This window comes from Agelaius phoeniceus, chromosome 7 (assembly GCF_051311805.1).
Source record: "Agelaius phoeniceus isolate bAgePho1 chromosome 7, bAgePho1.hap1, whole genome shotgun sequence".
In the NCBI taxonomy this organism is placed as follows: domain Eukaryota; kingdom Metazoa; phylum Chordata; class Aves; order Passeriformes; family Icteridae; genus Agelaius; species Agelaius phoeniceus.
This window is the reverse complement of record NC_135271.1, coordinates 35,907,702-36,051,880: the sequence shown is the minus strand read 5'-3', so window position 1 is coordinate 36,051,880 and position 144,179 is coordinate 35,907,702. Positions and strand designations below refer to the sequence as shown.

The window sequence follows — 144,179 nt, the reverse complement described above, 5'->3', positions numbered from 1 at the left end:
TGCGGACACGGGAGAACTCCCCGTGGAGGGCAGGACTCCAGAGAGAAGTGAAAAAACCGAGATGCATCAGTACAAGCATCTTTGGTGACATGAATCAGGACGGAGCAGGCTCAGGGTTGGGCGGCACAACCTTCATGTTAAAATGGTGCTTTTTGGGGAGCTTGGGGGGCACTCAGAAAAATAGTCAATTTTCATTGAAGGTCTACTTCCTGCATGACTTGGACACATCAGCACACTGCCCTCTACTCTGAGGTCCTGTATCCCCATCACAGGAACAGCATCATTCTGTGCCAGCACTTATGGAAGAGCCTCCTTCAGGCTTGGCAAGGTACCAAGTGCTTCCACCTGCCCCCAGAGAGAGTTTGAAGCCTAAATACCCCCAGCATCAGCCTCATAGGCACCATCATGTCTTTTCTCCCAACTCCAGTCTGGATAGGGAAACATGTTTCAACCAACACAAGTCTCAGTTGACCGCCTTGCTCTTGGAGCTTGTGGTATCTAAACCTGAAGCCAAGCCTCTTTCCTGCCATTTCTTTTTCCCCCCTCTCCTTCCCACTTTGTTTCCTGTTCTGACATTTGCAGCAAATGTGTGTCTCTTGCTTTGTCCTGTAAACTCCATGTGACCATGGGAACAGTTCCTGACCCAGCTGGCAGCCTGCGTGCTCTTCTCAATAAACTTTGGCTGTCGCCTCAACTGAATCTTTAGGAAACATCCAGGTGAGCACAGCTGGGAAAGCACTTCCATTCACCTTGAGGATGCATACAGCATTTCTTCCCAGTCTGCCTTTCACTGGGGGAAGCTTTATCCCACGTATCTGCTAAAACACCAACCTGCTCCCCACCACACTGCCTCTCCTCAGATCAATCCCATTCACAACGGCCTCCCCAAATCCTTTTTTTCAGGGCACACGACCAGGGGAGTTCTACAAGATGACTGGTACAAGGAAAGCCTGTACCAAATTGGAGAAGGCCAGAATTTATGGGCAATGGTTATTTTGTGAAGCCTGAAACTTCTTATTGAAACTGTCATAGCATCTGGAATACTTTTGCCAGTCAAAACCAGTGGTGCACAGCGCCCTGGTTCCCAAATTTCTGCAGAAAGCTTCAAAGCACTGTCATGTGGCTTGAAGGCCCACATGGATCCCACCTGTTTGTTTAGGCCAGCCAGGTGATTTAGTGTTCCTCAGACACCTTCCTCAACTCACAAACCGGGCAGGCAAACAGCACTGACTGCAGTCAGCACCCACCTCTTGTGCTTGCACCTTCCTGGTGCACCAGGAGAGGACTGGGGAGGGAGGCAGCAGGGCTTGCAAGCAAGAGCTGTGTTATGGCTGTGGGCAGTGTTTGACAGAGGAGCAGAGCAGCCTTCAGCCCTTCCTGAGAGCTGGAAGCAAAGCCAGGGAGCCCACCTGAGGGGATCAGCATCAGGTCACCTTGCAACCCAGCTCCACACTGCTGAGGAACCAGGGTCATCCATGAATTTTCCCAAATCCCTCTGTCATCCAGACCCCTGGAGTGCCTGGTGGGGGTGGCCCGTTAATTCAAGAGGGCAGACCACTAGGGAATCACCACCTTCTGACCAAAGTATGCAAATCTTCCCTTCAATATCTGGGAGAGGAGATGAGTTATGTTACTGGCCCTCCCAGCTGACTAGGCATGTCCAGCTGGGAACTGCAATGAGCAAACTGGGTGGAAGAAGACATAGGGAAGGATTTTGACCAAGGAAATGAGTATCTCTTGCTGCTTTTGGAGGGTTCTGGCATTAGACCAGAAGGAGGATCTGATGCCTGAGAGGGTCTGTGAGAGCCACCAGCATGAGAGTTACTGTGAAATAAACTCTCAGGGCTCCCCCCGGGAGGGCTGAGCAGCAAAGCGCTCTGTGCGTGTGCACGCACGGGCATGAACAGAGCGCGCTGCACAGTGTCAGCGGCGTTCTGAAGAACATGGTTTTAGGCCATTCTGGGGATTTCCCAGCCCTGACAAAGAATTTAATTTCCCTCCACAGGATGGGAAAATTCAGCAGGGGATTGGTTGCTCAGGCCACTGAAGCAGAGCAGTTACGATGTGGAGGCAGGGTCTCCTGCCATCAGCAGCTGCACTGGGTCCGGTCACAGCAAGGAATGTAGGTTCATGGAGAGCACTTAGGTTCCTGGCTTCTATGGGTTTCCCCACCATGAATCTATCTTAACAGACCTGCAGCTAGGCCTGTCTGCTTTATGTGCAGTAATAGCCCCCAAATCTCTCACTAAAGGAAGGAGAGGGTGGCAGAAGGTCATCTCTGTGGCTTAAGCTGGAGCGCAAAGAGTTTCCACTGACAGGGCAGATGGCAAGGCCAAGCCTGCCAGACCACTACCCATTCCTAACAGAAGAGAAAATATGCTTTTCAAATGAGAAATCTTCCAGATATACACTGAAAAAAAGCAGAAACTGAAAATATGTGGGGGAGGGGAGAGAGAAGGAAAGCATGTGTGAAAGATACTTTCCCAGAAAAGAAAAAAGAAAAAAAAAAGAATATCTCAAAAGTGAAAAATCCTTGGCACCAATTATGATAGTCCAGTTTCTTTGGGTAAATTCTGAAAAGAATTTTGCTTGCTTTGCAGAGTGAAAAGATCTTTGGAGAAAGCTTTGAAATGAAGGTAAGTCCCAGTTCATGCTCTTTTTTGCAGTACCTCAGGACTGGGGGAACTCTGTGCAACTCTGTGTCACCAGTGCCCTGTGTGACCTTCAGCAAGGAATTTAAATCACCTATGCCACAAGCTTAGTTGATATAATAGGTGATAACAGGATGAAAAAATGTTTTGATTTAAAAGCCAAGATACAGTAAAAATATGTAGACTGGGGTTCATCTGAAACATTTCCAGTAAAGCATCAACAACAAAAAGCTGTTTGTTTTATTGGGATGTCAAATATAAATGCTCCAACCAGTCCAAAAAAAGCCTTTTTGTTTAATATTCATGGCTCAAAAAGGTGGGGAGAAAAGTATTATCTCTATTTTAAAAAAGTTAAATATAGATACATATATGTAATGTTTCAAAACAAAAACATGAATAATTTTTTGAGAAGTCAGACCAATTTAGTTTTTAACCTAAGAAATTCAATATGAGTGATGTTAGTTGAAATTAGTAAGTATTTTTGAAGGGAATTAATAAATACATATATGTGTATATATATATATAGGGAAGAATTCATCAGTTCAAAAAGCCAGCAGTACCTCCCAGCCTTGCAGGAGTTTGGGGATAGTTAAATCAGACAGATGAAATCCACAGAAACTATGTGACAAGATGCCAGATAAGTGTCTCAGAAAGACAGGATTTGATTGTCATGGGCCTGTTCTCATGAAAAAGAAAAGGCTCCAGTTTCTGTACAATTATGTACAGACAAGACATGTGTTTTCACTGCATGGCATCAAGCCTGGAGTATATTTTTTGCTCCTGAATTACAAGGAAAACTTGGCATGAGGATGACCCACACAGCAAGAAGTGGGCAGATTTAATACAGATGCATGGGATATTCTTTCAAATTCAAAAACTTTTAGTATCATAGCTGGTTTTCCTTTGACCTATCTACAGAATACCCTCAATAGGGACCTTCTGAGATTGGGCTGGGATTTTTAGGTGTTACCACCACAGATTTATAAAGGGAAAAAAAAATTATCTTAGTGCCCCTCCACCTGTGCCTGGGATTCTGCAGCAGCAGGGCTTTTGAACTACCACAGTCTGCAAGAGAAGGCAAGATTGAGCTGGACAAGGAGAGGATTTTCTGCCTCTGCCTGTAGCAGCTTTTGAGGTTTCCTCTTTGGGTGCTCCCTTCACATGTGTTGTCTCCGTTTCATTTCTTTCAAGCCTGCAAAAACAGGAAGGTGAAGGTGCTTTTGCATCATGATCCTATTCAGGATAGTGGGAATTCAGAGAGATGGGGATGTAATTCTAATTCTAAGCTTCTCAGCAGCACCCACGTGTTTGTGCAGCCCCTGCAAGCATTCGGAGTAGCCATCAGGTTTGGAGAGCCTCAGAAATAGAGGTTTTGAACTCTGCTAGTTCTTCCTTTCCTGCCTTCCACAGTGATTCCCTCAGGACCATTTTCCAGCTCAGGTATCCAGATCATAGTCAGCCCATGGCCAGCACCACCACCGAGCCCTGATGGCTCTTTGCCTCACTTCTCCAAGACATGCTGCTGAGTGTTTGCACCAGCAGCCTTCCCTGCCTGTGGACCTTTGCTGGCAAGCAGCCCATTCACCATCTTTCATGAGTGGCAACATAACCAACACGGAGAATTAATTTTGCTCATTTAGAGAGGAGGTTGGCAGTTAGTACCAGGAACAGCCGTGCTTCTTTCAAGATTTAATCAAGGTCTACAAACAAGCCAGAGGAAGAGGCAACAGGCATCACATAACAAGCTGACTAGTCTGACTCTGACATTTTCCTTCTGTATTCCCAAGGAACAGCCCCTCCCAGGGAAAGCAGACAGCACAGTTATGCAGTGTTAGAAGTATAATATGAAACTGTAAAATAGAAGAGCCTCCCTTTTGGTGCAGGTCTCTGGATGATCTTTCCTTTTGAATGTCACACAAAGCCATCACAGAAACATGTGTCCTTTGAGAGTTAAAAACACCAAACCTGTCTCACTGAGGACAAAAGTTATAATTTAATTTGTGTTCCAAAACATCACTAATAGTAGTATGATCCTGTCCTCTCATATGAAGTTTCCAAGGACAGCATGAAAAGTTTGATTGAATGCATTCAGAGTGGCCATGGGTGTGAAATGTCACACACATAAGCACGTATCTATGTATGTGTATATATATGTACACACATACATATATAAATAAATATATATATATATATACACATATACACACCACACTGCAACTGTGATGGACTGAAAAATCAGGCCCTCAATATTTATAACTTTGGCTCATATCCCAAGAAAAGCAGCCCTAGTGCAGAAGCTCTATTTGTGGCAATGGGATCTACACACTCCTTTTTAGTTCTAATCCTAGGCAAGCTGGCAGACATAAGGTTTTATGGGAAGCAGAACAACTAATCCATGCTGAAGTGCACCACAGAAAGTTTCCTAAGTATAGCATCCCCTCAGAAATATGAGGGCTCAAATTAACCCCCTAAATCCTCTTTATCAAAGTCAGCCAAGCCCAGGGATGGTAAATTGATTATGTGGCCAACTCCAGCAGATGAAGTACTTATGGGAGAGGGCTGTGAGGAAAGTGTAGAAAAAGGACTGAATTAGCAAAACTACTGACATGGAAATCTCCTGGAGCTTGAAGTATGAGCACAGTTCTGCTGAATCCACAGCTTCACACCAGAATTTGGGGAGACTTGTGTCTTGCTTGGACACCCTGATTGATTTGTGAGGAACAGCAAGAGAAGTCTCTGGTTGAAGCAGAACCTTGGGAATGTGGATAATTATGACTCTGCAGTGTTATTTGTTGCCCCTTGGCATTATTGCCCAGTGTGGGGTGTACTCTTTGTCCCCTAATATTCCCATCCAAATCCATGGCTGTGATCAGCTTTGCTCTAGTTTCTGGGCTGTACTAAATAATCAAAGAGAGGTTTCATTCCACTTTGTGAGTACTGGCTTCAGGCCAACAGTAAAGTGGAGGTCTGGTTACAAACTTTTTTAAACACAGAAATGTGGCCAGGTCCAGGCTTTCTGTTTGGACACATTGCTCCAAGTCAAGGAGAAATTTCCAGTTGTCTGGATGCTGAGTCAGCAGAAACATTGGGAATTAGCACAGGTTTGTTTTTTGGTTTTTTTTTTTGTTTTGCTTCCCCTTCAAACCTTGAAACGGGCTCAAATTTTTTTGCAGCTTCGGCCAGTGGTTCTCATGTCTTCCCAGATGAGATGTCCAACAGGAGATTGCCAAGTGCTCTTGGAGTTTTCTGTGACCCTAACCATTGGCCCAGAAAGGAGGGAGCTGAGGAGGGAGATGACACCTATCATGCTCATTTCATGTGAGATCCTGGAGGGACTGACAGCCAAAGGTCTTTCTTACCAAAGTGCAACTCACAAAGGAGCAAAGAAGGGAGAGGAATGCAATGAAAACATCTGATATAGAAGAGCTTTTGGTTAATATTTCTTTGCTGAACAATAGTTGTTGGTGGGAAATATTTTTATATTTTTAATGAGTAATTAATGTTATCCAGAGGCAAATTTTCTGATAATGAAAAAACACAAATTTTGCCACACAAATTCAACCTCATGAATTCCTAAAGCAGGAATAAGTTCACCAGCTTCTCCCTTTCTAGTGCCCATGGAGTAAATGAAAAAGATTATAGAGCTGGGAGTTCAAAATTAATTTTTTCAGTATTGATGGCTGCCACAGAGACTTCTACTTCTACAGCACTGATCCAAATCTCAAGGTCTGACCCAGAGAACAGCCATGGACTGAAAAATACGCCCACTTATCTTCAGATTTGAGATCTCAGTGAAGACTCTGAGTAGTCCCAAATTCACGCAAGAAAGATTGGTGGCATTTGAAAATTAGAGAAAAGATACTTCAAACAAATTAAGGGTGTGATTTGAAGCTACAAATAATAATAATAAAAAAAAACCAAAACAAAGTACACCATGTAGAAAGGTCTCCTTGAAACTATTTATCAAGGATCTCAAACAAAATCTCTCATCTCCTTGACCCTAAGAGCTAAGGACCTAAATAACTAGGAAGGCTGGTTGTAATTTCCTCTAAGCTCAGATCACCAGATAAAAAAAAAAGGGACAAAAACATGTGTCCCTTTTAGATTATTTTTGCCCTCCTTTTTCCTTTCTCTTTTTGTGTGTAGAACTTTTCAAGCATCATGTGAACAGAGGAGTAGTTGGGACAAAAAACAGTGAAGAATTTCCCAAGTCTCTGTTGGGGTAGAAGTTCTGTGAACTACAGCCTGAACAGTTTTCATGCACCCTCAGAAACCTATAAATGTTTTCAAAGAATATTTACTAGCAACCTTTTCACTAACATTTGCCAAACTCATTTGAAAAGGGAAGCAAAGTTTGTGTCAGAGGAGCAATTCCTAGCAAGGGAGCCACAACCTCCTTTGAGCTGCCTTGGGGGGGGAGGCAGGGAGGGTGGAGTGGGTAGGGAAATAAAAAAGCAAGCAAAAAAAGGAAAAAGGAAGAGGAGGCAGAGAGGGAAAGAGGGGAAAAGCATCTGTAAACCATAGTCTGCAACTTTGGCTTTGGAGCTCAAGATAATAAGACCACGGACTGACAAATTCCAAGAGTTTTTTTCTATTTATATTAGCTTATATTTATTTATTCAATATGTGAGGATGTGATTCCTTGCATTAATCATTACCTTGGTAGAGCTTTTCCTGATTCCTTTCCAAGAATTAAAAAAAAAAAAGAAAAAGAAAAAAATAGACACAGAAAAATATAGTGTAAATTGTAGTCTTTCATGGAATAAGCCCCCCTTGTAAGAAAGTGCAGGAAAAGTTGTTGGGACAGCCCTGTAGTCTAGAGTTTTATTTATATCATTGTTGCTGGAGATTTGCAAAAAGGCGTGCAGATGCTCTCCTCATGGAAACAAACAGGCCAAGTTTGTGTCGGATTTCAGAGAAGGCCTGGATAAACCTCTCTGAGCCATGTCACCCTTGAACTCAGTCCTGCATGTGGAATACCCCAGATTTCCACTTTGGTTTCTGTTCAATGATAGGGTGTTTGAGAGCCCAGCCTTCCAGCCTGCCCTACAACAGCCCTGCCCTGACTCCCCTGCCTTTCCTACCCATGGCAGATTCTCTGGAGATGCCCACTGGCCTAACAAGGTGTTTAGCACCATACCAGGGTCCTAAGCTCTGGTGTAAAGCAGAGCACGTTCCAATGTAAGTGGACACTGATCTCGTTCAGACCCCAAAGGGGTAACTGAGATGTGTGATTGGAATCAGGCCCATTTTCCTAAAGAATGTGCAATTTCTGTGTTTAGAGCTGGAATTAATAAGAGCGTCCACTCAGTGCAAGCATGAGCAATTGTTTCCATTGGTTACCAGCAGCAGAGGAGGAAGGCAGCAGCTGGAGAGATGCCATCCAAAAAGCTATTAGTGAAAAGCAAAGGTGAAAGTGAAGGTCCTGTACTGGGATCCATTTTCATACTGGCTGAGTTATAGCAGAGCCTTCAAAGAAAAGGAGGCTCTGCTTTGCACCAGGAAAATGTCTCAGGGGAGGAGTAGAATCAGCCTTGGATGACATAGACAAGAGCAGTTCTTTGAGCTACCAGCTTAAGGGTAGATAGGATTCACCTGAGCTGGAGAAAATTCCTTTCTAGACCAACACAAATGGCAACTACAAGGAGAGAGAAAGGGAGATCTGCAGGTGTGACTCAGTTTCCTGAATGGAGAAGCTTTTTGAAATGCTTATAGTGCTGTATAGGACTATTAAAAGTTGCACCCCCAGTCTTCCCAGCCACTGAACTATCTTCCTCTCCTTCATTCCTATAAATTTTATGTCTTCAAACAAACAGTCTCTTCTATACCATAAACATTCATCAGGATTGTAGGAAGGGAAGATAATGTATTCTGTGCTTCTTTTGTGCTGACAATGAAGATGAAGATGGCTTAACTGATGATTTCTGGTATGCTTTTGGAGCAGGTGAAACTTTAGCACTATCTAAGCAATGAAGTCTTCCCCTCCTAGCAGAGACATGTATCCTGGCCAGCATTGCTCAGTTTAACCCATCAGCTTAAAATTCATCCTGTACTTTGAAGTGAGTCATCCAAGTGGGGAACAGAAATCTCCAAGGTACGCAGGCTTCTCCCTGCCCATGTAGAACAGCTCATCACAGCAGTCCTTCAGACTCAGGGCCAGCCCAGGGCTGCGTGACTCAAACAATCAGGTTTCCATCTCCTGCCTTGGGAGGCTAATCCACTTTTAGGAAAGTTTTCCTCAAGCTAATTTTTCCTTTGCTTAGCCTTAACCCACTGCTCTTAAATCTCTATGTCTTGCGTTAGCCCCCCTCCACCCTGGACCTCCCTGAATGACTGATCTTTCTTCTTGGATGATCTTCAGATATTTGCACATCATTATTTTTCTCTCCTGCTAAGAGGTCTTGTAGCCCATAGTAATGCTTTTGTGTCATAGTGTCTTGGGTCCTGTGTTTATCTGAAGCAATTTTCTTGTTTTCTTTTTAAGAAAAAAAAGTCAGAAAATGGAAATCAAAATCAACTGGAGTCACTCACGAGTCAGGATGCCATCTGCCAAAAAGTCTTCCAGGGTGCTTTTGTTTATGGCTGACTTTCAAAACTGCAAATGAAGCAGCATAATGGAAATATTGGCACCACCTTATCTTTTTCTACACTAATGTAGAGACAAGTGAACACACCAGGGATTAATGGGTGTGATACTTTGACCCTGTGGGAGCTCAGCTGGGAATAAGCAAATACCCTTTTGTCATAACTTTCTTTCCTAGAACTTCCTCTGGTTCATTAGTAATCATCCTCACCATTATTTTATATGTCTAGAATGCCAGGCATCCCAAAGGATACTCATGTCCTTAACACAGTATCCATTTGTTTTTATACTAGGAGCAGCAAGTGCTATAGCAGAGGAGTCCCACATCTCATTTAGGAAATATCAGCTCCTTGAACAGGAGGATACATTACCAAGAAGATGTAAAAATAGTGACAGGGCCAATGGGGGAATGCCCAGGGAAAAGGTTAAACACCTATGGTTAGACAAGGGAATCACCTTCTAATATTGATTTCTCTCCAGTCCTTGCAAACAAATTTGGATACCTAATATCTTGGATACCTCTGATATCTTGGACTTCATATGTCCCTTCTAAAGGGAAGATATCTAAAATTAGGGTAGAAGAAGCACCAAAATATGAGAGCTGTACTGTCCTCTGTAAAATGGACAATTAACAGCATTGAGTACTAAGAGGAGAAATATCCTACAAACATTCTGAAATGCTCATATACTTGTGATATCAAGGCCACAGAAGTAGTTGCATTAGATGGATTGAATTGTAGTTAATTTCCTCTTTTTTTTTTCTTTTGTTGGTCTTGTATCTTAAATCCTTTATACCCAAAAGATGAAATTCCTGTATGAAATACTCCAGTCCTTCCTATGGAGTGGCTCATGGTGGCTATTTTGCCAGCAACACTGAGGGTCCACAGAAGCTCTGAAGCCTGGTGCCTCAACAGCAGCTACAGGTTCATGATTTCCAGACATGGTTCTGAGGATTTCTCCTAGGAGGAGCATGAGTCGTGACAGCAATAAAATAGTTCACCTCTGACAAGGCCTCTTGGACATTTCTAACAATCAGTGCCTTGGCTGGAACACCCATAAAATAACCCACAAACTGAAAGGGACGTCACTAGTGTAGGAGGGGTGGGGAGGTGGCCGTGAGATGGAAATTGGTCAGGATCTGAGAGTTAATGATGCTGACAACTTGGAATTTTCAGGAAGAAATTTTATCTCCATTTATCCCCATCGGCTGCAATGGCCATACCCATAGCATGACACTCCAGGCCCCAACTGTTTAGACATTATTGCTTGCTGACTTTTTTTCCCCTGCAACATATTGCATTCTTTCTAAACATCTGTTTGCACAGAGAGATGTGTTGAAAAGACTGTGGTTATTCATTTAATCACATTTTGACATGGCATCACTGAGTGATTATATTAGCAAAGCTGATGAGTTTTCTTTACAAAGGGAAGCCCCATGGAACAACATGAAACAGGCATTGTTGTAATTTTGCTGGAACGAAAGAGGGGAAAAACTCAAACCCAAAAAAAGCCCTTGCTCACGGCATGTCTCCACCCAGCAACGAAAGGCAAGCCAGAGATCTCTGAACAAGTCCTAATTAAGGCAGTAAGTTCACAGAGAAACAGGCAATACCAGGGGGACAGACTGCCTGGTCTCAAAGTAGCTGGATTGGCTGGATTCATGTGCCTGACAGTGTAAAACCCCATTGTTCCTTCGGAACAGAAGTGGCTGGGGCACAGCACTGCATGATTGCAGCTGGACTTCTGCACTCACGTCAGATGGGGGGAGAAGCTGAGAGTTATGTCGTGATCTGGACTTCAAGAAACCTGTGCTGTGCTCCAGATCTGGAGCAACCGATTTACTATTTGTAAAAAAACTCCACAAAGCAGCTGTGTACAGTTCCAGCATGAATTCAGTACTTCAGTCTCCTCTCCCATACAGAGGCAAGGAGGGTGATTTGAGGCAAACCCCTGAAGGTCCTGTACTGTGAGGAACTTCCAACTAAAAGAAACGTGAATGACTGCCATTAACAGCTCGTTTGATTGTATAATCTGCTATTCTTTGGGGTCTGCAGCCTTTCTGTGGACTCCAAGCTCTGCATCTCTAGGAAGCATAATTTCAGAGCATTTTCCTACACTTACAAAGAGGGTCCAGAAGAAATCCTTAAGCGAACCCTCCTCTTTCTTTTTCTCTCTTTTTTTTTTTAGGTTGAAAAGTAGAACAGATTTAGGAGAGCTTTGTTTCTGCTGCTTTCACTGTGAATTTATTGCTCATGAAAGGAACTAGGCTGATAGCTCCAACAGCTTCGTTTCATTCTCAGAAGAACAACTACAGAGGAAGACACTGGCGGATCCCCCAGGGCCAGGCTCCAGCACTCGTGCAGAGAGTCAGCAGATGCCCATCTTCACCACAAACCCAGTTCTCCTTCTGAGCTGGCAAGCTGGGCCGGGACAGCCACGTCAATGCTACGTGCCATGGCACGGACAGATCCTCTCTCCTGCGGCTGTCACCAGCAGGGTTGAGGCAGGGGGCAGGGGGCAGTGTTTTATATGTGCTGAAATCTACTTTAAATCACAGTTCCGGGAGGGCAGATGGCCCTCCAGGGCCAAAATCTGAGACTCCATGAAGTTAAGACTATCTTGAAAACTTGCCCTAAATTCAGCTATAAGTCCCCAAATTCTTTTGTGTTCTCTTCTTCTGAAGGAGAGGTAAATATGGTCTCTGAGAGAATTTCAGGCTAAAAATTATGCCTTGTATAGTACTACACTAGAAGCCACACTAGACAATCTGCTGGTTTTCAGAGTGCACTGTTCCCACAGCATCCAACTGACAATCCCAACAGAGACTAATGGTACAGACAGGTGTCCTCTCTGCCAGCAACTGTGCTGATGGGAGAAATCTCTTCCCCTTGTACTTGTCACACCTCTCCTGCTAACAGCTTCTCCCATTGCATGTTCCCTTACTCATTTCAGCCACAAGGAGCTGGATTAGAAAACTAATTAAATAATGAGGTCTTCACAATTATGTTTTAATCAAAGAAGTTGGAGAACTTTTACTCAAGCAGCTCTGCTGCTGGGTGGTTCAAAATTGAGAATATGTGTCCACAGCCTGGACACCTTTTCTTCTCCAAGGGGCTCATGCTTAAATAGTGCAATGGATGCAGGTCCCTGGGAAATGCACTGGGGCCAGGTGCTCTGCTGCTAATTGCTTTGTTCCTTCCTCTTCACTTCACCGGACTGCTAATCCCAGTCCTTCTCCCTTTTCGAGGTTGAATGGAAAGGTTTCCCATGAAGATGGAAATGCTGACTTGATGTCCTTTAGAAGGTGGTTTCATAATAATCCTGGATTTCTATTTATTTATTAGATTTCCAGCAATGGAGGAGCTTTCAGGAGCAAGGATCATTTGAGATCAGAAACTTGCAGCAGAATATCTTTGCAGTTGTTTTCTTTCTGGTGGAGTATCCTGTGTGTGGAAGACACACTGAGCAGGAGGGATCCTGTGTGCACACAAGGGTGTCCCAGGCAGCCTCATGCTTCATGCAGCTGTGACAGCAGGGGAGCGTCTGTGAGCCAGTGGACAATGCTCATGGCAAGAAAATCCACCTGTCTGTATCTGACACAATGGTATTTCCTGTTCCTTTAGTCTGTGGGCCAAGCAGAGGTGTGACTATGCAGAGTCCCCCACAGGGAGAGAAGCCATGCAAGTGAGCCAACATGTGCTGGCTCATGGGATCTATTCAAATCCATTTCTTTCTACTTTTCTTAGCAGCCCAGTCCTTCCTCTGTCACATGCCTTGACAAAATGCTGTTTCATGTGTCAAAGTGGAGCAATTATTCTACACATATATTCATCTTCAAGGACAGTTTGAGTCACTTGAGGTTTTCTCAAGGCTTTGAGGTAGCAACTGATATCTCACAGAAGAGCTCCAGCTTGCAAATACAGCACTGGGCAAGTCAATATGCTTGAAACTCTTGGATGCATGTCAGGAGCTCACGTCTTTGTGAGGCTTGCTACAGTTCCCAAGCTTTCTCCCAGGGAATTCATCAGGATCTCTCTCCTATGCGTCTGCAAGTTTATATTTTGCTTTGGCCTGAGCATCCATACTGATATCATACTTGTAAATCAACCCTCCTCTCTGTAGGTGAATGGAGGAATCAGCAGGATGCTAATTGCATCATTTAACTCCTCATCCTCCTCAGCTGTCAATCAGCTTTCTGCTTTTGTGACCCAGAGTTCAGTTGTCTCCAGGTTTATTTTCATTTTAATTTTTGTGCTAATTAAATTTGGATTCCAGGTTTTAAAAAAGCAAAAATGGTACTGCTGAGGCTAGGAATCAGGAGTTGAATTGTTGTTATCTGAGTCCAGCCAGAGGGTAAATGATACCAACTTTGCTGTAGGCTCAAAAGGCCAAAAAACAAAAAGGGAGAGAAAACACAAGATACCTCCCAACTTGCAGTTTTCCTAGCTTGCCAGTTTGTTTTTTGGAGGGGGTTCTCCCTGTGCTCTGGCACTTTGCAAGGTTTATGTAAATCAGCATATGTTTCCCCACATCTGTGTATCTTACCATACACGTGCCAGCACAGCATATGTTCACATCACTGCTCTGCTGTTTCTTTACATGTGTGTGAATTCAGTGCTGGATGTGTAAGACACAGAAAAGAAATGGGGGAGTGTGACCAAGCTGCTCTTCTCTGGTATACCATGAAAGATGCTAAAGGTGCTGAATAAGGTTTGGTCCAGCTGTGACATGTTCTACATGCACAAGATAAAGGTTAACTCCAAATGACCTCCCTGCAAAAGTGCTGGCTCACCTTTCTTTAATTGGACAGTTTTAATCAGGAATAGATATACAGGTGGTCTTCCATTGTGTTAGGATCTGCACAAGTCAAAAAACAGGGCACAAGAATTACCAGCCAGACTAAAAAAGGAGAGGGGAGAAATAATGTTAGAGGAGCTTGGAAACAAAATCTCCTGGCCACCTGTTCTAGCTTTTTATCATACAACCTTCTTTCTGAGCACACAAAAAATGGACATGCCTTTCCAAAGGCACATGGGGGGCAGATCAAGGCAAGAAACCCTCCTCCAGACCTTGTTGTGGGACCTGGACCATGTCAGGCCCCCTGGTTGCTACCAGCCAAAAGGATGATGTGAGCAGTCCCTAATCTGCCCTGGGGCAGAGTCAGCCAGCTCTGCTCAAGCAGCTGATCCAGGTGCTATGAGCTAATCCAGACAACTTTTGCTTGCAGCAGAGCTGACTGCCAGCAGAGCTCCAGGAGAGGTAATCTTTGGCTGGAGGGCTGTGCCAAGCATCTGCAAGCTGTAATGGCTTCAACCAGCACAGCCACTTGCTGGCTGAACATCTGCTGGTAGCTATTTATAAAGGGTAATACATACATGCATACATACATACATACGTACATTGACATGGTCATGTGCCTGGCTGAGCATGACACCAGGTTCCACCTGTTCCCTGGAACTGGGCTTGTCTTTCCCCTTTTTCTCTTTATTTTCCCCAGCCTTCTCAGTCAGCTTTACTGTGGGGAAACCACTGGTTCATCTCAAGGTGGGATGGTGGAGAATAGAGAGGGTAGCCAGGAGAGGCTTCCACTGGGGCATTTCTCACCGTTCTCTCCTCATGTGGTTCACGTGTACTCACATGGTCTATTGTGAGGCCACAGGCCAGGGGCAGGGAGAGTCTCAGATGGATCTGATCACTGGAGCAGGATTCTGTGGGAAGCTTTGTGTTCTGTTGCAGGTTGCTCCTCTTAGGTAATTGCTCAAGCTCCAGCCAAGTCCCTATCTGCAGGGAGCTGCACTTCCATTCCATAACACCTTGGCATTATCCTGCTCTCATGAGTCAAACCATTGAGCAAGTCAGGACTGAAGAAACATGGAACGAATTATCTTTATAGATCAGCTTGTTCAATAGCTCCAGCTTCCCTGACTTTTCCTTGTGGGATGTTTTCCTTTCAAAGTGATGAAGATTATTAGGCCTGTGGGCAAGTCATGATGGCTCTCTTTAGAAAGGGCTGGGAGTGATGGATGACTTTTCTCTGTCTTCCTCCGCCTCCAAATTAATAACGGTACACCATAATTTGTCTCCCTGGATCCTTTTTCCAGTCTTAGCTAGATCTCAAGAAATGAATTTGCACTGGAAAAAAGGCAAGTTCTTTCTGAGAAGAGGGAATCTAAAGAAAAATGATAATAAAATATTATCTGTTACTATTCCAGGCAGAATAACTGACCACAGTTGGGGTCCAAACTCTTCAGGAAGGAGTTAATCAGAACAGTGTCTTGGAACCTTGGGATATTTTAGAAGAAAAAGACTGTTCGTTCAAGAAGGAGACTGGTCAGGAGCTGGTTGTTGGATGGTAGCAACACATGGATCACATAGCGTTAAACTTGCATCACTCTTTCCATTATAAATCCTGAGCCAGTCTGGGCTCCAAACTATCAGCTCAAAGATGAGCAATATTTATTTTCAAATATTGTGCAAAATACTTTGAGTCTTTTTGGAATCCCAGGGTGATGGGGAGAGGGAAGGCAAAGCATGCTGGATGCTTTCCTCTTTTGCAGAGTGTCCAAACTGTTTTGTTGCTGAAGTTCCAGACCAAAATGGGCTTAATTTTAAGCAAATATTTATTCTTTCTTCAGTCGGGAGGGGTGAGGCAGAAATAAAAGCATCAGTGTTTGACCTCTAGCAAGCAAGTTCAGGCTGTGCAAAAACTGCATGTGGTAGATGAACCAGACTCCAGAATGAAGCAGAGAGAGAAAACTAAGGGAGTACTCTGCAGTGGCCTGGAGTTCAAACTAACAGCAGTATTGTTTTGTAAGAGCTTTTGAAGGACACCTTCAGATGGTGCCTGGTCTTTGTAAGGGTCCAGGAAATGACAGCTTCTCTTCCAAACCCACCGTCTAGTTCTGATGTTATTGAACTGATGAGTCTCAGTTTGTCCAGCAGGACAAGGAGTCAGTAGAAGTCCAAAGCTGACAGGCTGATGAAGAGCAAGAAGAAAAGGAATTCCTCACTCCTTCTATTTTCTTTCAAAAGAACAGTCATTAAGAGCAAATAATTACCCAGCAGCACCCAAGGAAGGTGGTTCCTTGCAAAGCATTTGTAATGTAAGTATTAAAGCTATGATTACTTCTGAAGATTCAGGCTTCTTTAGACTCTTCAGTGAGGACACCCACCTTCTAAGGAAGTGGTTGCTGATGCTAACTCAGACTTGGAACTGTGTTACTCATGTTACTATCCTGCTTTTCAAAATTCCCCACTGCCTTCTGATTTGAATATGCCATTTTATATCCCTGCTTGCTGTGGAAGACCAAGAGAAAAGTTGGTCCTACACACCACAGAATAGAATTTCTCTTGAAGCTGTTATTAGTTCCGGAAGGTTTCCCATAGTTGGTGGTGTTTGCATGTAAAAAGATCAAACCACAGGCTTATTTGAAATCTGTGGGGCGATCCTCATGTTCCTCTGAGTAATTGTTTCTTCTGATGACCAATTTGAATAGGAGCAGCAGGCAATATTTATCCCTTCTCCTATTCAATCCCTCTGCTACCTGGTATTGTACAGCTGTTGATTACTACTACAGCTGGGTCCCCAGCCTCTGGAACTCATTTTGGGCCCATGTACCTCAAGTTTTGTACTAACACCTGGCTGCAGTGAGTAGCCAGCTGATTTTTACTCAGATAGCAGCTGAGCAGCTACAGTTTACACAAATGAAACAGAAATGCACAATTTATTTTCAATTCAGAAGGCTTCTCTTCGGAGTCAAGGTGGGATTATGGCCATTTTCCAAGAAGCCACAAAGAATTGAAGACACTGCCCAAGTCTGTATCCATTTCCCAGGAAAAATGGGACAATCTGAAGGCATTAGAGTCTGGGTCAAGGTCATTAGGCCCAATCTGGGAGCACTAGCTCTTCTTATTAGCTGAGGCAACATTAAGGTTTTACACTTAAGCAAAATTCTTCACTGCCCACTACACCCTGGACCTACACAAACAATTCTGCTGTCTGACTCCATTCAGCTTTGGAAACTTTCTACAGACTAGAACAGATTTGGATCACACCTACAAAGCCTTCCACTGGAGCTTGATTCAAGTCCATAGGTTCAGATTTCAGTCTCAGCTGAGATATTACACCTCAGGCAGTGTCTTACACATGGACAACAGCAGGTCTCACAGGCAGCAGCTGGCCTGTGCTAATCATCAGAATCTACAGACACAAACCTCAGTGTAACTCCCTTTGCTGATGTGATCTATCTGCTCATAATGCAGTGGTGATAAAAACAAAGGCATTGTCTTTTGGGGAACTTCTTGATGGTAGTTCCAGCTCTTGATTGCATGATTCATGTGATCTCAGAAAGAAATGTAAATTAAATATATCAAACGATAAATTTGTAAATAGCAATATATTTTAGAGACTGTATTTATAGAGAAAGCATCCATTCCATTAAGGGGAAAAAGCCCTCATTCATTTCAGTCCTCTTTTCCACAAAAGTAAACTGTTTACTGTTTGCTTTCATTTACTGAATTGCTTTTATTTACAACAAGGATCTTTGACATCCCAAGCCCCTTATCTGTCTCTTCCTTTTTTCCCTTAGAAACACAAATACTCTTTTCTGCACTAAAAGCCATTGTACAACACTAAAGGAACATAGTAGAGCTAGCAATTTTTTTATCCAAACTTTCTGTGGCACCGCATGTCCTTGTTGCAGTCTGTACTACAGGACCACTGAATAGGAGACCACATATTTCTTTGGTGGGAAGTGTGAGCTGGAGTGTTACAGTAGGCAGCTGACACGGGACAGATCCGCAGAAACGATAAAGCCACTGCAGTTCTACTCAATGCTGCAGCCTGGGTTTAACCTCTGCACTCCCTGTAGGCTTTTGTTCTGTTGCTATCACTTAGTGTGATTCATTTGGGTTTTCAGCTTGGATTCAGCAGACCAAGTTTAATCAAACAGCTTTTTCCTCCTTGATTAGAGAAGCAAAGTGTATTTGACACTTTGCAGGAGATACTGTACTACCAGAGAGTTAAAAAAAGCCTCTGAATCTGGGGTATTTATCATGTCAAAGGGAAGATGAATTACTCTAATTTATGTCTTAGGAATTACTGCCTTTCTTTATGAGGCAGAGAGGTGGTGGCAGCACACAAGTGTGCCCTGATACCACTTTATCCTCACATACAGTGTTCGACAGTATTTTTTGAGAGGGTGGTGTTTTAATTTTTAGGAGTAAGAATACTTTAGGAGGAAGAATGTAGACTTTACTTTTGAAAGAATCTAGATCTTTCTCTTTAAGATACCAGTATCAGAATTCCAGTCTCTTACTGAACAATTTCTCATAATCCCACTGGGAAAGAACAATGTCCTTAGTGGGAAGTTTTCCCCTTACAATTCCTTCTCCTTCCCTAGACTATCTTCTCTTCCCAGCTGAGAAGTCAGCAGCAAAATCTTGGGGCCATATAGTGCAACACTCATGATTCCAGCTTCTTATTTCTTGCCACTGCAGGAGCTGGGACAACAGGCTGCAACATCCAGCAATTAAAGAAAAATAAATGTGGGATCAGTCTTAAAATGGTCACATACTCTGTGTTACACAGACTACTGCCAGGATCTGCAAATATTTGTGTGATCAGGCTCCACAGGGTTTAGAGCAGTAAGGACTGAGTTGCTTTCCCACAACCCCCCCCTCTCCCTCCCTCTCTATTCCTCCTCCACCCCTGCTGTTTCCCAGTCCTCCCAGGTTTCAGGACAAGATACAAAAAAATTTATTATTCAGTCAAAACTCTTGAGTGACCTTGGAGGTATAAATGTCTGGCCAAATGACATCCTAGCATTTGCTCAAGCACACCCTTCCCTATTCCACATCTCCTGCAGATCCTGTGGGTTGCAGTTATGTTTTTAATATTATTATCTTTTCTCTCCCCCTCCACCCTAGGGCAATTAGGTTAATTTTTTCCCCTTTCAAGGCTCGTGTCAATGAACAGTCAAAGAGTGAGACATGAACCTGCGTAGAGGAACCTCTGGCAAAACCTTTGAATGCTGTGTGAGAAGAGAAATGTCAGGAGCAGTTAGCAAAAAATGAACAGCCCTGATCCAGCTCTGTGACTCTTCTCCTGCCAAGTTCTCCAGTGCTCACTGGATGATCCAGCACAGCTTTGACAAGGCTCTCTGTTAAAGATTTCTTCCTCCTGTTTACCTGCTCTCCAGCTTAATTGGGAAACTTTGAGTTCAATAGGAAATGGTCAGTAAGTCTCCAGGCACGCTAGCAACAGCAGGCTAGAGTCAAAACAAATCCAGGCCCACCACCACAACAAGGTAGTGGCCTTGATCCAGGAGAGACTGGGGAGTCAGGAGGAAAGTCACTGCTCTGAGCTTTCTCTGAGCTGCAGTGTCTGCTGGATGTGGAGCTGTGCCTCCCTACAGCAAGGATAGCACCTGGCACTGGGAATGGTGAAAGCAGGCTGCCTTCCAGGGTGCAGTGACCACTTCCTTGTCTCCCTGCCTGAAGCTGTCATATCCATGGGCAGTCTTAGCACTGTTCAGCCCCATTGCAGAAAACCAAGCAGCTTTGCCAAGGCATGTCTTGCCTCATCTGTAATATCCCTTCTTTGTTCATCTTCTCCCGTGACCTGAGTTCTGCCAGTTGTTCCCAGCTAACTGGACCCAATGCCATCAGTGTACATTCAGCTGCCATTTCCTTCCATGTCTGACAGCCCAGCTGCTGTTTTACTAATGCCAGCTAAAACATAAGGTTTTTGGGAAGAAAGGACATGTATGTAGATACACATTTTAGGTGAACTGATTGTCCTGGGTCTTTTTCAGACACTTAACAGTACATGTCTTTTATTTCCTCCAAGAGACTCATGCTGGCCTTCCACTCCAAAAAGGAGCACATTGCTGACCTTAGTTGGGATGGAGCAATGGCAGACAAGCCAAAGTGTAACAAGGATTTCACATGTGGAAATAAAGGTGCTGTTCAGTCTGTGACGATCTTCTGGTGCAGGAGAAGCAGACAAGGTCATAAAATTTCCCTCTGTCTTCCACTTCCACTTGAATACTCCTCCTTCCCTTTGTCACATCAGGCCACAGCTGCAGAGGGAGGCAGCAATGGCCAAGAGGCAGTATTTTACCAGCACTTTATTCAAAGTTCTGCTCCTATTTTACAAAGCATTTAGGCACTCCAGGATTACCTTGAGACTTGATTCAGTCTTCCAAGTTACCTCAGCTCCAGGGAATAAATTCAGTTTCTAAATTGGGTAGACAGATTGACTTTAATAGGTAGCAGAGACACAGAACTGAATTTAACCCCTCACTTACTGGAGATGAGGCAAAGTGCTCATGAGGTTTGGGCTCAGAATTTGATTCTGGATATTCTCTCCTTCATCCTATGTCCTGCCTGGAAAGGCAGAGCACAGCTAGGAGAAGATCTGCAATAAAGTGAAAGGCATCACTTTTTTTTTTTTTTTTTTTTTTTTTTTTTTTTTTTTTTTTGTACATTTCCATTTTTATTCATTTTCCTTCTCTTCTCCTCTGGGTTGCAAGAACCAGCCTTGTCTGCTATCTTTGGAACATGCCTAATGCACTCCTACAGCCACCTTAAAACACACTGGGAGAATGTGTTTGTGGGGGAGACTTTTCTAAGCTGGTCAGCAAAGGCAGGAGATCCAGTGGCTGCAAGGTGAAGTCAGAAGATAAACATGAAAATGAGCTGCAAATCTGACTTTTAGCATGAAGATAATTAACCACTGCAAGAGATTCACTAAACACTTGGTGAAATCAAGGCAGGGAGTTGTCTTAAAATTTGCATGCTGGTTCAACCACAAAATTGCAAGTATAAAAGTGGGAATTACTGAGTGAGTTTTTCTAGTCTATGAGAGGGAACATAACAATTAGAGGATTTTTTTCCCTTGCTATAGAATACCTAAATTTTCTCAAGAAATAGAAATAAAATATATTTAAAATATAATATAGAAAAGGATTAAATTTAAAGCAACAAATCTAGAATATCTCCGGCTTTCTAAAAGAATAGGGGACAGGGTATGAAAGGACATCTTAGAAAAGTCCTAGGTCAAAAAATATGAAGGTGGAAAGAGAGGCTGAGGTGGGGAGAATGAATTGGAGACTTTTCTTCAACATCATATTAATTGTTCACCTAGACTCATCTTTTCACTAATACCCATTTAAAAAAATAAGGTGAGAAAGGAAAGGAAAGGAAAGGAAAGGAAAGGAAAGGAAAGGAAAGGAAAGGAAAGGAAAGGAAAGGAAAGGAAAGGAAAGGAAAGGAAAGGAAAGGAAAGGAAAGGAAAGGAAAGGAAAGGAAAGGAAAGGAAAGGAAAGGAAAATCAAGAGTCTTTCAATTTCCTTTTTACTGTTAAACTTTTCTTTTGTTTCACACAGACAGACAGCAAATTGACTGGAAATTGAATAATCATCCAGTTATTCCCTTCAGGACTCAGATGATATTCCTTATGCCCTTTCCCAGGAGCCATACTTTCTGGAGTTCCTTCTGAAGAGACCAAACTTAAGATCCCATTAATCTGTTCCAGCTCCTGCATGCCTGCTCTAATTTTGTGGCTTTGTACTTGTGGATGCAATTGCAGCTTTGCAGGGCTCATGGCCTGTCAGGGTGCATGGAAGTCAGCATGGTCTGACCCAGGGAGAGGAATGACTTTGTGCTGCTCGGTTCTGGGGCAGGAATTAGATCAGCTGCACAGCAAGAATGCAATTCCCCCCAGGTCCTGCAGCAGCAAGGACTGGCTGTCTTTAGGAGTGACTGTTATTACTGCCTAGTTTCTTGCCAGATAATTTGGCTGCACCTCCAGATTTCTGTAGGGGATAAGCTGAAGGTGTTCACCCTGCTGTACTGGGAGTATCAGCTAGATTGCACCAAGATTAGCTCCAAGGTCTTCCCGCAGACAAGTAATGTGGACAAACTGCATATTTGACCTCAGGATCTCTTCTACACCTGAGTATAAACACAATCACTATGCCCTTGAAAATGTCCTTCAAGAGGCCTGTTACACAGGCTCCTCAGATCTGAGGGATATGGTTCACCTGAAGTTCTACTCCACACTGCATTCACACCATTGGAGGCACACCATCCTCTACAGTACACTGTGTTTTGTAGCAAAACCCTGCAGAAGCACTTTAATGCCTGAGTTAAAGTCTTGAACCAGTCACATCCACACTGCAGAGGTTTCAGGCCTCCTTGTAGAGCATCCACTGAACCCTGATAGGAGACAGGAGTGTGAATCATCAACACACCACTCCCTACCTGAATTTAACAAGAGGCCACTGGGGAGTAATTTCAGGGCAGAGATAGGAGGATGAAGAAAGTCCGTAGGGAGCCAGGGGAAATACCTGGCAACAGCTGTGCTACCACTGTCCTTGGGACTGCCAGGAAAAAAGACAACCTATAGAGCTGAGAACAATGTCAGCACAACCATCAGGTTTAAAACAGTAATGAGTTGCAGAGGGATATTCAAGTTTAGTTTCAAGATCAGGACAGTTTTAGGGAGCATTGAACTGCTCAGAAGTACAGAATTTATTTTTTTTTTTACAGAAGTTACAAAATCAAGGTGGGAGACTGAAAATCAATGTGAACTAAAATTAATTCTCCTTGAGTGAGCAGTGGGAGAGATCAGTTTCCGCAGCAAACAGCCTTGCAAACAAAGTAATAATAATAATTGAAAAATGAAAAAAAAAGACAGAAATAAAATGGAGACAGTATGAGAGGAAAACAAACCCAGAGGATTTGATTTATAAAAGGCAGGCTGTGTGTGTCTGCAAGTGTGTCTGAAGAGCAGGATCAGCCAAGAATGTGTTTCCTGGAGCAGAAGAATAGCTAGGAAAAGTGGAAGTCTTTGCTATTGCTATAGAGGGTCTTGAGCTGAACAACAGCAAAGGCATGGAGTGATAGATCCAAAAAGGAGGCAAACATGCACAAGCCCTGGAGGTGTTGTGACTGCACCAGAACAAGAGTTGCAGACCCAGTTTGGCAGTGACTGAAAGGGGGAACATGACCCTACAAATGCTGTAGGTGCTGAAGTTTCTCTTTACGGCCTCATTTCAGAGTTACACTTTTGAGGTTCATTTGCAAAGGAAATGGTTACATTTGAATCCACCAAAGCACAGAGGAGGTGGTGAGAAATAGGGAGTGGATGGAGCTGTTCTACAAAGGAGTTCATGTGTCACCACCCTCCTAGGAGTGCTTGGCTTCCTACATTTTACTGGAAGTTATCCTCATAATGCCCCGATGAAGTAGGGAAGCATTTGTTGTGTTTTTACAGACAAACAAAGCATTGAGTAGATTCATTAATTACCCTGGGGAATTTCCTTTGTCACTACCCACACGTGTTTTCAACATGATGTTGGTTTCTGGCTGGCCCTGGTTTTACTTTGATCCATCAGACCATCTCCTTCAGCTTGCACTAACCAAGAACTGGGATCTTACTTCAATGGGTTGCTGCAAGTTACTGATGGAGTGAAGGGTTTATTACTGGATGTTAGCGGTTCATTCTGTGAAATTCTGAGTAAGGGGAAGGAAATTCCAAACCAATTATGTAGCAGAGAAAAGGAGTAAAATTCATCAAAGAAACAAAGCCATGTAAATTAATCACTCAACTGATGATTTTTTTTTTCTCCACTCACATGGACAGGACCCTATGAGGCTAGAGGAAAAAAATAAAACCAGTAAAAAGCTTTGGGTTTGGCCTCACAGCATAGACTGATTAAAGACCTTCTGCTGGGTTCTTAACCTTTTATTAGCACGAATCTAATAATAATAATATCACCACAAGTATATTTACTTTGCTGATGCCAGAGGGCCTTCAGGCAACTCAATAAAATGCAGTTCAAATAGTGCTTGATCATTAATAGGACAATGTGCTGAAATAAAACAGAGAGCAGAGATGAACTAAAAGCCTAGGATCTTTCTCCAGTGCATGTAGGCTGATAATAAGCCAGATAAAATGTCTGTTCTCTTTTAGCAGCAGCTTCAGACCACTGTGTACATTGAACACAATGAATATATTAGCTATTGGCATCTGCAAAATAAGCATATCCATATATCCCATTCTTAGGCTTCTGAAAAGAAGATTGTAATCTATCTCTACTCAGAGCTCTCTGGCTCTGGGATTTATCATGAGACTAAGCCCACAACAGGACAAAAAGAAGACCAGATCCAAAGCTGTGGAAGGCATCAGAAAGACTCCCAAGTTTTCAGGTGGGTGTTGGTCAAACCTGTTTTCTCTTGCCTTTCCCTCTTACTCCAGCACAAAAGGAAATCTTTGCCATAGGATGTTTTTGAAGGCAATCCAGGTTCCTTAACAGCCCCAGAGACTGAAGGTGACTGTTGTTGCTACATACCCCACACAGTTTCCATGTTCCCTCTCTTTCAGCCCTCAGTCACTACATAGCCCCTGAAAAAATCCTGCTTAGACATGGAGGAGGAGCTGCATGGACTGAACTCTCAAGCTGCATCTTGTTGGCATCTGCTACCAGACAAATGAAAGAAATGTCTCAATCCTAACAGTTTGAGCAGGATGTGCCATTTTTCCCCCTATGCACCTTTTCTGCTGTGTCTGTTGGGATGTGCTCTCAGTGATCCATGTGGGTAGCACAACCTGCTGTATAAGTCTGTATCCAGAAAGAGCTTGTTCAGAGGTAAAGGAGGCAGAGGAGGCAGTCTACATTTTCAGAAATAATAAAGAAGGGGATAGGAAAGACATGATGAAGAGTCAGACACTCACAGAGCTGAGTGGAAAGAAGAAATAAGGACATCATTCCTGTAGAGATTTGGTTGTCTTAACCTTCACCTGCTGTGGATGTTCCCAGTTTGTCCTCCATTTCCCCTTGCCTTTTGGATCCCATCCCTATCCTCTGTGGGAAAGAGCTGGCAGCAGACAGCTGCCAGGGATCAGATCCAAGAAGTGGGTCCATGCTCAAAGCCAGATGTGTGGCAGCAGAACAGGGATGAGGAGGCGAAGACGAAAGAAGCTGGGAAGGATAACCTTGAACAGATGGGAGAGAAACGGCAAATGGAGCTGTTTGTCTCATGCCCATGACACAAGGAGTGGAAGGAGGGGAACCCTCTGAAGCTGAGCTCTGACACCAGGAAGAGCCTCCCCATGGGCTGCCGGGTTAGATGTGATGGCTGTCCAGGACCTGGACAGGCATTTCACTCAAACCTCTCATATTATATGCGTAAAAGGCGGGGGAAGTGGGAGGTTGCATTTCTTAAATGGCATTTTTCCAAAGCAGGAGAACAATACAAATCCATAAACATTCTCATGTGCTGCCACAAACAGAGCTGGTAACTGGATCGTGTCCCTGGTCCTGTAGCACTGCAGTGTATGGAGCTGGGCTGAGGGACTCTACTGCAGAAGTGCTTGTTCTGGACAGGATGCGGGGGAATGTTGCTCAAACTCAAACACATTTGCCTTCACATTGTTTTTCAGAAGCTGTTTTTGCAACATGTCATGGCAGAAATCACTGCTAAAACATCCTCTCTGTACATCCAGTCAGATGTTTGGGGTGGAGGAGGTTAAACAGCCTTTACTTGGTACCAGGCTAATTATTTGAGGTTGCTGTCACACACAGAGAGCTCCCACCACCAGATTCAAAAAACAATAGAAGAGGGGTTTTTTTCAATAAGTGAATTGATTCCTAATTAAATCATGTGTAATTACAAAATGGCTGGTGAGTTTCTTTTATTAATTTCTCCTTGGCTTCAAGAGTCTAAAGCTCCTAGCTCAAAAAGCACAAACTGTGCACGGAAACACAGTACACGTAATTAGATTACAGATTAAAAGGGATTATATCAAACCGTGAGAACCAAATAAAAAGTTGAAATTTGGAAAAAGTAAAAATAAATACAATAAAAATTAAATCTAAATAGTAGTGGTGAAATGTTGACCATTTGGACCGTGCACAAATGCATGGTGGGGAATTGCTACATGAACTCTAGAGGTAACAAATTAAGAGCACACTATACTTACATATGTATATTAAGATGAAGCCAGACTCTTTAGCTATTTATTTTAAGATACAATCACATGATGAAAAAGGGCAGAGCTAAGGTTGAACTTTTTTGTCATCTTTCTAAACTACCTTAAGATTAGTGCTACGTAGACAATGGCTCTTTTGCACAGGATGTTTTATTTTAGCAATAATCTCAACTCTCTCCCACCCCTTCACCTCTCTGGATGTCTGGGAATGAGAGTGGTTCTCACAGGAGTGCTTTCCTGTGACCCAATTATCTAAACAAATTAAAAAACATAAAAGTGTCCCCACCTAAGTCATGTCATGCTAGCTTAGACTATTTTTTATCTTCCCTGAAAGAAGTAGCTAAAAATACACATTGTTTGTTTGGGACCGATGATGAATGGACCATGGCTCCTGCTGTCAGGGGTAAGAAGCCACATCACAAATGAACTAAATATCACTGCATAAATTCCTGTTATGGAATTTAGCACTCTCAGCAGAAAGTCTGTTGTTTTTTTAATTAATAAGAGGTGTGCTTCTTTCCCCCCAGACTGTATATGCACTTACCTATACAGAGATAAGGCCTCTGTGTTGTGAAACAAAAATGTCTAAGGGGAGGCCAGTTTTAGGGAAAAATAACCTTAATACTTATAGGGGATCCAGGTCATGGCAAGGGACACTGGTATCAGTGCCTTGTACTTCATATCATTCAGTAGATGTACGGAAGGAAGGAAAACTGGGTTTTTTTCAGGTTTGTTTGTTGCTCTGTTTTTTTCTCTGCCTAGGGAGTTATCTCTCTGCCTTGTACACTTATGAAGAATAGCTGAACTCCATTTACCCCATTTGTTCTTTACCCCACCCATTAGCTCTGGCTCCTATTTGCAGTTGGTGTCTCCAAACTTCAGAGGATAGACATGAAGACACAATGTCCTCAGCACAGCACAGGGGCTTCAGTAATCAGGTAATATTCCATGTTACTGCACCTTTTCCTGCATCTCTGACATGGAAAAGGTGCAGTAACATGGAATATTACCTGATTACTGCTGAAAATTTCAAGCTAAGATTTGATTCCATATAAGATTTTGTATATTGCTATTTGCCTCATGCCAAAATGAGATGAATTTCAGAGTCAATTCACAAAGAAGAGCATGAGTGTCAGGTGTTTAGAACTCTCCTCATGTCATCTAATCCATTATTTATTTGGACAGTGTGATGTATTATATTTATTATTCCTTTTCAGATATTCTTTACTTTTGAAAACTGTGGCTGACCAGGCAGGAAAGGGTTGCAACATGCTGTAGCTCTGGGTCTGGATGGGCATCATAGCCAATCCCCTGCCAGACTGTCAGTCACATGTTGCCAGGTCATTATTCATAAAAATTGGGTCGAAAGGACTACAGATAGAAAACAGTCTGAGTTCTGAGATTGCAGAAGGAGATTTATCACTGCAGAAGGAGTTCTGCAGTGATCTAGAAATAAAATACATTTGCTCATAACTTCATTCATTTCCCCCATTGTATAAAAATTCGTCTCCCTCACTGCAGAACATTTAGTACTATAGTTTTCCCTGGAAACAAGCAACATCCAAATCAAGTTTTTGTGTAACTACCAACCACTCTGAACTCCATCAGCTCTTTACCCCACCTGCCTTTTTCATCTTCCTGGTGGAATGACTTTCACATTAGCCAAAATAAGTTTTTTCCTTTGTTTTCGTATGTCAGTGTAAGGAATAAAGTGCAACAGGGAGACTCTGTCATGTTAAAGGTCAGTTGCATAAGTTCTCTTAAATGGCAATTAAATGATTCTATGACAAACAGGATGCACTTGGAGTGCAGACATCAGCTCCGACCTTGGGACCTGGGAGAGTCTGGGAAAGAAAAAAAAAACACTTTGGGAAAATAAACATAACACCCAAAACTGTATTCATCTGCTGATGAATCAGCAGAGAAACTCTATCATTTCCCCTGTGTATCTAAGGAAATGCAAAATGTAGTAACACTTTAATTTCTTGCTTAAAGAAACTGGCTGTCTTAAGATCAGCTGTTCATCCTACAGTGTTAAAAACAACCTGTTGAATTACTCAGTGCCAGCATAGGTATTTCAGCAGTTTGAGGGTAGAAGAGTCATATTAAGACCACATCTGGTCAATGATACACAGCTCTGTGGTATAAGTTTGGGAAAGGGGTGATGCATGATTACAGAGTGCTCTGTGAATGAGAGAAGAGAGAGAAACACTTCCTTGGAGGAAGCCTGGCCAGCAGCTGGACAGAAGCCTCAAAAAGGAGTGTTCAGGCACACAAGACAGCCCCATGAAGAGAACTGGCACAAGCCACAGCCTCTTGCAGGATACACTCATTACCCACCCCATCCAGTTGTCCTGTATGTATCTCAACAGAAGGTTAATTAGCCTGGAGGGTTCATCAAATGCTCAACTTTTTTCCTATATAGGTTTGTAACCATTGGAAAAGGTTAAGGTCTTCATTTGGAAAGGGCCAGGGTGGGTGGTACATACATACATAAGGATGAGATGTCCTGGATGTCTCATATCTTCAGCCTGGTAAAACCATGCACAAGGCAAAGCAAACATGAGTTGGAGGACCCCAGAGAAGGCTTCAGTCAGACCATGAATAACCTGATTAACAGCACAAATACAAGCCAAGTGTTTTTCTGACAAACAATGAGAAGATGATCTGCCTTTAAAACTCACTGGGCACAATATGATGAGGAAAGGAAGGAAGCAATAAAAACCCTCACGAATGAGGATGGAAAAAACCTCCCATGCTCACCAGATAGTTCCGGATCTGCCAGAGCTGGAGTGGATTTCAGTGAGGAGAAATGCAAGTAAAGAGTTATTCTCTTGAGGGCCATTTTCCTGATAAAGTTTGTGAGCTATATAGACAAATTTATTAGCAGTGGAAAGCAGGGAAATGCAATACAGTTTGGTCTGGGATGTGTCTCCTTGAAGAGAGTTCTGAGTTTGGGATGAGAATAGGGCAGAAAGCAGTAAGGGGAAAGCAGGTTCAGTTGAGAAAAAAAAAATTAAAAAGGAAAAAAATACAGAGAAAGAGTTCCTTGGTTTTAAGTGTTCCTCCCTAAATAATTAAAAATCTTGAAACAAATAAATAAAAAATCATTGTTTATGAAGGGCAAGAAAAACTTGGAGACAACTCAACACACTGGTCTGGAGAGTGCCAACAGCTTGGGATGTAGCACAGCATAGTGCACTGAGAAAATGATCTCAGGGATGAGAGGGGGAGACTGAAATTACAGAGGGAAAGAGGCAATCCAGGCCTGGACTCTCCCCTCTGTCTCTCCTGTCCAAGTCTTTCCTTGCCAGTGAGAGGTGACTTTGGAAAATATGAAGAATGGGATGGGCAAGCAAAATTCACTTGGCAACATCCAGTTTCAGGGGCTAGAAAAGAGAACTGAAGAGGATCCAGAGGCTGAGTTCCTGACCTCAAGGAGAATCCTGAGGGATATTTAAGCCACATTAATTCCAGCAGGCAGCGGGACATCCTGGCAGGAGCTGCGTCAGGGAGGGAAAACTGAAGTGAAGGGAAATGCTCTTGTCTGAACTAGGGCTGATTAATGCCTTAGGAACCAAAAGTCTGCTCTCTTGTTTCACAGTGCTCAGTTATTCACCAGTCTGTCCATGGCAACAGGTGAAAAAAAGCAGTAGACAACAGACTCTAGGATCCTTCAAGGAAAACCCAGACTTTGCATTAATCACTAATTCCAAAGTTTCAAGGAATAATATGTAAAAACTCTTCTGTATTCCTTTCTCTGGTCTTATTTTTTAGGTCCCAGCTTGAGAACAGAAACAGAAAGAAAGCTTCTTTAGAGAAGAGATTTATCCTATGTTTTTCACAGAGACATCACATTCCTCATTTGCTACCAGAGCTGGGAGACTCTGCATGCAAGCCTGAGGAGGGAGCAGAACCAAGCCTGCAGATGATAACCATATCAGAACGCATCAGACGCCGCTTTGATCCTGACACCTGGCTCTGCACTTGAGCCCCTTGGCTGGCTGGAGCATCCTGGCAGCAGCACGTGTTCACCTGAGGCTCCATACCCTGGGGATCTCAGTCCACAGTCAAGATTCTGCAGCAGAGGAATTCAGATTTTGCCTGGCATGAAAGAAGCGAGGACTCAGCAGGAACAAACACCACATTCACCCCTCTGTGGCTCCATTCATCAAAAACATCCTAGAATGAATGCAAGACTCACTTTATTTTGGCTAAAGAGAAACAGTGTTTACCTGCTCTAGACAGAAGCTGAAGAACTGAAGAAGAATACAGCATCCTACTGGAACAGAACCGAGAGTTTGAGTCAGAAGAGTGTAAATCAGCAGAGCTGGAGCAGAGCCAGGGCACTGACATTTTGCACCAGAGCTGCAATCAAATTACCAGAGAATTTCTAAAGACCAGAGCTGGTCAGGAGCTCAGATTTATATCTATCAACCCACAACAGCCTTGAATACCAGGCAAGGGTGTTGGCTGACAGTTGATTCAAGGAATAAAAATGCCACCTTTGGTTACATTGCCTATAGCAACCAGGTAATGCTCCCTAGGTCTCCCACCCAAGCAGCCATCCAGTACTCTTCATGGGCTTTGACAGGATTACAAGATCTGAGGATAAGGGTAAAGATTTTGCCTGAGTCACGTTGATGAAATGGCAGAGTTCTTGGTCCTAAACCCTCTCTGAAATGATCAGGCTATCCAGAAAATAAAATTAAACATGTTTCAGGGATAAGGCTTTCTTCAGATTGGACAGAGATTCTGCAGCCTTCAGACTAGTTAAAAGTTCAGAATAGGAAATGGAAATCCCTGTTTTAGTTATTTTCTGATCGGTAGTTTTGAATAGTATGTGTTTTGTAATAGCAAGTGTTAGTTTCAAAAATTATTATAATAGTTCAGCTTCACAGTTATAGGGAGGGAGGATTCAGAGGCAGAGACTATTAGTTCTGAGGCAGCTACAAGATTATCACTAACAATTTTGTACATACCTAAATAATCTCCTTGGGTGAATTAGTAATTAATAATCTCTGCTTCGTTAATGAATTTTAACTGCCCAGCATCAGTGTCAGACAGAAAAACTCAACATACAGATGGGAAACTGAGGTAAAGGGCAAATCAAAGTAGCATTTTGAAGGGCTGCCTGAAAAAAGGAAAATATATGGATTCATTTTGAAGGTCCTCTTCTTAGTAGAGTTATTGCTCTCCTGTAAGATCTCACCCTGTGAGCTGCTGCAGTTTCTCCTGAGTCTATGAAATGGTGACAACGGCAGAACAAGAATTATCTCTCTGTAAGAGGGAGGGAGAGTGCTGTATTTACTGTATTTGCTGATACACATCAAGAGAAGAGAAGTGCAGGGTGGGAAGAAAGAGAAAGAGGCGGCTTTGTTCTTGCAGCAGTTTGCTCAACAAAGCCCAGACTGTTTCAGTGATAGTGGATGCTTCATGTTTATTCCGAAAATTTATGGTTTAATTAATTTTGGGGTGAGATAGCGAGCATGGTTCAGTGCCAGATCAGGTGAAATATGATCCTAGCATTTCAAGAATTTAAGCAGCTGAGGGGGCTGACTGAATGGCACCTGAAATCCAATAAAAGCCAGCACAATGGGAAGCCCTGGTATCTTAAAGGAAGATCTTTGGAGATTTTAAATACATCGAGCAGGGTGGCAGTGAGGAGGGGAGTGGGCTAGATTCATCCAGCAGCTACATTCATCACAATGCCTACTGAAAACATGCTGGTTTTTTCCTGTTGTTTGCAGTTCTGAAACAGAGATTGTGCTTCAGGGAAAAACTTTGGCAAAGCACAAAACCCATAGAGTATAATAGCCACCAAAACAGTAAATTGTAGGACAAAGTGTTTAAGGGGGGAAAAAAAATAAGATTTGAAGCTGCTTTTTATTTTCTTTACAGTTTGAGGAGCAGTCATACACAATCATTGTTCACAACTTTCTTTCTTCTGCCAGGAAGGCTGGGAACATATCTCTGGCTTTTCTTTTTAAAATATGGATATATGATTTTAAATGCCAGACATTCAGTCAGGGAATACCAGAATCCTGAGGTTTACCCAACTATAGAAAGGCTGATTCTCACATCCCTTGTGCAAGTAACATTGTATGAATACATTTTGTGTGTGAACGTGGCACACACAAATATTTCACAGCTGAAGTACTCCGTGGTTTCCACAGTTTAATTGGGGCATCCATAGTACTTGCTGTACATCTTCTCCAGAACAAGAGAGTGATATTTTTCACTCTTTATTGATGAGGAACCATGTCACAGGACACAGAGGATTTGAATAGTAAAAATAAAGACTGTAGCCTACATCTTCTGTGGTGTAAGATGCTGCTCTAAATATAGCACAGCTCTTCCACTTGACAGAGCATGAGGAACCTGCAGGGATGGTACTGACACAGGAGTGACATCCCTGAGTCAAGACCCCCAGATTTTGCAGTGTGAATGTAGAGGAGCCAAGAGCAGGACTTGAAATCTCTTTCCAGAAATGCTCAGCTCTCCAGAAGAAAGTGGGAGGAAATTAAGAGTGTGAGATAACCTAGAACACCTCCCTTTACACTGGAAGGGAATGGGTGGATCACTTAGGCCAGCCCCAGTATCTCATCTCACTTGCACCCTGCTGCCTTCATTTTTATAACCACCTACTCTCACAGAAGCAGGCACTGTAGTCAGGCATCCCAGACCTGTTCTATAGGGAATTCTGATTTCTGTAGATGCTGTGACTGTCTGAGATACCTCAGCTTTAGCTGGCAGGCTCAGAGTGGGGATTTAAGAATTTGGTCTCTGGAGAGTCCTTTCTGTTATCCACAGAGCTTGTCCCAGCTAATGACCCGCAGTATTTGGCAAAAGAGGGGAAAAAAGTAAATAGAAAAATATTTCCTTTCCCATCTCTTTGTGGATTTTCCCATAAGTTGGTTAAGTTACAGCTTCTGCTGCATCACACATGTACCTCTTCATTTTAGTGTCTGGTTTTGACCTTTGCTCATGGCATTCAGTCTCCCATGCACACCCTGCTTACTCTCTTTTTGTAATTTATGACACACACTGTACACCCATTTCCTTCTGCCCTTAACTCTCCTGCGTGTGTTCTTGTTATCTCAGCTGCTCGATAGATTTGCCATGTTCTAGCCAGCTTCCAAGCCTGCTCTCATAACAGCCTTTCTTCCGGACAATATCCCACTATTTATGAGGGCCAATCTGTGAATTCATGTGGCTTTCTATGACTTCTTAGCCTGTCCTACAGCCTTCCCTCTTGAGCAATGGGGTGTGATATTCATACAGTATTTGGGCCTTACTTGACTTTAGGGGTGCATAGGATTCATAAACTTCTTGAGAATGTGAGTCAGATGTCAGTGTTTACCCTTTCCAAACTTAGAAATCAGCACTGAACATGACTTTTTTTCAGAGGTCTGCTCCTCCACTGGAGACAGGTAACATTTGGCTTTCTTTGGTTAATGTTTCTCCTATTACTTGGGGTTATAAATGGGAACACTGCAGAAAATGCAGACTCTAGTCAGCCTGTGAATCTTATGTGAGAATTTATTCCTCCTCCATGCTGGCTTTGTGGAAAATCATCACAATGCTCCAATTATTTCTACTGAACTTCAGTTTCTCACTCTTCCATCAAATTCTTCCTTTGCTTCCTTGAGCCAACAAACACCTCAGACTACTTCCTTCCCCATGGGAGAGACATGAAGGAGCTCCTGCTGGAGGGCTGGGGTGCAGGTTAAGGGGTAGCCAGTAGAGATGTGGGGACACAGGGCTGCTGTGTGAGGAGAGGTAATGCAAGGTGGTCAGCCAATAATTCCAGCAGGTTAAAAGCAGCTCTTAGCTAAGCAGCAGCAGGGTTGAGCTGTAGTTAGGAGGTGGGTCCTGCACTGATACCTCACGTTGGCTTGTTTAACCATGACAAAGCTGGAGAAAGTGGAAGTCCACAAATGAACTTCTGAGAATCCCATTTCCCCTTTTCTCTTTGTTTTATGTCTCCTGGTAACATAACTTTGTTGGTCTGAGTTCTCCACTGACCAACTTCCAGTTAGAAGTCTTGTGAAGGATTTAAAGGATTTGAATCCTCTTTTTGCTACTGGCCTCAGAAATCCCAGCCTTCCCTCATGGTCTCCTTCTCTCTCTACCTGCAGACAAAACCCTGTGTTACACATCTGCCTTTTTACAACTGGCCAGGAAGGAATGAGGATCTGCACAATGGTTGTGTAACTCTGTCCTTGTTTATTCAGATGGCTTTTCTGTGGCAGAAGTTATCTGAATGATGAATGCATTTTCCGCTTAGGACAGGATCCATTTCCTGGGATGCATCACCTGACTCTTTCTTCTCAGGTCATTTCTCTGAGCATCTGGAGAGCTGTCTCATATTTCTGATGTCTTTTGATATTCAACTGAGGTCAACTGCAAACTTGGAGGTGCGGGGGAGGAGTGAGAGAGGAAGAGGAAGGAACTCCCAGAAGCAAATCAAGGTGTAAATACGTCTCCACTTCAACCATAGGTGTAACTGGAACCTACAGAGTGGTACCCAAGGGAGCTTTGATCTTTCTGCCTTAAGTCCCTAGATGAACAAAGTGATATTGGTATCAGGTGATAGATGACTGAGCATATAAGTTGGGCTGAAGCAGAGAATGGTGAAAAGCAAACTACTGTAGCCTGCTACAGCCTTGTAGCAATGCATAAATATCCCCAGCTTCCTTCAGGCTTCTGGCCACCTTCCTCCTAATGTAGCTGAGCAGGCAATTGGCCTTACTTGGGGTGATAGTGCACTGCTGGCACATCTTCAACCTAGTACACAGACTAACCCCCAAAGTCCTTTTGGGGAAGGCTGCTGCTCAGCCAGCTGCTTTCCAGAGAGTATCAGTGTGGGGTTACTCTGCTTTATGGGTACTTCTCCTTCCTAAGTCTTGTAAGGTTTCTGTCAGTTCAGCCCTCAGATTTCTCCCTCTTACCTAAACGTTCTCTGCTATGAAACATCAACCATTCATCCTAATTCAGTATCATGTGCAAATGTGATGGGGATACATTCTGTATAAGCATGCAGATGAAAATATTGACCACAATACAGATTCCAGGGATGCTCCTTTAGTTACTAGCCAAAACTGGAGGACACCAAGTCATTGAATGTTCTTCTTTGAACTCAGCACTACAGATATTTTTTTATCCTAACAGCTTGACCAACTAGCTCATATTTCATGAGCTTCATAACATGAATGCTGTGTCAGACTGTCTCCAAAGCCTTAATAAGTCAATTCTATATCCACTGCTCTCCCTTTATTCACACAGTCATTTCATCACAAAAGGCAATCAGGTTGGTTGAACCTGGTTTGTGTATGGTAAATCTATGCTGATTATTCTGACTTCTTAAAGCAGAAATTATTAGAACTGATACCAGCTTTAGGCCCTCCAATAAAGTAGTTTTTAGGGACAGAAAATTTAAACATTGTCTCATCTCAAGGAGAACTTCTGGAAAACTCATATCTCCTGTCCCAAAACAGTTGGAACATCTAGGTTTTACTTGTGTTTTTTCCTACCCCATGTGGGTATCAATGGAACAAATTAAGATAGTTTGCTTCTCTGAGGCCAGTTCAATTGTCTGTGTAGCACACAATAGGAACCACTAAATCAAACCTTTCAAATTCCTTAGAAGGTTATAGACAAAGGTGCTTACTTCAATATTGTTAAAATAAAACACTGTAATCCCTTCAAGAATATAATTTCCCAACATTTACAGGGTCAGAGTGTAGGCAAACAGGGATTAAATGAATTTCACTGAAAACAGTGAAATGGGCCTTTTCTAATCCTGGATGGATGTGTTATTGTCAGGATTTCACTTCAGTGCCTGAGAGCATCATAAGATGGATCACATGGAAGAGGAAAACTTCTTTCCCCACCTCTCTCTGGCAGTGATGATTCAGATCCTCAAGCACTGACTGCTGGAGCACTAGTTCTCCCTTCAGTAAAACCCAGCTAGCATCCTGGCAACTGTTTCAGTGACCTTAAGCACTGTGCAATCAATGGAGAAGTTGACTTTTTTTGTAAACAATTGGCACAAATAGAAAGATTATTTCAAATTCACAAATACAGAAAGGATTAACTCAGGATTATTTTTGGAGGCAAATCAAAGTGGAGAAGAGAATATATGTCAATACTCAAAGAGACCATCACTTCCCAGATGGAATAAGCTGGAAAGGTATCTGTCTGGTGGGATGCTTATGGGGAATCTTGCCTTTAGTCTCATTATTTCTCTAAGAAATAAAATAAAGTCACATAGAAACTGATACACATCCCACCACTACTAAATTTATTGCTTATCTTCTCTTACCAATGGCTCAGGGCTGTTTTTTCTGTTGGCTTTCAAGATATAAAGTAATTTGGAAAAAGCTGTTCTGATTAGCAGAGTGGTCATGGACTGGAATTTACTGGTGCCTTCATATTTACTCACTAAGAGAAGACTTCTTACCTTTACACATGTGTATTATTTGACTATATTTGCATTTGTTACAGTTAGTTTTAGTCAAGGCAGAAAAATCCAAGATGACTCACAGAACTAATGACTTGAAAATCTTAGAGTAAACCACATTGCAAGCAAAGTTGTGTGATCAAAAAATTGCTCGCTGCAGAAGCTGTAGACTGGATCACTGAACCTACTACTGCATGGGTGGTCACCCATGCAGACTCCCACTAAAGCCATATGGAGATAAAAAGACCACCCCAGAAATGAGATGTTAACTTCTCATCATAAACCCGTATTTCCTCCGGGTGCTTCTTGCACAGGGAGAGGCTGAAATGGATTCAGTGTCTTGTACTTGGACCACAAGGCAACACACAGCACACCGTTGGTGAGCCAGGAGACTGCATCCAGGCCTTGCTTCAAGATTAAAACCAGACATACGTCAAAAATAACAGAGCCTGTACCTGAGCAGGCTCTCAGGGAGGAGCTCATGCTCTGGATCTGGTTTGCAGAGCCAAGTCTGGAACCAGTTTCATCTGCAGTGTCTGCAGGGGCAGAGCACAGATGGGAACCAGCCCTTCCTGCCCTCTACCCAAGTTTTCTAATCCAAACAGACAGCTCCAGACCAGAGCCAAAGGAGCAGCCATCACGTGGGCAGTGCTGACAGTCAGCAAGCTAAACTCTCATTTAAATTTCTAGTCTCATCCACTCAAGAGATTACAGGCAAAGCCAAAATCCTCCATGATATTCTTGCCAAGGGTGAAGGAAATCAATAGGCTGTAGTATAGGCTTATACATGGAGACATACAAAGTTTGCTTGCATGCATGGTTCCCAAATTAAACAGGGGGAACAAACAGGTCTCTGTTGCAAGCCTGAAAGCTGTTTGTAACATGTTCTGTGGCTGTCAAATTGCCCAGGAACAGCAGTCTCTTGGCCTGATCCTTGCCATCCTCTTCTTCTCGGGGAAGGCAGAACAGATAAATGTGTCCTGCTTTGGACTGCTTGTCCCTATACTGCAGAAAGGACATTTCTTGCAGCCTGTCTCTAAGAGAGGAATGAAGCTGATCCTCTGGGCTCAAGTAAGACTTCAGAGGTCTTCATGGTGGTGGTGAAGGGAAACTGGGGCATCCTTCTTTCTATGGACCCATAGCAAATGTAGATGCTTTCTACCACAGGAGAAATCCAGCCCATGGCAGGCAGGTTAGGAGTGTAAAACTAATTAATTATGCTTTCACAGCAGAACAGAAGCAGTCAGTAAACTCCTTCTTACCAGGAGGAAAATTGCAACAAGAATACTTTCCTGTTGACAGTTGGAGAAAAGAAAAAAAAAAAAGCCAAAATGAAATAAAACTCCCAAAATTAAACCCCTCAAAGAAACAGAGGGGAAGAAGAGGAAAAACCTGTTACTTTTTGCAGCTTCCCACTCAGAAAAGGAGCTGACATATTAGAACTGGCAACATTTCAGTGTCCCCTTAAAAGGCTACATTATCATTCCAGGATAGGAAAAAATGTAAAAGGCTATGTGTAATAGCACCCTCTGGTGAATCCTGTCACAAGAGTATCCCTGTCCCTATAGATGGAAAACAGGATATTGCTGCAAACCATCCCAGAGCAAGGCCATAAGTGTAGGTCACCCTTTGGAGATGGGGGGGGAAACATAGAAAAGTAGAGACTCCCCTGTCTAGAAGGAAAGAGCACAGATCCATTTGATCCTGCCAAGAATCCCCAGCTGTGATGGCCTTCTGTGAAATGGCTGTTGAGGCATCTCCTATTCAAACTACTCAGTCTCCTGCCTTGGAGAGAGAGGATAGGCTAATATTTCCAAATAAATGGCTCATTCCCTCTTTCCTTCTTGGCCCTTTGCTTCTTTGAACTTAAGAGACTACCCAGGTAGAGGGAGGAGAGCATGCAGCATGATGCATTCAGCTGGAGAATCCTTTCCACAGACTGAGACATTGCTGGAATTACCCAGAGCTAATTTAAGCTCTGGTGAATGCAAAGTGTGCGCCAGCAGGCAAAGAGCTCATGGAGTTTGCCACCCAAGGTGGATTAAACCAGCTTGGAAAGTTTCACGAGAGAAAGCATTTCTTTGAGGCAGGATGAGTGGCTGGCTAGTAATTCAACCACGAGAAGATCTGGCCTCTGTGCAAGTCTGCAAATAATACATACGCTTACTCGTGCATTTCCATCTCAGAGGGGAGAAGAAAGTGGAGAATGAGGGCAGCTCAGTGCAGGAACAACATTTCCAGAAGCAGAAAAATGTTCTGACTGCATATCCTGCACTTTCAAAAGGTATTTTAAGGCCACCAAAAATGTGTAGTATGGGAAACGGAAACCAGCCCAATCCCTCATTTACAGAACCTCTCCCAGTTGCTTCTGCTGAGGCACCATTTCCAGAAGTAGCAGGAGAGTCAGCCTGCAAATGCAGGCCTGTTCTGCCACTGCTGGGGTATTGTCACAGTGCTTGACTTGGCTGCTCTATGCCCCTTGCAGGCTGCACCAAGGGCTCTGCCCATCTCCTGCCACATACAGCAGTAGCACACTGCTTGGACTGCTCAAGATAGGGCAACAAGGACACACATTAGGCCAATAAACCTGAGTTTGAGCTTTCTTTTCCTAGGCCTTCTGCTGGCAGTGTGCATGATCAGTGAGTCCACAGGCTCAGTTGTGCCCTTAATCCCTGTTGCTGACCCATCTTTAGAACCACCACTCTTGAAACCTTCTTGTTTTTTTCTGCCCACTGCTGCTTCTGGAATTTCTCCTCAGCCCAGACAAATTTTCTCTGCATGAAAACAACTGCTTAGGACAGCAGGACAGAAGAAGATAGCACTTACCCTAGTAGGTAATAATCTGGTGTCTCACAGAGGTGCACAGAAACCTGGGTATCTTAGTGGCTAACAGATCAAGATTTGGATCTGACAAACTGGCTCTCCTGGTAGATGCAAGGTGTACAGGGGTAGAGGTCCATGGGTAGTGGCACCAGGAGGCTCAAGGAGTGGAAGTTCCCAGTGATCTGCTTCCTGCCTCCTCTTCTGCCAGCCTTCAGCTGGAGCACAGCAGGCAGCTCACACTGTTTGTCAGGAAATCTCCTGGAGCAGTGTAAGGGGTGTTCTTTCAGGGACCCTTCCTCCTCAAAGTCCTTCTGCTCCTGAAACGATGTGGTTTTCCCAGGTCTGCAGCCCTTTTACTTTCTCTGAGAATGGGCTTAGTCTTGTATGTTCTGAAGGAGACAGAAGGGTCAGTAGCCAGAATAGATATTTCAGAGGAAGACTACCACAACTTATCTAGGAGAGAAATTTATTTCCAGTCCAAAGGAATAGGGAGAATACAAGGGTTGTCTTTTATTTTGGGGGGCTTTCAGAGACTAAATCAGTGAAAACCTAAAGGTCACATCTTCTTAGCACTGGACACACAGAGAAGGTCCTTCCACTGTAAGTCAGAACCAAATAGGAAACAAGTTCAGAAGGAAAAAGTCTTATGCAGAGCCCTCCACAAGGTCAGGGAAAGAAGCAGAAAAAGCAACTTGCTTCCTTGATTCTCAGTGTGATTTATCTCAGAGGTCATCTCTTCCATAATATCTCATTTTTCCCCAATGCATATTCCGAACTGTAAATGTTTCTGTTACTTGCTGAAAGATTCATGCTTTCTCAAAAGCTTGTTGTGCTTGGCAAAAAATATCTAATGGCAGAAAACTCATCACTTACTTCTGATTGCTGTAAAAGCTGCTTGTGTGTGTACATCTGTCAACAGAGTCAAGGAACAAGCAGCACATTCAATTTCCCACTTTTTTTTTCAGTTGCTCCTCACAAACAGATCTTCCAGATCAGATCATATTGCCATCTTTTTCCAGTCTCTGTCTTTCAAAACATGAGAGGAGGCATATTAGTAGCATATTGCTCAGCCTCAGTGGCTGGGGGGTTGGAACTAGATGATCTTTAAGGTCCCTTCTAACCCAAACCATTATGTGACTCAAGGGTTTTTCCTTGATTCACTGCACAGGACAGCAAGTAGAGCCACAGGAGTTCACTTATTTGTTTTTAGCATTTTCCTCCCTTATACCTGCAGAAAGAGTAGGTGTGTCCAACTGAGATACCTACAACGATGCTAAGGTGGTTTGCAAAATCCTGCGGTTGACTTGATAACTGTTCTCTATTCAGCTAAGTACACCAGTGAGCCATTCAGAAATGCCGAAGGGGAGATAATATGGAGACTAAATTTGTTCTTTGAAGAGCCTGACTCCATCTGTGAGGAGAGGACTAGCTGAAGCCAAACCCCTCCCATACCCAACAAAGAAAGTTCCCCACTGAGCTCTATCTAAAAGTAGGTGGTATACAACACTAACAAAGCTTCTCTCATCTCCTGCTAACGCCAGCCAGCTGCCAGATGAGCCCAGCTGAAAGGAAGGCTTGCTTTCTAACCTTGCCTGCTTTTATAGATTCTGCAGTTGCCTAGCCTCACCTCCCTGTTCCCCTCTGGCTTTAATCAGCCTGCCATTTAAATCACCTGTGAGGTAATTAACCAGGAAAGTCCACTAAAAAGTTCATTACAGAGAGAAGTTCCCTATCTCCAGTTTTTATCTTACCAAATCACAATACTGAAGCTCCAACCAAATGTCCTTCCAGCTACAGAACTGCTTGTCCTGGGAAACTATGAGCCTGAGGTTTGGGTTAACAGCACTTTCCCAAGTGGGAGAAACCCTCTGTCCTAGATGAAATGAGACATGATCAATGACTGCATGTTCCAGCTCTCAGTGGAGTAATTCACAGGCACAGAGATCCAATTCAATCTGAGAACCAAAGTGAAAAGCTCCATTATAAATCAATAGAAAGTTAACTAGTGCTCTGCATTTTGCACAGCACAATTTCTAACTGAACACTTGAGTATTTAGTATTCCAAACCAGCTACATCCTTTTAAGCTTAGAATTCCCAACAGAGGTGCAGAGCTTGTAAACTTTTTTACTCTATTTTAATTCATGAAGGGGGAAGGTAAGGGACGAAGAGGGGAGAAATAGATCTAGGAACAGATCTCTACTAATGTGTTACCCAGCATACAAATTATCAGACAATATTCTTTCCTCTATTTGTTTTCCTTTAGGTAAAATAAAATATTTTTTACAAGTAATCAATGGGAGGGAAAAACTAAACCCCCAACCTAAGAGGGCACAGCCTCAAACTCCACCATGTTACAATAATTAGGATGGTTCCTTCCACCAAGGAAGGGTTTTATTGAAACTGGCATAAATCTGCTGGTGCTGTGCAGGAGGAGCCTTTTTCTGGGCTGTTTGCCTCCATTTGGTAGGAGTGAATTACATCAGTGTCAGTCACCCACATCCATTTCCATGCTCCACACGGCAGAGCTACATGCCATTTTCTTCCTTATGATTGTGCTTTATTATTCCTATTACATCAGTGCCTGGAGGCCTTGGGATAGACCAGGTCTTATTGTATTCATTGCTGAAATTACACAATGACATACAATCATGGCAGCAAAGAAGTTCCTGGAGCACTGAATGCTGTGATCTGGAAAGGTATTTGGGGTATTAAGAAAGGGAAGGTAATGATAACATGTTCTCAACCAAAGCACAGTGAAATCAGTGTACATTCCATGAGGGGTAGGTGATTTAGCTTCAATGATGCATCGCTGCAGAGACCAACCTTGATGTAAGTGTCATAAAGCTTGGCACAGCATCAAACCCACACACAATAAAGCTATAGGGCCAAAGTGTTCTGGCAGATCCTCTCCAGGCCTTTCCTTCTCCTTCCAAGGCTTTTCCTCATCAACTGCTTATTGTGTAAATTGTGAAATTGTGTTTGAACGTAATAGCTGTACTGGAGGTGGGACACTACTGGGTTAGGACAAAGTTTGTTGTAAATTTTTCCTCTTCTTTGCTGGGTTTGGTTTGTTGGTGGTTTTTTTGGGTTTTTTTTTTTTTTTTTTTTCCAGAGTTCTGTGTTTCCTGGCTCTTATGCTCTTGTGTCTTGAAATCACACCCTTGATGTAACTTCATTGTGGTTCATTTTTCTTGTGGTCTAATTAAATCTGGCTCCAGACAGAGCTGTGTGTTAGCAACAACAGAAGGAGGAGGTAGGAATCCAGAGATCTAGGAATCAGAAGGAATGTCATGGCCTGAAAAGTGAAAAATCAAAGGGGAGGGAGCCCAGGGAAAATGAAGGTAGAAAATATGAGTAGATAAATTCCTTAACCAGTCTAAAGTCAGTTGAGTTGCTTATCAGAGTATTGATAACCCAGGGCAGATTTGGGTGTGGTGGAGGAATGTGAATTCCTCCAGCCTGGAACACAACAGCTGTACACAAGATCCCAGATGAGTCCTTGCCATAATGTCTTTGACGTTAACAGAATTACATCAAAGATGTAAATCCCAAGGGGTGGAAATCAAATTAAGGGCTGTCTGCTTATGAAGTGAAGGCTTGGTTAGCTATGGAGAGGGGGGAGAGTCCAAAAGGGTGAATTTGAGGTCCATCCAAGGACTGAGTCTTTCCAAAGCAGTGCAGTGGTAGTTTAAGCAGCTGCTGAGGAGAAGGGAAAGGAGATCATTCTGAGAGAAAGCCTCTAGTTGATTTTGGACCCTGGTATATAATCCTCTTGTTGCTGGCTGTGAGAGTTCCAAACCCCACCTCTAGAGTGTTGTAAAAAGCTCATTATTTGGGAGAATTTTAATGCAGAAAATTGGTTTTCTTTGTCATGAATATTTCTATTTCATTAAGTCTTTTAATTTATTAAATGTTCAGAGCTTTTCTCCAGTGTCAGTGACCAGGTGACTTCCAAAAACTGGACTCCTAAGAGAACATAGCATTTAGATACAGTAAAGCAGGAGAGAGGGAGAAAAGCAGTGTATTATGTTGTATGTATGGCTGAATGTCTTTGAACCAAGAGCTGGTTATTCAAGATGTTATTAAGATACGAGTCCATGTATCAACTGCTGCTGGACATGCCTGCACTGTGAAGACTCCCATGTGCAGTACTCCTAGCATGGTGCAACCTTTAGTGACCTGAGAGATGTAGGACCCATGGTGGCCATGAGCAGAGAAGTCAAGTCTCTGTTTCCTTCCCTGTGGCAAATATAGGATGATGAAGTGATTTAAATGTTGAAGTGGGGATTGAGACATTTGTTTCTATGCAATTCTCTGACTTCAGTGTCTGATAGTGGTAAGGACTCCAATGGGACATTTCTCACATGGGTGAAAATTTCTGCTTCTCCATGCCTATCATTATTAATACATATTTATATTCCATTAGCTTCTAGGTAAACTATTACGAGAAGAAATAAAAAGGTAACTATCAGAGAGTCAGATGTTCAAACAACCTTCAATCCCTGGTCCTGCCTCCTGTCTCAGAGAGTGGAAGGAAAAGAGTGAGAAAGTCTGAGTGATCTGTTCCTTGGGATCTCCTCTCAGATACCACAGCTCCTCTCAGATACCACAGTTCAGGGATTTCCTGAGCTGCATCTTGAGATTGTTGACTACACCACTTGTTTTCCACAGATATCTCTTCCATCAGCCAGGGGAGTAACAGCACAGTTGTAAAAACATGGTACTTTTCTTGGTCTGTGTTGTTACCTGTGATCCTGTGATGTCTGTCACAGATACTTGGTACTTGTAGGGGAAATTCACCTCAGCCTGGATATTAAATTTAGTTTTCTAAAAGTTGAGCTAGACACCCTAGACTGCCTTTACAGGGAGGAGGGAGGAGGTGAAAGGTGGGGACAGAAATTGGTGTCTTCAGCCTTTCACCTGTGTCTGAGACACATAGCCCAGGATGAGATTAATTGCTCCCTCAGGCTACATATCTATCTCTATAGACAATAAATGGAGTCTAGAATCCTACAGTCAGCCTTCAAAGGCAGTGCCAGTGAAGCCAGGTTATTCAGCACTAATGAAAATAGATATTTCTTCACCATGCTTAGCTAAGCCAACTTCACTGCCACAGGTTGCTTACCTGGCTTCAAAGCCTTACTAGAAAGATTTTAGGAAGAAAATACCTTTTCTGAAACACCCCCTCTGACTCAGCAAGAGCCACAGAGGACTTGAGTCAGAAAGGGTGCTCTGTGGAAGGTTCAAAACATGTTTGTGCTGTCCTTAATGTCCCTTGAAATCTGATGGTTATGGATGCCAACACAGCTGAACTTGTGCTCTGACCCGACACTCCTTTGCTCATATCTGGAAGGTTAAGGAGGGATAAAAGGATTCTGTTCCATAGCTTCTAGCAGAAATGACTTCCTGATCAATTCCAATGTATTAAAAAATGGGTTTATTTTATAATTTTGTAGGAAAAAGGCAGACATAATTTTGCATGTAGTAGAGTCTGCTGTTTGATTTTCTTTTCTTTTCTTTTTTTTTTTTTTTAAGGGTAGGCTAGGAGGAATGCAAAGAATTGTGTCTGTTTTCTGAAGGAAAACAAAGGCAAAAAGAAAAAGAAAATCAGCCAACTGTTCTGAATTCTGGGAATTCCAGGGCTACTGTCATGGATCTTGGATTGGGAAAATGTGGGGAATCCCTGCCATTCAGGAAAATCCCCTCCTTCAAAGCCATTTCCTGGTGCCACTGAGGATGCCTGGAGCATCAGAGCTGCCAAGAGCTCAGCTGCTTCCTGGCAAAATATTGATGAGGCCAGGGAGACAGAAGTATTTTCACCAGCAAGTCTTCTGGCTGCTCAGAGGACTTCTGTTCAAGTAAGACACTCCCAGAATGTTCTCAGCTTTGGAACATTGTCTTCGTACCTGCCCCAGAGGTCACAGGTACACTGGAGAAGGCAGGCAAACAGTAGAAGGAAAGATGAGTTCCAGGAAAAGGGAGGGAACTTGCCTTGGGTTACGCAGTGTAACCCAGCATTTGAGTCAGGAGTAGAACTCTGCCCAGTTGAGTTTGAATACGGCACCTTGTCCACTGTCCATCAAAACAACCTTGTGGTTGACTTAAGGCAAAAAGGGACAACAGTACCCCTTTGAAAACATTTCAGTTCCCAACACCTTTTGTTAATTATATGTTTTTCTTTTTAAGATATGTTTTATTATCACTGTTCTTTCATCACTGTTATCCTTTATTTTTTCCATGCTGCCTTTCATGACTCCATTCACTGAGACAGATTCCAAATCTCTCCTGTAACGTTAGCACATAAAATAATTTCCCTTGTGAGGAGGCTGGGAACATTCAGTTATTCTAGCTAAAAAAAAAAAAAAAAAAAAAAAAGCAGTGGGAACTGCATGGACTTTTTTTCTTTTTCTTCCTTTTGTTGTTTTCTTTCCCCTCAGGCTGGTTAGTTCTGCTGACATCGAATTGCCCAGTGTTTACTTTTTTAGTGGAAAATTGGTTGTTTGCTCTTCATCAGCATCAGTTTGGAATCCATCTCTCCCTATGCCATGGATCCTCAGCCATTGCAGCAAAAGGTTTGTTCTGATGATGCTTGCACCTTGCAGTGCAGTCTGGTACTGGAGCTACACAAGGCTTGCTGGGAGATGCAAAATATCCTGATGGTTGTTGGGCAGCATTGTCCTGACTTGAAGCAACAAGTGTTGGAAGATGCAAACTCCTTCAGAGTCAGAATTGACAGCTCTTAGGAAAAAAAAGGGTAAAGTCTAACCCAGACTTCTAATTGTTGCCTTAGTAATGAGATATGAAAATCATTAAAAACAATTTTGCATCCTTGGAAGTCATTTGTGTTCCAGATGGGAAACGGGAATGTAACTGTTTTGGTTTTTTTTATTAGGCAAAGGACTGACATCTTGGATATAAGACAGATTCTCTTCATATGCAAGGCAGTGGCTCAGCCATGTTTCACTGAGAAATTTCTTAGCCTGCTGGAAAGGGACCATACAGGCTTGGTAGCATATGTTATTTTTGGCTTCCATACTGAGATGGCCTCCTACCTTGGGTCAATGTCTTCAGAGCTGTCATTCCTTACATTTTTTTATTTGGTTTTCTGGACACGTCCTTACTATCTGCTAACAGTGGCCTCAAGACTGTGCTTGCCTCCTGCCCACATGCTCAGGCTTTGGCCATGGCCTCTTGCATAGCTGGAGAGCATCCCTGCAGGTCGGTTTGGCTCTGCCAGCTGGGTAGGACAGGACCCGGCCTGCCCGCGGAGGCGGTCTGCAGGCAGGCTGCAGGTATCTGCCAGGCAGCCCAGGGCTCAGGGCACGCGTGGGACTCAGAGCAGGATAAGCACTGTGGCCAGTTTCTCTCTTCAGGGGCTGAGAAGCCTGAAAAGGTGATGATTTTGTCCCAGAGTGAGAGTGGCATTCATGCAAAGTAATAAAAACTTGTAGAACGTCTCATGACAGAGAGTTTGCTTGTCAGGCCGTTCCTGAGAAATGTGATAGCTTTTATAAAATAGTGGTCCAGACCACATACTGTTAAATAGATGTAGTTGAGGGACCATCTTTAAAAGGTCAGCTTCCCAATGAACTCAAGGTGGAGGAAAAGACAGGTTCCTCTGTTTCTGAAAGTCCCACTCACTTTCATCTTTTTTCCTTGAGTGCAAATGGGCTCATGATCTTTTAGCTAGAAAACTCTCCTTGTTTCTTTCTTTACAACACACCTGAAGCCAGAACAACCTTTTGGTCTAAGTTGCTGGTATCTTTTGGTGACAACGCACAATACTGTGGAGGTGAAGGAATGTTGGCCGTTTTCCATGTATAGCTGAGATAAATCACCTCTTCCTTGAGGAAACCAGTGTCTTATTGCAAAAATTTGTGTGTTACATGAATACAAAAATCTTTTCGTGGAAAAAAATGTTTTTTGTACTGCAAAGGTACTGCATTTAACTCAGTTCATCCCATATCTCAGAGATTGTGAAATAAATAATAGGGGTAATTCTTGCAGCCTCAACATGATTTTTTAGCACTCATACCTTGTCTAGCATCTTCATTACACTGTGAAATATACCCTTCACAAATTACTCAAATAACTGGATGTTCCCTGTGCACTCAAAGTGATCTCCTCTGGAAGGTCACTGTTTGAGATTTTGTAAAAACATCCACCTGGAATTTTGAAAATACCTCATTCCATCTTTCTGGACTGCCTGCAATGTCTGTATCCCTCTGACCATTTTTGATTGTACATATTAGAAACTCCTTTATTAGGTTGTTCAGATCTTTCCAGATCTGTTAACCCAGTAACATCATAAATTTAGAATAGGAGGTGAGAATTTTCCCTTCTTGTTCAGCAAAAATTCAACATCTCTCCAAGGCACTGGGCCATGAACCTGCTGATTTAAAGAATCCTGTAAAATGGAAAGATAAAACAACTTTATTTACCTGATGGTACAAAGGGATTTCTTAATTTAGGGAAGTTCAAGTGAGTGTCTCTTGGCCAGTTCCAGATTTAGAGATGACTACATGCAGTGTCCCACCTTTGTGTGGGCTGGGAGGGACAGTGGCTGCCAGGAAGTGTGCAAAGTCCAGCAATCCCTGCAGCCAAAAGGGTGAGGATAATTCCTGAAGGAGTTATCCTGAGGATAATCCTGAAGATCCGCTGGTGGCTTCCAAGTGTGATAATCAGAGCTTCCCACTGCTGATGACAGGATGTCCAGAGGAAACAGGGAGAAGTTTCTCTGTACGTGCTACATTTCCTGGAGTCCTGAACTAATATTTACCTTAGGCCTCTTGTAGGTAGGGTACTGGGCTGACTGAAAAAATTCTCTTTTGTACATCAACCCTGTGCTTTTCTGCACCTAAACACAGCCTGGCCTTTGGGGCTGTGACATGTACTACCACCTCTAGGTGTTCACGTGTGGCATTCCAAAATAGGTATTGATGTTCTGCTGCTGGAACGATTGGATTATCCAGAGACAGCAGAAAGTCTTTTCCAATTCTTTTGTATTTCCTGCAGTTTGTGTTTGGCTATGTAAACGGTGGTGTTCTAAGAAATCCATGAAGCAGTAGAGGTAAAATACTTCTGTATAAATACTTCTGTCAATGTGCCTGTTCCCCATAAAGCAATATCCACACATAATCCTGTTGAAGCTGATTCCCACCAATGTATTGTTCAATGCTGGTAGAACCAAATCCCTCTAATGATTATTTGTACAGAGTGAATTGTGACTGTAGTCCAGGTTATGCTCTTTAAATACTTACATAGGGCATATGACACATTTGCCATACTTGCTGAGACATCTCCAAAGCTCGCATTGGGCCAAGCCATCCAAGGTTGACTTGGCTTTTCTTTTCTTCCTCCTTCCTCACTCAGGCATCACTCCCAATTACTTCAAGACAAGAGCTGCCCATTGTTCCTGATTTTCATTAACCAAGCTACAATCAGATACAGACCTAAGGCAGTTTCCTCACTTATAGAAGGAGTGAAAACTAAGTAAATAGACAAGAATTTCTATGTTGATTTGTGCTATCTTCCAGTTTATTTGCATCCACTACCTGTTAACTGCAATATTTAAATGGTCTAAAACATCACAGGAACTGGAACACATAGGTGTCTAGGTTCTGATGAACATATGATACTCTTTTACAAAATCCCTTCCACCCTCTGAGCATCCACCCATACTTCAAAGTAAGATGTAAATTCTGGGGCCAAGGCATTACACCAAAAATTTGGCAAAATTCATCCTGCAGCAAATCCTGACATTTCAATGTTTGTTTTCATCCCACTTTGGAACAAAGAGCTGAAATGTCAAGACTTTTTCTCTGGGTGGAAATTTTGGGAAAATAAAAAAACCCCAAAAACTTTTTTCGTTTTCTGGCAAAGTCACAGCATTTTGCCTGACATTTTCAAGCAAAACAAAATATTTCACCATTCCTGAAATCAAAATGTTTTCTTGTGGTGTGTCAAAATGACCCCAAAATGCTCTATTTCAGGTCACTTCTGAGCTTTTCACTTGTGTTACAGCCTTCTGGGACATGTAGTTTGGAAGATTTTTCTTTGCAGGCAAAATGTCTGGATTGTGTGAAAACTCTGAAAATCCATATAGATAATCATCCTTTCACAGGGCAAAGAGAGAAACATCTGCATTGCATTATAGGATAACAAAGACTGTCCCATCTACTGAGAAAATGTCCTGAACTGTAACCCTGCACTGTAACTGGAAAGTAATTCATTATTGCATTGAACTCATCTGACTCAAAATATTTTGAGCCAATTCAGAAATAAAACCTTCTGTCTTAGGTCAGTGGGGTTTTTTTTTTGGTTTTTTTTTTTTTTGGGTTTTTTGTTTTTTGGGTTTTTTTTGGTGTATAGGGATTTTCCTCTGATTCACCTAGCATTGTAACAAAATAGCAATATATCTGCCCCCTCCTTTCTCTGGCATAAGTTCTGAAACACAACAGGGGTACTGCAAAACGTTTTGTGCGTTTGCAGCAAACTTGGCACTGATTTCCAGAGAGTCCAAAATGCAATACACTGCTACTGCAAAGGGTTTCACGTGTACCTATTCAGCAGGAAACATTCCTGGACATCCTTTTTTTGGTCAAATATGCTGTAATTTTGGTAGGATTTCAGTTCCGTTTCCAGTGAAATAAATAGATGGTAATTCCCAGGAGAGCTGCTCCTGGACGCAACATGGTCAAGACCTTAAAGTGCCCATAGTATATGAAGTCAATGAATCTTCATGAATCTTGTGGCTTTTTCAGATCTGTCAGCCATGTGGAATAAATATTAACAAATTCTTGAAAATGAAAAAAAAACCCTAAAAATATCAAATATTTTAAAGTACTGAATGTTTCCTGGCAAAAATATGCCTCTATCCTACAGACAATATTGTCAGAACACATTCATCTGCCTAACTGGCTCTCACTGCTTGTTCTATGTGGGACAGGCAGACACTAAATTCATCACTGTAAAATAATGTCAAATCCAAGGAAATCATAAAGGTGCTCTTGCAAGTTGATCTGTCACTCTGGTCATCAGGAAATACTGTTCCAAGCCTCCAGAAAAGAATGATGATTTCTAAGAACTGTCAAGATTTCTTTCCAGTATCATGGCCGAGATTTTATTCGCTGGGGACAACATCAGCCTTCAAGAGCAAATCAGGTCCAGGATTTTACCTAAAGGGAAAGAGGAGGGTTGTTCCTAATTCCTGTAAGTGATACCGTTATATCCTGACACAGGAGAGAGTTCATAACAACTGTAAAACTTGAGGGAAAGTACTAGGATGTACTCATAGATCCTTATGGATTATCTTCACCACAGAGAAGAGAAATAACATGGATACAGGATATGTTATAAAATAAACCCCGGTTTCTTTAGCCCTGAGTTTCTTTATGACCCTCTGAAAACAGAAGTTCTTTTTAAGGTCCATTTGCCTTGCCATAAAGAACCTGGCTTTCCTAAAAAACTTTTGGAACTACTGCATAACTAGTAGTTCTAATTATGCAGACCATAAGGGTTTAATTAAAAAGTCAAGTTGCACGACTTGCTCTAAAGAGCTTTCTTTCTTCAACCCAGAGGATGCAAATTCTCCATCCCATTGTTTTCCCTTCCCTAGCATCCATTAACCAAGAGAAACACAGTGGGGATGACCCCCACAGCAGCACCACGTTACCTGGGGTGGGGTTGGCTGAGGTCTCTTTATTTCTTAATAACTTTGTGGAAAATTGACAAAGAATTTTGTTTTAATTCTTCCAGGCTTCCAAGATGAAGTGTGGTTGTCTTAACATATCCACCTTCTGTAATTAGCTCTCTTGCACATTTGACTTAAAAGACACTTCTTTAAGAGAAACTAGCAAAGAAAGAATGGAAGCATGGAGAGCAGAAGGGTTTTAGCATCCATTTTTTTTTCCCTATCTGTTTATCTAAGGCTGGCTTTGATTCTTTTTATAGCTGATAGCTGCACTTCTGAGCTATCAAAATGGCAACTGGAATCAGGGTTGTCAGATGACCATTTGTCTGCCTTAAACTCAGAGGTGCTTAATTATATTGTGTAGCCAAAGCTGAGTGGGTTGCCTCCTGCCACACTGGTATCCTTTGCATTAGGACAAGTATGTCTTTCTACAAGGGCATTCAACTTAATTCATTATTGAAATGGCATATTAATGAGGACAGAAATGCAAATGATATCCACCCTAGGGCCTTTCTCACATGTTATTTTGTGCAAACTAACATGTTCCCTGCTGACTTTCATTCATTCTGTGGTTAGGAACAAGTGTGTGAGCTGCTCTAAAGAGGATTCTGGGGAAGTAGCCATCATTACTGGATTCAGAGGATTGGAAGCTGACTGATGTTGCGATCACTTTGGTATCACTTGAGGAATTGTTGTATGCAGAGATGAGTCATATTATTGGTGGAGCAGAACCTGACCCTAGGGCCTGCAAGCAGTGGGAAGAACAACCATTGCACCACCCTCTAATAGCACACAGACCCAGGCAAGAGCACTGGCCAGCCAAAATAAATTAATTGCATCATCTAGTGGATATTGGGCTATATCAAAGCCTCCTTCTCCCTTTAATAAGTGTAGTAAAAATGTCTCCGTTAATTGCTTTCACTTCAATTAGACAGCTTGTGCCTTCCAAGCCTGATGAGGACAACGGATGGTGTGAAGAGATATTTCAGAAGCACTAGCAGAGTGAAATCCTTGCACCCTGAAGTTGCAGGAACTTTGTGTTTACCAGAGATGGCTAAAGTGTACCCAAGGTTGTCAAAGTTTTTTGTGATTTGCTTTCTTTATCTATGTCATTCTAGGTACTGCTGTTCAGTAACAGGAGAATCATGTGAATATGATGGAGATTTATACATGACAGAGATCCCTCTCCACTTCCAACACTGATATGTTCCAGGATGGAGAGTCCACAGTATCATTTAATTTCCCAGGGAGAGAAAAGTAACACACAAAAAGGAACTCTTGTAATTCAGGGCATTTGGCCCTCAGCCAGATGATTTTGAGCAAACAAATAATGAACAAGAGGGAGAGAACCTTCCTAGGGTGAACTGAGGAATTAGTGCTAAGCCATCTTGGCATCAGTAGGAGCATGCAGCAAGGCAAGAAAGCTAGAAGCATTGAAAGGCAAAAGGCTGCAAAATGAAGCAAAGATGGAGGATCTGGTGCAGGGACAAATGTAGAGCTCTTGAGAAATTCAGAGGTAAAGGACCAGGGCAGACAATATTCTCCTGGGAAATATGTCTAATCCTCCACTCCAAGACCTTCAGAATATGGTCGATTTGTGTCACTGCTCTTGGTATTTACCCTACAGATTTCTTGTATGCCTCTCATAAATCCTTGTTTAGACTTTGATCCACCCAGCAACTTTATCCATTTTTACTTCATCACCCCTTTCCCAGCTGTCCTCCACCCCACCCAGTCTACTGGCTTGTCCTGCAGCTTCCACACACCCCTATACTTTCTTCAGAAGGCTTTGTATCTGGCTTGAATGAAGATCTCTGATCCTCTCTTTCCAGTCCTGAGACCCAGCTTATTCTACTGACATCTCTGGTGGCTTCTTTCTTACTCACATGTTAGAAGCTCACAAAGCTTTGTTCTTAAAAGAGATGAGACATTAGGGTGTGAGATGAACACAGCTGAATTCATATTTAAGGCCATATTTTTATGCCCCCTAGGGAATATGATATTGCTGACCATGTATAATGATGTCACAGAGCTAGACAGCACGCCTGAAGTTCACACTGGACTGTGACTGGCACAGCTGGAGAGTTCAAGTACCAATGACTTGAAGAGCAGCCAATTCTATCAGTGCTGGCTACAATTAAAAGAATTCCTTGCTTTGGGAGGCCTGGGCCAAGGGACTGAGAGACCTTCTTTCTGGCAAATCTCTGTCATTGTGAGGCTAAACTGCCTCATTATTTTGGCATATTGGTATCCTCCTTCCAGACTAAATTCTCATTCTCCTTCTGTCTTGAAACAATGTTCTCCTTCTGTTGGGCCAAATAAGATCCTCCTCCAACTTCTTTCTTCAAGACCTTTCAGCATTTGGCTATTTTAGATCCCTGTGCAATCTCAGCTGGGATGCCTTTGGAGTACAATAGGATGTACCAGGTGCACACATTCGGTTTCCATTAACACAGTGCCAGTAGCAAGTCTCTTCTTGCATGGTTCCAGTGGGAAACAGATGTAAGATGAACTGCAGAAGAATCCTACAGTGATGGAATCAGCTAGGTCAGACACCCAGGACAATACCATCTGCCTCACTCAGAGACCAACAGTTGTGGGCATCAGCATGTGAATCCCTGGGAGCACAAAAGAGCAGATGCTTCAAACCCTTTGAGGTTGACCCATTGCTGAGCAACGTTCCTAGTGTTTGGCTCTGCCTCAAGACAAGCCTTGAGTTTCATGCATTTATAAGGGCAGAAGTCAGCTCTGATAGAATCAGAATGGGTCGCCTGAAATGAAAGCTCAGCATTGGGTGTGTAGTAAAAAACATGCCAGATGTCCAACTGGGCAAAACATGAAAGAGGTGTGAGTGGGTAAGAGGCATGAAACAAGCCTTTCCTCGTTGCTTGCTACACAGCTGGTTTAAATGTGTCAATACAGGTATTGCAGGGATTTTGCAACTCTCCTCTTATCCTGGTAGGGGCCCTGACTTTTGGATACACTTGATTCCCATTCAGATGTATGTGTGTTAACCCATATTGGAGCTGGGACCATATGATGTGTGATGGGAACTAGATTGTCTCAAAACTTCTCAATTAGACTGTCTCAATACTTCTTATTGCAGAAGCAAAGGGAAGGGCCCCTGATCATGGCTGGATGGCAGACCCAAATTTTCCCATTTGCTTCTGTGACCATGATAAGTGTGAGCAGCTTTTTGCAAGTAGAACATGAATTATATAGCACACTAGCAGTTATAGGCAAGTAAATGTGGATTTATATAACTTATTTCCACATGTCACGAAATGATAGTGTCATACCAAAGGGCAAGGCTCTTCTAAATGGAAGTTACGCTTGTAGAAGCCGGTGAAACCAAAGACCAAACCTGATACACAGGCCTGGGCAGAGTATATTCAATCAGAGCTATTTGCCTTGTTTGTCTTCTCAGAGCAGTCAGGTAGGGTTCAGCAGGGGAATGATGTTAAAACTGGACTTGAAGAACAGGCCCAGCAATCCTTCCCCCATCCCCCAAAAAGAAGCCTTTCTCTCCATGGTGCAGTCTTTTTCTGAAGTGGACAGAGACTCTGTGACGCCAGATGAAATGAATTGCATCATTTGATGGATTTTATCTTCAATCAAAGTGCACCTCTCTCTTTAGCAGAAAAGCTGTAAAAATGTCTTGATTAAACATGAAATCTCCAAGGTGATTCTTTGGACTGAGTAGCGAAATTGTTAGAAAGTGACCTCCAGGTTAACTCCTTTTAGGTTCCTGGCCTTGAAGCTGATAAAAGAATCCTTCATGAGAGCATAGCATTGTTGTTTGAAACCCAGTAAAAAAGAAGATAAACACAGATGCTTTCAAATGTCAGGAGGGAGATGGCAGGTCAGGTGGAGATTGCATGCATGATTTTGAGAGTGGGCGGGTGTCAGTCTTGGAATGGCATTTTCTTATCAGAAAGAAAAAAAGGGCATGAGAAATACAGTCCAAGAGGGTTTTCCCCTAGATGGTTCAGGAGTCAAACCACTGCCTTGGTTTACTCACCACAGCTGCTGCTTTTGATACAGCAAGCCTTGAAACATACCAAGCAGATTTTGCCTGGCAGGCTGGGCCAAACCCAAGCACATGAATGAGCCCAAAAGAATTAACTCTGCTTATCCAACACTCATTTTAGAAACATCCAGTCTCCTTCTGCCTTGGAGAGATCCCAGACCTCGGGTATGTTTTAATGGGTCAGAGAGAGGAATCATGGTCACATCACAACCTTGTGGGCTTGGTCTGAGTGTAGGCAGAGAGGCTCATTCCCTATGGCTGTGAGGTGAACAATTTTAAAATTCATATAAGTACATTGTACATAGCAAAAGAACTCTACAGAAGCTCTTTGCTGAGCTGGACTGGGTTCAGCCAAGCCAGGGAATCCTTCTTCCCAGGGTGGTGGCTCACATCAAATGGAAGAACCACGGCTAGCAGAGCACACAGTGGAATGAAGTGCCCTGACACAGTGCTCCAGTTTGTCCTTCCTTTCTGCATAACCTTTGCTGGCACCTGAACTGCCTTGTCATCATCCAGCAGAAGCATGGTCAACTGAGGGTGTTACTCAAGCTGGAAAAGTTACAGCTCATCCTCCACACCCAATCTGACGACGTGAACACTCCTTGCTCACCCTACTTGTGAGACAGTCACTCCACTCACCTTCTTGTGAGAGATGTGGGAAGCAGACAGCCTCCAACCAGTGGCTGGGTAAACCTTTGTGTTTGTCTTTTCTCTTTCTATGCTTTTGTCTGGCTTGTATCTGTAAACCATAACTCCTCAGTGTGGGAAATCTCTCCTGCTAAACACAGATCCCAACACAACCGAGCAGAGTGTAGATATTACTAGAAGAGTAATGCTGGTGGTAAAAGCCTGATGACCCCTTTCAAAAAAGTCTAAGTACCACATCTTTCATCCTAATTATATTCCTGTCATGCAATTCTTCAAATTACTCTGTAATTTCATATAATGGAATTCTACACTTTTGGCCTTAAACTGTGAGAATTATGTTGTCACCTGGCACTTACAGGGTGATCCCCTCCTGCAGATGGGCAGACAAATGACCAAGGTCAAAGGTCTGGTTCCTCACCAGCTCTCCAGGGAGTGGTACAAGAAAGGCTGCATCCATGCCTGCAGTCTTTACAGCACAGGGAGATCGTCTTCTCTGGAGACCACCCCAGGTGGGGATACAGGTACAGATGCTGAAAGCTGCCAGTGGCCACATGCAAAGGAGACCCTCATCCTGACAGCCATCTCTCCTGAGTTGCAGACATAGCTTTCCCTCATCAGGCCATAGCTCATCAGAGATGGTAGTTTAAACATGTAGCTTAATCCTGAAGAAAAAAACACACTCCCTCACCTTAAAGAGTGGGGGGGACAGCATGGCAAGGGGCTGCCTACATGTATTCACAGTTTGCACAGAGCACACAATGTCTTTCCCATTTCCAGTGATTGATGGGATGTGGCATTTTTCTCTGCCAGTGTCCAGACAAACAAACCTAGCCCCTTGCTTCACTCACCCTCTTCCTCCATGAAAAGGCAGCAGCACTGTCTGATATAAAATCCTGTAAAGACAAAAGAAAGAACTGAATTCTGCCTCTCCCAGGCTGTGGTTGAGGGGGCGAGACAGGTAAAATGCATCAGGCCACAACATCTTTTAGATTAAATTCCAGCTCTCATCTGCCTTGTAAAGGCTGACCCTGACAATTTCTCTCTGTGCTAGGCTCTCTCTGTGGTTTCTTTATGTGACCAAGCTTTGTTCTGCTTTATTTTATTTCACTCTATTCTCTCTCCCATGTTTGCAAATGTTCACAATGAATTGAAGACAGCTCTCCAGCTCAGATTTACAGCTGCACGGAAAGACTGTTGCTATTTATAGTCATCTCAAATTTGTTTCATCTGCCTACACAATCAATTAGCTTCAGCTCCAGCTAATTTTGCAATCAGCCCAAGAAAAATGTCTCTGGCATAGTATCTTGTTTTCTCCTTCTTCACCCTGGAGCTACAAAATCTCTATATCCCTTCCTTATCCAAGTTCTACACCTTAATACAGCACTAGCTGGACTCATCCTCCATGTCTTTTGCCTTTTAGAAGCTTCTTCCTGGCTGACTTGACAGAAGAGTATTTACTTTACATGATGGAGACCTTTTTTCCTCTCCAATGGAGGTTTGGAAAGAATACTCCACCGTTTATTTTTCCATCAGCTAATTGCAAATATTGAAAGCGTCTAGACATGGGGAAAATAGCTTTATAAATCATCAGCAAAAGGAATTTCAATGTTATCTTAAAACCCACACAAATAATTTTTAAAGATGTTCAGTAAATATATATTTGTATATAGAAAAATCAAGCTAACCTGGAACTCAGGTTGAGTTCACATAAGGAATTTAAATGTTCAGGGAAGGGAATCACAGAATAAGGAGGTTGTAACTGTACCACAAACAAGCAATAAAACACAGCAGAATAAAAGGGAGGGTGTAGTGAAGAGCAATGCTGAAGATAGTAACTTGGGGCAATTTTTCAGTTCCTCTTTACCAGAGTCTTGGACTTCAGCAAGTCTTTGTCAATCTCACCTGAGCTGGTGGTTCAAGTGGCATAAACTGTGCACAGTCATTAGGAGTCTTTGAATAGAAACAGATATATGTGCTGATCCTGGCATCAGAGCATCTATTAGAGTCACAAAGTGGAGGGATGTCTCCTCAAGCCCCAGTGGTGACAAGACACTCTGAGGGCAAGCTCACAATTCTACTGAGCACAAAACAACCAGCAGGGCTCACCAGGTGTCCTGCAGTGCATCTTCTCCTGTATGGTAGGATCAGAAAAGTTTAAATCAGTCCTTGCAGGTGCTGCATAAATCTTTACTGAAAAACCTCCAGCTTTGAATGTATTACTCATTCTTTTTCTGAGCACTAAAACATATCCTGTGGTTACAGATTTAAGTTGAACTGTAAGCCCAGGACTTTGCACATTTACATCTGTAAATTGGCTTCCAGAGGGTCATGGATTGAAAGCATTGCCCTTTAGGAGTCCAGTCTCAAAGGATCTCACAGCTCAGACATGAGATTCCTGTGGGTTTTCAGTAATTTTACATGCCCAAGACAACTTATTTAGAGAAACAAAAATATTGTTTGTCCTTGTGGGTAAACTATTTACTCAGTTCCTTTTAAACTGTCACATCTCTTTCAAAATTTTAGAGGTTTGTTTTGGTTTGGTTTGGTTATGGGTTTTTTAGTTCCTTGCTTAGCAGAAGAGAGACTTTCTTGAGGAGAAAGGCAAGCATGGGTTCTGTACTAACTGAAGATTTAGGGAAAGGGTTTTTCCCCTTAGAAGGGCAGGAGTCTCAGGATAGCCCCTTTTCCCTTTGGTTTACTGTTTGAGCTTGGGCAAAACTGGGGACAATACACCCAGATAAGGATGGAAAAGTGACTGAGAGAGTATGGAGTACAGGGAACAGAAGGTGGGGGTGTTAACAGTACACAAGACAAGGTTTAAAACAATGAAACTTTTAATTGATGGTCTAATGCAGTCCCCAGTAATCCATCCAGGATGCATCCTTGCCTGTTTTGGCATCTTGTCTCAGTTCCTGTCAGTGAACTGTGAGACAAGACACTGAACTGTGTCCACATGTGAATTATATTTTTCCCTAAAGTTTTGATAGTCGCAGCCTGCAAATGTTTTAGGAATTGTTTAGTTTGTTTGTCTAAAAAACATATTTGCCTTTCCTTTCCCTGACAGAAATGCTCTGACACTTTATGGAACTGGCAATTTGTTCAACTTCCCTGGAATCAGGATCACATTCTTTCCACATCCTGCAAAGCTCTGCCTTTACTAAGTATCACTGCTAAATACTGCTGTAGGGACTATGACTTCTTCATCTTCTTCCTTCTTCTTCTTTTTCATGATAACCAAGAGCAAACAGCCCTCAAAATACTTGATTTCTGGTGAAAGTTGATATTAACCTCCATACCAATACTGAATGAGATGTGAGTTTCCAGCCTGTGAGAAAAGCCATATTAGAATGCAGGTTATGCCTGAACACATGGCTGTGGAACATCCTGTACTGTTGGGTATTTTCTGTCTGCATGGAGAAAGAAGGAATTGTGCTGAAATTTGAGGATCACTCCTAGCCCAGCTTGGGCTGCTGCTAGATTTGGAATTTAAGACCACATGTGAATGAATGGAAGAAATCATTCAGGCTGAAGGAAGCAACAGGAGTCAGTGGGGACTTTGTGACATTTTTGTAGGAGGACAAGAGGTGTTGGCTGTTGCTTTCCTGATGGTGAGCTGGTAAATTGGCTGCTGGTCCCACTTCTGTGACATTGTGTTTACAGAGGTTGCTATAGGAGTACAGCAAGTTCCTCTGAGCTACAATTGCTTCAGATCTGCCACTAAGGCAGATTAGAAAGGGTGTGGCAGATAGACTCCCTGGCTAACATCTGTGGAGGATGGAAGAAGTTAGAAGCAACATTTTCTGCTTTGCATCTCAAAGTTGTTTCCAAGCACCATTCCACTGAATCCGGGCGTTTCCCACCCCCTCAATCCCAGCCGTTCATTCTCCTTGAACTCCTCCATGATAGGAAAGAAGTACATCCTAAAGAAGACAAAGGGTTCTGATCATGGGCCTCAACAGCAGTGATTGTGAGACATAAGAGCAACGTGCTGTGGTTCAGAGGCTGGACCGAGCCACCAACGTCGTGTGGTGCCACAGAGGTTCTTACAGCTGATGCATCCCACACCATCTGTCTTATCAAACTGCAGGCCCGGCCTCTGGTAGCCTCTGAACCCCATTTTTCCTCTGCCTCCCACTTCATCTTGCATTTGCAGTTAAATAAATTCTGCTGAAGTCAACTGTAAAAGCTGGGGACGAGATGTACGAACCTGCATTTTATTGTCCCAGGATAATTGTCTTCCTCACAGACATCAGAGCTTTTCTTAACTATTTTTATGGCCATGGACATTATCAGACACAAACCATTTGGGATTGCTCCATTGGCTTTAACCAAGACACCAATCTGGTTGAACGTCTTTCTAATCCACAAGGCCAAATGAATTTGCTCCTGGCCTGGTGGTAGAAGTTGATGAAAAGGCTCCCCATGACTATAATCCTTGCTGGTTTGCAATAAAAATCTTTGGTGTTGGTTTTCCTTCATGATTCCCCAAGCTCAGAGAAATCTGCCATCTCTGGAATCTGTCTTCTGAAGCAACCCCAATTTCTGGGTTTAGTAAATTTAAAAACCTACACATGAAGTTTGTGAGGCTGCATTATTGCAAAGTATGTTTTGTGGCTTTCCACTGTCTAAACCAGTCAATCACTTTCTTTCAAGAGAAAGAGGGGGAAAAATGTCAGGTTAAGTGATGTTAAGTCACCTGAGACCAAGATTTCTTTGGCTGATGAGTCTTCATTGACCTTGGCTTGCATAATGAAAGATTTTACTTTACTTACTTCTGTAAAGAATTATGCTGAGGTTTCTGAACTACCTTTGTGTTTGTGTAGTACATTTCAAAATATATTAGGAAACTAAAGCACAATTACCACAAGGGCTGAAGATGTGCTTTAAAGCCCTGGGTAGCTTGCTAAAGTGGTACCTTCTGTGTCCTTCAATTTCCCACATAGATTGATCTTGACAGAACATTCTGCTTCACTTCCTGCTCTGTGGTATGATGAGCGTTTTTCTCTGCTGGACAAGAGGAATTGCTTCCCACACTGAGGATAACTGCATCATCCTTACAGACAATGTTCCAGGATGAAGTTGCAGCTACCTCCACAGAACTTCATATCTGCCTAACTTCACCCATGTTCAGGACACAGAACAGAGTGGTTTGGAAGACACACAGTAAGAGTGCTTTGGTGTAAAAGTTACAAAGGATCATGGCTAATTCCTCTTCCACTCCCACAGCCTGCTCATTTTGTTGTGTGGCTTGTAGAAGTGCTGGTCTTCGGTGAGATAGTGGCCCCTAAGTGCAGGGATTTGTTTCTGGCATTTCTGTATTTCCCTCTATTTCAAATGCCACCATAATCATCTTGAGATATCTGCCTTCTGAGAGAAATTTCCACGTGATGGCAATCCAGAAAGGATGAAAGGAGTCAGTCAGACCTTTTCCAATCATGCTCACAAAAGTGGCTGGATCAGCTCTCAGCTCAGTCATTTGCCTGAGGAAGACCATGTGACAGAATTTTAATAATAATATATAACAATAATAATAATTATGATGGATAATCCTATAAAAATTAGAAAATCTATGGCCTACCACAGACTGTGGCAAGGTGAGAGAAACTTTACACAAAGGCCTCAAGACCATTGGGGATTCTGTCAGCTCTATAACAACAGACTGAGCAGGAAGGAGGGATAATGAACTCAGTTTTCCCAGAAGGGACTCTTTACATACCTCCATAATTTCTTTCAAAGCTTTCTTTGCCCTGCTCGGTGAAGGCACTGGAGATGGGCCAGGTGCCCTCTGTGTCCCTGGATGCAAATCAGCCAGGGGCTGGGGGGAGACGAAACTGCAGCACAAGCAAAGCTGCCAATACACTAGCCTGAGCTGCTGGTGCCAGCCCTGAGGACGAAGGTTATCCTTCCAGTGTTTGATGCCAACTGGCACAGCTTCCCTCTTCTTCCTTCACACAAGTGTTGCCTCCTTCCCCCTCCCTCTACACAATATTTTGCCTTTGAAGTCACTTCATCAAGAAATTCTTCCTCTGTCAGAATTAATCTTCCACCTGCCAGGCCATGAATAGTCACCTTTTTGTATGTCTGCAGCATGTTGCCAAAGAAAGGGAGCAGAAAATAATGGGTAAGCCTGGAAGAGATAAATGGTACCAAGTAACACAAAGAAATCCTACCAATAAATTTAACCCCAAAGCAACACAAGGTATTTGTCCCTCCTGGTCCCACAGTCCCACACATAGCTTCCTTTAACTTGGTTAGATTTCAGAAAGGTCTCCAAGCTGTAATCCTATGTGGCCAGAAGCCTACAGAGGAATTTTCCACAGTCTAAATCCATGGTGAGAGCAAATGCCCAGGTTCCTGACACTCAAAGAAACCTGAATATATATTTCCTAAAAAATAAAAAACTGGGGTCCTGGTCTGAACCAGGACCTTGGCTGTCTTTCTCAGTCCTCTGTAGGGAAGCTAGTCAAGCATTCCTAGACATCTCTGATACTCATTAGCATCAGACTAATGATTATTGACTTGAAAAATCTGTTCCCATGATGCTGAACAATCTGAATACAAATTCTGAAGACTATCTGGATATCTGATTGCCCTACAACTGTGTAGAAGATAGGTAAGACCACTGAAGTAATAGAGTACCCTAACCTTTAGCTGGAGACCTTGATAAAATCAAAGCAGACCAAATTAAAATCTAATGATATAGAATATCTCCTAGGACATGTGGATCCAAGATGCTTTGCAAGAAGTAGTAGTTGAATTAATACTTTTGATTCTTTCAGTGAGTATCCTAGAGAAAAGACTATTGACTTTTGTGCAAATAAGCTACCATGGCTCCCAGTACAAAGAGCCTTTCATGGCTGCACTCCCCAAATAGGACAAGACATTTTCTTTGCACCTGGTCAGATGCCAAATTTCCTACACAGGTGAGATCAAATGGCTGCATAAAATATTTCAAATGTAGACTTTTCTAGAGTAAAATTGGAATAGGATGCACAGCAATCCTGAATCAGGCTTACTAAGGTGAATACATAAAAAATTCCAAGATCAAGGCTCTTCTGACCTGACACTGGTGTCTTGCTTCCTGCTCTCCTTGCAGACAACAAGCAATGATGCATCTTTTAAAAGCTGGAGGATTTCAAATCACAAAGCAACACTGGTGATTAGAACACAGGGCTGGGATAAAGGGAAATTAGATCCTATTCCCACCTACAGAATCACAGAGTATTCTGGTTTGGAAGGGACCTGCAAGGATCATCAAAGTCCAATTCATGGCCCTGCAAAGGACAGCCCGAAGAAACACATCATATGTCTGAAGATGTTGCCCAAACACTTCTTGAAATGTGGCAGGCTTGGTGCTGTGACTACTCAGACTGAGAGTTTTGATCCTGAAAAAGTGATACTGCTTTTATTGTTCATATACATCCTTGTCCTCTTCATCCCTTAGGCAGCTGGAGAAAAAGCCTTGTCTTCACATACCTGTGATCACTGGATTAGGAAGACTGAACAAATTTTCACGGGATTTGGTTGCTGGTTTGTTGTTTTTTGGGGTTTTTTTCTTGGTCAGAACTGTCTCAAGATTCTCAAGATTTCTGTAATATTAGTCAGGTCCCTTAGCAATCTTTACCTCTGAAGTTCAAGCGCAGCTAATACCACCCCAGGCAGGGGCAGTAATAAAACATTAGACACCTAAATGTCAGACTGAATCCCTTTTCCCTTCTTTATCTTACACAGCTTCTGTATGAAGTCAGACTGCATAATGGAAACCCTATCCTGGAAGTCTGCTTCCTGTTCGATTTTGCATTCCTGCAGCTCTAAATAAAGCCAAAACAATTCCATTGTATTGTTAAAAAATTATCTAATTCCAACACTGTTCCTCTGTGGTATAAACATAAAGGCTTGTGCCTCCACTTTTTCTTTGAGAGGCAAATAAGTATTTTTAATGGTGTTCAGTGCTGCAAAATCAGGGTGGAGTACAGGTCTGAATCACATCTGTGTGCTTCCCAGGCTTCAGACTGGAGTGGGACAGGACCTGAGGACTATTATGGCAAGCTGAACTCAGAAAAAGGCTTTTATTACTGAGTAATAAACTCATGAAAATTGGGGGTTTATTAACAAAAATGTTGACAGACCTTTAACTTTAGTGGTGCTACTGAGCACTGCTATATGTAAAGACGAAACCTTTCTGCACTTAACAAATTTATTAGCTGTAATTTCATTTATTTATTTTTTTGTTCCACATATAGAATATGTGCTAGGAAAACAAGAGCACTTTATGCCCTGTGAAACCAGAGTTGTTGTGAGATTTTTTCCTAGAGGATTTAAGGGTATGCATGAAGGGTATTTGTTTCTCAAGCTCTGGCATGTCTGGAAGTCCAACCCACTCCTGCAAAGTTCAGTGGGATTTTTGTCTAATTTCAGTGCAGCTCTTTGGCCAGATCAGAAAGTCGTTTGCTGACAAAGGCACACACCAGAACAAGTGGCTCACAAAGGGGAGAGCCTTATTTCCCTTTCTTTGAAACCCAGCTTACTCCATCCTTTCCATCAGCATGTGTGTTTTCCCAAATCAGAGCAAATCCTGCCAGCAAAAATGACAAAGATTGACTGACTTTTATCCACTTAAGAATCAAGAAGTTTGCCTTGACAAGCTGTTCCCCAAGACTCACTCCCTGATGTTTCCAGCTGTTTCTGCAAACCCTCTCTGCCTCTGTGGACTGTGACACTTGTCAGTGGTTTGCAGCAGAGACCCAAGTACTTGCTCCTACTGCAGGAGGTAACGCCATCCTCTCCAAAAGCTTTCTCCTATAAACATGTCTACTTTGATAATTTTTCTGGAGTAGGAAGTCTCCTGAGTGAATTGCCTCTCTGAAACCCCTCTTCCTGCACAACCTAGTCTGAACTTTTCTCTCCTTCCCTGGCTGTGACCATGGAGAGGGTCAGGGATGCAGGGCAGCCTGCCCATGGCTGGGAAAGCCAACTATGTTTCTGAGCAGTGGTAAAAAGGAAGACCATGGGGGAAAATAGTTCCCCATGTTATGAAAAGGACCTCATGCATGGTATTTTACCCTTGCTCACCAAGAAACCTTTTGATCTGCAGGCAGGAGCTCACAGTGCAGCCAGGGAATCATCATCACTTGCTCAAAGCAACTTTTTGCTTCAGACTCCAAGAAGAACCTGAAACACAGGAAAGCACATGTCTTGTGTCTCGCAGGCTTGCTCAGGTCATGGTATGGAACAAATCAGCCTGAAGTAACACAGGCCACACTGAAAATCTGCAAGTCATTACCCATAATGATTATTCAGAAAGGGAGCTGGCATCAAAATAATTTTCCCCCTCCTCTAGTCTAAATCTTGCCCCTCCCTTTTTCTTTCACTCTTTGGTGCTTTCAAGCAACAAAGAGTATCTGAGTATTTTTCCCCTCCTGTTGCAAGTCATCAAAAATCCACCCAGGAGCAAGGCATGGTGGAGCCACAAGGAAAGGCAGGCAGGAGATAGAGAGCAGGGAGCTGGTCCCATTCAGCTATTCCTGTCCTCATCCTTGTAGAAACATGCACCCAGTTGGAAAGGGAAAGCCTGAAGGCACATGGGGAGACAGACTGTGAAAGCATCTCTATTCTGCCTTTCTGACAAAAGAAAGGGAGAAGGTGAGCACTCACTAAAAAATGAGTAAAATCATTTCTTTTCTAAGGGAAAAACTAACTAAGAAAGCAATGGATGGTGTGTTGTCCAAGGTCTTGCCATTACCTTCAGGTCTGCAAACATTTTAGACCTCTCTCTCCCCCTACCCAGGTGGGAAGTACTCACTCAGTGGCACCTGCAAACATGCACACACACAAAGCCCTATCATTCCTTGCATTTGGAATAACAAATATATTCATTTTCTTTACCATTAAAGCAGGAACGTGGATGAATGCATTTGGAAACCTTTACTTCTCCTATTGTAATGCCAGATGCACAAAGATATGCAAGAATAAAAGCAGCAAAGAGCTTGGGGGAGCAGAAATTTTGGCTGAGGGTAATGCAGAGTACAGAAAAGCCTGCAGAAATGTTTGAGTGCACCTTTGACTGAGAGAATGAAGAAGTCTTCTCTGGGGCTTGTTAGAACTGTAACTGTCTAATTTAGAGGAGCAGGATAGGATGAATATTTTATGAGGGTTTTTCCACAGGGCTGTTAACATTTAGCAAACAAAAGACAGCCGTGATTCATTTTCCTTCTCACAGGGGGCAAATGAGTTAACAGCTGTAACAAGGGAATTAAAAAAGGATGCTCCCAGCACTGAGAACAGCTGTTGCCTTTTCAGATGCTTGGGAAACTGGGAGCACTGAGGTTTGTGCAGCACCTATTGGACAAAATGAGTTTAGGGTAGAGTTTGCAAATTGATTCAGACTTGTTTTCTGCACCAGTGTCCCAGGGTAAGTGCTGCTGGTCCAAGTCCTGGGACTTTAGTGTCTACATGCCTTTGATAATCTTTAGCTGGGCTGCCTTTCTCCAAAATGGTCCAGGAAATATGCAATCTGTCTCCTGATCTAGAAAGACAGTAATTCCTCAGCTGTGGTCAGCACAGTGCAGCCAGTCATGACCTGACTCCAGGTACTTCCCCAGGTGCTCATCCTGCAGAGGAGGCATGAGATTGTGTTTCAAGGAGGGCCCTGGCCAGAGCAAGAGAAGGAGCAGACAGCCCTGTCCACAGCAGCTGTGAGCTATCTGCAGGGCACTGGGGCAGGGTGTTAGGCCCAGAGGGGATGTAGAGAGATGCTGCCCCTCCCTTCTCCTGCTTCCATGAGGCAGTCCATCCTGCCATCCCTGTGGTAGGTCAGTTGGGGAAAGAAATGCTTCCTTTCCACAGGGAGGTGTCCTGCTCCCAAGCAGATGGCCTTGGGCACCTTGCCCCATCCTGCCAATTCCACCAGCCTACGTAGGTGTCTTGAAATTAGCCCAAACCTTTGAAAAGGTTGGTCCACTTTGGGCCTATGCCTGCTGCATTTTTAATGAATGACTGAGCATGGCATGCTCTGTCTTGCTTCTGGCTGCTCAGGTGCCTTGCACAGAGCCTGCAGACAGCCTGCTCAGGCTTTTTCTTGTAATGTTTGCTCCTGAGGATGCTCTCCACCAGCCTCTGTTGCAGATGAGTGTTAAGCTACAATTCACAAAGCACAAATTACAAAAAAATTCCATCTAGATATACCCCTAGAGATTGTATCTTTAACATACATGCAAGTACCCTTAACACATACATTTCTTGTGCAGACACATAGATGTGCATGTCAATAAAACAGAGTGCCATAAAAACAATCCTGGCTCTCCAGGTGAGGCATATCACCAGCTCCATCACTAGACTAATGATGAGCATTTCAAGCCTTGTCTTTGCTAAGCTACATTATGCAAGGTGTGTTTTCAGGAGAATGTGCCCATTGCTGTAGTACTAGGACTTTTACAAATCTAAATAGGAGCCAGATGCACAAAAGAGCTCCAAGAGACTGAATGTTGGGTTTTTCTTAGTTCTTCCTCCGCATTTTGCCTCCTAATTCAGAAGTTCATGTCTAGCAAAAGCTGCAAAACCTGTTCTTGCAGTCTTTTCTAAGAGAACCACATCAAAGGAAAACAGCAAGATGATGACCAGATATACTAGTGCAACCCTAATCCTTCCCAACTCTAGGCTTCCCCTCCCTCCCACTAACTCTGACCACAGCTCTCTGCTGTGGGGCCAATATTGCTTAGGCCTATTTTGGAAATCTATTACTACTGGTTCTTACACAAACAGCAGGGACTAAACACAGATTGCAGGCATGATGGAGCTTTTTTCAGTTGGAAGAAGGAGACAGACACGATGCAGAGCCCAGGTCTAAAGCAAGGCAAGTCCTTCTTTCACTTGTGCTCTGTCCCTGGAGTGCACTTCATATTCCAGCAAGGCTCACACACCTGTCTGTGCTGGCCTCTGTTTTGTTTTTCTCCTCGAGAAACTACAGTATTCATGCTCAATCTCTGTTCTGACATGATTCTCTGCAGTGATTTTCTGCAAGCAGCTCTCTTCTGTCACTGGGGGTCCAAGGCTGGGCTCATTCCAGGCTTTAGGGCCTAAAATCACAGCAGAAGTGTCATGGCACCATGTTATAACACCAGTGTCTGCCAACAGCAACCCTCTCTGACTAATCTGGGTGCCTGTATCTGAAAACCACAATAATGCTAGTTTAGCAGATAACTGTCCCAAATTTGCTCAGAGCTCTTACTTCTTCAGGGAGCAAGATTATCCTTGACTTCCCCTCACCTGCAGCCACCTCTTTGTGGCATTTTCTGTGTCCCACTTAGACAGAAAACTCAGCCCACAAACAGATTTTAGTTATGTTCTGGAGTATGATGGTGAGAGAGTCTGGGCTCACTTCATCCCTTACACAGGTCCCAGCTACTCCTCTATCTGCATAGGACATCCCCCACATCCTCACAATTTTAGGAAACCAAAATCAAAAAGGAAAGTTTTCTTGGCCACTTCATAAGGTAGTCTGATAACTCCTGGAGCAGAGTAGAAGAGGTAGAAAGGGCTGGCAGAAGCCATGCTGCTGGAGACCTGTTCAGACACAGAAGGTGCCACCTTGGCCAGCTGCCTGGCACACACTCCTGCAGAAGACACAGAAGTAGCTTACAAGTCTTTGTGCTTGGATTGCCCTGGTGGAAGGCATGCAGTCTGCTTCTACATCCTGTGGAAGCAAACATGGGAAAACACCACCATTCTTGGATTTAGCGTCTCTCAGATATTTATTAGGCAAGTGATGAAGGTGCAAAGGAGAAGAGGACCCAATATATACCATAGAAAAACACAAAGAAAGCCTGACAGTTGATTAATTTTGTGGTTTTGAACCAAATACAAATCTATTTCTTTCTCCACTGACCCATCTGTGAAGGGAGAATAAAAATACTGGGTTAAGGCTGATTATTTTATTTAATGGAAAAAGTAACATGTGGCACAGAAAGGCCGTATTTATATTCATATTTGAACTGGTATTTGTACTGATAGTAGAACACATTATTACATATTGATTATCAGGAAGCTGTATGCATTTGAATAAATTTGGAGGCTTAGAAAGGGGTGTTTCCACAAGATCTAACACAAAAGGCTAAATGACATACAATAGCAGTTTACTGAAGACAAAGGTGAGTGGCTCCATTTGGGTTGGAATGCATTCAGCCTTTTGCCAAAGATACACCTAAAATGAAATTGCTATCAACTTTCAGCTTCTGTTCCACTCCTTTTCAGACGGGGTGATATCCTTTTTATTATTTAGCCTTGGGACATGATCACCATTGAAAAAGCTATTGAGTGACACTTGTGAAAATGAGAGAGCATGAATATTTTTAAAGGAAGGCTTAATGGAGTGGCAAGCACTTTTTCCTGCAGCCAGTTCTGCTGAAGCAGCTCACTTCTGACTCACAAAATGTATCATTTGCAGTGGTAAATCATCCTCAGCTCCCTCAGGTTTCCCTGCCATGATTTAACACTCTCCCTAGTATTCTGTGGTTGAGTTTGAAGGCCACTAATGCATAAACAGCTTCTTCAGCCCTGAACTTCCCCGGAATGCAGTCTGATGTTTACTTAGATATACAAAGAGATATATGTGTGTTTATATACATGTATATGTGTACCTATAAATATGTATATATGCAGCATATACCTTTCCAAAGGTCTCACATTAGTTAATTAACTGTACAGCACAATTAATTCATTCATTGTTCGGAAATTCCAGGAGCATTAGTTGTCTGACTCCGGCAGGAACTTAGCCAGACAAATTTCAGAAACTTCTCTCCATGGCTTTGTCATTCTGGGAAGCAGGATTTTTAGCAAAAATCTTTTACAGAACAGATGGCTCATGTGAAATGCTTGAAATTCCACCAAATCAGAGCTGATAAAACCAGATAGTTTTGCTGGAACTGATGGGTGCTAGGTAACTCATAGGGGAAAGAAATCATGTGTGAAGCTGACACTGACAGTGATCATGGCTTGGGATTTTTGCTGTGTGCCTTGTTGGTATGCTTTACTTTTTAATAAAGCTAAAGCATTTTCACTGTGCTGGGCACAACACAGAGCACATGAGTCCTTCTACCTCACTGCACTAACACAAGCCTCACTAACCAACACGAGCTTCCTTTTCTATGCTGTGATCAAACAGCACAAGGTGACACAGCAAGCACTGTGGTGAAATGGGATGCCTTGCCACTTCCTATGACTGAAAAACAGGAGAGAGCATGACATACTCCTCTGATTCTGTGGCTGTGCAGGATTTGGGAGAGAAGAAGGAAGAAACTTTCTTAAAGGATCTTCTTTCTGTGACCAAGTGAAAAAGCAAGTCTGTGGATCAAGACTGACATTTTACTGATTTTCTTTTAACTAACATTTTTCTGGGAAATTTAACAGTCTAGTCTGTACATTTTCAGTCTGAAATTAACTTTTATTACTTCTCAAATCCAAATGGAAGGAAAATGTTTACTTTTTTTTTTTAAACAACATTTTCAAACCAATATCTTAAAATCTATAATGTATAAAAAGGAGAGTGAGAGAAAAAGAAAACCTGAACTTTTGTTTCAGTATTAAACTGGTATGAAGCTGTGGAATTTTCCTTTTGTTTTGAATTCCAAATTTGAAATTATCTTAAAAATCATGTTCCAGTAACAATCTTGTTTGTTATTCACTTGCCCATGCTGGACTGGTAACAAGAACAGATACCTTATAGGTGGAGAATCAATAATATCAGCTTTTACTTTGGTAGAGTTCAAGGAGTAGTTCTGCTTTTAGTGAGTATTTATCTCCTAGAAATATCCCACAAAAGACACCAAGCAGAGAATTGTCCTAGGATGGGTAATCAGTGCCAGATAATTTTGCCTCAATTACACACATTAACTTCTAACCTTTGATCTGGTAAATGTAAATCTCATCAGTATTGGTATACTAAATACCTGTAGGTATGAGCACTTGTAGGCACCTACATATAGACTTTAAATGTCAATGCCTAAACATACAAACTCTTTTCTCTGAAGGAGAAAATTCAGAGCCACAACCAAGGATTTGTAGATGGCTTTTTCTCTCTTTCTTTAATGCTACTAATTATAACAAATTACATGTGTGCATTTCTGGTCCCTTAATACCTCCCTTGGTCCCCACGAACTTCCTTCCAAAATTCCTCCACAAAGTCCTGTTCACTCCCAGACTGTAAATGGAGTCTGGAGGGACAGAAAAATCATCCTCACAGAAGAGGAAGCTGAGCCTGTCACCCAGATATCACCAAATGACTTCTGAGTAACTTGAAGATGAGTTCTCTTGAGAAAAGAATACCCACTTAGTTAAATCCCTCCTAAAGGGCTTCACTATGGAAAGGTTGTGATGTGCCCAGTTCTTAAGGGAATTAATGAGGAAATGGGCAAAGACAGGTTCTGCAGTTGTGCCATGCTGCAGGAACATAACATTTCCGTCTGCTCTGAAAAATAATATAAATGGGATAGACAGGCAGTTTTCCTAGCCTGGATTTTACTCAACAAAATATTTTCAAATGAAAAACAAGCACATTCACTGGGTAGCAGTAGGTATTATGGAGGTTTCCACTGCCAGTCTCTTGCCAAAACCACATGAAATACCCTTTCCTCAGTAGATGGTGACATGTGGACAACTCTTCAGGCACTCTGAATTGCACAAAGTCTCTTGGAATTCCCTTTTGCCTGGCTCAGCAGGAAGGAAGGCACTAGAAGGGTAAAAGGCTTCAGAAAAGCATGAAGATATCTTCAGGACAGCGGGGCTACTTTTTTGCCAGTGTACCAGGTACGAGGATTAGGAATAACTAGGTCAGGAGATTTTACTGTTGCCAGAGAGCCTGGCCAGAGGAGCTGGGAAATGCACCAATTTAATGATGAATCTAGAGGCTGACAGAGGGTAAGTACAGAAAACATTAATATTGTTCAAGGCCTCTTTACAGGAGACTTGAGCTAGCAAAAGCAGCTGCCAAGGTCCTGACTGAGCAGATGAGCCTGCTGCTGGGCACATATGTTGAGTGAAGACTTACAGAAGGATCTGTAAAAAGTTTTACTTTTTCTTTAACTACTCATGGGCTATGCCTACAGAGGAGCTTTTCAAATGGTTCTGCTGGAAGACACCTTACTTCTGGATCATATGCATACAATTAGGTCCAATTTCCTTGCAATCCTTTTTTATGGAGTAACTCTCAATGAATTGCAGATGAATGCATCATTTGGGTTTGCTTTTTGTTTTGTTTTGTATTGACCAAGTGATCTCTACTGGAGTTCAAAAGCTGAGCTGATAGATTTTTCTTGTATTATCAGCCATTGGAATGTATCACTCTCATTGTTTCAGCTCTCATCCTTCATATTCAGCAGTGAAATGTGTAAGTTGCACATATTTTTAGAACAGTTTTAACCCTCTGACATCATGCAAGACCTTCGATGAAAGGGAAAGTGTCGAAAGTGTCCCACTCTCTCCTGCTCTAGTTAGTTATAATTTTTCGTATTTTTTACTACTGTGTTAGGATCCTTAGAGACAAGTCAGGATGCACCCTTATGCAGCCATTTCCAGTTCAAGATTAGGAAATAGGAATTTAAAGCAGGTACAAGCAGAATAATCAAGACCTTGACACATTGAACATCGCTTTTCTGACTATAGTGTTAAGAAGCAGACCAAAAAGGCATATACAAACCAAAAAGGCATTTAGAAAACTAAAACTCTGAACTCTTCTGTGCCAATATGTTTTACAGAGGAAGCCTTCAGTTCTTACACACCTGATTTGCAAATTTCAGTTTGATGCTTAATGTTCAGTGACTGAAGTCTGAATCTGTGAGTGGATGTTTTGAGTATCTGAAGTTTTTGTTGACTTCACTTGAATATGTAGGTATCTCTCACCTCTCAAAACAAAATTCTTAATGGCTTCTTCCAGTGAGTTTCTGTAAGGAAAATGAATTTTTATTATTTTAATGTATTTATTATATTTGTTTTGTTATTTGAATTTAATTCAGAGCCTATAGGTACAGTCTGAGGATATTTGGCCGTCCACTTCATAGGCTTTCCAGTTCACAGGGACTTTCTCCTCTGAACACATGCATCTGTCAGTGCTCAAACTACCAGAAATAACTGGTCTGTTTCCCAGAAAGGGACCTGCCTCTGCTATATCCAACCGAAGAGCTGGGTTTTAAAAATGTAATTAATACTAATGGAAAATAAATAGATACATATGTTCCCTGTGACCTGTGATGGCAGTTTCTCAGAATGCTTGTTCATACTTTCATACTTAAGAGCAGCAAAAAGTGTCTGGTTTTCAAATGAGCAGTCACTTCAGGCTGGCAGCAAAGGACAGATGTCTGAGATGTCCCGAGCAGAAGTCTGAGCACCAACAAGGTCACAGCCCATCCTTGGTAAAGCTTGGTAAAGGATGTCTCAGCACAGTCCCATACATAGCAGGCCCTCTCCAAGCATCTCAATTCAAATGTTTGCATGAAGCTGGCTCTGCCCCTGCCACCTATCTGACCCCAGCTGCAACTGGGCCACCAGCAAAGTCTGGTTTTGATTAACCTTTTTATTCATGCAGCATCAACTGGTTTAATTTTTTATTATTGCTGAGAGAGAGAAAATTAACGAAGGAGTTGCCTGGTATGGTGCATCCTGCAGCTGCCTCACCTGAATTTCGGAAAGCGAGAGTGGAAGTATGGTGAGACTTGGCTAAAATGGAAAATGTTAAATGGGGATTGGGTACATAAAACACAGCTGCTACTGGGCAAGGGTCTGACTCCTGGCCCAGAAATCTGGACTGCAATACCCTCTTGGAAGCTTGGAAATAACATCTGTATTGATTGATGCTTGTCCTTTTTCCTTTGGCCAAATCCTGTTTCCAGCTGCTTGGATGTTTTCACAGAGCCTGATATTCAGCTTTTCTTTCTTCCCCCCTCATTTCCAGTCTACTTTCTTCTTTACACAAGCAAAACCCACCAACAACTCAACAACCTCTTGCCTTGATCCTCATGTACTGACATCTTGCACATGGGAGCAAAACCCCTCTCTGTTCTGAGCAGTATTTCCTCCTGCACTGAGAAGGACCCACTCTCATTTAGAGCACCTGGAGCTTAATGTTGCTGCACTCCAAGGAGTTGAAAGACTAAAATCACTGTAAAATGAGGGTCATTTTTGCATCTCCTGGTTTATGCTATTATCTATCTAGCTTGCAGCAGCCAGTTGTGCCCACGACACAAAGCAATTTTAGAAGAAAGGCCAATGCAGTCCCTCAGAAGACTCTTTGTAATGTCGATTGAGCTGGTCCCAGAGCCCAGGCTTGGTGAGTGATGTAATCCTTCACCTCCAAGTTCAACCTGAAAAATTGCTTTCCAGACTATTACTCTGGCATTTTTTATGTGCTTGAAATTCCAAAATGATGAAAATAAGGAAAATAAATAGATATATATGTTAGAAATAAAAATTTAAAGATTGAAAGGAAAACTTTTTAAAAAGAGGCAGAAAGAAAGAGAAAGAGAGAGAGAGAAAATGGACAAGAATGCAACATTATGATTCTTGTACTGAGTCTTGTTTCCTGAGTAATTGCTAGAAACAAAAAAGGGCCAATTTCCCAGGTGAATGCAGTACATGGACTTTATTAGTTTCCCAGAGGTTTAAACTGAGCTTGACATTTCACTGAACATTACACTCATACACTGGGTTGGGTAGTATATTTTTGAGCCAAAAGTTCTCAAACAAGGGTGTCTAACTCTGTGAAGCCAAAATCCTGTTTGGGCACCTAAAATTTCTGAACACCCACAGCTTTTTCTGATTTTGATTAGATTTGTTTGTGCTCAGCACTTCTGAAAAATCCCTCCAATTTTATTTAGGTGCCTGTTGGCAAGGATGTCTACACTTCAAAGAAAGGGAAAAATAGAGAGAGGAAGAAAGTGGAAAATAAGCACTGTTCTTAACTTTGTTTGACATATAGCTAAGGTTCAAATTTAAGTTTAGGATTCTTTATTGGACTAACCAAGAGCACTGTGAATTGTTCTGGCTCCACTAGTTCTCTAAATGATGTTGGCAAACTGAGGCTGACTATGCCAAATTAAGAACTTTTCTAAATTTTTTTTCGGTATAGATTTACTCTGTTGCTTTCTGCCGGTTAGCTTCAGGGCCACAGCTGAAACATTTTGTACCAGGACCTTATGCATAGCACTCCAGCAGAAATATTGCCAGAAACCTGGAACTTTATCCTCTCAAATCTTACCTTCTTTGGGTACCCAAGGCAAATTCCCAGCACACTCTGCATACAGGACAGCAGGCAGCAAGCAGAACCAGAAACCCCTTACAGTAGGGCTCTGTCTTCCAGTACCTGTACAAACAGGCAAATAAATTAATCTAGTGGAGGTCTAAGAATTGTGTCCAAAACCAGCTCTACAGAAGAAGGGCCACATCAAGGTAAGAAAAACAACAGAAGTTACCTGGTGGTCTGCAAGGGGTGTCCCAAGGTGCAAAGCTGCTGGGACTGGTCATCATGGGTCATGAACAGGGAAAGAGATCATTTGTTCTTCCAATTTCTATGCCTCCATTCCTTATACCTCCTGCCATTTTCACTCAATCCCTAGTCTTCCTTCAGGCAAATTTCCATTGCTTTTGCCAGAGGAAGTACTGAGTAACAGCTGAGTCAGGTTATGATGACTTGAGTGTGATCTTATACACGATGCACTGCACAAATATTCTTCACTGAGTAATGGGTTTGGGAGCAGGAGAAAGGAAAACTCCAGCTGCAGGTGCACCCCCTTTCCCCCAAAACCAAAGGCCTGGAGAACTTTTTAATCTCTCATAATATTTAGGTTAATTCTTTTCAAGGAGGAGGGGGAAATCTGAGCATCAGATTATGTAACTCTAAAAAATATGTTTCTACTTAAAAGCTAATCAACACCTCCCACATCAGACAGTAAACGTGGTGCTGTTGAACAGGATTATTCCTGATCTCTGCTTTGTCTCAGCTGTGGATTAAAAACTGTAATGTTATCCTGCTTAATATTTTAACCGTATGGGCTGCAATTTCATGGGCAATTATATGACAAGGGAGGTGCTCAGCAAGCCAGTCACAAGCCAAAAGATCAGTATTTCCCTAAAAGCTACACTGAAACCTTTGGCATTGGTAATAGCAGTCTGTCTCATCACTTCTTTTCTTCCACAAAATTTCTTTTAATTTTTTTTTTTACAATCTAATAATTTACACCTTTATTAAGTCACTTTTTTTCACTGAATCAGGGAATACTAGAACTGGATTTGTTCCTGCAGAGTGGGTGCTTCGTGCCAGTTGCACACAGTTGAATGTGAGAAACAATTCTCAGCATATCAAGATAACAACTACATCCCACCCCACAGCCCAAGCCAAAGTTTTCTATCTGAATTGGCTACTGCAGTGTGCTCTTTCCTATTTGGTATGTCTTGCACTCACACAGCAATAAAGACAAATACTAAGGGAAAACTAGGGTGAGTGTTTATTTGGGTGTCAAGAAATAGCCTTGTAAAGAGTGTATGGATGGATTCTCTAAGCTCCTTACATGTGATGTAATATAAAGTGAGAGAAGAGACCAGAATACTGCAGTTGGAAGAGATGTACAACAATCATCTGTTTCAACTGTCTGACCAATTCAGGGCAGTGATCAATATTGAGACACTGCAGTTTCCATCCCAACCCTATAGAATGCTACAAAGCTGAAGTCTATCCTGTGATGAAATTATTTCCAGGCTCATACTGAACCTTCTCTCCTTCCATCAGTGGCATGCTCTGAGCAACTTTGGTGCATTTTGTAAAGCTGTGTGCTTGAGTGTCATGGTGAAACGTTACTAAACCCTTCACTGAATTTTCTTTCTGACAAGGTAACTTGATTCCTTTTACCCAAACTTTCACTGAAGGTGTAATGTTATTCATTTCTTGTCATATCTCACACTGAAATGTTGCTTGCAGTCTTTGAAATGACTTGTAGCTCATGAAACTCATCATGACATTTCATCTGTAATTGTATGCCTACTAGGTAGATGTAACTAGTTCTTAAAATATTTTGCAATGATTTACATGAAATCTGGAGTTATAAAAGAGGTAAAATCTGATGTCTTCAGTCAGACAAAACTCATATACAAGCCAGTAAAAATTTAGCTTGAGGAAAAAATTCAGAATCTGACTCAACAGAAAATAATTTTAATATCACTGATACTACATTACTGCAGTTCATGCAAAATACAGTTCAAATTGCCATTCTTTCAGAAAGACTCAGAAGATTTGTATAAGCAAATAAATTAAAAGTCTTCATCCTAAATGGTAAATCTATTGGGCTACAGAACACTCCTCATTTATATATATATATATATATATATATATATATATATTTATTTATTTATTTATTTATTTATATGTATTTGTGAAATTGAAGATAAGAAGATTTTGAACTTTTTTCTGGCATGTGCAAACTCAGAAAACAGTGCAGATAAAGTAGCATATATGCTGACTGAGTGTTTGAGTTCCTAGGGATTCTCTGTGATCAAGGCCATGGAAACTGAGCTGTACTGAAAAAAAGGGAAAGTACAATGGTAGAGTGGGTGAAAAAAAACTAATTGTATATGTATCAAAGCAGATAGCTAAACCAAGTCCTAGCCTTGGTTGTGCAAGCTGGCTCTTTTCTAAAGTCCAAATGGTTTAGAAATGTGATTGGCTTCCTCTGTCATGTCTAATGTTGCTAAATACATGTAAATACAGTTGCATAAAGTATAATCTATGGTGTGATATATTTGAGCTCATAAGTTCCATGTGGCTACAACAATCTATTTTGTTCCCCATAAAAAGCTAACAGTCTGTGGATCATCTTTGTTTCATTATTGCTTTTCTGGGCAGAATGAAGATGTGCTTCTCTGAGTGTGAAGACAAAATTCAGTGAGGGCTCAAGTGAAATGGATTTGCTCCTATGAAGGATGCACAACAGGATATTGCCCAAGTTTCTGCATAATATGTGTTTTCACTGAGTGAGCTGTGGGGACATTCATATCATATTCACTAATCTCACCACCACAATTTTGGAGATGGGTGACCTGTTCTCTGGTGCATGCAAGCAATCCTATGGTTACTGCCCAGAGCTGGTCCCAAAGCCTTGTCTTTTCACTAGAGGTATCAAAGTGCTAGGTGGGAAAAACTGATCAGCAAAACCAGAAGCATCTGCACAAAGGAGACCTGTCATATATGGCAGGGCAGTTATTTTTCTGATGGCTGCAGAAAACTGAAGTCTAGGGAAAGGGAAAACATGTTTTCTCTAATGAGTTAGAATTAGGACTTTCATTCCATGACTCAGGCTATTGAAGAACATTTCATGGACTTTTAGGGACTTTTTAACTACACATATGCTTTTGCAAAGGAAGATTAGCAGGAAAAGAAGGTTAAATCAAACCAACCAACTCTATCCAGTCTTACTAGGAAGGGCAGATGATGCCACAAGTCAGAAACCCTATTGTCATTTATACCAGAACACAGGCGTGTTCTGCTGTAAACACATGTGGGTATACGTTGTAGAAAGGTGCTGAAATCTTTGTTGGAATGGCTAAGTACCCTGCAAGCTGCAAATTGTACCAGCATCCAACTTTCCCATCTTCAAATTTTTGGCAACATGGGATCCGCAAAAATTATCTGATAATTGTAAGGAACTAACCACAAAAGGCTGTCTTGCAAAAGCAGGCAGAATATGCTCATTTTTCAGTTTGCATAGATTTGCCTAGTGAGTCCCACATAGATGAGTCTCACTCTGAACTGATGGCAATGCAGCTTAGATGTCTTTCTATAACAGGCAGAGAGATAGGTAGAATCCAGGACTCACTGCATACTACATCATGCCAGTTTAAAGAACAAAGGAAAAACAATGAAGGTGGAGAGAGAACTGATAAATTGTCTTTCAATATATGGAAAGTAGTTATAAAGGGGTTATTAGTGACCCTTTTACTCAAGCAATTGAGTAAAGGAGGAAGGGAAAATTTCCAATTTACAGCAAAGAAAATTTGGGTTAGAAATAAGGAACATAACTATAATGGGATCAAGAAATTTAGTAGGATATATAGTGTCTTTTTGTTTTCTGTAGCTTTTTGAGGCTTAACTGCTGTTTATGTAGTATATTCTGCACATACATCTGCCTTATTGAGAGGTGATAAAATTTCATTTTCCTTGAGACCCTTTGCTGTTACACAAAGCTGTAATCTGGTATTTTGCAGAAAATAAATAATTATATCCAACGATTTGGATATCTAAACTGGGGTCTGGATTTGGCCCCAAAAATGCCAGACAAAAAGGAGTAATTGTGCACATTAAGTCCAGGACAAAACCTCCCAGGAGTTTAGATTAATTCAGATATGGGACTTTGATTCCGCAGGTATTTTGGCTGGCTAGGAAATTAGGTCATTAACTATCATTATCGTTTTAAAAGTTGTTTATGGAAGCTCCCTAGGTGCTTTCCAGGGATTCAGCAACTCCTGCACACTGCTGACATGCTGGGATGCAGTCTTCCCAAAGTCTGGGGAGGTCTGACTCTGTGGATTTGACTATGTTTTGAGTAACAACTGTTCAAAAAATGCAAAATTGATAATTTTTACAGCCTCTCCATCCCTGTAACAGTCTGGATGAAGGACCCAGGACTCCACTCCCTATTCTCCATGAGCCCACAACATTCAAGGTTTCTGGAGTGTTGACCAGGAAGAAAGCAAAGCAGTGCCAAGACTCACTTCAACAGTAGATGCATCTCAGCAAAATTAAGGGAAAGAACTTGAGTTGGGTATGAAAATTTAAGATGTGAGAGCAAGCCTTGGTCTCAGGTAGAATTTGTCTTACCTTTTACACACTTCTCATAACTGCTCTTACCACATTAGGTAATTACCTGGTCTTTTTGTGTTTCAACTAGTTGTGGGCAAGGCTGCCAAAACCTTGGAGGTTATCTTTGCTTAAGCATCCAAGTATTAAAAGGCTTAGTCAAAGCTTATCTCAGATTCTGGAGGCTTCTGCACTGGCCTCTGCATCACCTTCCTCTGCAGGATCCAAAACCTTTTCCTCTCCTCAGTTAAAGGCAACCATGGACTTCGAGGAAATCCAGAAACCTCCTACCCTTAACCAAATATTTTCACAACACTGTTGACTGCAATAGCAGTACTATTACTAGAGATGGGCTTTACTTCTGCATCTGAGGACTGGGTTGAGCCTTCCTCTGATGGGGATCCTGATTTCTGATTTAAACAGATTACATAGTAGTGCCTCAACAGCATTCACACTTATACCTGAACCCTGCAGGAGTTCAGAACTGTTAATTTCTGGCTCGCTTCTGAGCACTTGTGTTCGTGCCCCAGCCACCAAATCACACAGTCTTTATTTTTTTTTTTTTTACTGTCTCTATCTTCTTAGTTAACTGATAAAATAGTCAAAATGGAACTCTAAAAACCTTCCTGGCTTTAAATCATCTTTCATATGAGAATGAGCCAGGCACTTATCTTCAGCTATGAACAGTTTTGGAATTGTTTAAGAAGAAAAATGAAGCTGCCCGAGGATATTGGGAGGTGAGCCAACGTGAGCTGAGTTTAGGTGGGAAAAAGAAATAATCAGCAGGGTACCAGTAAAGAGAGGCACGTCCAAATTTGTTTCTGAGCCTTCAGTTCTGCACTCATTCCTGCTTGAAAATTGATATTGAAAAGTCAAAAAATACAGAGCTGAAATTCCTCCTATCATTACAAATATTTCCTGTTTTCTAATTGTCACAGATTCTACTTTTCAGTATATGTGTCTTGTGTAGAGGGATGAAGCCATAGAAATCCACAAAAACTAGGCTGGATTCCTTAAAACATTCGAGTAATACAAGTCTGAAAGTACTGGAGAAGCAGTTAAAATCCTTGTGAGGGTGGGTTTATTTGGTTGGTTTCCTTTTTCTTCTTTTGTTTTTTTTTTTTCCCTCCCCGGACTTCTTCGGTTTCCTTTTCAATGTTATCTTAAGCTTTCAGGTTCCCTTTCCTAACCATCTTCTTGGAAAATGGGCTGTCATTTCTAGGCCATCTCCCCAATGATCAGTGGTTTAGAAATGTTTGTTTTTCAAATACCTTAATTGTATGGTCTACCCAGCAGTGATCAGCACCAAAAATTATATTTCAGAGCTAAACACAACCACATGGAGAGAGAACAGCCAGCCATTTGAGAAAGCCTAAAAACTCCTCCTGAGCTCCCTGTGTGGTTTGGTTGATCACTGGTTAATTCCATAATGATTTCTATTTCAGAGGGGTGAAAATAATCTGGGGTTATATTTATCTATCTGAAGAAAGAACCAGGCTTTCAAAGACAACTCAAGGCGTATCAATATCAGACAGGCTGTGGAGCTGGTAGAAATGCAGCTACTCCTTGCTTCAGGGAAACATAAAACCCTTTTCAGGGGCAAAGTTTTCCTTTGGAACACACTCACATTAGCACTCACTTGTCCTATTTGAAGACAGAGATTCCTTGCACCTTGCTTTTGCTCTCAGGTGAGTTGAATTACTTGGTTTTTTTAAATTCAGAGGGAAATGGAACAGAATAAAATATCATAGAAGATATTAATTATATTGAGGAGAAATATCCTGTGCCACTTACTGTATTCACAGGGACTTTATACTGAAATATATACACCCTGGACTGTGCCAGATTTATCCTCAGGAATCCTTTTACTTGCAGAGGTGAGTTTGTTCTTTTCTCTCAAAGCTCTTCTGGACAATTTATGTCCCACTTTACTCAAGCAGAGTCCCACTTCATTGTCGAATTTCCTGTAAAGTCCTTTGATGATTCAACAAGGTGATGGAGGACAGGTGGGTGAAGTGCTCTTCCAGTGGTCCAAAATTGTCCCTATTCTCTGTGGTCGAGAGTGGGACACATCTTCTGGAACACAGAGCTGACAGTAGGAAATAACCTTGATGGTCTGGTACCTGTCCCTTCTGCTCCGTCCATTTAAAGGTATTTGCTCACTGTTGCAGTCTGGAAGGGAGAGAAGCTTCAGGGACCAATATCTTAATCAGGAGTCCAAAAAACTTCACCCTGTGGAAACAAATGCATCAAGAAGAAGTCAGGAGAGGGGATGAAGGGCAAAAAAGTCACTGGGATTACAGGCATGTATTTGGAGAGGAGTGTCATCTGCATCCCCATTAGCCATCAAAACGGGATAATTCCATGCCCTGAACTTGAAGCAGTCAGCTCTTGAAAGCTCCCTGGGCAGAACCTCAAAGTGGCTTGTTGTGAAAAGCCTTCAGAACTGTATCTTTTCCATAACTTGCTGAGTTGGGGTAGTTGAATGAACAGGCAAAAGAATTAAATTACAACTGCAGAGTAGTTTAAAGACAAATAATTGTTTTAATTTCCCGTCTGCAGCAGGGAAGCCATGTCCAATAAGCACTGGAGTAGGAATGTCAGCCTTACAGATTTGATTAGCTTTCTTTGCTTAGGAGGTACAGAGAATTTTTTTTAATACTCCTATTTCTGTTCAGGCCAGGAAGATATGTAGAAAAGCACAGGGTATTGTTCTGATCCACTTTACACTGGTTTGATTGCCCTACTGCTTCCCAGCTGGTGTCAATGACACCTGGTGCAAGCAAGACCCGATTCAGGCAGTTGATATTTTATGTGTTTCCTGAGAGAAGATAGGCACTTGTACTTCAAAAAAACCAAAAATAAATCAACTGCTATGAAGTTGCCTCAAGCAGGAGCCCTATTTAAGGCTCAGGTTTAAAGGAACAAGTGAGCTACTGTAGAAGTAAAATAGGCCCCCAGATACAAAGCCAACACCCTGCAGGGTTCCTTACCAGAAAGTGACCCTCAGGAGTCTCTGCAGCTGTCGGACAGTTTCTGATACCCTCACTCCAAAAGCAGCTCTTGCCTGAACAACAGCAGCACACGTGACTGAGGGAAGAAAGTCTGGTATCTCTTCATGGACGTGTTTGACTGAGAAGGGGGTTGGGAAGGTGTAAATAGGTGAGGAGAGGGATAGAGGAGAGGGGGCTCAACCCCCTCCCACACAAATGTCATGAGCATCACTGATTTAAGTGTAAAGAGCAGGCTGTGGAGCAAGTGGATTGGACTAGTCAGAAGGGAATGTGGAAGGGAGCTGGGTGAGGCTGATTTTACTTTTCACTGAAGGATTAGAGTAACACAAACCAGATTAAGTACACTTGATAGGCAGTAACATCCAGAAGAAGGGTATGACAGAAGAGAAAGAAAGAAGGAAAAGAATATGCTGGCAAATCATAGACCAGTCATCTTGAGATTTAAGGAAATTACTGGCATGCTTCCTAGGTATCAAAGACCACTACATTTTGTCTGCCACTTCTTTTATTGGGCCATCAATGTCCTTTTTTCCATTTTTTGACAAACTTTCATTGTTTTTTATGCCTCTATATGATATTAAGTGTTAAAGAATATAGTAACTTCCTCCCTGGCTGCTGCAAATTACTGAATGAGAGAGAAAGTCTGCAGTCCAATGGAGAGACAGTATTCTTAATCAAGACTGCTGAGAGTAGTTGAAATGGGCTCCTATGCAGCAAGACTCACACAGGCCTCAAAAAGTTTAACAAATACAACTACAGAATAACTAACCTTTTCTGTTCCATCACCAAACAAAATATTGCTGAAGAAAAACCCACTTTATTTTGTACTGAGATGTTGTTTTTGAGAAAAAAAATCACAAAGTTAATTCTAGCTCAAAGAAAATTATTAGGCTTCATTTTGAAGTAATTCAACACTTTTAAACTCTTCTGTGAAACTTTTATCTTTAAAAATATCAACTTTAATATAAAATATAATTTCAAAGCAAGAAATAAAATATATTTATTTGATAATATCAAACCAAAATTTTTCATTAGTATAAATAATTTTCCCACTTCCTTTGACTGAAGCTATTGCCTAAAGGAAAACTAAATTTACATCTATTTTACATTGTCCCTGCAAACTTTAAGTCTCAAAGAAATGGTGTCTGCATCATAATTTACATCATTCTGCTGAAGAAACCAAGTGCAATGACAGTGGATACAAAACACATCTCTGTATAAGAGTCACAACTCTACTTCTAATTAACATTCCTTCCTGTACTAACATCTATTGAATTATTTCTTTCACTGAAATGTTCGTAAATTAGAGTGACTTTAAGATTCCTTTCCAGCCTACCTCTCTACCCAAATTCAGGATCAATTCCAGCTGTTTTATCCCTACAGATGTTTCTCTAATTTGTTTTTAAAGACCTCCAGTAATCCTCCCAGGGGAACAACACCCCAGGCAATGCACTGGAGTGATTCACTGCCTTCTGCTTGGAAAGCTTTTTACCCTCATTCCTGTCTGGGATCCTCTCCTGTCATTTAAGCCATGACTTTGGCTTGCCATAAGCATGAAGAAAAAGAGCATCCATTTCCTTTCTGCAGCATCCTTTTACACACCTATGGTCTAGGACAAACAACACCTCCTTTTCTAGACCTCCAACCTTATCACTCACCTCTCAATTTCCTCCAGTTCATTTGCATCTTGTTTGGCATCAGAGGTCTAAAGTTGCCCTCAGGACTTTGGAAGAGCCTCCAACCAGTGCTTTATCAACACTGAACTCCAGGAAAGGATTACTGCACGTATTTTGCAGGCGACACTTGTGTTTATACATCCCCCACACTGTTTGTCTTTTTTGCAATATTAAGACATTGTTGACTCACGTTCAGATCATGTTCTAGTGCAATCCAAGATCCTCACTACCCATAGAGCCCTATTAATCCTGTATCTGGGAAAATCAGAGTTGCTGCCTAAGGAATGAGTATTTATAATCAGTCCTACTGAAGATCACCTTATTATTTTCAGATTATTTCTCCAATTTGCTATAATCATACTAAATACATGTTCTCCTACCTTCTAGCATCTCCAGATACTCCCAGGTTGGTGTCATCTACAAATTTAATACCAAAAGTCCATCATTGAGTCATTAATGAAAATATTGAATAGCAGAGGAAACAGGAACAAATCCCTGTAGAACTTTATTCCAATATCCTTCCATTTTGCTAGTGAAACATTGATAACTCCTCTATGAATGCAATTTTCCCACATGTTCAATCACTTGCCCACTATGACCCTTTCAGAGCCACCACTTTTCAGAAAACAGTCCTCTTTATTGAGGGTATCTCCAAAATAATTTTTCTGTTCCCATGTATGCACTTCATTTAAATAGGCTTGGTTTATCAAACATCTTGATCTTTCTAATCAATGTCTCTCTTCACTTAAGAGAGAGAAAAAGTTTGGTCACAGTAACTCATGAGGGGCTGAAATACTGGTTTTGTTCTCAATCAAGTTAAAATTAGGCTAAGATTCAGATTTTTAAATTCTTTTCCATTGCTTCCTTGCACAGCAGGAAATTTTCTGTGTAGGAGGATTGTTCTGTGTTTTTAAAAAACAAAAATAAAAAGTGAATACTCCTGCAAGTTCTTGCAGTTTTATTTGATCAAGATATTGGATAACACTGGGAAAAGATTTGATTTCTTCATCTCCTCATCTAACTTCTCCAGAAAACCCTCATTTGTTAAAGTGCCCTAATTCACAAGGTTTTTTTGTATAGCAGTTTAATCAACTCCAATTTAGTGCAGAATTTATGGGAATGAGACAAAACAACTTGCTTTTGAAATGAGGATATTGGGAAAGACTAAAATTTTAAAGTCTGTTATCTTTTTACCATGGCATTTGCTAACAAAATTAGTGATCTCAACAGAGAATGAAATTGTATTGGCTCTACATGGCTCATTGCTATTAAACCATATTAACTGACAGTAAGTACAACTGTTCTCTAATTTTTAATTATTTGACTCCTGGTTTTGTGGTTTGGGCTTTTTTTCTTTCAGTTTTTATTTTTGCCAAAGACGGTGTCAAGCTAACTGGCTTACTATTTGTTGGGTCATCTTTCTTGGCCTTTTGCATATTGGCACAAAATTAGCTTCTATGATGTACTGGAATTTACTGGGTAGGCCAAGATTTATTCAAAACTAAAATAAGTTGGCTAGAGATATCTTCAGACAACCTTTTTAGGACTCTTGGGTGCAAGTTATCCAGGCCCACTGATTTCAAAATGTTTATCTCTTACTGAAGTTGTTTAAAACCATACTTGGTTACTAATGGACTGGGATCTGAGTTTACTATTCTTGTGTTGTAAGAATGCAACATCCCATTTCTTTCTAAATGTAGAAACATTTATAAAAATGTTTGATTTTTCCACATTATTGATTGCAAGAATTTTACTACTCTAATCCATCGACCTCTATCACTGTGATGAATCAGATATGATTGTGAAATCCCTGCAGTTCTCAATGCACAGGAAATGAAGAAAAAATGTTTGCTGTTTTGTTCAATAAGCATAATTTATGTGTACTGGATCCCATTTTCTTATCTCCATTGCCTTGCCACTTGTTCTTTCTTAAATGGAGAGAGCTGTTGGATCCACACAGTGTAAACATGCCACCTACCTAAAAGGGACTTTTTCTACTCAGTCAAGATGTAATAACAGAGAGCAATATGGTGCTAATGCTCCCTGCAGTGCCTTTTATAAAGAGATACACATGATCAGTCATACCCAAGATCCACATAATTTCTGGATACAGCAGTTCCTGTAGGGACCAAATTTCTTCTCTCTTCTGCCAGCTTGACCTCATAAAGACACGCAATTCCCTTCCATCTTTCAACAACTGAACTGCTGGGACAAATGTTTTTGTGGACAGATGTCTCTTGCCATGTTGCAAGATACAGATCAAAGCAAATTTCTCACAGAGACTGTTCTATGTTTATTTGTGTTTTCCTCTCTGACCATTATAATCCAAACCGAAAACCTTAGGGAAAAAAGGAGAATATGCTGAGGAAAACCAAAAAGTTGAGACATTAAGCTGGCCTCCATGTGTGGAGGGCTTGGAAAAATCTGATGGTGTAACAATTCAGTGGAGACTAAATAAAATCATGTAACCAGATTAAAAATTATCTGCTGATAAATTTACACAGTCAGACTAACTCATGTAAAATCAGTAGCATCACTATCCATAGCAAACATGAAGAAGGTGTGTGTAACCCTTTGGTCAGCCCATACAGGGAAAAGTGGATGCCCAGAACAGCATGTCCAGAACTGATTTTACACATTCCTTAGTCTTGGAAGATGCTTTACTACCAGTTACTGTCACCCAGAATACAAACCATTATTCAACCTTTACAAAGCTACACTAGATCATAAGTCTTTCTAGGGGGCTGTTACTGAAAGTAGATCAGAATAAAATATCTTGTATTCCTTCTGTGTCTTGCACACCCATATTCTCTAGTATGCTCAGGGTATTCTTCTGTCTCAGGAGCAACTCCAGGTGCTTTTTTAGGGCAAACTGCCAGGTGTTTTGTGCTACCTGCGTCCTACAGACAGGGCTGGAGGTTTAGTCCAAGAACTGTTATTCTCCATGGGGAAAAGAGGAGGTCTCTCTGGGTTTGGACTTCACATTAAAGCCACTGCTGAAGGCTCACCTGGCATTGTTCAGCCAGACACAGTGTTTTTGCAGGTGCAGAGTGATGAGCCCTGAAGGGTAATGGCTTTAAGCAGGAAAGTTGCTGCTTCATAGGGATGAAAGGGTTAAACTAAGCAAATTCCCACGGGGAGGAGGGAAAGAAAAAGGAAGCTGCACGCAGTGAAAGTTTCTCTTGGTGTTTTATACATGAATAATGGTTTCCCCAGGGGTTAGCTCCTGGGTTCAGAGAAGGATGTTATCTTGTCTAGACATACGATCTGAACATCCCCAAAGAGCTGGCGCCTGAATCTCACAGGAGTCACCCCGCTGACTCCCATGGGATGCATCCAAAAGATTTCTATTTCAGAAGCACCCGCAGGTAGATGAGAGGAGAAAGGGGAGATGGGAACAAGAATTTAGTCTATTTTCTGTTGGTGTTGCTGCTTTTTAATGTCAGTAATATCTGAACTCCTCCTGGCTCCCTGCATGCAGGAACTGTGAAGCTGTAGTGGCATCACAGGTGACTAATAAAAGGAAACACAAAAGGAAATCAGATGCCTTTTAGGGAACCTGGTGCCAGCTTCATATGTGATCAGTTCATGTTTCATGTGAGCTTGTGACAATGGAAAGAGTCCCTGGTGCAGTGCGGGTTACAGGGTCCAAGGACTTTACCACTGGCCCTGACTTTGTTTTACCACTAGCATCCTAGATCTGTCCACAGGACAATTAGTCTGGTTTTGGTGAATATTCAGTTCTCCTTTGCCACACCATCATCAAATCTTTTTTAACAGATAATTGCAAAAGGTTGATTTGATACTTGAAGTAGAATTCTGATTAAATCAGCTAGGACCATGAAAGGCATCTCTGTACATATATCTTTATACACCATGTTTCACCTCAAAAACGGCACATAGGTAAAATCCTTTATGAGAAAAAATCTGCAGAAGACAAAAGGCTAAACTAAGGTAAGGAGTCTACAATCATCATATCAGAAGTTACCTTAGCATAAGGGAGCACCAGCCACAAGTCATTAGTGATTTGCTGAATAGAAGGAAATCTCAGTGTTTAGGTTTAGTGTATCCTGTGACCTTGCAAACCAGAGCTTGATGCTGCGGTCTTCACGTGACTCACGTAGACAATTCCTCTCTCATTCTTTCCCTTGCTCTGCCTCAGTTTCCTAAAATGGGCATTGTAACACTTCCTTGGCTTTTTTTGCTTTGTTGCCAGATACACAGACTATCAAAAAAGGTCAACAAAAAAGACTGACGCATTTTCTCTAAAAAAAAGAACAAGTCAGACAAATTCTCCCTATTCAGCCAATGGAATCACATCAGAAAAGTCAAAAAGGACCTTTTGATACTGGGGTCAGAATAAAGTTCCAGTATATGTGACAGAAGGATGGAACATGGATATAAAACAGCAAGAAACTCAAGTGAAAGGCATGGTACAATAGAGTTAGAATCCAGTGAATAAATCTTAGAAGCAAGGAACCAAGGAGGATACTAAAGAGATGTTAGCTGAGTAAGAACCTGAAGAATAATGCTCTAAGATATGATGGGAAAATGGCATAGTGCTTAGAAGGTTCAGGAAGTCTCACTCCTTCTGAAATTAATACAACTTGGCTACCTAAATATATCTCAAAAAAATCTGGATCATCATGTGTATAATTTCTGCATCCTTCTGCTATAGCAGACAGTTTATGAACCAGGTACTCTTGCTGCAACAATTGCTTTTAGCAAAAAAAAAAAAAAAAAAAAAACAAACTACTGAAAAACTGTGATTGTAACTCATCATCCCCAAAGTCTTTTCACAACAATGACGAAAGAAAACCATCTGCATGCACATGGCCTGGACTTTGTTACACATAATTTCCTACCAGTGATGCTGTGAAATGAATTAGTGAGCTCAGAATAGTTCTCACTGAGCAGGTGTCCACATCAGAAGAAGCACCATTACGATAAAATGACCTTAAGGGCAGCTAGAAAGTGACCTGACAAAGAAATTTTCTCTTTTTATTGGTTATTTTTTTTTCTTTTGTCTTTTTGCTTCTTTTTTGATTGTGAAAACAGATTTAAATTTTTCACCTCTAAGCTCACAGCAAGTTCAAGTCTGACCTTCCATGATTTTTCTCTCATTTTAGGTAACTCAAAAATGTCTGTATTTTCACCCTCCGTGAAAAACACAGACTATAGTTTTTTAGCTGTGTCTTCTTCATTGGGATAAAACCCAGTATTTAAAACATTCAATCAGTATTTAAACATTCCTGTCAAGTCTCCTTTTAGTCTTCTTCTTGGTGATCAAAGCAGCTCTTTGGGGAGAAGGGCATTCATAAAGCTGATCTGCTGGAAATATTTTGTGTAGACTCCAGAACCCCAACATAAGGGTATGTTCTGCTTTACAGTAGATCTTTTTTCTTGGATCTATAATATATATAACTTCTACATAACCCTGCATTTATATTTGTGACTCTGTACCATTTATCCCTAGATCTGTTGACTTCTCTTTTCCCTTTTTTTCCTTTTACTCTCTTCTTTTTTTTTCTTTTTTTCTTTTTCTTTTCTTCTTTTTTCTTTCTCTTCTTATCTTTTTCTTCTTACACTTGTAGGCTCCCCTTAAAGACATTGTTTTCAGTTACATAGGTACAGCAATTTTCCCCAGTCCTACATCTTACACACTCATAAGACATATTCATGAAGCCCAGATCTTTATGTGCTTGAAAGACAGGGACACAAAAACAACTAGTGAGTCTGCAGCTTGTGTATTACACATCATTCTTGCTCTGCCATTCTGCTGGCTAGCACAACCAGTCCCAGGTGAGAAACACAGCTACAAGTCCTATGTTTTTCCTTATACTATTTCCTCTAGTTTCTAATCACTTGTTTGTCTGTTACAAGTATATTTTTACTTTCTAATAACGTAGCTGGGGAGAAATCTCTGATAGCAGAGAATATGAAAACAATCCATGACTTCCAGAACTATAGAAACATATAGAAGCAGTTTTGGTGAGAAAAAGCCCAACCAAACCCAAATCAAATACTGCCATTTATGTGTTTTCCAGGAAATATCTTTGTTTAGCTACTTTCTTTTTCTCCTCCCTTCTTTGTTTGATAAAGCAAAACATTGCATTGCAACAATATTCCAACCCTACCACAATTTTTTGAGATTTTACAGCACAAATGCAGATTGGATTTAAGTAAGGGGAAAATTCACTGTGATGAGGCTATTTTGCAGGAGTGGGTTTTCTTAATCTATTTATGGTTTACAAATGCAATCCCTGGAGAAGCTGTTCATGAAACCCATGGCCCCTTTCTAACTTTGGAATCTGCAAAGATATTGAATTTTCTGTCTTTGTTCCAAGAGGGATTATTACTGAACAGCTACTTTACTTCTGCATTGCAGGATTAGTTTCTAAATTTGCCAATTAGTGCTTGCCAATTAGTGTTGTCATACAGTCCACAAAACCTTAAAGCTTTGTTGCTTAGTCAGAAAATAAATGTCTTTGTATTTTGCAAAGACGTCGTCCCATATTTTTTATCCTTTCTACGTTCTCTGGATGATGGTTTACATTTTAACTCTGTAAAAGGTCAAAATCTGGGCTGGATCAATTTATTTACAGAAAAAAATAAAAACAGCCACAGCAAATGTGTCTTTCTGGTGAGAATAGAAATGCTCTGGAGGTCATGTTCAAAGAGGTTTATTAGAAGACAGTGTAAGTGTCCACGTCATTGTGCCAGCCCAGCCCTGCCTATACATCATCACACACATCAGCCCCTGTGTGATCCAAGCCCTGTCTCTGATCCAAGCCTATGGGACTCTGTGGACTCATCTCATCACAGATTAGAAGCCCCCTGGGGAAAATTTTCCACTGGAGTTTATAAAAGGAGATTATCTCCACAGTCGACCCCAGCCCCAGGGGAGATTTATTTTTTTTTGGCTGTGTGCAACTCCTGCTGGGAAGGAGAGGCTGGGCAGGTATCAAGTTAAACTAGTAGGATGCAGGATCAAAACAAAAAAAGCGGTGGCTACTCTCACAACAGGTAACTCACCTGTGCCCTGCCTCAGGACACCACATTCAGCAAGTGGTGAGGGAGAAATCAATGGAAAGACATTACACACAAAGTAATCCATGTGACTTGAAACTGCAAGAACAGAGGAAAGACTATTACAGGATTGCCTCCTGTCATGCTCTTCTCCAGGCATGCACTGGTGCTGGTACCAGGGAAGAGTTTCTCTGGATGGGGACAATTGTGACAATAATTGTTCTTATTATTCGCAGCTTATTCCCTTGACAGAGAGATCAAAACACCACCAGCAGCAATCCTAATCCTCCAAGGCACAAATCCTCCACCAGTTTATAACCAGTTGGTAAAGATCAAAGTGGAAAAGGTTGCAGCATCCTTGTGGCAGTCCAGTTTCATTGTAATGGCACTGGAGAAAAGCTCCTTTTTTCACACAGACCTTTGTCCTCAGGAGGGTGGACTTCTGTCCAGGAGAGTGATTGGAAGTATCAAAGTACTACAAGTGGGCATGTCTCATAAATGGTTTTCAGTAGATCCTGTCTACCATCAACTTTCTTTTCTTCAAATGACCCTTGAAGCAATCTCTGCAAAGGCATAAAACAAGGAGCATCCTAGCTAGCAAGCATAAAATTAAAATTGAAATTAAAATTAATCCTCAACAAATGAGGCAAGACAGAGCAGCTCTTGTTTTTCATGTTTTGCCAGATCTGCACTAGTGTTCAAGCCTCATCCCTGACTACCCAGTCTTCCAAATCTTCTTCCCTAAAGGTTGCAAGAGGCAGTGTCACAAAGCACAGAACCAGTCACAATATTAACCAGCCACGACCTTCACTGCTGGTTTGTTTAAACAGAAAAATCAAGCTATAGCTGGAAAAGAATTCAAACCTGTGGGGCCTTTAGCAAAATTTTACTCCAAAGCTGTAATATCCCCAGTGGGCCAGGAAGTTTCAGTTTAGCAATATGGTTCAGCCTCCTTACTAAAACAAGCGTGAATTTGGGAAATTCTAATCTTGATTGAAATCTAAAGGTGACCTTTATTTTATTCTTCTTTTTTTTTTTTTTTTTTCTGCAGTGGGGGCTGAATTTGGGTACCCTAGCTCTGAATCAGCCTGCAGCTTCCTTTGCCTTGGCAGACAGTTTGTCCTTTCCAAGACAGGCTGGACATTTCCTCTCCAAGGGAGGGATGGGAGTTGCTCAATGTGCTCAGGAAGGATGGAATATCTCATTGAGAAGGAAATAAAGGCACCAAATTTGATATAAAAATGGGGAGGGCCTTCCCACTGGGAAAGAAAAAAAAAATTTAAAATTAGTAAAATTAGAGGAGAAGAGGAGATAATTAATATTTAAACAGTGTACTTGGCAGGTATTTCCCTGCATCCCCCTCCACAGCTAATCTGTGTGTGTGAATAAGTTGTATTTTCTCCCTTGGGCCTCGTGTGTCTTTTGCTGAATTCTGCACTGAAGTTTGACTACGAGATGGGCCCAACCCCAACCTCACCACCCCTGAGCTTTGGATACAGATTCTGCTCTTGTGGCTCAGGCCCCAACTCTCACTGTAATCCTGTGCTAATGATTTCACCATCACTGTCATCACGCCTGTGCCTGGAGCGGTCTCTCTCTCTCTCTCAGCGTGCCAGACACACATACTCCTCCTTGTCACAGCCCTCCGGCCATAAAGCCCACAGAGGCAAAGGAGTGACACCAACACCATTGTCACCTACACCCGCACCCTGTGCTGGGGCTGGAAGGGACGGGGGTTTTATTGCACTGCACCAGCAAATCGAGCCAGCATCTCTGGAGGCAGGAAGGCCCCACCAGCTCTCCGTGGTACAGGGTCGCCACTTGCCGAGCTCCCTTCCTGCCTGCAGCTACAAGGAGGGGCAGGATTAGGACAGGGAGGGTGTGATCAGGGCTTCGATGTGCCCCAGGATCTCAGATTACTTTAGCGTCTCCTGGTGGATATTGCTAGCCACTAAAATTTAAAGTTAAATTCAGGCAGGAAAAGGCACCAGGGAAGGGACTGAAGGTTATGCTACTGTCTATTGGAACATATAACGTGTTTCCCACATATGGCTGAAGACTTAAATGCAAAGTCTGTGCTGCACTTCTGTACCAGAATCATGCCTTTTATGGTATGTTCCTGTATAAGAACATTTAAGCAAGGTAAGAAAATATATGCCACACCATGACTGCTCTTTGGAGCTTAGAAAATAGATCCCAGCTGAATATTGGAATTTTTCTAATAATAGAGGCAGTCTCATCACAGAAAATTATCACAATTATATCATTTTGCTGTTCAAGGTTTTTCTCCTCACTCCAAAGCAGATAGAGGATGATGCCCTCACTTTAATACTGACAAGGCATCACAGTGCTGCGGAAAACCATGGAGACAACAGCTCTCTGACCACCTTGTGAAGAACATCTCTGCCTGTTGTTGGGACCAGTGGTGGAAGAGATGAAGACATAGATGAGTTCCACATAAATGTCTTCCCAGAGGATGGACTTGAGTTTGTGAGGGACAAGGCACTTTCATCCTTCTAATCTTTGTCATTTTGTGCTTTGCTGGTCTAATTCTGCCATTTACTGTTGTCCCCACGGAAAGGTCTGTTTCCTGCTAAGCCTTGAATCTGGTGTCATGTGGTGTCTTTTTGTCAAGAAGCTCCACAAACTGTCAAAAGAGAATGAAAAGGGCTCTGCTCTTCATGTCACTGCCTGATCTTTTCTCTGAACTTTGTGCAACCTGCTTATGCAGGAGTCTCTGGTCCTGTGAGGACTAAATCTCCAACACTCAGTGCACCAAATACCGTAGGAAGGATGTTTTTTGCCAACAAAGGATGAGCTGAGTAACCTCCTGGGAAACTGGACCTCACTGAGTTGTAGTTACAGAGGTGGCCATGGAGTTGAACTGCAGGATCATGATGCTTTATCATACTAGAGGAAACTGGTGACTACAGTAAACTACACAACAGCCAAGCAAGAGATGCCCACAGAAATTTCTCCTCCTTGCTTGTGATAAACACACAGCTGCATGTAAAACATCAGATCCTGCAAAGTTTATCAGACCCATTATCTCAACCACTCCCTCTTCAGTATGAGATCAGAAGGGTCTCCAGAAGGGTCCCTCTACCATGCTGCATTAAAAATCCTTCATGTGGAGACTTCTTCACTGGTTGGATTTTCTGAAAATCATTGTTTAGTGCTAGGACACTAGTTCAGCTCCTCTCTGGACCAGAGTGAATCAAATTTCTCATAACTGAAACACATATGAACTGGAATCACAGCCTGGTTCTGAGAGTACACATATTCATTATCTCAGCCACCCCTAGGCTGTCAGGCCAAGAAAGATTATTTCTCTAGGTTTTAGCCAGGAACATGAAGACAGTTCCATTTGTTTTGTTCTGCAGACAAAATTGGCCAAATCTGCAGGATTTGGGGTAAGATTCACCAAGAGACCAGATGTGCTGTGCCTGACAAAAAAATGCTCAGAGGTCTGGACTGTCATTCTGTGCATGTTTGCCTCCATGGGTAATCAATCCCTCCACAAACATTCCCCAGGTACAAAGCAAGATGCCTTCAGATGTTAGAACAATTCTAGGGGTAGGCAGCGCTGCTGTGAATTTCTTGCTGACATTTGGAAACCAGAGAACAGGAAAACCCTCCAGGAATCCCACCAGTCTCATGAGTTCTACAGGTTTAACTGAAATCCTACATCAGCCTTATCTAAGTCTGGACTGAGATCCTATTAAAATGCAGGGAAATGGTGAGAACCAGAGAACTGTTCTAAAAAACTCTGTAAATAGTATCAAGCTTATTAAATCAGGAAATGCAGCCAAAAAGGGGTCATACAGAAACTGCTTATTCTAATTTCAGCTTTGCAATTCTGCTCTGAGGAATATGTATACACATACTTTTATACATATATATATTTACTTGTGAGATACTTATTTGCTTATTCGTATAGCTGGATGGACAGGGATCCTGCAGTGCCTTTGGTAGCCATTCAACAGGCTACCAGCATCAAATATCTTCCTAAATCTGCTCTTCCAATAGAAGAGGTTTCAGAGAATGCCTTGCCTAATGCACACATGTTTGCATCTGTTTCTTATGCCTTTCCAAAATGGAATTCCATTCATTTCTGTCTTTATTAAGGAGGTGTTAGAAAGACAGTAAAAGGAATAAAATAAAAATGAATGTAGAAAGCCATCCAAAGATAGGGCTGAATATTTTGGCGTGTCCTTGTGTGTATTTTAGAAAGGAAATAAAAAATTCCTGAAAAAGGTCAATAATAAAAAATAAATCCTGCAGATCCTATCACCTGCTGATTTCTGCCTCCTCCATGAAAAGGAAAAGGGAAAGGTAAAGAGATTGCAAATCAGCTCTCAAACATTGTTAAGAATAATAACAATAATCATAATATTGTCCAGCTCTAATACAGTGTGCTGTGTCAGCAGACTTGCAAAGGAGATTCCAAAATAATTTCAACTATTTTCCAAAGGAGGAAACAGTTTGGCACAATATCACCAGCCTGGTGGGAGAGATAGGAATAAAATGATAACTTTTGAAGGTTGAGCTAGCCAGGATGGCACAGTGTCATATTAGCCATCTCTAGCTCTGAATTATTATAGGAATATTACTGTAAATGAGGAACAATTAGTGGGTAAAAAGCATTCTTGTAGCTATAAGTGGTTGAACAGTTTGTGGGGAAAGGCTGAAAGTTGATAAGAAACATAATGGCAGGGGCATTGCTATCACAAAGTAATGCAACTGCCCATTCTTTCTTTTATCCCTTTTTCAAAAATACACTGGGCTAGCTCTTTTCATGATAGCTGTAACATTATCCTGTAAAACATCCTTTCCTCATATTTTAAAATCAAGTGCTTGTGCAAACCAACACCAAATGGGGCAGTCTCTTATGAAGAATTTCAATGTCTGCAGAAAGTATGTCCGTATGAGGAAGCAATTAAACAAAGGGTAACCAGAACAGTTTGTACTTGTTCTAATACCCACTCCTATAGAGGAATGCTTTGCAGACACACAGTCAGTGATCTAGATTTTCAGAAGAAAGTTTAAAAGAAGTGGTGATTTCATGAATGTGGATGTATGTTTAAAAGAGGCATAAAAAGGGAAGAGGCTAAAGATGTATTGACAATTGCAGAGACCTGCTCAACTTTCTAAATCTGGAGATGCTCATTGCTGCTGGGAAAAAAAAAATTGAAGACAGATTCTCCTGGCAATTTCAATCCTTTGCTTTTTTTGAGGAGACTGCCCACATTGCCAGAGCACTGCTGCTACCATCTGGATGTGAAATTGGCTTTGGTTCAATCATAAAACATCTACGTTATGCTACCACATGCCTGGCAAATAAATGCCTGATTCAAATGAAAGCAGAGGTGAAATATTACCTTAGTCATACCTGTAAAATGAAGTTGTAGACTGCTATATCAATCTATTATTAACCACTAATCTGTTTGGGTGACAACAATCCTGGCTGTGGTTAAAGAGGCTCTCTGCTACCAGATAAACTGCTTCTTTGCTATGTTACTAATGAAACCTAGTGATCAGGGATTTCAATTCCACAAACACAGCTTTGATAAATGCAAAGCAAGGCACGTGGGAATGGGACCTTTAGTACTGGATGAGATTAAATCACACAGATGCCATGGCAGGACTGTTAAGAGGAGGATCATGCTATATCTGCCTTGTTTTCTATACTTCTCCCCCTCATACACCCTATGTCCCTTTCCCAGAGGCAAGGCACTGGGCTGGATTGTGATTTAATTTTATATGACTGTTGCTCTGTGTTGTGTTCAATGTATGCTGTCGGTTCCAGGTGGCACCTTGGCAAGAACCCAAGACCTGTGCCAAAGTTATGTCAGTGCAAAAATATTAATGCACATGACCCACGTTATTTGCTGTCTCTCCAGGAAGAGAAGCCAGTGGGGTTTTCTTAAGTTCATCAGCAAAGGGTGCTTACAATTAGTTAACTTTATGTTTTTGTCAGAAAACACAATTGTTGATGACATTTCAGAGACCTCTTGGCAGGAGTTAAACTTGGTATCCAAGTGGAAGATTGCTGTAGAAGAAGGGATCATATAATTAACATGGCAGCCACTCAGCAGTGCCCAAAGTATGGAAATGCTTTCAATTAGAACTCCCTTTTGCTTACAGCTAACTGTAGCCTCAACTTCTGGCTTGATGTTTCCTATCCATTATCTATTCTTGAAGGTACCCACTAGTGGAAAATATGTAGCTAGATCATTTTGCCAGATTCAAATCTGTCAATGAAATTATATCAAATTTGTCATAATTTTAAATGTTTCACTGCTTTTACTTCTAATCTATGCAATTGTAAGTGCTCCTTAATCATATAGCTAGCCTGAATTTAGTGTGGCTGTAGCTTTGTTATTTTTACTTGAAGTTGGGTTTGAAATGGTCATTCCAAATCAGGTTCCATTTCTTGCTCATTAAAGAAATGTTTCTGAACAAATGTGGCTGTGACTGCTCAAAAAATAATTAACAAACTGGTGCAGTAGAATGTATTTTTTTAGTCACGTTATAAAGAGGCTTTTGGGGACATGTGTGTCTGTTTAACACTACACTTTCTGGAGAGGCAAAACCTTTGAGGATTTTTTGGGTCCCTCCTTTTGTAGGCAAAGATGAGCAGCACTGCACTAGTGGAACTATAAAACAGCACTTGTTTATGATCTAACAGACAGCATCTGGAAATCCACAAGATACTCCTTGCCTGCATGAAATTTAGAATGAAGTCCTTTTGCTCACTTGTATTGGTTCAAGGAACTCTGTCTTTGGAGATACCACCTAGACAGGGTGAAGAAAGGAACTTTTTAGCCTCAGGTAAACAGAGCGAGACAAATAGTTGTTCCAAGGCAAAGATCCAGCAAAAAATCTTTGTTTCTTTTTATCTGCCTAAATACCTACAAAATTAAAAACAAATTATTAGAATTCCAGCAATCAAGAATGTTGATCTCCTTTATTGCTGGAGGTGCTTCCCTGCAGTTGATGTAATTATCAAGGTTGATGTGAGATTTTGGCTTTGGAATTCTCACATATTCGTAATGTTGACAACTAAAGGAACAGCTGTGCCATGAGTTTTCCCTGACTGCACATGCTTTGTTTTTCTTGTGTGTTTTTCTTTAACTTACTGCTTTTCATTAGAGATGCAAACAGCAAAACAAATGGAAGAGGCAATGCACAATGGTTCATATTACCAAAGGAACCTTTGGTTTGGGAATTTGACTTCGGAGCCAATGACCTTGTGAAACCGACATTGCATCAAATATGGTTCAAACTTTTACTGAGACCAAAAAAAAGAGAATTGCACTCAGAATTTTTGGTCTCAAGTTTTGGAACCTTTTCCCCTTCGGTTCCTGGATGTTCCCCTAATGGAGCAGTTAAACTAGTAATCTGGGAGTGACAAGACCAATTCTACTAAATCTGAATGTGAACCAGGGAGCTCTTGTCCAGCAAGAAAAGACGAGCCAAGAATAATCAGGCTTGCGCTCTCTCTGGCCAAGGGAAGCCTCTGTGATAGATGATGAGGAAATAGCACATGTTGTTTATGACTGTACTGGTTATAGGGCAGAAGCCATCTGGGCAAGTTCTTTTAAACCCACATGGTCTTAACACCAATGGCTCTATGCCAGTACCTTACTTCCAGGCAGTCATTTCTTGGTTCCAGGCTTTCCTCTGAGCAATGTGTCTCATGGCTCTGTACAAGATAGGTTATCCTTTGCTGTGCTTGCTGGTATTTTAGCAGCTGTTACTCTCTTATCAGTTATGCTTGAATGCTACGCATCAGCTAGCGTATTGTTTCCAAACTCCATCCTCTCTTCTCCATGCTGTTTCTCCTACACCTTTTGGAGCAGTTCACCTGATGATTATGCAGTGGGATGCATTCCCTCCTAGATGAATCATTCAAATCCAGCCTGGTTTATTAATAAATGCAATCAGATAAGGCTTTTGCAGTAGCTTCCCTAGTGGGGCCTCCTTTGCTGGCACTTATCAGTGAGATCAAAGAATGAACAGTGCCATTCAGAATGAACTCCTGGTAGATTCCTCCAGGCTGGAGCAGAAGTACATTCGTAAGTGGCTCTGTGTGTGTGTGCATGTGTTTCACTAGGTTGCTGTTCTAGCTGTGAGGACAAATAGCACCCTCCAGGCCCTATATGAGCACCAACTCAAAGACAACATCAAGTATTAAGACAGATAAAAAAATACCAATTGTTCCACCTTCCTACTGGGAGAACTTAAGGAAGGTTGTGCCAGAAATTACTCTCTACAGCCTAATTTAACATTGGTTGAAATGACTGTTAAAAAAAGTGGCTTACTAGACAAAGTTCATATAATGTGTAACTATTGATAGCACACCAGGGAAGGAGTCTGGACCAGTTTTGTTTTTACATCTTCAGCTGCAAAAGGGCGGGCTCATGCTGGGGGCACTGTGAACATGATTGTCCTGGAGGATGATCCAGTGAAGTAAGGTGGCTGATTAAGGGCTATCAGAGAGTACAGCAATGGGAAAGAGAGTTTGAATGATATCTTAAGAACTTCCCCTCTCCTTGCAGAAAATCCATCCAGCACCAGTTTCTCTTGGCATTTGTCTCTCAAGGAGCCAAAGTTTTCAGGGAATCGGCACTCTTTCTGTCTCAGCAGAAGCTGCTTTTTCTAAAAAGGAGTCTGGGTTGGCCAGCTTTTGCTGAAAAGGCTTCACTCAAGAAGCATATTTTGGTTTCCCAAGGCAGGTGCTATTTTGTTGGTAGTTCATTGGTGGACAGCGCTTCCAGCTACATGGAAAAGAGGCAACAGTGCAGCCCATGAAATAAGACCCTTAAAGAATGTCCCCAGAGTTTCTTCATGATAGTTCATCACTACCAGATTAACTTTAGCACCCTTAGAGGTCCTTTCCAAAGTGTTTTGGTTGCTCTTTCAGAGCTTTGGAGCATGGCACACCACCTGCTTCATTTTCTATTCCTCCTGACACAGTGATGGAGACCCCCAGCTGACTCCCTCTTGGCCAGACCATCTCCTGGCTTCCTTCCATTAAAGGCAGGATGGTTCCCAGTGACAGCTGTTGCAGTAATGTCTGGGTAAGACAAATCCAAGTTTAGTGGCAAGTGTCTGAAAGCCCTTTACAACAGCCACATACTCGCCCACATTATAGCACAGTGGTCTGTGATCCCTAGTATACACACATAAAAATATAAATATATAACATTATTCCAAACTGCCACTCATCCCAAAATGCTCATGAAAAATTCCTGATGCCCCTATGAGTGGCTGCTGCAAAGGAAATTAATTTTGTTTGACAAAGCTACTCTGATGCAGTAGATATTTCTTGCTGATCTAGATAAAGCTTCTCAGGGTTCACAGGCTGTTCTCCAGCCCTTCTCCCTCAGCCAGTCCCATACTTTTGGGTACTGGCTTATTTAAGCCTATTCTCATGGCACCTCTCCCAGCTATGCCCTCCAGGTCAGACAACCACCCTGACGCCAACCAAATGGCCTGAAATCCCTCCAGTCTGGATTCCTGTCTGGAGCTACACTCTTCTACTACATCAATCTTTAAGGACATTCACCATGCCCGGCCCAGCTGCCTCCGCATTTCCCAGCTGCTCTTTTGGCAACCAGTGTTGGACAAACAAGCCCACCCCAAAATCCACTTTAGAAGAGACTTGAGATCATGTGCCCCAGAGGCAGATGGGATTTGTGGGCTGGGTAAGCCCAGACTACACTTCTACAGTCACAGGCTATCTATCAGCCAGAGGATGGATATCTAGACATGTATCAGAGGGGAGCACCAGAACTCAACCCACTCCTTGGCTTAGTCGCCTTGGAGAAAGTGTTAATGCAACTTCACTTCTTCCAGTTACATCTTGTGGTGCTCCTCTGTTTTGTGTCTGCTCTTTGCCAACTGAGAAGGCACCATGCTGACAAATGATCCACTATGACTCTGCCAGAGGGGAGCAAGAGGGACTGGGCAAAACCAACCTTCCCATTTCATTCTGGACAGAAGAACAACAGGAGGCATATATGCCAAAACTGGGGGAAAAAAAAAAAGTATGTTTTTCTGTAAGGTTTACATTTGCACAGCTGAACTTTCAATGGAATATGAGCTGCAAATCCCCTCTTTTCCCGCTCCCTCTGCAAAATTGTTTCTTCTACTTTTCCTCCTATATTTTTTCTATTTTTTCTCTATGTCTTCTTTAACATCCTAAAGCAAGAGGGTTTGGATTTAACATGAGGGTGTGGATGTAGCTGCTGCCTTTGATCCCCTACCCACCCTTTCCTTTCCCCTCCCCAGAAATCAAAGCTGGAGAGTATCAAATGAAAAATTGCACAGCACAGGCCCTGATCTGTCAGCATTTGGGTTCGGATCAAACTTGTCCAAAGCCATAGATGAAGCTGGAGATTGCTGGTGGTTTCAGCCACTTTTTCTCTTCTCTGAGATCACCGGGTCAAAGCATTTTACAGGATACAGTTCAGGTGTGAAAGATCCGTGAACAGCAATCATTAAAAAAAATATTAGTCCAAATAACTTTTTAAAATTAGAGGAAAAAAAAACAACAGAGGGGACTATAAAAACTCTTGCTGAACTGTACTTTACTCCTTGCCTACTATACCTTTGCTAAAATAGGTAGTTTTTGTCCAGCTCACCAAAATGGTAGACCATGAAAGTCTGCTGTTTTGGCTGAGTTATTATTTGTTAGTACAATAAAAGGCAGTGAAACCAGAACTTGTTGGAGAACAGTTTTCATAACAGTGGCAGATAAAACTTGAAGGGCACCTGTGCCAATGCTTAAATAGACATGAGAAACAAGAGACAGGAGGAAGAGTTTATTCTTGCCAGACTCAGTCCTGCAAGAAAACTGTTAGAATCACAGAATCACTAGGTTGGAAGAGACAGTCAAGATCATTGAGTCCAACCCAAATGTGATGACCAATCCTTGGTCACCACAAATTTTCCATAATTGCCTGTGTTATTAAACACTTTCAAGTTAGAGGACCATTCCTGAAGTCCTCTGTCATCCCCTGTCCCAGACTTTATGGAGTCCCAAAGGGTGCACGTTTCTTGTGTGCTCATGTAACCAGCCTGTGCGTGCAGCTGCAGCGTGAGCTCCTCATCTGCAGACCTCTGAATGGAATCCTTTTTGCTTGGCAAAAAGAGGGGCAAGGGGACATGATCCCTTGAGGAGAACTCAGACCCTTGAAGCCTGACAAGTTTTGTAACCTGGGCTGCTAGGTGGAGTTGAATTTGGAAAAGGTCCCCTCACCAAGCCAGCAAGCCAGGCTCCACACACGAGCTCCCTTCCCAGGGCCTGTTCAAAGCCTGCACCAGGCCAACGCTTCTCTCACTCCTGCTCTATTTCCATTCATTATTTCACGTGTGCAAATTAAACCACAAGAGGAGAGAGAAAGGTCCCTGCCAGTAGGGAAATTAATTAGGATTTGGGAGATAATGCTTCAAATCACAACTTTCTTTGGTGATCTTCCTCACAGCCTCAGGCAGAAGACTTTGGACTCCATCCAGCCTCTACACCACAGTGATTATGGCAAGCTCAGGTGGCTGCAAATGGTGTATGCATCGAACAGAGGAGTGTCAAGGGACCCCAAGACTGCCAGATAAAGTCACTGGACACAGACAAGTGTGGAGTTTTAGATAAATACCTATATGAGGTGGCCTAGACCCAGCCTCCTTCCCTCCATTATTGCTTATTGAACAGTCAGTACCCAAGATACACCACACTTGGAAGATCACACTTACACCCCAGATGCAGGTGTGAGTCTGAAATTGTCAAGTCTCAATTGCTTTGCCTGCCCTAGGCTATGCAGTCAGCACTTAATAAACAAACACAAACATGTGTGGGTGTGATTAAAGGAACTGCTGGCATGAATTTGGGAAGTGCAACTACATGACAACAAATACAAGGGAGGCTTGAAGATCATATGAAGGGAGTTCTGGATAAAGTTCACTTTCCCCTGTAGCTCTCAGGTGTCCCATACTAGCTCCACTTGCTCCAAGAGTAAAGCTAAATGTGCACACAATATTCATACTCATAGATAGCTATAGGCAAGTCTTTCTGGGAGAGCTTGTTTCAGAAAGAGATACTCTGAATTTTTATGACCGTAGCTATCATGATGACATTCTCATTTGCTGAAAAGAAACTTTGAACTGTTGGAAAGAAAATTATAAGAAACCATTTGATTTTGCTCTGTCTTGGATCTTATGCATTTTCAATGCCATTGTTTTTGAGCCCCTGCCAGTAGGGCAGAAAACAACACAGCTGCCATCTGCCTAGTGTTGTTTGTGCCTTGTCTTATTCCCTAGGGGAGATACACATAGAGAAGAAGTCTTTGTTTGGGGTCAGCCTGTTTTGGTCTGGGTTTGTTTTTTTGAGGAGGTGGGTGGAGGGTTGTCCAATCCTTCTCTCACCCTGGTTGTTTGGACAGCTTAGGTCACAAGTAGCCATCATGAAGGAAGGGTGGATAGACACTGCTCAAATAATTTAATCAAAGAGAGTTGCTAATTGCTAATGCAATCCACCCTTGGGGCTATATTGCCTTGTGTGGTGTCCTGGCTGTAAGTGGTTCCTTAAGATATTCACAAACCAAGTAACACCTAATTGTGTGGCACAAAACTGTAGCTGGGGAAAAGAAACAGTCCTAGCTGCGGCCTTTAACACTCCACAATAACAGCACTTGCTAATACCACAATATCACTGAGAAATATAAATCTGAGTGGATGATACATTTTTGGCTTTTCCAAAATTATTTCCTGAGATTCTACTCCAAAAATCATTGTGGCTGGCTTAACTGTAAACATTGTTTCATGGAGACAGATGTGCCTACTTGGATTCTCCAAGAGTCTCGTTTAACGTCTTCGTTAATCTCTGGAAATGGAAATAATCAAGCGCTTGATGAAATTTACAAACAGCAATAATTTGGGAGGATTGGAAAACAACCCCAGCAGAAAAGTAGAAGAAAGGCAATTTGGGGAGCATAATTTGAGAGTAAATAGCATAAAGGAAGGTTGCAGTCTAATTGTATTCATTGGTGCCATAACAAAAGAAAACTCCACAAAGAACTAATGGGAAAGTACATTATAGGAGGCAGATAAAGCAAAAAGAGCTGAAGGTTTATGGTGCAATTTTTGGGGGCATAAACTGGCAACAAGACAGGTCAGTGGGAATTGCATGAAGGGATCAAGTCTGTGAGCCACAAAATCTAGAAAGATCAAAACCCAGAACAATTAATTTGATTTTTGAAAAGAAGATAATGACAAGATGGTGAAATTCAAAGAAAACATCTTTAAATGATGAAAGAACTGGAACATATGCAGAAAGGATAAAGATCTGAAGATGAAAAAAATTTTAAAAAAACCTGAAAACCAGGCATTGAGTTAGCAGGGAGGAGAGATAATCATCCAGACTTCAGAAAGTGGGAAGAGATTTGCTATTAATAATGTAAGAAAACATAAACAAAGTAGAAATTTGGAGCCAGTTTTTTTCCTGACAGTGAGACCAGTGGCACTAGCATAGAGTTGCTTTGGGAAACCTGGGATGTAGGGCTGTCAGACCCCATCCTGAGAAAAAGCATGGATAATATCTATGTGCCAAACAATCTCCTGAAGGCAAGAAATCTGCCAGACATCCAGTGCTGGTTTTCCAATTTCTGTGACTTCATATTTGATGAATCGTCCCCCACCTCAGTCTTTGAACAACTTGCAGCAGATATTTCCTTTCCATTATATTCTAGAGTAAAGAGGGACCATATCAAGATGTTTTAGGGGCATGGTAGGGACAAGCTGGTATTCACACTCATGTAACTAACCAGTGACAGATCTAGTCCTGCTGGTCTTATCTGAAAATGACTTTTCGACATTTCTAATTTTTTGGCGACACCTTTGCCACTACACCTTGTATGATGAACCATGCATTGAACTAAAAGCTTTCATTAAAGTTTCAATTCACACATTTTTACAATTTATGGCTACAAAAACCTGTCTGTTGTGCTATACGATAGTGTTCAATTCATTTCTCCCATTTATTCAAGCCTGCATTTCCAGCTTGAGCCAACTCTTCTTTGTCTGTATTAAATAATGACATGGTAGATGCAACGTTGCTAAGTGCCTGAAAAGGATATTAGGTAGATGGTATTCAGAATTGCCAGAATTAAGGCATTTATATTTTCATGAACTCTTCTGTAAACACTGTGCTTGGTGCTATCTTTCTGTCAAGGGCATACAATAAACTCAGATTTGGCTTGAAAGGCGTTAGATAAATAGCAAGTCATTTCCTCTTGAATGTCTCTAATTCTTGATTATGTGTGTGTGTCATTGAGAGTCTCTGAGCATGCATTTTATTTTGTTGGGGCTTTTTATGCTCTAAACTTCCAGAGTTCTTCCCCCCTCCGCTTTTTCCTTTTGAATGGAGGCTCAACATTTCAGTTGCTTGTTTTATAAGGCAATGCATCATCTCTTCTCATTGCCATTAATTAGCCAGTGTAATATTTTCCACATGAAGTCACAGGACTTGAAATGAACATATTTCGGCATCAATTAGGTCTCTGCTCATGTGAGGGCCCAGCTGCACTTTAAATACTATTTATATAATGGTAATGAGCCAGTCATCACCACTGCTGGCTTCCAGCAGGTTTTGTACAGTGCCTACTTGAATATGATTAGAAGTGTGTGGATCCTTCCCCTAGCCTTTATTTTTTTTTCCTTCCCAGAAACTATGCTGAATAAAACTGACTGGTTTTTAAAGTCATAAAAAGGGCTGGCAACAGAAAATCGGATGTTATTCTTGGTGTCTTTTATATTTTCTTCTATTTTCCTTGGAAAATGCACCCATTAAAAGCAGGAGTTTCTCTTTTTAACATTCCTCAGTCTTCCCCCTCATCACCCTCTCGCCTTTTTTCAGGGTGTAGGGATGGTTAGGATTTGGCATCTTTCCTCTCACATACCTATTATTTCAGGGAAAAGAACCTAAACACATCTAAGTAACCATGGTAGATGGTGTTATCAGAGGATCCAAAGTTAAAAAATTAGGTTAAAGGAGCTCTGGCAGCACTCAGTGAGGATTAGGTAAAATCCATAGAGATAAAACAAGATCTGACCCAGATCCCAAGCCCTAGACTCAGACACAGACTGAGCATTCAGAAAAGTTTCTTTTGAAATAAAACTCTGTGTTGTGGTGTCCACAAAAATTCTTTCCTGGTACAGCTGGAGTTAAGGGTGATCATTTGTAGGTAATGCAGTCAGACTGAACCATGTGCACCATGTGTGTGTCCTGCAGTCTCAAAAAAAGGAAAAAAATCCTTTGCAGATATACTTCAACAGTCCTATCTCCTCTCTCACTTGTGTTTTAAGTAGATTCCCCCATAACACGATACTCTCATCCCTCCCAAGAGTTCCCAAGGAGATGCAGTGTTAGCAGCTGCTCCATCTGCCTTTTCATGGTACAGGAGAATGACCTGACCTGCTTGCCTGTGTCTTTGTGCGGGTGAACAACATATTAGGGGAAAGGCAAGTCACAAACTGTAGTTTTCTTTCCTGGCATAGTGAGGTTCCCAGTCTTAGTAGCAAGAGAGTTCCAGAGTCTCAGTTCAGTTTTCAGGAAGGCTTTGCCTTCAGAGGCCCTTTCCTGTGAAGTGGCAATATCATCATCCTGGTGAACCACACTGTGCAGGTGGGATGAACAATTAGACTGCAACAGCTCAAGAGCCCTGGGCAATTTTAAATCCAGGCAAGACATAAATAGGTTCATCATCTCAGCTATTGCCTCTTCTGGCTGGGTCCTAGGAGTCCTACCATCCTGGCAATCTCTTGTATATCACTAGCTCTCACAAAATAAGTCACAGAAACTACTTGCTCCTGTAGCAGACCATATCAAGTCCTTTTCTTTATGAAAAAGACAACAGGACCTTCATAAGAAAAAAGAGCCACTTCGTCTTTTCTAATTAATGTAATCAGAAGTAAATGGTCTATCCAGATGCTGCATGTCACATGGGTACTGTCATCCTTTTGTGGGCGTGATGGAAAAGTGATTGCTGTGTCTCCTGTGAATATTAGCAGGATCCCAGAAAGTCTCCCCTCAAATGCAAATTATCCAGGCTAGCAAATAGATGTCATCACTACAGATATTCAGGGTATACTTTTTTAGAAACACAGAAAATCTGTTGCCCAGGTCAGGTCTGGAAGTCACTACCAGACTGGCTGGGCTCTGAAGCAGGAGAGGACAGGAATAATGCGGTTTTATTCTGCTCTGATCAGAGCATTTCCAGAGGAAATCTGCTGTCCAGTCTCCCAGTCAGTATCTCCACTTGTGGAGATGCAGGCAGGCACTGAGGCCAAGAGGAAATAACATCTAAATGTGTCCTCCCAACATCTTGTTGGTTATTCCCTCCAAGTGTTTCATCCGCCTGTAGTGAAAACAAATAAACAAACAAAAATTGCTTCCTATATCCCAGCCGTCAGCCATCAAAATCCAAGTGGAAGAGTAGGGTTTAGGATACTTAGGTTTTGGTTTCTGCTGAGTTTTTTCCCTCTGATCACACATTGCTATTTTCATTTTCATGCAGCTTCCCTAATTTCAGTGAAGACTGCTTTTTAGCAAGGGAGACATTTAAAGCCTGAGATGTGCAAGGAACATGGACAATACAGAACAAAGACAGCTGAAAATATGGGGGCTAGAGAGGGAAACCTCAGCTTGTAGTGCATCAGAAATAGCTGCTAGTTTTGATTCCCACAGAGGAAAGTGAAGTCTGTGCTATTTTATCAGGTTACATTTCCCAAACTGCTATTTCAGCTTAATCTGTTCTCGCGGCTTTAATCACAAATTCTCAACAGCAAGAGTATCAAACTCTTCTTCCTCATTCTCCCTGTCTGTCAGCCAAACTCCCAGGAAAAAAAAACATACAGGCCAATGTGAGATACAGAAAAAGAACATCTCAAAGATGGAACAGGCCCAGTGCAAATTCTTAGAAAGCATAAGAGAGCTTTAAAAAAAAATAAAGTTGTTTTATCCAGCTCTAAATGAACAGATTTCTGGGCAGATGTTAGCACTGGTGAAACCAACCCACGTCACTGACTAACACCACTGGTGACTGTCTCCATACCCCCCAAAAAGAAGAAAAACAGAGGGCAGCAACACAAAAGAGGCCAATCTGGCAATCATTTTGTGGCTCCGCTCAGAGGAAAGAACTCAAAAGGAAAGCCAACATTTTGGGATGGGTTTGACCAAGGTCCAAAATATGATGTGGACCATGCTCTACCAACAACCGATCTGAATAATCAGGGTTTTTTGCTGTCAGAATTCTCTAGCCTTTTCAGGGTCTGTCTCAGAGAAAGACCACAGCGGGGAAGGGTGGGGAGTTTAATTGTCTATGAACAACTCCTGGAAGGAAGATATTTACATTAGTCTGGCTGTGATTCTGTTGCTCTTTCCTTTCCCCCCATTCCACAGTCTTTCCATCTGTAAACAATATTTTACATCTCTGTAAGTTACACAGATTTGTGTGCAATGCTTAGGAGACCTTCAGTGCATGAAAAAAGTCCTAAGCAGAAATTTAAAAATATTTTTATGCATCCTTATGAAAACTAGGGGAACTCCATCCTGTGGTGGTGCAGGTCAGTAGGGTATTAGACTCAGCAGTAACAAAACATAGTGCCTTAACTTCTCAGCTGGAGGAAAAAACCCCAAACCAGCTAAATCGAGAACAGCTGTTTCATACACCCCACCTCCTTTGGAACATTTTCACATTGTGGTATAATCTTTGTTGATCTCACAAAGAAGATGGTCGTATTCCTGACAGCACAGTATGATGTGGAATTTGTAGTGGGGAACACAGAAAGATGACGTAATTTCATTTCTCACCCAAAAAGATCATGAAATGAGTAATAATATTAATGAATAGTATTAAGTCTCCAAAGCTGTTCACTTTGCAAGGTAAGACAGCTAAAAGGAGACAGTATGAAAGTATAAGGAATGCATGAGAGGAAACTGAGTGCCTCTTATGACAATTTTGTTCTTTTACTTGAATGAACACAGGAGTTTATCTGAGTAGCTGTACTATTCAAAAGCCAGGGGAGGAAACACCCATCTCAAATACACCCTGAGATGGCCTTTAAGCACTGAACAAAATTAAGTGTCCCAAATGAAAAAACATATCTTCTATGAAAATATAATTTAGAGTTCTATTTACCTCCTATAGGCCTGCTCTATCTGTAGTTTACTGCAGAGGATAATCAGATATTTCTATGATTTAAGTTTATTCTATGCACAATCAAAGCTGTATTTAACTTGGGCAGCACACTTAAGGATAAGTCCAACATTTTGGTTACCATGGGAATAACAAAATTCAGTTTTTAAAGTAGGGTGGAACCATTATAAGCTCCAAGGATTCTTAACTTGTGACTCCAGGAAAGCTACAGTTATCTTTCTTCTCCATACAGCTAAGTGGGAAAGAGATCACAGAACCACAGAATCATAGAATAGCTTGAAGTTGGAAGAGACCTTAATGTTCATCTACTTCTAACCCCCCTGCTGTGTACAGGGATACTAGACCATGTTAGTCAGAGCTCCATCCAACCTGGCCTTAATTCCGGGGATGGGGCATCCACAGCTTCTCTGGGCAACATGTTCCAGTGCCCCACCATTCTCACAGTAAAGAATTTCTTCCTAATATCTAACTTAAACCTACACCAAATCAGTTTAAAGCCATTCCCCCTGGTCCTATCACTTCATGCTCTTGTAAAAGGTCCCTCTCCATCTTTCCTGTAGGCTCCCTTCAGGTTCTGGAAGGTCACAGTTAGGTGAGAATACCTGAAAACAGGCTGAGTGTGTCTGGGTATGCTGAGCTGTAGAGGTCTGCAGTAAAATGGGGGGCATGTGCACGTATGCATATGTGCTTATGTGTTCATACATATGGAGGCAGTGAATGTGAGAGTATATAAACAGATATTTTATATATTTAATGCTTCAAATGGACCAGTTCCATCAAGCCAAAAGTAATTATTAGCGAAGTCACTAGAGAAGGGGAATTTAAAGCAGTGGCAAAAGTATGAATGATAATCAGGAAACTCTAAAAGAAATCTTACTAAATTCTCCCAGACTGAAATGATGACACTCTAGATGCTGGTTATAAAACAGCACTGCCTTAGCAGGGGTTTTGAAAGTCTCACATAGTCACTTATAAACATAGGTACACACTGGCATGTTCATATTTATAAAGCAAATGAAATCTAGCAAGGTGAGGAGAAAGCTGCAAGGAAAAACATGCGGCAATGAGCACTATGGACAGCACAAATAGCTTGTCTTAAAATAAGTGGCACTAAAGGAAAATTAACTGTTACTGGATAGGGGATGTGACAATTCAGTGTGGAACAAAAGTGTTCAGAAAATCTGTCTCTCTCAAATACTTGACAAAAGGTATTGTATGAGGTCTGTACACTACATTCTAGCAAGACTGAGAAGGATACTAAAGAGCAAGGCTAAAAGGTAGATATTATGATCAGGTGGCATACACCCATAGGATCTGAAGACAGTAGACTGGGCATGCTCTCTTTCAGTGGGATGATTCTCACCAAATTTCACATGTCCCAAAGTTAGGATTCTTGTTTAAACCAGATTTTGAGACTGTATCTGAGGCAATGAACATTAAGGTACAGCTAAAATTATTTATCCTATCCAAAGGTACATGAAATAAGCCCTCCTCAAAGGTACTTCCCAATCTTCACTTACAGTAGGGAGTGTAGATGAAGCAGGAATGGGATGCATTCCCAGTTATTAAAGTACCAAGGTATGTAACATAATCAACAACAATTTTTAGCCTTGAAGTTTTCAGTGAGTTTGGTACTTCAGAGAGATTTCAGGGGCTGCAGTACATAATGTACAGTGGGAAGCAGAGCAAGATGGATTTCTTCATCCTGGAGATAGGAAGGCAAAGGGGAACATATTTCTGTCTTCAGCTGTCTAACGGAGTCTTACAGAGAAGATGGATCTAGAAAACTCTCAGAGATTCATAGGAAAAGGATGAAAAGCAATGGGCCTAGTTCACCTCTTGGGAAATTTGTCTTGCCAATCAAGGACAAAATTTGTACAATGACTGTATTAAAGCACTGGGAGCACTTCCCAGAAAGGCTGTGGAATCTCTGCCCTCATAAGGACTCAAAATTGGACTGGACAAGGGCCTGAGCAGTTGGGCCTCCTTTGAGTTGTGGGTATTGGAGAAAATGATGTCCAGAGGTTCCTTCCAAACAAAATTTCATGGTTCTGTGTTTTCCCATTATAGCTGTAAGTCTGACAGCTTGACATTCATCCCGAGAGAAATCATGACATGACATGGGTTCAGCTAATAAACAATTACATTAGGAAATATAAATTAGTCAAACCAACAGGGTTTTATGGGAAACAGATCCTGTCAAACTGACTTGATATCTTCATTTGATAAAATTACCAGTTTGGTGTCTAAAGATAATCTTGTTGATGTAACAGGCTTCTGTAAGGCATCTGACTTTGAACTGCAGGATGTTTTAATAAAGAAACTAAAAAGACACAGAATTCATTTGGCTTTCATTGAACAGCTCAGAAATGGCTGACTTGTGGGACTCAAATCAAGCTGTAAAAGAGAGAATTCTTATAAAGCAAAAGCATTTATGGAAAGGCCCAGCTGGCATCCATTCCTGTCCCACTGCTCCTCAAGAAACCTGGGAGGAACTGTAATGCAATACCTAGGGAGTTTTCGTAGTGTCTAAAGACTCAATAAGAAAAGAAATGGGATGGGGAAACAAGAGATAGTAAATACTTAAGACTGCTCATTGGCACCGAATGCCCTGGGTCAGCCAGCGAGCTCAGTGTAAGAAACCACAAAGCAGCACAGAATAGATGCATCCAGCTGCAGTCATCCATCCAGGCAAAAGGGTAATGGAGTTTATGTAGAGGATAAAGAGCTCCACAAATGCCTGCTCCAATTTAGATAATTATTTGAGGGCCTCTGCATCAAGAGAAAATGTTATTTCTGGAAAAAGATACACTAAGAAGAAACAGTAGAGGCAATATGCAACTGCCTTTGCCATTGGTGTGACCACTGCTGAAGGACAGCATTCAGATCTAGCATCAAGGATTCAGGCAGCACATAGACAATTTGCAGAGGATTAATGGTAGATCTGCTTGATTAGTTACATTGGAAAACATTCCTCAGAAGGAAATAATTAAGATTAACACATCAAGAGACTTCCAGAATCCCATTGAAGGGGTGGCACAATCCTTCAGAAACATCCTCATCTGTTCCCTGCTCACTGTGAAATCAACAACAGTCATGTCACTTCTGACAGATGCTGCATAATCTGCTTTTAAAAACCTTGCATCGATCATGTTACAATATTTATACATAAAAGGCAACTGCAGTGAAGAAAGAAATCATCTGTGCTATTTATTTGCTGAGGCAAAGCAAGAGATCATGGTTTAAAGACATTTATTCAGCCTTTCCTCAGACTTCTCTTATCTAGGGTGAAAACTCCCAAAATTTTCTCCTTCTTTTTCCTATAACTCTGGTTTTAGAAGACTCTGACAACCCTCAGCACCAATCTCTGGATTGTCTAAACACTATTCACTTCTTAAAAGTGTGATGCCTAAGAGAGGAGAGAAAGACCTCTTGTGGCTTTGCCAATTAAGTAGAACAGAACTTTTATTCCACACATTTGTAGGTAATAATCTTCTCTATACAGCCTAATATCATGCTCACATTTTTCTTCATGGTCTCTCCTTGACTTATGATGACTAAAAACTGTGGTGTCACATCCATCAGTGGAAAAAAGTTAATCAAGAATGGAGTTTCTTTCTTTCTTTCTTTCTTTCTTTCTTTCTTTCTTTCTTTCTTTCTTTCTTTCTTTCTTTCTTTCTTTCTTTCTTTCTTTCTTTCTTTCTTTCTTTCTTTCTTTCTTTCTTTCTTTCTTTCTTTCTTCCTTTCTTCCTTTCTTCCTTTCTTTCTTCCTTTCTTTCTTCCTTTTTCTTCTTCCTTCCTTTCTTTTCCTTCCTTCCTTCCTTCCTTCCTTCCTTCCTTCCTTCCTTCCTTCCTTCCTTCCTTCCTTCCTTCCTTCCTTCCTTCCTTCCTTCCTTCCTTCCTTCCTTCCTTCCTTCCTTCCTTCCTTCCTTCCTTCCTCTCTCTCTTTCTCTCTTTCTTCCTCAATGACATTGTTTAGTACAAATGAGGAGTAAGTCAGAGAACTCAATGATATACATTAAATAACATGTAGATAATAACATGAGAGTACAAGAAGTGCAACCACTTAATAGTCATGGCCACAATACCATCCATTTGCTTAACCATTGACAACACTTAAACCTCAGGGCTGTATCTGTAACCCATGAACAGGAGGAGCAGTACATAATAATGACCTGATTATTGTTCACATTGCTCTGAGCAGCCAGATAGAGAACCAAAGGCCACACTGTCAGCCCTTCATTTAGCTGCTCTCCTTTAATGCACTTTTCATGAGGAAATCCTTTTCTCTATGCTTCCTGTTCTCTCTTGGCCATAGGTGTGATACAAATCAGAATGGAAAATTCATATGAGAAGATATACAGGCCTTTCTGCTTCCAACAGTCCACCCAAAAATACAACTCAGGGACAGGAAAGGGATGATATCATGCAAATGAAAGGCTGATACTTCTAAAGACATGGAAAAAAGCAAAAGTTATTATTTTATCTGATCCAAATGTGTGGTGCATGCTCAGAAACCAGAAAGCAAATAAAAAGAAGGAAAAAGTCCAAACATTTCTAGCTATATACATTTCTTTTTCTTTATTTCCCCTCCTTTGTCTTAATCCTGTCAGGAAATTGAGACAAGCTGGAACCATTCTCTCCTCTCCTGCTTCTACAACAGTTTAATCTGCCTGATAGAGTCTGTTTCAGAGCTGCTTAACCTATGAGCTCTTCCTAAGGGGCACAGTCACCCCTATTTCTCTGAGTTCTCATCACCTTACTGTTTGATGTGCACATGTCCCCCTCCACACAGAGGCACTCACAGACCTGCTTCCTTTGGCAGAATCTGCCTCCTTGAACATCTCTCAGGGGGGGAGAATTAATACCATGCCTCTGACACACGCCTCGGTTCTCCCCTGCAGCACCAGCCTGGAAACCACACAGGCATAAGGAAGCAAAGGTTATTTTGGATGTGAATTCAGCGTGGAGGAAATGTGGTCAAGGTGATTCAGTGAGGAGTAAGCCATGATGAGTCTGTGTGACTGATCCTGAAGAGATCTGTGGACATCAGGAAGGTTGTTCAACAATTCCCACTGCAGAAATCTGCTTGCAACTTTGCCAGATTTTCATCACTGATGTTGCAATTGCCAATGGATATCTTGTCTCAAGCTTATTACCTGTATAAGTCTGCCTAAGCGTGTACCTATGTGAGTGTGTGTATATGTGTATGTATGTAAATGCTTATGCATGCATATATTTGTGTGTGTGTGTTGGCCAAAATATCTTACTTACCTTGCAAGACTTGGTGGGCTAAATGCTTTGATTCGCAGCATTGATCTGTAACGTGTCTTTTTTTCTAAGTTACACAACTTAGTCTAAGCTATTCCCAGGGTCTCCCTTAAAAGGATTAAGGCACTACTGACAATAACTAATGATGGGAAGGTGCTGATAAGCAGCACTCTATCAACTTTAGTGTCAAACACAAAATGGCAATTGTTCTTTTGAAAGATCTCATTTTCTGTGCTACCATCAGGCTTTTGATGTGTAGAACTACAGATGACTGTTTGTCAGCCAAGACCCATGTCATTTTTTTATACCTGTGAACATCCTCTCAAAATTGCCACATTATTTTAACAAGACCCCTGGAGATTATCAGCGGTCTGTCAAGATTTGTTGAATTTTATGATCCAAAATCTCCAAAGTACTTACTCCCTGAGCTCTGGTCTCTCACCATCTAGAATGACTGTGCTTTTCACATGCCATCCCCATAAATCAGTGGTATGTTTCACCTCCCTTCCACACTCTCCCCATCCATAGCTGAACTGCACATGTGCTGTGCTCATGGGGAGCACAGACTAAGACATTCCTGGAAAATGACCACTCAAATGCATCTGTTCAGGGAAAGACCATGAAGCAAGTAAGAGAGGGTTTGGATGGCATGCAGTCAGTATGGTATGCAATATTAATGACTAAGAAAGTAAAAAAGGAAAAGAAAAAGCTCTATACTGAGCTGTTCTTTGCATAGAAACATGGTGTGCCAGAAGGCAAACATTGTGCTTTAAAAGACTGTGTCTGTAAGGCAAGACTATAAAACAAAGACTAAAGATGGCCATTCACTCCTGTTGAGTGTAGAAGTTTAAACACTCCTCACTATAGCTGGTATGACAAGAATGAGGGGTGTCATTTGTCTAAATACAGAGCCTAAAAGACAATTCTCCCTGGCTCTAGTTTCTGCTTACCTCAAGCAGTAAAATCTCAGCTCTTCTAGACTTACTAGAAATGAAAATGTAGTCCTAGCAGATGAATTAAGCAGTTATTAATAACTTGGGTAACTCTTTCCGAACACTGATTTACATTTATAAAATCCAGATTCACTACTGGAACTCTGCATTGAATTATTTCCCTTGTCCTAAAACCTCCCTCAGTGGTGCATGTTTTGAGCCCTTTGCAGTTCTAGTCGCGAGAGAGGAACCTTGCCACCCACTATCTCCTGAATTTAGGAAAGGTGCATTATTCCAGTTGGTGAAATGGTCCAGCTGGACTTAGCTCCACTCCCAAAGCCACAAGTTTAAGTATCATCTAAGCTATAATTGCAGACTTGGATTTCATCTGGCTTGGGTTTGGAGACTTTGTTCAAATCTGAGCAGCTACAGAGTAGAGAGAGGGGAATATCCACCAAAATCACCATGGAGGAGAAGGAGCTTATTCAAGAGAAGCACAGAAATGCGCCAGACAAAAAGCAGACCAGAACAGCTAATTTGACCAAACCAACTTCAGACAAGTCCAGATTTTAGCATATTTCTTGAAAATGCGACCAATAGGCATCTGAAAGCCATTAGGACAGAAGAACTGTATTTGTGATTCACTTGAATCTGCTTTTGTAAGATTTCTTCACACTACAGCTCCCAGTGCACTAATATGACCAGCTAAAACTCTGATAACTGTTTCCAAACAGACACTGCCTTCTCTAAGGCTAATTCTCTGAATTACTCTGTGTCCCACCACCTCCAGAGAGAAGGCAAGGATTCTTCACACACCATCCCAGAAGCTGGGCTGTATTTTTGGTGTCCATAGCCCTGCCACTGGGTTTGTTATCCCCTAGCTCAGACTGGCTGCTTCTGGCAATTCGTCATTGAGTGACACAGATTTTTGTGACTGACTCTATGCTACCTCCTTAATCTCAGCAGAAAGCATCTCAGTTGCTGGAAATCACAAATATTAGTTTTACAAACCTCTCTGCCTGCAGACCAGACCAGAGATACCGACCGTCGCTTAAACAATGCACAAAGGATTTAAATTCCTTGCTAAGAAATCCACAACCTTCCCCCCTCAAAAAAGTCATACCTTTTCCATATGTGTGTTACGTGTTTCATATAATTTATTGCACACATGGTAAAAATATATCTGACAATATGTAAAATGAAATTTTTAAAAGAAGAAGAAAAAAAATAGAATTGGCCTATTGTTCTGCTGCTTAAAATACGGGACACCACACGATATACATTAAAATTATAAGAATATGTTGAAAATATTTTATGTCATTCCATGTAATATATTTGAAATATCATGACAGCTGCTATAGGCTGTAATACGTTCCATATTGTCTGTTATATTCTAAATGTCTGTGTAATACATTTCATGAAATACATGGCACTTGAAAAAATGAATCAAACTTTTCCCTTTGCTTCATCAGAGTGCATGTAATAAATAAATTTACTTGTATATTTATGAAAGAAATAAAGAAAACAACTTGTTTATTCCTAACACCTTTTATGTTCCTATTAATTGACATATGGGTAAACAAGCTCTTATTTATAGTAAACAAGGATTTCATAGAAACCATAAATTTACTCCAGTACACAAATTCTTCAATTACGGGTTTGAAATTATCAAATGCAGAGTATACACAATACTCAGTGATTTACGTGAACCAATGAAAACAGAGTATAGAATAAAACTAGACAATCAGTCACACTTGCAGAAGCCACTTTACAAATATTTCATTGAAGCCATAAAGCTGTTTGATGAAAATCATCCTTCACACAGATGCCACAAAAGAGTGTCACCCACCCAAAAGTCCAATGCATTGTTACCAATTGCCTGACATATTGTTGTGCTGAAGGACTTAGAATATTATGTTCCATTCCAGTGCAAAAATAGAAAACCATAGAGATGGAAAAGATTTATTAACTTCCATTTCTTCTCTTTCCTAGCAGCCTGATCAGGATGACTTCCTATTATATGTGACACTGAAAATATTCCCTGTGTTCTCTGTGCTTGTGGTGCTTTACAAGGGAGGGGGAAGAGGAGGACCAGCTTCAGACACAGAGAAGGTGGCGTCACAGGAAGGCAGCCACATGTTCTCTATATACACTGGTGCCAGGAGAATTCAGGAGCTCACCTTTCCACAGAGCTGGACACTAGGAAACTTTGAAGGGGCAGGATATCATACCTCACAGGGAGACTACCCGGGGGTTTGGGGCACCCATTTTGTTGGAGGTTTCTCATACCAGATAGAAAAACACCCATCAGAGGAAGTGATACGAGGCAGTGGGCTGTGGTATCACTGAAGCCACTTTTCCCTCTGGCCTGTTCAGTGATTACATGATTGTATAAATGCAATGATTGCTATGTCAAGAGAATACCTTAGGCAGCTTAATATCCAGAAAGCCATTTTTATGGCTGTGGTTTCTGGACAGGCATGCTACAAACTCTTTTGAATCTAGACATGATGCAGAAAAGCTGCTGGATATGTAAGGAAATAACTGCTCCAACCCAGAGGATAATTTTAAGGCTTATGCATTTGGCCAAAGTTCAGGTAATCATCACCCACTCCACCAGTGTGCTCCCTGTTTGCTTGCTTACTTGGTCCTGAAATCACAGTTTCACTGTTGACCTACCCCAACCTTTCCCGTTTCATCATCAGCACAAGGATTTTTCATTGCCATGCTAACACGCTGTAGCAGCCAGCAGGGCTGTGGGTCTCACAGGCTGTTCTCACTCTCCATTGCAACACAGTTCTCCATTTGACCACTCCTCTAGCCCAGCATTTTCCCAGTCCCCAGACCTCCAGGGGTTTTTTTCTAGGAATTTACGTTACAAGTCTGCTGCTCATGTGTCTACACATAGTAGGTAAACCCACCTGCATCTTCCTGGGAAAATATGCCTTGTGGAAGCTGGAAATGGACTGCTGTGGAACTATGTGCACCTACATCTCTGCAACCAGAGCTTGAAAAAAATGCATCAAAATGTGCTTTTGTGTCTCAGTTTCTCTACACATGGCAGAAAATAAGAGCACCTATAATTCAGGTGGCAAGTGAAATCATTAAATAATTTCTTTTTTCGTGGTCTAAGACAGAACCATGAACAGCTCGACATTTATATGCAAAGTACTCTAAATGTCTGAACAGAGCCAATATCCCAATTCTTTTTGCAATGCAGTCAAAATCCCGTGTTGAATTCTATCCAGATTTAGCACACTTTTATGTGTTTATAGCTCATAAAAAGTAACAGGGTTTATGCACACATTTAAGTGCTTTGTAAGATAGGGATGGGTTATGTACATGTGGTGATACTTCCGTGAAAGACCTTCCCTGTGTGTGCTATGATAGAATAGTCAGGGTTAAGCAACTTTGAACCAGTTCACATTTTAGGGGCTGGGATATACTTATCTTCCCAGTGAGTCATTATTTCCTTGCTGCTAGCTATTAATAACCCTTAGAGGAACTTTTCAAGCTGATAACCATTTCCTATCATTTTTGGCATTTTGAACATGTTTTTATTTTATTTTCCCATTTCTCCCAGTCTCCCAAAGGCAGCCAGATTCCCAGAACCCTTGTGGAGTAAAGAGATCACTTCCTGCCCTTCCCATCCTCCTGCTTCCTCCACCCTTTCCAGGCCAATAAAAGGACTTTAAGTTATTTAGATCATCTTTTTCGGTTCTGTTCTGATTTGTTATTTTTAATGTGGTTTTATTACTGAGTACTTTCTCATTTTCTGGCCCAGACCTTCATCTCCTCAATAGTCTAGATGTAACATGAACCAGTGAACTTTAACACTTGGGGCCAGCAAGAGATCTTAAAGCAAGGTATATTTAATGAAGCGATATATATTTAATTATATTTAACCTCCCACCTGCTAAGTGTTAAAGTTCAAACACTGGCTGATAAGAAACTTTCCCCTCTAGCTTATTAAATTGATGTTTTTATTATGTCTTGTGATGTCCTTGCTTCTTTAGTTCAGAAAGGGAATACAGGCAATAACTGGAAGGGCCAGTCCATGAATGGGGCAGAACTGAGAGTGATTTCACTTTGCAGTTCCACTTCTAAATTAAGCATGAAAGATGGGGCCTAGGGTAATCCTCAATACACTTTGTTCCTGCTCAGGCTCAGCTTGCTTCCTGGAGTTAAGTCTTTTTTACAAAAGGGAATTTCAGCATGTGGACGTGTGCAGGGTAAGATAAAATCTCCGCTATTTTGTACAGTCTTGAGGAAAGCAGTGATGTCTCATTTGTCTAGAGCAAAAGTAGGAAACATGTTAGCACAGATGCCCCCAGAAAGATGCAAACAGGGGAGAAGACGGTCTAGAGGGATTATCAGGGTTGTGCTTTAAACACATTCCACCTCACAGATGTACAAGAGACAGAATGGGGGAAAAGACCAGGAAAGTTAAAGATAAAATAACTTCCAGATGCAGCTTTTGCCCTGATGCAGCCAGATCCCTGCTGCCTCTCCACCACAACATTTCAGCCTCTCAGAGCTCATTAGGATCTAAAAGAGGGTCATAGACAATAACTGTGTGCCTTAAATCTTGTCCATCTTACAGGCATCTTGTCTCAAGCAATCAAAGGCAGACTATGCTGGCACAGCCCAGTAATTAGCCGGCTGTGCTTCCAGCTGGTTTGCAGGCACATGGCAGGTTAAACAATAAATAAATCAGATTAGGCTGAAATCTGTTAAGCAAGAGTGGTCCTGGCATTCAAAGCCATTTCTTCAAAGCATTGCAGATCAGTGCTCGGGTTTTATATTCCAAAGCCTGTTATCGTGGGTGTGGCTACACGGTACTTTGTAGACAGACACAAGTTCATTTCGGTTGAGCTTTGAGTAGGAGCTAGGGATTGTCTTTAGACCAGATGCAGTATAACCTCCTGATAGGGCACGTATAGAACTCTGGTTGGCTTGTGGCCAATCCAAAGCCTGAATAGAGAAATCTTCTATCTTGTGTGGAAGGATTTTCCCCTGCATATCCTGGGGTAATTCTCGTGCTCATTTGCAAACCTCACAGCTACCATCCAAATGAACATTACCAGTTCTGACTGCTCCATGGACTTTCCTGTGTGCTGCAAAAGTGTTTCATGAGGATCTCAAGGTCTGTGCATAAAAAAGTATAGGTTATTTCTTTGTTAAAGTCAAAGACTCATTGCAATTTATGAGAAGATAAAACATGGGGGTTTTTTTCAATAAATAAAATAAGGGTTACCTATTGCTCTGGGATATAGGGATTTAGGAGCAAGTGGACAGGAATATTTGACTGCATTCCAATGGAGCTGACTCTACTCTCAGATCTCTCATATGGCCCTACTACTCATGGAGAAAATGCTTCTTGAGAAGAGCCCCAAACCACCTCCAACAGTTCCTCCAGAAGTCTCTGCCTGTGATCCCTTTTGTCTGCATCTTCACCCCAGGAGTCTGAGGTGTCCCTGTGGCCACACAGAGTGGAAAGGGAGCATTTTATCTCTGGAAACACTTTAAAAAGTCGAAGCCACAGGAGATGTCTTTTTACTCTTCTTCTTCATAGTTTCAACTGTGGTAACATCAGCCAGTCCCAGTTTTTGACTTCTTGTGCTCAAAAAAATCTGAGGAAGCTGCTGCCTGGTCACAGAACATACAATGCCATACCACCACAAAAAAAGGGATAAGCCGTTCTGAAGTGACAGGGACTCTTTCTGATACAGTCCATGAAGAATTGTTTCTGTAGCAATCAATATTCTATTGGTCTTATATCTGTCATTTTCCTCATGTTCCCTCATGTTCTTTTCCACCCAGGCTTTAGTGAAATTCTCACAAAAAATGACTAATTTTCAGAAAGACTAAATGACAGTGCCATAAAGCAAATATTTTCAATGCCCAGATTGCAGGCAGCTTCTAAACCATTCTGTTTCTTTACCCCTATCTCCCCTCTTTGCTCTGGGGGAAGAAGTCAAAGATCTGCCCAAATTAAAATATGCAGGTTTTGTCCCCTGAGTAAATACATAGATTACAGCTAGCAGGTTGCTTATAGAAGCACTTTTGAAATTTTCAGGCTGTGTTTTGCCTCCCAGAGTAGAGGGACCTTCTTTCTCTCTTCACAGTACCTCACTGGCCAGGCAAATTGCTTTAGTTAGGAGTCGTTCTACCCAGTGGAATAAATATCTCTTTTAAAATTATTTTCAGATGGAAATGATGGGTTCTCTTTCACTCTCCCATCTTCCTCCCTCCCCCAGCCCCCTGTGGAACATTCACCATGGGCTGTATCTAGAGATGGTGAAAATTTGTCATGTTTTTATCTTGTTGGAAATCTGTCAGAAATCCCAGCTCCAAGACTTTTTTCCCCCATAAAGCCTTTCCAGATTTCTTCCCCCCACCCCCCACTTCAGAAAACAAACAAAATAGCTTCCTTGGAGGAGAGAAGGTCAGAGCTCAGCTGCTTTGAGAGCTCATGCCCTGTCTGTGCCAGAGTGGCTGCAGTTTTGCCCCTCTTCCCCAGTGAGTGCAGGAAAGGTTGGCTGTCAGCAGGGACATGCTCAAAGGCACAAGGCCATCCTGATGCCGTGGGTACTTGGCAGCTGGAGGGCTGGTGCCTTGCTTGGACTTGCTGCTCTGATAACTGGTGACAGCTTGGGATCCCGCCCTTCCTTCCTATCTCTGGCTGGTTCTGCACTTATCTGACTGCATTCAGGACAGCTCCTTCAGCTATCTTTATCAATGACAGATCTAACAGGGCTTGATGGAGACATTTCATGGGTTTGGCAGTTACAGCTGTGGTGGTGCTGCATATCTTCTCACTCAGCTGACCCCAAGAAATAAACCTGGTGAAGCACACACAAATCCCTTAACTAGCTGATGCTGACATTGTGAATATTAAGAGTAAGACGTTAAATAAGGTTGATTTTCATCTGAAGCAGAGACAATGCCCAAATTTTCAATTTACCCTTGCTCTGAGACATTAAGCTAATTTCCCAGAAGTATATGAAAACATGTATTTATCCATCTAACCTTTAGATGAATGTTTTGTTTACCTTTAGGTGTTATTTTAAATCTGTGACATAATCCTATATTGCTCTGATTTCATTTTGTTTTCCCAAGTCCTTCAAGAGAATAAACTAACTTTGGGTTGTATTTGGCTGGAGGCTCTACTTGCAAGAATCCAGATTTGCTGTCCAAACAATTGGGCCAAAGATTAAGGACAGATACCTTAGCAATGTCACATCAGATCAGTTGTTTTTCATTTCCCACTTCACCCTCTTCTCTGACCTCTCAAACCAAGATGAAAATCAGCTCCTAATCCTGACTTGAGGAAGGTAAAAATGGGATGGAATCCTTTCTCAACACCCAGCTGCTTCTGTGCAGCAGGAATGGTGTAGGATATATTTCCCTTGCCTGTGCTGGCTCTCGTCTGCCATTTTTTCCAGCTGTTTCTCTCATGCCAACTTTTGGAAGGACTCAAGCAGGGTGGTAGGAAACTCTTTAGTAGAAAGAGCACTTCACTATGGCATTCTTATTGTGTCATATAAATGTTATCCCATGGATATCCCCCAGGTTTATTGCCAGGAGTTCCAGACCACTAGGGCTTCCTTCCTCGCTAAGCTGCGTGTCAGCTTTTTCTTTGGCCATGATTCTACATTCACAACAGAGAGAGTTCCCATTAAGCCTGACTGAAATGGGAATGAGGAGACAGTTTTGAGTTTAACTCCTTGCTCAGAAAATTTCAGGATGAAAGGCCAAGTTCTTTTGGGAAGGTGGCTCAAAATACTTGCATTTTGGGTTTTCTCCTCCACATCAGGAAGTAAACCTCCACATCTCAGTACAGCATGTGCAACAAGAAATTTTAAGGAGTTTTGTGTCAGAATTCATTAACAGAGACAATTAAAATCCCTAGTCATTCTTGACACCCATGGCCAGAGCACACTTCTAGGATGGAGAAGCAGTGACTGACTTTGCATGAGCTTCGTGTTCTTTTGGCAACTTGGAATATTGCTACAGCTGCAAGAAATAAATGAATCCCTCCTTTTGTTTTGTTTTTTTTTTTTTTTTCCCCCAATTTTTTCTTCTTTACCTTTTAAAGAAGAAATAATATTTGGACATTTTGCCAATGTCTAAACACTTCTTTCCAGCAGCTCTTTGCATTTTCTCAGCCTGCAACTGAAGAGTACACCATTGTTTAGAGCTTGTTAGTGATGGAAATAAATAAATAATTGTCACTGCAACAAGCATGTATCTCCCCATGTATGCTGCTCCACTCACTCATCTCTGAGAACAAAACCTTAGTTGTTCTGTGTCATCTGACTGATCCTCTCCTTTTGCCTCCCTCTCTCTTGAATGCATGTGCAACGTGGCTTTATTTGCAATTCTGTCAGCCTAAGCAAGATTAATGTTTGCATGGGGGTGAAAAACTGGCTCAGAACAATATCTGCTTTGAGAGCCTTGCTCTAGAGATGGGTGCAGGAGCCACTTGGTATATTATTCCTTATTTATTTATTTATTTATTTATTTATTTATATTTGAATGTCTTAGTTCTTCTGCAGCAAGCGTTGGCTGCAGGCCCACAGCCAGATGGAACTGAACTGCTTTCTAAGAAAAACATGAGGAGGGAATTGCATTTTGATGTTGTAATTTCTTCATAGGGGTATTTATTTCCAGTGGTTTTTTTTCCCCTCTCACTCCTCCCCCACTTCTGGAATTTGATGTACAAAAGTCAAGGAAGCTATCAAACTGCTGCTGTTGTTGCTGGTTGTGTTTGCATCTGGTTTTAATACTGAAAGGTTTGGGGCAGACAGCTCCAGAAAGGGAAATCCACAGATTGGACAGTGAAAGCAGTGACAGATTGCCTCATGGTGTTCTGGTCCAGTGAGGAAGAGGAGTCTTTTGAGTGGCTCTTTTCTCACAGCTTCACAGTCCTTTTGCTGGTGGTGAGTCTGCAGAGATCCTGCAGGCACCGAGAGGGACTGGTCGAGATCCATTAACTCATTTCATCCATCTAAACTGACAAGGAGCCATCAAGTGGTAACTTCATGTCATTACGGTGTGGGCTAAATTAGAAGTGGATGTTGAAGGCTCTACATGGAGTCTTTACATCCCAAAGAGCAAATTCCAATTTAGTGCAGGGATCAGCTCCATTCACACCAGCAGTGCCAGCCTGTTTTTCACCCAATGTCTCTGTTCTTCTCTTTCAGTAAAAATATTTCAAATGCCCAAGCAAACCAGACATTTTCTGAGTGTCAGAGGTTCCTTTTTCTAGTTGAAACAGAGCAGTCCCAAATGCCTGCTACTCAATTCCTCCTGCACAACAGCTGGCTGAGGCAACATGCAGTTGTTTAAGTATTCTGCCTTTTCAGAGCATAAATGCAATATTTTGTTCAGAATCAGCTTGAAGATATGTCTTCTTTCTGACAGAAAAGAAACCCAAAACCTGAAGATCAAGTATCTCTGGTTTTGTGACATTTTTGATTATGAAGTATACCTTTTCATTCCTTGGTGCTGCTTGGAAAGAGATTATTGGTGAAATAAAATACTGTGCCTTTAAGGTGTATTTTCTCTAAACTTACTGCGTGAGCAGGCATTTTTTCAGAATCTCGATGTGTGTCCTGACTTTTTAGCACCCATAAGTCCTGAGCATTAAAAAAATCATCCTCTTGCTCATTTTGCATCTCTCTGGACATTGGGGAGGAAAGATTAAACAAGAATTATGGGCTGATTTATCTGATTTTCATCATGAGATGGATCTCTTTCACAGAAAATGAGGAGGAGCAACTTTGCCTCTAAAAGCAATATACTGTATTTATGACCACTACAAAGTGCTTTCTGCCCATCTCATGGAGGAGGAGCAGAGAATGACAGAGCAGTGAATTTCTTTGCAAAAAAAGATTAAACTAAAATTATATTTTTTTCTGCAGTTCTTTCTGGGGTTGAGGTAGTCAAAATGATGAGCTGAGCTGAAGAGGTAATGGACCACCAGAGCTTGCACAATATTACAAGTAGAATCAAGACATTTTCCTTACTGAAAAGAGTTGAGCAATACATGAACTTCACAGTCAGATTAGCTGACTAACCTCTAATTACCCAGAGATTGTAGAAGAAAGACTTGAGAGGGCTCCCTTCACATCTTCAAAGGCACTGACCTTAAAAACTCGTCCCCTACTGATTTTGAGAGAGCTCAGAGGCTGCAGTGTTATAGGATGCTACAGCTCCAGCCAGGCTGCTGTCTCCCAAGCTTCTGCTTCACTTCCCTAGTCATGAGGTTGCAGGAGTAAATGTACAAGAGGTGGCTTTAGGATTTATTTTGGTTTTGCTTCAGGCATGAGGTATTTGCTGTTGCAAAGTGCATGACCCCAAGGAATGCTCCTCACCACTGCTGTCAAATTCTGTGCTAGAGAGTGACAATACAGTCTGTAAACACATTGGAAGTTAGATGCCTTGTCAGAAGAGAACAGGAGGCATTCATTTTGTAAAGGTTCTTCATTTCCAAAGGTCACTTTTTGCATACCATTTGTTTCTAATCTCCTGGTTGCTGGTTTAGAAACAAACAAGTGGCAGGAAAGAGCAAGGAGGCAGAGCAGTTTGAAGGTAAAAGGGCAGAATGAGCTCATGAACCTGGGTTGATAATGGTTTCTGGTGCTTTGGGATTGGGGTTCATCCAAGTGCAGCATACACTTAGTTACCTGTGCATGTTCTTTCCTCAGCAGTAAATAAAAATCTGACACATCAGGGAAAAAAAGAATCTAGAATACTTTTTCAACATTATTTCCTTTGGCTTTTAAAAGAGGGGTGTTGCTTTCCTCTCCCCTTTGTCTTTCCAGCTATCTGATTAATGTGGTATTTTGGACAGAAAAGTAACCTTTCTTTGACACATTATTCAGGGATGCCTAAGCAGTCCTGGGATCAATGGTGCTGCTTCTCCAACAAAGAGCTTGTTTATCCCCAGGTCTCCAGCTTGGGGAAAATAACTCACAGAAATTAAAACCACGGGCAAAAGACAGTACAACATTGCTAATGAAACACTTTTCTTGTGAGAGATTAGGGAAAATCAAGTATCCTAAACACTGGGCATTAATTTCACTGTGTAGGAAGGATTGAAAAGCAGGTTTCAGGAATTCTTTTTCGGCATAAAGAGAAAAGTTTGGAAAGTGGGTTGGTCAGTGGATTATGCCAGTAGAAGGCATTAAGGATGGTGATGATCTGTTCTAGGTACATCTTGGTGTCGTATTTTACACCTGTGTACCAAGAAGTGAATGACAGCATTATCAGAATATAATCTGTATATAATATTAATGAATTATATGCACCATTTTTTTCCCAGCAGATTACATGTAATTACATAAAGTAGAAACAATTGCATATGAACAACAGTCCTGTGAAAACAACAGGATTAGCTAAAATTTCTGACAAAACCAAGAAAAACTCCTCCTAGAGCAATTCAAAGTTTACAGATGTCCATTCTAAGACACATTCTCAGTGCTTAGGACTAGCAAGGTGAGACTTTACACCTGGAGTCTTGCAGACCTTTCCTGCTGTTTTACTTCTGGAAATAGAATGGTACTTTATTTTCTCCTCCCAAATAAACTGCATGAGACTTCTCTGTTGCCTGCCAGGAACCTCAGCAGTGCAGTGTTCCATGTGCCATGGCCACTGCTCCACAGCCCCTTTCCAGCAGATGTAACCCCTCAGTGCAGTTGTGAAGCCAGCTGCCATCTCCTCCTGCTCTTTTCAGTCCTGCAACTGTAGTGGCCATTCACTTGACAGCTCTGCCCAAGAGTGAGCACTTTTCTGCCCACAACAGACAGCAAATAAATCACCTTCATTGTCTCTTTCTTCCCATGGTGGAGCACCATTTCTGTGTGAGAGGTCAATGATGGAGCCATCGGGTTAGAGGCTGTTTCTCACCGAGATGCAGAGTCTCATTTTCTTGTTCACATGGGGGGAGTACTTCTCCACCTTCTGAGAGCTTCAGGACTCAAATGGGCCTGTCTGCAAACTGCACATTCACCTCTGCATTGAGCAAAAGTGAACCACTAAATGTGAATCATTTGTGCTTACAGGAAATTTGCTTTCTGCATGTCCACACAGTTGTATCTCCAACATGAATTTCCTCAGGCATCACAATGTACTAATTGCACTGTGGTGGATTAGATAGCCTGGCCATCCAAGCCTCCTTTTTCATGATCATTTCATATCTTTGTAGAAATCTCTAGCAATGAGGTTTGAGGCAGTTCCTGTTCCTTCTTGTATCAAGTCTGTAACCACAAGATGCCACATTCATTCTTTTCCTGTGATCTGTCTGTATATCACATCCAGGAAACAGCTTCCAGCATCCTCGTGTGAGTGTACAGACCGCACTTCCTTGGGTTTCCAATGTCTTTCTGTCAAGGAGAAAGATCCCTCGATTCACGTTTCTGTTTTGATTTATTGCCCTTAAGATGAGAAGTGGCAAAAGAGCTAGAGCTGAAAAATTACTCTATAGTGAATTGACCACAGCAGCTTTATTCTATCAAGTTACATCAGACTGTGGATAAAGTTTTTTCACGTTTGTCCTGCATTTTTTGAGCAAGTTCAGAAGGATTCAACCATGTAGTTGAACATGTCTTTTCCCACCAACAGCAGAAGAAGCTGTGGGAAACAAAGGCAGCAAAGTCTGCTGGAAAAGGCAGCGAGTGGGCAGGAGACATTCAGGGATCAAGGGAAGAATAACCTCTTCCATGGGGAGAAGAACCCCAGAAATAGCCACCCTTGGGAACACGTGCCATCATTTCTTTTTTCCTACAAGGTAAAGTAGTTTTTTATGGATGGCAATCCAATAAATCCAGTGGATGGTCCTTTCAATGACGGTGTATATTAAGGCTGACCATTCCTGAGCTTATTATTGCAGATATTATTTTATTTCATATAAATTCTGACACCTTAGATGTATTTTCAATAAAAAAATAGAATTTGCACATTTCAAAAAACAAAACAAAACAAAACAAAACAAAGCAAAAAAACCCCAAAACAAACAAAAGAAACCCCACAAAAAAACTCCCCCCTCCCAAACTCTTTTTTTGATTAAGCTGGGGAGTATGTGGTATTACTCCATTAGGAAAGAGGTTTCACGTGCTGGCTTTCTGAAGACACAGAGGGAAAATGCCAGACCAGAACTCTCAAAAAATACTATTTATCCTGATAAAGAGTGAGAGAGATTCATATATTGCATGCAAAGTGACTCTTATAAATTGTTGTCATTCCTTCCTGGGAACAGTCAATTAAAAGAGAAACACAAGCAAGAGAAACCCTTATATTTTAATTATCAAGGCAGGTCTTGCAACTTTGTGGCCTCCGGGAAGATTTAAGATTCAAAATTCAGAATATATCTTAAGAGAATAATCTTTATTATTACTATTTTTAATATTAGCATCATTACTATTTTGGGGTGATGCTGCATGGGTTTTTTTAATGTTTGAAAATGTCAGAGCTCTATTTTCTATGGAATGCATTGTTCTGAGACAAAGAATAAAAGCTTCTATGTTTATAATTTAAAGTAATCAGAACAATAGCCAGAAAATTATCCTGACCTGCAAATCAGGAAGGAAATGTACCATATAAAGTGCTCTATTTTAAACCTCTAGAGCAGGTAAGATATACAAGAGAAAACCCGTTTTGTGAAAAGTTAATACAAATGCAATAATTGCTCTAAATTGCTTCCTTATTGCTTTTCCAGAGTTGTTACTAAAACAGGAAAGGATTTTTCAGTGCAGTATGTTCATCCTGAGTGTCCTTCCTAATCTCATTCACAAAACTCATAGCTTTCAGCTCCAACCAAGCTCACCCATATGGCTATTTCAATTTTAGTGCTCTTCATAGAAAGAGCATGTGCTCCCAGCATCACAGCCACCAAAACATCAAGAGCAATCCAGATTCACTTTTAGCATGGGAAAAATATAAATCAATTGAGAATCATTTTATTTGGTACAAGTGCCCTCTGGATTCCAGTGCCAGGTCTAAGGTCTAGAACTAGTTGTAGAATAAAATGGGAGAGAAAATTAAAACTAGAGATGTTTGTTACAGTTGTCTGCTACCAGTCACTATGTTCCAAACATGAGCTGTCTGTGTCTGCAGCAACCAGGAGAAAAGAAATGAAGGTCACCATAAAGGTCTTAAATCTGCTTAAATTGTTCCCCTTCAATTTTTGGGTATGACACTATCCATTCACATTATTTCTTTCTTGAGAGTAAACTTCTGGATGTGATTTGAGTTCATTTAATAAAGATTTAGATACAGATTCATGATTCTGGCCAAACTTCTTGTACTTCTAAATGTTATCATTAAGAACACAAAAGAAGACAGAACTAGCATTTAGCACAATAGATCATTTCAATGCCTACAATGCAGAACAGAAGTTTCAGAAAGTTTGCAGTTTCTACTTTGTCTGTCAGTTCCATACCACTCTCACATCAATGCATTTGCTCTCCCCCCGTGGGTGAAGTGATGGCATTTGGTACTGAGATAACTCAGTTTTCTAACCACACATTGCATGAAAGAGAAGCAGTGGGGTCTATTGCCCAGAGGCAGTCAGAGTATTTTCACAAACATAAACTCACAATCTCAGACAAACTAATTTGAAGGCAGATATTTGTCAGTTTTTCCCTCTTCTCCACCCATTTTTGACCAGCTGTGCTATTGATCCAGCCTCCCTGGAGCTGTCCACAGCTGTGTTTTCCACACAGCCTTTACCTGACTGATATTTTTGATATGCCTTGGGACCACAGCTTACCAGAGGGAGTTATTTGGCCAAATGATTACGGCAGGACTCTAGACCACAGCAGGTGCATGCAGCACAAGATGGCTTTCTGACCAGGGCTGATTTACTACTGAGTTCATGACTCTTCAATGAATTCATTTGAAGGTGTCATTCTCACGTTGTTGCACAAGTTCAGCCTTGGATAAAGAAACTGGTGACTGAAACCTTTCTGAGGGGAGAATTTTTTGTTACATGAGGGGCAAAGCCAGTATCACAGGCCTTGACCTGTGCTCTCAGGAGAAAAGTGGTTTGTAAATGTTCAGTAATACCCTTCTGTTAGAGCTACATTTCTGCTATTCCCACCAGTCATTCACAGGTCAAAAAACAACTAATTTTCTCTGGATGATTCCCAGACACCAAGTCCACCTTGACAATGACAGCCTAAAAATAAATTTAGAGATTGAAAAAAACCAAAGACTAGCAGACCTGACTTCAGAAACATAGCAACCATGCAAAACACTCTCTGAAATGTGTAATATTCAGCCAAACCCCCAGACACTATCAGATTGGCACTGAAGAGAATACTCTTGATAACCACAGTACCAGCCCCTAAACACTCAGCAAACAAGGTAACTCTTCCACAGACAGAGATCACAAATGTAAATGAGCCTCCTGAAGAACATATGTAAAATGCACTACAATATAATAAAGAAAAACCCTATTAACAGCACACTCGGTTATCACATTTCAAACTAGATTGGAGTCCGTCCAGAATATCCTGAAACTGCAGTCTTTGCTAGCTGACGATCATTTGAGAGAAATTGTCCTCAAACTTTCCCTTTGAACTTTCCAAATTGCCCTTGCCTCACAAAATACTTTATTAGAAGCAAAATTTCTCATGGCAAACATATCCCAAGCAGAGCTGGGCCATGCCAAAGCAATAGATTTAAAACTTGCTGACACATGTACATACCCCATAGAATAAGAGCCCCATTCCCATCCAAAAGAAACCATCAAAGCCTTGCATCCTACATGTACTCATTCCAGAACGTGATCTATTCTATCCAAAGCACCAAATGCCCTTGTGGAAAGTATGTGGGGGAAACCCATCAACCACTGTGCACCACAGCGTTTTCACGCAGACACTCAGTGAAAGACAAAAACAGCCAGTGGGAGAACATTTCTCACAATGCAACCACACTCTGTTTGACTTCTTAGTCTTGATCTTCAAAGGCATTCCACAATACACCTTCAAAAGATGAGCTTTGGATGTCAAATTCCTAATTCTACTTCATTCTCAAAATTACAGCACAATGGAGATGCTGATTTTATGTCACAACTTCTCTATGCTACAGTTAAAGCAATTTCCATCTGCCTCAGTGACACAGAAATTATTAACTTGCCACTTCTGTTAACATCTCTTTCATTTTCGTAGGCACCATATACCCTTGTCTCACCAAACATCAGGCTGATAATCACAATTCAGCCCAAGCTGCAAAGCAAGTTTTACCCATCTTTGTTAGCTGGAATGTTGCTTCTTCAGTTTCAGGCCCAAGAAATTCCTGGTCTTTGCTTCTTATCAGTTGCTCTAACCAGGGTTGTCATCTCTCCCTACAAATCTCTCCTTGCTTACTTCATTAGTGATGGTGTTGTTGTAGATGGGGGCCAGTCCCACCACCTACACAAACAAAAAGCAGACAGATAATAGGCTCGAGTCAGTCTGTTTCTCCACAAAACATATGTATCCAAGACAGCTCATTTTTTCTCAGAGCAGCTGGTTTGATCCTTTGTATCCTTCATGGGTTTGCTAGGAAGAATGCTAATTTACCCAGAAATCCTCACCTCCAGTGGGTTAAAATGTCCATGGCAATGTTCAAGAAGTTATCCTTCCTCATAGATAACAAAGTCCAGATTGGAACAAGGGAAGAAGCAAGAACCAGTGTTGTGTCAATCTGACCCTTCAGCAATGCTACACCATGAAGAAACACCTCTTGCTTAACACACGTGTTGATCAGTGACAACATAAGTTTTTGTTTTGTAGCTGTTTCCAGCCCCTGTGAGCATCACCTTAAACTGCTGGCAGTTTTCATAAGACAAACTAAGGGAACATAACTAACTGCAGTGACCCTGATCCATTTATCAACACAGAGTAAACAAGGCTGAGAGCAATTCTTGTGAGCTTCAGCTTGCCTGGACTAATGAGTCCTCTATAGACTGAAAGACCCAACATGACTAGACATAGGAAAAAATGCATTAATTGATACTATTCTGCAATGAAATCAGAGAGCAGTCTGCATGTATGGGGAAATTATTATGGGATAATTCTTGGAAGCTTTCTAATCATGTCATTGCTTTTCAGAATTCAGCTTATGCTCTAAACCCTCCTGGAATTTATTAAGATGGACTCTTAGATGCTTCAGGTTCCTCCACTCCAACACATAGAAATTGGTACACCAGGGAATTCTGACAACCTCTCTCTTTTGACAGCTTTGGTTTAGGAGTGGCTGGATGATTCAAGAAAAAGGATGAGCTTCTCAGTACAACACTAACTGAAGGAAAGAAATATTTTGCCATCATACATGCTATGTATACTGCAGCATTGGGCTGTGACTCATTTATAATTTTTCTAAACCATAGAAAATATAAAGCCTAGAGTTTTAGACTGTAAAAGCTGTCTGTGGTTCTTCCTCATGGACCAGCTGAGACCCGTGGAGGTTTCTCAATGTGAAAGATGGGTCAGCCTCAACTCCATGTGAATGTCAGGACCCTCACTAGGACACCTGACTCATTGGCTATTTCAGACACTTCATAAGCCTACAGCATGGGTGGCTGCATAAGAGAGTGTCCCTTTCCAAAAACAGAATCCTCAAAACAAGTTTGAATAGTCCATGATCTGTTGTACATCCTCAAAAAGGTCCTCTAGAGTATCCAGAAATAGTTTTGAATCTACATATTTATACAGTTGGCAGGCACAAACCTCTCCTCTCTCCACTCTACATGGATAAGGTATGTTATTCCCATTTTAGAGCTGGGTGAAATGAGAAAGAAGAGATTATTTGCCCCAGGGAACCCAGAATTTCCAACTAAATATAATTTGTCCCCTTGAGTTGCAGAACTCAGCTTTTCTTTTTTTTTTTCCCCCTCCAGGCTTGGCAATATGACAGAAAGACTCCTACATTCAGCAGAGCAGAGAGAACAACACTGTTCTTCATCCATAGCCTGCAATAAAGATAACCACTTAAGCAGAGCTGTCTGCATAGAGAGAGGGGTTTTATGGACTCAAGGTCTCTGTTTCTGACAGGTGCAGCCCAGGCTGCTAGGAAGGGTAAGAAGGGTTAAAACAGCACTCTGTTCTGGAAGATGTACAGGAATTGGAAAAGACAGAGGAATTTGCTGGATCCTGGAGTGCATGAATTTAATAACTTAAATTATTCTATTCTACATAGAGAGGACAGGGTCTGAACTATGCACACCATAGAAGAGGGAAGAGATGACTTAACCCAGGCTTAAGTGGACAAAGGTGCACTGGAGAATTGCAGCTGATCTGGGGAAGTGAAATAAGCTTTTCCTAAGCTCAAATTCACTCTTGACAAAGAAATATCTGAAAAATATTCCTCATGGAAACAAAACATTTTCTTCCTCTGCTGCAAAGGGAAAGTGAAGAGAGCAGGAGAATGTTTTTCACCCTGTCCCTTTCTTTCACTCTGCAGGTTTGTGTGACTTCAGTTTCACCCGGCCTGGACTATGCAGAAATAAAGCTAACCTTTCTCTGTTTCCTGCACACTGCAATGAGTGACATAATGTTGCAGAGATAAGCCCCATGAGGCAACAAGATTTTTGGTATTATTAGTTACTGTTTAGTAATTTTCTACTGGGAACAGAAAAAAAAAAAAAAGCAACAGCAACAGGCCCTCACTTGCGAGTCAAGAAAACACAAAGGAATGGATCAACTGAATTAGTTTGGGGGTTTTGTTAATTATCTACAAAGCTTTTAGCTTAAACTCATGCTCAGCTAATCCGTGTCAGCTGCATCTTCCCTTGTCAGCTGCATCTTCCCTTGCCAATACAGAGGTGAGTGTGAGGAATTTCTGCATGTTACTTATTTAGCTATTACCTTTTATGGGTCTCTCTGTCTCTCTTCTGGCTGCAGACAGGTTGGCAAAAGGAAAACTTCAAACAATACTTTTCTGAAAACTTTAAAACTTAGGCAGAGGGAAAGAACAGAGTCTGACAAAAGAAGCAGACACCTGTGAAGTCTGTGCTTGAACCTGGGCTGCTACTTTCAGGACTGGAATGACAAACACAAGTATTGTCTCTGTTTAAAGCAGTGTCTGCTTATCTCGTTGAAATCTGGGAATTCACTGATCCCTTTTTTTTAATGTGACCTTTTTTCAGTAATTTTCAGCCCTCACTTGCGTATCTATTATAAAGTTTATGTGCAGACAATGAAAAAAAATCTCATTTTTTCACGTAGTGTTCAAAACCAAAGGTGGAAACAGGCCTGCTTCTTGTGGAGACTGTCTAACCAGATGAAGAATAGTTGTGAGTGGGGGAGAAGGAGATTCCCATTTAACAATAAACAGTGATCCTCCAGAGAGAGGCAGGCAGTGAGGTGGTCAGTGGTCAATTAACAGACAAGATAAGGATTGCAGAGGCAAGACAGGACCTGGGAGGGTAGAGCTGAAGTCAACATGCTCTGAGGGAACTGAATGGAGTAAGGAATCCAATTACCCAGCACAGGGCATGGAGAATCCAAAATCAAATTCTCCAAGTGCCTGAAGCACCTGACTATGGCTGAAGCACGTGCTGGCTCAGTGTACAGCCTCCTGCCCATGAACATCAGAGAGTTTTTATATTGAGGTCTCTTCCTCCAGGAAATTAATTAATTCTCACAGATTCCAGTTGTGTTTGTGAAGTTACTACAAAAGTGTTATTGCTGTGCTGTGAATGCTTCTTTTTTTGGTGTTTATTAACCTTTCTTAATCCAAGAAACATCCTTCAATATGGGAACAATGAGGAGCTTTTACATTTAATGATGGCAATGAACAAGCCAAGGAGGTGATTACAACCAGAAGAGCCTGATTTTTTATGTACCTGAAGGAGAAAGGTTGGGAGCCATGGAAAGAATGAAAGGTGACAGGTTATAGGTAATGTGCCCATGGCAGGAAGGGAAGAAGGAACTTCATAGAGAGCCATGTCAGAAGGAAGGAGTGGTAGGCAGCATTATTTTGTCATGGAGAACCTGGACTAGCTGTGAGAAAAGCCAAGCCCAGAAAAGAAACCAGAGGAGACTAACAACAGATGAAAACATGGAGGAAGACCTTGAATGGATCAGGAACTGCCAGGAAAGACACTGGTCAGGAAGTTCATTCTCATAGAAATGTCAAACATTTGATGGTCCTTGAAAGTAAAGTTCTGTTCTGAAGTTATGAAATCTTGGAAGTTCAGTTCTGAAATTACGTTTGACAGATTTCCACAAGTCTGCTCTTTGCAATCTCCAACAGAAAGGCAAAACACAGATTTATAATTCCAGCAGCAAGGTGGGATTCTGCAAAAATGCAGGTTTCAACAACAGGAAAACCTAAGGCTACTAATGGGACAGAGAGCCCCTACAAATGAACCTCAAGATAAGAAAGAAAAAAGGATTAATTGAGATGCAGATCATCAGCACCTGTTAGGCACCCTAAAACACTAGAATTGCTAGAGACTGCTCAGACTCCAGAGGTAAAAAGATACTTGTAGCCCACCAGCAGGACAGTAAGGACTGTGAAGGAAACTCCTGCAAAATATATCTATCTTGCCTGGCTGCAATGTAGACCTCTGAAAAGTTTTCTTGCAGCCATCATTGGCAATGTTGACTCCAGAAGAAACATCCACACACCAGATCTGTGATGTTTCAGAGCCATTTTTACAGTCTGAGCTATTTCAGTATTTTAGGATGAGTTGTCTGAGGCGTGAAGATTGTATCCAGCACAATGATTCATGGGGGTTACAACCAACACATCCTCCATGAGGGCCAGAAAATGCCATGTGTTTTCTCCATTGACAACAGCTTGTCAGCACAACTGACACTTCAGTTACCAATTCCAGCACAAAGTGAATAGGCCAGAGACTGAAACTGCAGATGCCTGTCTGCATGGGTCTGGAATGTGATGTGTATCCTTGGGGAACAGGGCCAGATCATACTTTTCCAAGGAACACAGAACACAGTTGTTTTTTTCCTCATCAGCGCCATCCTGCCCAACCCTTACACACCTCCCAAAAGGCAATAGTGTCTTAGAAAGTCCAGGATATAAAGACTTTCACTGCTGTTTCCGTGCTAAGCAGTAAGAGCAAGTGCTTTGTTTGGTACAGCATTCATTGATCTGATGCCATGGCTGCACATATCTAGAAAAGACTGCACCACTCCTGAATTTGTATTTTGACTCAATGTACTTGCAGCAGGAACTTCTGGTTATTTCTATTTTTCCTGGAGGCTCCAAGCAGTGAGGAAATTCAAATGTGTGGAAGCACACCCAAGAACTGACGATCTCTTGAACCAGAGATTGGCTAGAAAACTGGAGGCTCAGTTTGGCCAAACCTCATCAGTCAGACTTTGTTTTTGCCAAACCAAATCCCACACCAGAAATGGTTTTGGAATCAGCTTCCATTTTCTTGAAGCCACCAAAGTCCTGAGGTTATTCAAAGGTCTCTCTATCAGCCCTCTGCAATCTAAAACTTTTTTCTGGAACATGTTTTCTGCAGATTGACTTGATATGCCAACAAAGGGTGAGAGGCAAAGGTTGTCTGCAAGATTTTCAGTGTTCCGCAGTTCTGGACGTGCCCCGGATACTTCAGGAATAGCCTTTCAAGTGGTGGTTTGGCCCTTGTAGGCACACACGGTTCTGGGAGGAAGAGAGTCTCATGTTCATAGAAAATAAGATTAAGAAACAAAAATATTGAACAAATGGCTTTGAATCTGGAAAAATATGCTCAAGTTGGGGTGAAAATTCCAGTTGGTTTTAAATGAGCTAATTTGTTCTTTCCTGTACATCAAATGTGGGAAGAAAAGAGGAAAAAGAGAATAAAAGCAAAACAAAAAACTTTACTTTTTAATCTGCCAGTTGTTCCTTCTGGAAAAATTATGTTTCTGTGCTTAAAGTGTTAGACTGGGACATAAAGTGGGCTGGGTTCAGCTTGCTGATGTGCCAAAAAATCCCTGCATGACCTTGGGCAAGTCACTTAGTCTTTCCCAGTACGCTTTGCTAATACTGGGCCTAAGACAGCTTCCCTTCTCCTGTCCACAAACTCTCACTGCAAGGTCTGTGGAATAGACCTGACTCTTTCAATAAATTTGTGCAACAGAGCATAAAATATTGCTATTCTTGTCGTTGGAGCTCAGGAGCAAGTCTGTGATGCAAGTCATGTTAACATCCATTATAAATCCTTCAAAGTCCAATTCTGGACTGGTTTCCAGCCCAGGCCAGTCTCAAGGCAAGAGGAGATTATATCTTATAAAGAAGTCTGTAGATGTCACTCTCCCCAAAGAGGCTTTCCCCCTCTCACAGCCTTGAGCTGTGCTGTTGATTTAGTCTATTGTCGGAATGCACTTGCTCACACTTGTGGGATGTTTAGTTTAAGAAAACCCACAGGTGGCCCCAGGTTATTTTGCATTCACAGTATTTTGCACAAAATCCCAGGGATGTGAAAGGGACTGTCTACCAAGCATCACTGTGATTTCACATGAGGTGCAGGTCAAGCCATTACCTGGAATCCAAGATTTACAAAAAGTTTTTTGTGTTGTTTGTTGGGGTTTTGTTTGGTAAAACACTTGAGTGTGAACCGGGAAGACCACACACATGCGGCAGTTTCTCGCCGCCCATGATCTGACAAGCCACTTAACCCTTGTGGTTTGCAACCAGCGCTCACCACACTGCTCATTGAGAGCCCAGAGTCTCTGCTCCTACGGGGGGAAAAAATCCCCAGGGAATTCCCCAGCTCATGAGATCTTGCCCATCAAAATTCAAGTGAAGAACTTGAGTATTAGGTTTTGGGAATGGGCAGACTTCAGGTGGGAAAGAGAGGGCCCATTCCTTCTCCTTGACCCAGAAGACCTGTATTTTCCAGGGCTGTCTTCCAAACCCAGCACAGCCTGAAGAAAGAAGCAAAAAGGACCACAGGAGAAAGCCAGCCAAGCTTCTCAGGCACTGGTGGTTTTGACAATTCAGGACCAAGGAACTCAAGATGAGACCGAGTTTCTTCAGTCATCACAGATATTCCTTAACAAACACAGACAGTGCAGGGAGGAATTTTATTCTACATCCTCTGTGGATAGACATTTTTAAGACCCTTTGACAAACTGCAGGAACTGTGATTAAAAGCCAAAAAAACAGAGTGCTCCTGCAGAGAGAGGGGATGATGGTGAAGATCACCAAATATACCTGCAACAGCAAGGAACTTTACAAATACCTTCCAGAAACAGATGAGGCTGAAAGTTGTTCTCTGGGCTGTGGCTGCTGATGTCATTGGGATCCTCTTTTCCAAAGTCCACATTGATGTCTCCTCAGATGAAAGTTGGAATAAACATGAAGAGACTTCCTTGGATGTTCTCCATGAAAGGTCTCTTAGAACTGCTGGTCCAGAAGCTGCTTTTGTTTTCCAAGCTGCTATACAGACCAAGGAGAAATCCATAATGCTTTGGACCTGATGACCAGCAGTGTTCACACACAGGATTTACACAGCCCTTGTAGACAAGAGTCTCATGATTGTGGACATAGATGGACCCTTCATTGATGTTGTTGGTGACCTGCTGGATCTTGTATGCACGTAAGTGAATATTAACACAATCAATATGATTAAAAGTGACTACTTAACACAATTAAATAGCTCTCAGATTCAGCCAGCTTTGTGTCAGGTCATGGGGAAGTACAAACCTATGCCCCAGTTCCTTTAGAGAAGTTAGCTGGTCAATATCTGCAGCACAGATTGACTCTCATGCCTTGGAGATGTTTAAATGTCCCATGTACAGCTAGTAGGGAATGAAAACAAACTTATCCTTCTTCTGTTTCAGCCTTTTCTCCTCTGGGTGTCTACCTAGTGCAGCAAGACTTGCAAAGAGAGGCAATGTCTTTTGAAGCCAATATAGCTGGGAAAAAGTCAACTCAACCAATATAGCTGGGAAAAAGTCCACTCTTCTTTTAGGCTGGCTGGCCCTTTGTCAGCCTCCAGCAAGGAGGATCAGCCTAAGCCTCTCAAAGATGAAAAACAGTGAAACAATGATGAGTGCACTGAGCTCTGTGGAGATGCAAAGATCACACACTGATGTCAGCCAGGGGTGTTTGGGACTGGAAAATTACCCTTCTTACCTCCCTGCTTGGTTTTACACAGAGTGGCTAAATTAGCAATGGCTCAGGGCTGTTACCATCAGATCATTTAGCAGTTAATCTTTTATTTGGAAAGCTGTTCCTTCCCACAGAAGTAAACACCCACCTTATCAGGCCTGCCACGGCAAAGGATGTTGTCCAGCTCCCCACCTGCTGTCCTTCCTCTCATTAGTGGTTTCCCTCCCTTTGCAGCCATTCCCACCCACCATCTGTCAGAACATGCTGCACACCCACAGCCCCACCAGCGATGCTCATGGACATGGGCTGGCCACAGCAGCCCAGCCTCTATCAGGAAACAGCCTGTTCCAAGCAGGGATGGGAACATGCCTGGCAGGCATGAGAGTGTCTGACTGTCTGCTCCAAGGCAGTGCAGCGCCTGGCCACCCCCCAGAGCCCCTTGCTGCTCTGGAAGGCCAGCAGCGAAACCACAGATCCTGCAAGGAAATAGAGAGCCTCAAGGACAGGGATAGCCTTTCATTGCCACAGGCAGAGAACATTTTGCATATCCCTGTACATTGCATCTCCACCATCAAGCCCTTTTTCACCATCCCCCATTAAGTCCTACAGGAGCCTGCTGGGAGGAATGCACCTGACTCAACTGTAATTCCTCTTCCCTGCTGGCAAAAATCTAGGGCCTGTTGCTGTTTTTAATACAGAGGTTTCTTTAGAGGGCCCAGATGCACTGGTTGTGTAAAGTCACGTAAGTCCCATTGAAATGGCTTCCTGTTTAGCTCCAGAGAATGCACAGAACATGCCATGATGCTGGGCTTCCTTTCCTGCTGATTGCTGCAGACTATACAGCAGGGAGATTATGTGGTAGAAAAACATTCTTTCTGACACTGAGGTCCAGAAATGTGCATTTTCTGAGGATCTGCCCCAAAAATTGCAGAACAAAAATCTCTGGCAGTGACTGCACTGAAAAATACAACTAATCTGCTTCATGCACAGCAAAGGGTATGTGTGTTATTAGTTTTAATATCGGTCATATTGTCCTGTGCATAATCTCAAAGCCCCTCACACAACAATCCTGTGCTTGTCTCACAGAGGGTCTGCTACTACAGTAAGCACAGTGCTCAATTCCTATTTTTGTTTACAGTCAGTGCTTCAGCCATAACAGCATTCCTCTCCCTCACTACCTGACAGAGTGCCATCTCTCCAACCAGGTGCGTGGAGATGACTCAGTTTCCTCCTCCAAAATCAGTCAAAGCCACTCCAACCTTTTACTGTTAGAATTTTATATTACTTTCCTGACACTTGCACCCAACTATTAGCATTTTTTTCTAAGGCAGAGGTGGAGGCAGGGAATCCCTCTGAGGCCTCAGACTCTCTGCCACCATACATGTCTCAAGGTCTTCTGAGAAGTAAAACTGCTTTTTCCAGTCTCATTTCTCCATATAAGCCCCATATTTTTCGGCATAATTGTTAATTTGTTCTCCCCCTCCTGGTTTTCTCTCTGTTTTCCAAAGTCCTGCTTCAGATCATTGTATGTTTTCTGCCAGGCAGCATACAAAATCCCCTTTCATCCTTGATTCACCCCAAAACGCAGAGGGAGCATCTGAGCAGTGGAAAAATATTCTCTGACTCATTCAAAACCTTCATTATCAGCTTATTTGATTCAGATTGATGCAGATTATCAGCTGCATTTGATACCACTGTCATTGCTGTCCCATCAACAGGGAGAACTGCACTGTGCGTGACCTACTGCTTGTTACTTGCTCAGAGCTGCTGTCGGTGGCCAGCAGGGGCTGAGGGCCGCTGGGCTCATAGGACAGCAGCCAGCTCATGGTAGCAACACACAGAATGCAAGAAGGAGTAACGAATTTTCAGCTCCTTCTTCCCCCAACACATTCCCACATGGGACTACTTGGATGTTGTATCCCACGCTCTGTTCCTAATATGTTCCTGTTTCCTAAAAATATTAAGGTTTTGGGGTTTGAGGGGGTTTTCCTATTTTTTTTTTTTTTTATTTGTGGGTTTTTGTTTTGGTTTGCCTTCTGGTGGGTTTCTAAGTTTGTTTGGATTTGGAGGGTTTTGTGTGTATGTGTCCCATCACCACTCCCCGTGACAGAAAAGGCTGCAAACTCACAGGCTGCTTTTTCTATCCTTGATAAAATCAGTGCTGCAAGTCCTGGACATTTTCTGCAGGTCAATTTTTCATTTAAATTATACATCTCTGCTCTAAAGCAAAAGTAGCTGAAGTTTTAGGAAAAAAGCTCTTTTAGGAAAGCAAATATTCACCCTTCATCCTCTCGTCCACTCTCCAAATAATTAAATTCTCTGACAAATTCCTAGGAAACAATTCAACCAAAATCAATCAGCCTTTAAAAAATCATTGAGACATCTAATCTGTCAATCCTGCAAATTTAAAAAGCAATAATTTGGTTGCTGTTATAGAAAAATCAACAATGTGTTTCACAAGAAGTTATTGTTCCAGAAGAAACATCAAGAATTGTTTTGAATATATTAGGCTAGATGGGTTACAGCATGACATAAATCCTTCTGCTATTTGGAAGAGTTCTCTCACATAAAACATATACCAGAAAGCAAACAGCAGTACTGTGTGTGTCTCATTTTTTCATGTGTTGAGATATTACATCTCACTGTGCAGTTTTGCAGCTCTCATTGTAAACACTCATGGTCTTTTCTACAACACAGGGAAAATCTCTCTCAGGTAACCAGTACCACACTGCCAGAGCTAGCAGTGCTATAGGAAGCAGAAGTAAACTTTTCCCAAGAACACCTTCATGTCTAAAGGACACCAACACCAAGTCCTGGAAAAACAACAGCCAGGAAGAAACAGACAAGACAGTTAGGAAAAAGCAAACAAACCACTGTGGTTAGTAACACTCCAACTGTTTATGGGCAAAATCACTTTAATCAGCACTTTTAAGAATTGTCTGGAACCTGTTATGATATTTGGACTTTTGTACCATGGTGATTACTTGGAAATAAGCAGCTAAATTATATGAAATGAAAGGATTTATGGCCCTACACCTTTAGTTTTATCCTTGGTTTTTGGCTATATTTTCCCCTGAGCAGTGATTATGGGTCTTTATAATTTGTATAGCTGAAGACTTTGTGGGAGAACCTCAAAGATAACCAGAGCACTCACCACTACTTCTGAAGTCCCCATATCCCATTCCTGCATCCTGCAGACACCCATGTTCCCTTTTATTCTGCTCTTTATTCTCTATGAATCCCAAACACTCATGAGCCCACTGAACCAATACTGAGATTCAATCTGTCAATCTGGATAACCCAGGGGCTGAATTGAACCATTGGTTGGGGACATCTGCAGGCAAAACACTTAGCACTACAAATTTCACAGACACACACACACACTCACACCCACACACCCCTGTTCTTTGAAAAAGAGCCTAAATTACAAAAAAAATCAATTTTTCAAGCCTTTAATTAAGCAGACAAATACAATAACCAACCCATTTCTCCCCATTCCTTCTTGAGATTTCAAAAGTACTATCCCAAAGGATAGTCACAGCAGGAACTACATCTAAAGCAATAATCAATATACTGTAAAAATCCCTTCTCAAACATCCCAGCCTGCCCATTTCCATTGGTGAGCAGAGCTGTGTCAATGAATTTGTGATGTGATGTCAGTCCCATGGCTGAAGTTACAGCTTTTATATTTACATCCATTGTTCAATAGGCTGCTCACCTCTCTTCTCTAACCCAAACTTTATTAAAATCAGAAAGATGCACTCAAGTGTTTTTCCAGAGAAGAAAGGCTATTCAGATTTGATACTGAAAAGTGATTCCCTGTGGTAAGGAAATGAAGAACTGCAAAGTGCTTAAAGAGACATATTTAATACCTTAAGCCCTCATATTGAGTTAACAACTAGCATGGTCTAGGCTTTAAGGATATAAATTGATTCTCAGGATCCCTTATTTCAACAATCACCCAAAGGAAACTCAGCTACAACTCTTGTTCTCTGCAGCAGATGATACAGGGATGATTATTTGCTTTAATTATTTTATTTCTTTTAATGAGATGTCACAATGGCTAAAAGATACCAAGATGTTTTACAGAGCAATGTGTAGAAGCGTATCACTGTCCTCAGGAGAGCACACAGGTGTGCACTGTACCACGAGGAGAAACCAAAAGGATGTAAGGAGGTTATTGCTCCCATAAAGGAGCAGTCATGATGCTCAGGGAAGGAGAGGTGGCAGAGCAACAGGCAGCCCCAGTGAAACAAT

At 41.8% G+C, this 144,179-nt stretch overlaps 1 long non-coding RNA gene across 1 annotated transcript; it reads right to left on the bottom strand.

Moving 5' to 3' along the window:
- Positions 1 to 72,697: 72,697 nt before the first annotated feature.
- Positions 72,698 to 75,479, bottom strand: LOC143694470 (uncharacterized). The gene is made up of 3 exons (XR_013182955.1): positions 75,347 to 75,479; positions 75,133 to 75,237; positions 72,698 to 72,823 (listed from the first exon to the last, which is right to left on the bottom strand). It is a non-coding gene; the product is annotated as an uncharacterized LOC143694470 (long non-coding RNA).
- Positions 75,480 to 144,179: the final 68,700 nt, after the last annotated feature.